General features: G+C 45.3%; 2 protein-coding genes across 2 annotated transcripts in view; both read left to right on the top strand.

Annotated features, from left to right (window-relative positions):
- The window catches only part of LOC120842141 (venom metalloproteinase antarease-like TtrivMP_A), a 61,413-nt gene extending 6,483 nt beyond the window's left edge, over positions 1–54,930 (top strand). Inside the window, exons 2-14 of the mRNA XM_040213169.1 lie at positions 2,576–2,739; positions 4,806–4,898; positions 6,653–6,779; positions 9,841–9,888; positions 12,010–12,137; positions 15,172–15,243; positions 16,172–16,329; positions 16,814–16,863; positions 37,153–37,261; positions 41,300–41,443; positions 43,278–43,413; positions 45,548–45,652; positions 54,832–54,930. Coding sequence (XP_040069103.1) covers positions 2,576–2,739; positions 4,806–4,898; positions 6,653–6,779; positions 9,841–9,888; positions 12,010–12,137; positions 15,172–15,243; positions 16,172–16,329; positions 16,814–16,863; positions 37,153–37,261; positions 41,300–41,443; positions 43,278–43,413; positions 45,548–45,652; positions 54,832–54,930 — 1,433 coding nt within the window. The remainder of the gene's footprint in view (positions 1–2,575; positions 2,740–4,805; positions 4,899–6,652; positions 6,780–9,840; positions 9,889–12,009; positions 12,138–15,171; positions 15,244–16,171; positions 16,330–16,813; positions 16,864–37,152; positions 37,262–41,299; positions 41,444–43,277; positions 43,414–45,547; positions 45,653–54,831) is intronic.
- Positions 54,931–75,207: 20,277 nt separating this feature from the next.
- On the top strand, positions 75,208–143,353 carry LOC120842142 (snake venom metalloproteinase H1-like). Its single transcript, XM_040213170.1, has 14 exons — positions 75,208–75,262; positions 79,836–79,999; positions 80,137–80,229; positions 80,417–80,543; positions 92,732–92,779; positions 95,845–95,969; positions 98,224–98,295; positions 98,380–98,522; positions 104,822–104,871; positions 108,059–108,167; positions 116,167–116,304; positions 125,066–125,201; positions 126,451–126,555; positions 143,315–143,353. The coding sequence occupies exons 1-14, from the start codon at positions 75,208–75,210 to the stop codon at positions 143,351–143,353; spliced, it is 1,404 nt and encodes a 467-aa protein (XP_040069104.1).
- The last annotated feature ends 826 nt before the right edge of the window (positions 143,354–144,179 follow it).

The following is a 144,179-nucleotide window of genomic DNA, read 5'->3' as shown; positions in this document are numbered from 1 at the left end:
AATGACAGTCTTTTTTTTATTGCAAAAGTAAACTACGCCCATCGATTAACGCCCATTTTCCGCCAAAAGGTAGCGCTAGGTCACAACCAGATGCCAAAGTTTCATCCAGAACGGACACCTTATTCAAAAGTTATAAGTAATTTTCTCAGCATTTCAATAGGAAAATGAAGCCCATTTTTGCCCGTTTTCGGTTTCTGGTGCCCATAGAGCGCCATGTATTCGAAAACTCCGTCGGCCGCCATTTTCCCATTGAACTTTTCAGAAAATCACTTATAATTTTGAGTAAGGTATCGGATCGGGCTGAACTTTGACATCTGGATGTGACCTCTAGCGCTGCCTTTGGGCGGGAAATTAGCGTTCGGCGATGCCTAGTTTATGCTTGCGGTAAAAAAAGACCCTGTATTTTTTTTTGGAGGGGGGGGGGGGGGGGGGGGGGGCGACGTCCTGTACATTGCTTAAACTGCGGAAAAGCTATCCACAAACCAAGAATCTTTGCCTGGCCAGTCATCGCATTTTTCACTGAATTCGTATTAAAATTAATTATCATTTATTGCTGTGAGTTAATTTTTAACCTTGGCATTTCTTTTATTATTATGACTCCGGCACCAGTCCTACTTTGGGTTTACCAAACTCAACATCTAAACCTAAGTGTCATGTTTTCTGTTTTCCAGTCTTGTGGTTTTGGTCAAAATAAACACCCACCTACCTAAATGAGACACGTACCTGACCGCCCCCCCCCAAAAAAAAAAAAAAAAAATATATATATATATATTTTAGGTAGTTATTTCCTCCCTCAAGCTATAATTTTGAAAACCCAAGTCTATCCCGTCATCTCGTTTTCCTGGAAATCCACAAAGAGCGAATCACATGCACGACAAAAGGGCTGGCCTGTCATATTGCCGCCCGCAGAGCCGAGAAAGCAACGCTTGGTCACAGACTTCTAGAAGATTCGCGTTCATTCTTGCACTGGACGTAACATTCGCCCTGTTTTCTTGTTCTCGAAAGTGCCAGTTCATCCTCGCCCCGAGCGCGTGACGCTCGAACCTTCTTTGCCGAACTTTCAAGATGGTGACGCACTGTAGAATGATAAGCAGCTGCCAGCGACCTTGTCGAGTTACTCTCGCTCTCGCTCTCTGTTATGCTGCCGAATCGCCGCCTGCTTTTCTGCTGCCTCCTGTTCCTTACTTACTTTTCCTTACCTTTCCTTACTTTTTTTGTTTAGCACAAGTTCGCCAATTAAACCTTTATTTTTTAGTTCACTATTGGTCCTCTCGTCACTTTCATTCGTATCAACATAAATCTGATCACATTGAAATATGTGTAATTGGCCTCTAAAATCACCGATAACGGCGCACATGCAATTTTATATTTTTCAACGCGTCGTTGGTTTGGTTGTGCATATGTCTCGTCATTTGGCTCAGGACGCTTTTCACGTTTTGTTCGGATCACATATGCTGAAGACGTGAGCTCAGAGCGTAGGCAACTGGCTCCCTTGCACGAGAGCTGGCGCAGCCGTGCGCGTTCCAAAGAAAGCTCGTGCAGAGAAAAACAAGCAAGGGACCAGGGATGTCAAATTCAGGATATAGAAAAATACCCCACTGTATCGAAGCGCCACCACATACGATTTCTCAGATTGATGTACAGGCCTGGAAAGCGATCCTACCGCCATCTGTTGGTTCAGAATCACACTAACCAAGGGTGGGGTTGCACCTTAAGTTGAAGCATAGTTTTGTTGATTCAGACTATCCAGTTTTTTTTTTCTCTCAGAACCAAAAGGTTCAGGTTGGTGACGTGTTCTATAGGATCAGTCGACTTGACAGTGACAGTCAGACTACGAGCTGATTGGGTAATTATGACGGGCTCACTTGAGTTGGAGCGCTTGGAGACACGGCGCCTCTTCTTCGACATATCTTAGTTTAATTCCCCTCCGTCCTCAGACTCATCCATAGTAGAGGAGTCGTCGAACATGTCGGCCGGTTCGCCAGATCCAGCTTGGGCGCATGTTGGCAGTGGTACTTTCAGATGGCTCATGTCCCGTGTACCCCAAAGGGCGGAGACGGATCCTCGTGGCACCAGGTGAATTGGCTCCCATGACTTCCAGCCGAAAGCTAGGATCATCATTGTCACAAATAACTACAATTTTCTGGAGCTTTGAAAACGATCGTACTTTAAGCTAATAATAAGATTATGGTAATAAGTGGCTGTGACTATTCCATTCCCGTATGTGTGCACATAACAGTTTATAAAAAAATGTCACAAGGAAAGAAGAGAAGAGACATCTCTGCATTATAACGCCTCCTTGGTGTGGTAGGTGCAAAAAATAAACACCTCATATAATAATCAAACCACATGCACTAGAATTTTAACGTTATCAAAGTGAGATCGAGCTGAACGTCAGCGTTTGGCCAGGCCGGGGCCCAATTACTGAGTTGGCACGATTCGAGTGTGATGACGTTTTGTAGCGCCTAGAGAAGGCTGCTTATAAGCTTTCATTATTTTAGGTGGTGTTAAATAAATCTTTTCAACAGACGTCGCATTTTACCTTCGACAATTATTTTTCTTCTTTCTTTGAAAGCGCCACTCCAAGAACGTGTCGTCTATCCCAAGCTTCTCGAAGCAAGAGGCATCAACGGAGAAAAATTGCTGCATATCGAAGAGGAGCTTCTACTTACACTAGAAAAAAGCTCAGTCCTAGCAGAAGATTTTACCTTGGTTCAAGAAGACGGAAGAGAGCAACACGTAAGTGTGTGTGCCATACGAATCAATTAAATTTATTCATTGCTTTGTTGTCTGCTTTTATTGACCACTGTTTGCTAATGTGCCAATACAACTATAGTCTCTCTGACAACGTAAAAAAGTGCAGGACATGGTAGCATTATCTAATAAAAACGCCGGAGAACGAATCAAGAAGAAAAAGTATGAACATTACAAGCCACGTCCCGCGTTTCTTAAGCCGCCGGTGATTATGTATAGGGTGTTTAAAATGCCAAGGCTCGATCTAAAATTGCCCGTAAAAATCGGCGCCTGCCCATAGAAATGTAAACTTTTCATCGAGGGTGCATTTGACAGGTGAGCTTTACCTTGTAAAATTACAAGGCGTAGATCCGTTTCTGTAAAAGAAATAGCGCGAAATACTTGCCAGTGTCAACGGCGGACGATTCGCAGACAACCGAATCGCGTGGCGGGGCGTGTTTGGCGCCCGTATACATATATTAATATATAGCGCTACCATCTTGTTCCGGTTTGCTTGAAATAAGGTATCGATACTGCCCGCGATGATTGTGGTTTGTTCAAATAGACAAAATCTTTCTGTAATGTACCTTTCGTTCAACAATAAATGCGGACAATGATAGCGAAAGGTGAAGCAACAAAAAAGAAAAGAAAACACGGTTGCATAACGGCGGCGCTCTTGCTGCCGACGGATTTCGTCTGAATGTCGTCTGCTTCCTTTCGTTGATCGACTACACCTTCCGACGCTGCTATCAGTACGTGCCCCGAACTCGCCCCGACACTCGTCTCGGTCGTTCTGCGTCGCCGTCTGCCGTTGACCCTGGCAGGTTTTTGGTTCTATTTTCTAGAGAAAGAGAGCTACGTCTTGTAATTTTATGAAGTAAAACTCACCGGTGAAATACACCTTTCACGAAAGGTTTAGATTGCAACGTGCAGGCGCCGATTCCTGCGGCCCATTTTAGATCGACTCTCTTTATTTCAGACACACTATACCAGGAGTGGCCAAGCTGTGGTTCGCGAGCCCCATGCGGCTCTTTGAGTGTTAAAAGGATACTGAACCAAAGAATTTTGTCTCCATAATAAGTGGCACACGTTCTTTCAACGAGCCAGCAGCCCCCGGTGTGTGCGAGCACACGCAACGAAATTGACGTCATAGTCCTCCATTCGCGCTTAAGATGACATTGAAATGAATGGGCTTCGGGCCAAAGGAAAATAAAAACAGGCTTTTCATCTCTACAGGTGAGAGCTACATGCTTGTTAGACCAATAGTTCGCTTACCTTTTACACCAGAGCCCACTAAGGATATAAATAGCTTCTCATGATTCTCCTTTTCCCTGAAGCCCACACATTTCACTGTCATCTTAAGCTTGAATGGGGAACTTTGACGTCGATTTCGTCGCGTGTTCTCGCATACGCCGGCGGCTGCTGACTCGTGCGAAGATCGTGCGCCACTTAATATAGACACTGATATGTTTGGTTCAGCATCCCTTTAAAGTGCAACTCGCGGCTCTCGCTCCTCCCCCCTCCCCCCAACTCCCTCGCCTTCCTTCCGGTCACACGAGCACTCCCCCCAAAAAAAGAAATGGAACGCGTTTTAAAGAGACCGATCTCAGCAGCCAGTTTGACTACGCCACCGCTGCCGCAATGCATCGAGGGAACTTTAGTCTTTCTGCACGTGCGACAATTTCGCTGGAGCTCTGCGCGTGTAGAGCACGAGACGCCACGAACCCTCTCGCGCAGTGCCATTTGCCTCCAGTGAACTAAAGTTATGGCGGCGTCGTGCATGCGCCGAACGCTTGGTGAGATAGGTCTAGGGTGCAAGGACATTGAGGCACCCTAGATAGGTCTATTGAAATACAGGTTGCGGTTTGGTAACCTTGTGCTACTGCTACCTTACGCACAGTTAGACTGCTTTCGACTCGGACAGAGTATAAGTTGTTCAGGTTGTTTACGCCCCCCCCCCCCCCCCCCCCCCCCCCGCGGCTCTTGAAAGTTTTGTGGTTTTGTTTTCAACTTTTCCACCCCTGCCCTATACATTACACACCGAAAAAGTACCCTGCAGTATTGTTTTTCAGATGAGCGGAAAGGAGCTCGAAAAGCATTTGTACCATGACAAATACCATATGGCAGTCCTTTCAATAGAAGAAGTGGCCGGAGGTTTGGAGGTGGTAAGTCCATCGGAAACAGCGCCGCGGTCGTTCCTTGAAAAATGTGGCGTGGCGGCTTCTTAAAGTTCAAGAGTCACCGGTGGGCCAATATTGCCTCCCGTTATTTTAAGATAAAAAACACGGTTGTGACCATTTAGCACCCCTATTAACTTGGGGTCACACTGCACGTACACTCTCAGAAACCTTCTGTTCTCCCGCCAAGCACATGGTAGATCCAATCGCCGCAACCTACGGAGGGCACTCGGCGAATGACGAAATTGATTAGATGCAAAAGAAACCGTTCTGAGTTTCTAGATTTTTTAGAGTTTAGACAAAAAGCACGGTGTTCGGTGCAGCAATGATGATAAAATTATCTGCGTACACTCCTCAAGCCTGGTCGAATCATGCTTATTTCAAGAGTGTCTGTAGACAGGTACTCTCAGTGGGACTGCGGCATTGCGCCATCATTGATAACTACATGACGCATTCCACACACCAGGATTCCCAATGCGTTAAACCAATCTCTTCTTATACTCCGTTTCATCTTGCAATGCACCGCAGAGGGCGCGCTCTATGAGCTACCAGAGCCAATCAGATGTAGGACGAGTGTCACGTGATATTTGAGACGGGCGCTGTGACGCGCGGTCACCCGATACACGTTCACAGCACTCGCTGGATCGGCTGTGTGAAACGGAGTATGGTCGGCTTCCGCATCTTCCTTGTGTCGCCGACAGGGGTCGCACGTAGTCATGGGACTTGTCTCGTACGTGGACATTCCCCGTACCGAGGGATCGAACTTACTTTTGCCGACTAGAGGCTAATAACAACGGGAGTAATATTATTAGTTCGTATTGGCTCAGAAGAGCCGCGGCACCGCAGAAAGCCAAGAGCCCGTATACCCACGGAGGCACGCGGTGCCGCGTCTGTGGATGATGATGATTAGGTGGCGATATAATGTACAAGATTATGTTCTAGATAATATACAAGAGAGGAAGGCTGTCATGAATGCACACAGCGTGCCATTCAGAATTGAATGAAAACACTATTGTAGAATTCCTTCCGAAGAAGTTATTATCGTTCTTATATTATTATGCCTTACTTGAACTCGAGCAATGAGTATGCGCAGTTATAACAAAAATATTGGTTGTTGAAATATTTTAACTTTTTTTTTAATGATAAACGTCCAACACTCGTATAGTATACTCTTATGAAATGTATATAAATGCAAGCTGAGATAAGAGTGAGATATTACCGCTTTCCAAGGATTCAAAGATAGAGAAAGTATGCTCCATGAACATAATGTTTTTTCGCAATTTCTAACCAAAATCGAGAATACGATGGCATACATTTTAAAATATTTTACTCTTAACTCTTGAGGGTTCTTAGATTCCCTAAACGTTAATTTTCAGTTGACGTTTGGAGGACGTGCTTCGCTTAATATTGTTTAAGAATTTTAATACCCCTGTCAGACGGGCACGTTAAATGACATTTAAGCCAAATGAAATTACAGCTCGGCCAATCTGCGGGTTTAATACGCCACGCTGTGCGTGCGCGCACCGTGCAGAACAAGGATCACGAGCTGATTCGCGGAGCGCTGAATGACATTCAATCAAAATGACATTTACTTTCCCGTCTGACAGGTTTATTAGTAAGGTTTCTCGGCTTAAAGGTGCGAAAGTACGAAGTAAAGGGAGGCCTTTTCATGTCAAAAGTTATTTTATCTTTTTTTTTTTTTTCACCTGATATGCCTGAAAATATATGAGGTAAATTTGCAGAAAGGTGTTCTGAGTGACGAGTTGAGGATTGAACCTTTGCCATTGGAAGCGCGCTCTGAGGACGGAAGAATCGCGCACAAAGTTTCCATGATTCAGAAGGCAGATCACTATGATAATGATTACATAGGTAAGATTATCACTTCCTTATTTATCACGTGACTCATTTTAAGTGGTTTGCGTAATCGGACAGGAGAAAAATCAAAGAAACAATAAAAACACTTAGGGACGAGGAGGGACAGCACAGTTCTTTCAACTAGAAACGAACATTTACTGGTGTCTCCTTTAATACGTACAATCTCTGTCCCAACTTATTAGAGTGACGATGATGCATGAAAAAACACCCGAAAAAGGACGACGATTCCCCAGAATAAAAGAGCGATAAACTAGAAGATAAAGAACAAAAGAAAGAAAAAAAAAAGAATAAGAAAAAAATAGAAAAAAAAAAAAAAAAAAAACATTGGCAAATTGAGATAGATGAGGCCGTTGACGTCTAATCCCTGGTTAGCTCAGTTGGTAGAGCGCTCCACCTGTAATAGAGAGGTCCCGGGTTCGATACCCGGACCAGGCGGATTTTTTCAGACGCCACCTAGCTGTGTTTGGAGATTTATGTTTGTCCTTTGTCCCTCTTGTTCCCCTTCTCCAGGAAACATTTTCGTCATTCTTGTCCAGCTCGCTTGCACCTTTGCATTTAATTGCGTTTTAATTATAACCTTAAATTTTCAAGCTTCACCCTTGTTGGTGTTAGACTGGTGGCAGCTGATACAACCCGTTTGCTCTACCGACGTCTAGCCCCTGCCTAGCTCAGTTGGTAGAGCGCTCCACCTGTAATGGAGAGGTCCCGGGTTCGATACCCGGATCAGGCGGATTTCTTCAGACGCTCACCAGTCATTTAGCTATGTTTGGAGATTTATGTTTGTCCTTTGTCCCTCTTGTTCCCCTTCTCCAGGGATTATTTTCGTCATTCTTGTCCAGTTCGCTTGCACCTTTGCATTTAGTTGCATTATAATTACAGCGATGTTGTCTTCGGTACCAGCTATCCTGTAGGCTTGAATAATCTCTCGGCCGAGCTTGTTCTTGTGTTTCCCAATTATGCTGGTGTCCTGGAAACCAGTTTCACAGTTCGTGCAAAGCCGTGTGTGCACCAGAATTAGATGTTAAGATTCGCTTGAAGCACGGAAGACGTCGTCCAATGTATCGGTCACAGCATGAAAAAGGAATAGAATATACCACCTGCGCTTCACAGGGAAAGGTCTCATTGGCATGTTTGATGAAACATTCTTTGGGGGGCTTCGTTGTTGTTCAATCTTCTGCAAAGTTGTTTTAGGCGCAACTCGCACGAGAAGACAACTAAAGTATTGAAGCGCGCTGCTATTCCTTTCAGTCTGCGTGCAGAGTTGTGCACATATAGTATGAAGATGACAGGTGACGCTGTCTATACTCAGCCATAACCTAAATGCTCGTGAGCACAAAAAAAGCAGGCTATTGGCTCCGTTGTGTAGTTTCAGTCGGTAATCACCTAGCGGACCTTCGTTCGGTTATTTCAATGTGGAGCGAAAGTTCGTCTGCTTCTTGCACAGGGATTGCGAGGATGCCAGAACGCCGAGCTTTTATTAGATATTGAGGACGACGTCTCATCATGGTTGAGACGTCGTTTTGTCCTTCTCTGTTCCTTTGACTTATGTCTTCATATCTGCCCCAGTCTCAGGTTTATTCAACATGGTTAACATTCGCCAGCTTACCTGATTGCCTACTATATAATTTCTTATTGGATGACTGAAAAAAAAATGGTGGGTAAACCTTAAGGCATCTAGCATTCAGCTCTACCCACTATCCTTTCAGTAAAATACAATCACAGCCCGGCGTCGTTCTGACGTCAAAGCAACCACCTGCACAAGAAGCAGACGACTTGCTCTCCGCATAGCCATGGCGTTCACCGACAGTACTGAAATGGTGCCATGAACGCGTCACCGACTGGTGTGATTACCGCGTCCAAAAAACTGGTCTCTCGACTTCCGCCTGATGATGTAGTAGAAGTGTCATGCTGTAGCCGACAGCAATCCTGGCGGTGTCACAACAGCCGTAGTGGATGTGAATGACGCCTGTTCGTTGCAAGTCGCTCTCCTGCTTAACAGTCCACGGAAGCTTCGACAGCCACAAGTTGGGACGGTTACGTTGACAGCGACACTCGCGGTTGCTCGTGCTTCTTGACGGAACTTTTACCACGAACCACCAGGGTCGCGACATCCGACAGCACGACACTCCGGCTTTTGTGACGTCATTTGTTGCCACTTTGGGAACCCTTTCGGTGCACGGGCAGAATGGGACGCTGAGCACACCAGTGAGCACACCTTAACCCCTGCGTCTATTACGCCAGCAGAACATAGAATCCGGGTTGTAAGTTTCTGAGTTAAAAAAAAACAACCTTGCTGAGTTCGAAAAAACTTTGGGTTGTAGACGTCCTCCTAGAGAAGCGACTGAATACCGTTATATGTTCTTCAGCAAAAAGCAAGGAAAATGCGTTACTTTTCGTGCTCTTGAAATGTGAAGGCCCGTTTTCGTCTTCTAAAAACCGTGTGTCTTGAAGCCTGTTCAAACATTTGACGACGAGAGAATACACTGGCGCCACCTATCGGGTAGCCATGGAACATTTAGCAGTCTCAAATATTTCTTTTTTTTTTTTTCGCGCTTTATTCTTTATGTTTTGGCTTGAAAAACTTTCATCAATGTTATAAACCAGAATATCTCGTAGGTAGTACGTACATTTAATTCCGCAAATACCGCAAAACCTTCGCTCTCGTGAAATGCAGTACATGGGCCACCGCATAGTTGGCGCAAGCGTGCCAGTGTGTTCTCTCGTCGTAAGAGATTTTAAAGCACTCGGTAACGAGGAGTCGCAAGTGTATGAACGGACCTTAACTGGATCGTTACTTCACTGCAAAACATAACTAGGCACAAGTAACGCGTTCCCTATAACGTGTCACGTGCAGGTCTGGCGCAATGACCACAGGTCTGATGCAAGACATGTATTGATTTGCGCTACAATACAATGCAAAACAATACACAATGCAATGCAACCAAACACAGTGCAATCTAATAAAATGGCCTAGAAGAAAACTCAGTAGAGTTATATAGTACAGTAAACTCCATTTCCCGTTATGAAAAAAAAAAATGCGCTGCGTGCCTTCCAGTGACCCCTGATTCTGCGGTCTCAGAAAGATCCTGGAGCTCAGCTCAAGGTGAGTAAAACACAGGGTGATCATAAATTATCTGCGGTATATTTTATTTACTTTTTATTTTAATTGTATTTATTTATTAATTGCTTACAGCAGTGCAAATGAATGGTCCAGACAGGAAGGGTAGAAAGGAAAATAGAGCACATCCTGTACAAGTTCAGAAAAGAAGCTAACATATAACTAATAAATAAAAAAAAAAAAATTATCAAAAACTCACTGTGCGAATGTACGACCTCACTGCACATAGTGTACATGAAAGGCGAATGGGCATCAACACGGTAAAAACACCGACAGCGGGCAAAATAGAAACAAATAAACAAACAAAACCTAGAATATAAAAAAAATAAAAAAAGAGTTAAAAAAACTTTGCAATACGCGAGCATTTACGATGATAAGCAGTGTTGTGGAAGGGATGACACAACTGAAAATGAATGAGCGTCAATAAGTTTAAAGTGCGTTATCTGCTAATGAGACAAAATCAGTGGATGATATTAGACCTTAGAGAAGAGAATTCCAGTCCTCGATTGTGAGATCGAGAGAAAAAGAAGTATTTAAACAAATAAATAAAAATAAAAACGGCAAATTAAGTAACATGATTCACGGCACATATAATATACCCCTTTCAAAAGTTTGCGCCCTCTAGTGGTCGCAGGGTCAAGTCATCAAGTCCTCCGTTTTTGGGCACGTGTACTATGAGCCTGTATCGGGAACGAGGACTGCGTCCGTGTTCGGCGTGGACTCGCTGCAGCTCGTACAGAAACCGAGTGTCGCGTCAGCCTTCGGCGAGAACTCGGATCCAATCCCGTGCTTTGTGCCCAAGACATGGCGACTGCCAATGTTGCCCGATGTGGTTTTGAAAAAGGGTCTATGCGTAGAGAAAGTCGTCTGCTTCTTGCAAAGGAGTCGAGTTCTGATTGGCTTTGACTTGGAGGAGAAAGAAAAGGGTAGGCCTCAATACCAAATGCCTTGAAGTCTACCCACTATTTTTTTTTTCGGTCAGCCAATAAGAGCTCGGCGTTCTGACATAACCACAACCCCTGTTCAAGAAGCAGACAAACTTGCGCTCCGCACTGTCGGACATGGTCTGGCCGTATAGTGTTACGGCCGACCTAATAAGCTGTTGAGCATTGCTCGACATAAGTAGAAGTGTGGCTCACGAGGTGAGAGCGTCAGGGAGCTAGAGTCTCAGTTGTCCCGCCTCCAGTCCGAGCTCTTACTTTCGACGACGCTTCGTTGTCTCGTGCACCTCCGGCGCGAGTGCGCAGCCAAAGCACGGCCGAAGGCACGGAGGGCATTCTGGAGGCCGGGCGGTCGGAAGGCACGCATTGAAGCAACCGTATATGTTGTGATAGTTTGAGTAACTGGATGCTTCCTAATCTGACACCAGATTTTCATGACTCTCACTGTAACTCAGGGACATTTTTGAAGCAACTTCGGATTTAATTGAGTTACAGTTACTCCTCGAAATAATGTGAGGAATGTTCAAGTTAAAGCTCATCTTTTAAATCAATACTCTGAGCTGGCACTGCGTCAAACGAAAGGCATAATTGAGACTGCAGCTTGGGCCGGTTGGTTGTTCGTATATACCTTCGATGTTACAGCACACCAAATCATTGTGCGAGTAGTGTGTCTGATCTTGTACACTGTAACATCGGACGAGGGGCATGGTTCTTGTGCAAGCAGTGTGTGTGCTTTTCTCATCTGTAACATCGGACGAAGGGCATGTCTTGCAAGGTTCACGCTTCTTGCATCATGAGTTGTTCATTGGCCTTCTTGTCGGATAATACGAAATTGCCACTGGCTGTGGGGCTATTACGTTCCGGACTCGCCATGCCCTGGGCGTCTTTGAAGCTGTCACAGATTTTAAGAACGTGTAATATGTGTATTAAGATCCTCCCGTGTCTCCACTGAATAGCCCCTACCTCCTCACTGTCTTTTTTTTTTTTTTAAACATTGCACTATAAAGTATGTAAATTGTGTTTTACCTTGTAACCACCCTACTAAAGTTTCCGATGGAAACTGGTAGTATTTCTAAATAAATAAATAAATAAATGTCGCGAGAGTCTTGCATTTTTCTTTTTTCTTGAGTGGTTCGTGTGGTACATTAATTTCTGTTGCACGCAGAAACGGGGCTCACGGCGGAGACAGTGTTTGTCGAAGTGAAGATTTTATGCGACCCTCGTCATCATCGCCATCCTCACTTCAAGAAACCAAAAGAGGCGCTGGTGTACTTGGCTGTCTCCCTGTTTTCGGTATGGAAACCGCCATGACATAACAGCAACACGATTGCGATAACGCCCCTAGCACGACGTTGTAACCGACCTACCCGCCACCGTCAACTCGTCACAGGAAAGCAAATCGTAGATGATCCGGTCGAAGGGTGCATTTCGTGCTGAAGTCACCGACAACTTGGTCGCAATTACCTTTTAGTTCTTCACAAATTCATCGTGTGCATTCGCCCAGCTCATCGGTATATCCAGCTTTTAAGTACGGTCGCAGCGATAGGTACTGTCTTTTGGTTTGTCTTGCAACATCATTTCGTCAATCGCTGCAAGAGATCAAAGATCGCTCTACCTTTCACTCCCGAGGCACAACAACGTGCAATGAAATGAAGCTCACCCACATCCAACAAGGTGCAACGCCGATTTTTTTTTTTTTATAAAGATTGCCACGTGTTGACTTGAGGAAGGTCAGAAAGCGAAAATTGACACTGTCAGAAAAAAGTTTCAACCGGAAGACCTGTATTGGGATTTATTTTATTACTCAAGGGCTCGCGTTGAGCTGCATGCTATTTAGTTTCAGACGTACTAGTTGAGCTACGCCGGCCTGCTCTGTTTATTGAGTTTCCCTTGGTGCCATCATATTAAATACAGCGCACAAGCAGTGAGGAAGACAAGGGAAAAGAACGCAGAGTTCTGAACACTCTATTTTCAGAACGCTCTTCCTCACTGCACAAGCAGTTAGGAAGAGAACACAACACTTCGTTTTCTCTCCTTTTCTCTTCCTCACAGTTTGTGCGCTGTTTTTAATATGATGCAATCTTACCAACCCGATCAACTCTCCACTTCCCTAGATGCGACGAATTATCCCTCCAGAACTTGCATTAAAAAACCAAAAGCAACTTAAATTTGTTACTTATCCTTGGTTCACCACAAAGCTCAGTGGGAGAAACTTGCTAGCTGGGCCAGTCATGCGCAGAGTCCTTCGTCACGCGTTACTTGCAACTAGTTATTTTTTTTCGGTAACGAGTAAGTATTTTCGTTATTTTCTGATTAAGTAACGAGTAACGATATTTAGTTTCGTCTGGAAGGGAACGTGTACAACACAAGTACACAACCTAGTTCTCACCCCAGCTCACGCCTGCAATTTGCACGAGGGGAAAACGCTAGACAGATCATAAAAAATGCGCGCAAGTTATTTGATTACAGACACAGTTATCTCTGAATGAACGTGTTAAAAAGGAAAGAATGGTTAATTTTCGACGACAAGTATTAGAAGCGGCATCATAAAAGTGACATTGTCGGAGTAACCACAAGAAGAAAAAAAATCGTGTTACGTTCAAGCTAACGTAACGCGTTCCTTTTGAATCGCTCCAATGTGTAACGCAGCATAGGGTTTTTCAAATGCCGAGGCTGGATCTAAAATGGGCCGTAAAAATCGGCGCCTCCAAGTGGCAATCTAAACTTTTCGTCAAAAGTGTATTTCACAGATGGGTTTCATCATGTAAAATTACAATGCGCAGCTCCCTTTTTGTAAAAAGGAGGGCCAAAAAACTTGCCATGATCGATGGCGCACGTGTTGACAGGTGGCGCTACCTCGTTGTTCGGGCCGGCTCTGGTTCGGGCTAGAGTTCCTGTATAGGCTCCCACGGGAGCCAGAGTTGCGCGTTCATCCCCCTATCTCCGGCTTTCCTGCTCGGCATTTGGAGTCTGCGTTCATAATATGCGCTAAAACTGGTGCTAAGACCTCTAATACATACTTAAGTGGTTGGATTTGGAAATCATCTATATAAGAGGAGTTACTGTTTTTAAATGATAACATCGTACAAATTACTTTCTGCTCGTCTGTTGGAAAGAAAAATGCATTGTGTTGATTTTTGGGGTTCATAAGGGCCATCGATAAAGCACTATGTATGCTACTTACAAGATCTATTAGATACATGCATTGCAAAAAGTTTATATCGGTTTATAAAATACCACCGAATCGCGCGAGATCATGGGAAGGTCACGTGTCGCGCCCAAATCCAATTAAAGCGAGGGGAAATAGAACTTTTGAGAAGGAAGGGGCGTGGGCGAGGAGAAATTGCTTTTCCCCATTTTAGACAATGGTTTGTGTTACCTTCCAGTATACATGGACCTTAAATTTACCCACTTAATGGTGTAAGAATTCCACAACTCCACCGCACCCTTAGCGTAGGACTGAACAAAGTATAGATGAAGGATTAGAAGTAGCGACTTTCCCCCCAAAACATGCATTTACACACGAATATATCGCACAGAAAGAAAAATTTGCTTGGAGGAATTACTAAACACCTTTGAATTTATTTTAATTGTTATTAGCTGAAAATTGTAATTTTGTGGGGAACTGCCAGAGACAATTTTGGCAGTTTCTTTTTAAATGGCAATATAAATGTATGGCTCCATTCCTCAAGCAATGAATTTCGCTGCTAAAATATGAGCACTCGTTTTTACCTCTCAAAGATCTGTGCTACAAGTCGGCATGAAATTGCTTTTCTTTAGGTTTGAGTTGCATTTTTCCTTTACGTGGAACGTTGACGAAAGTTAGTCTTTTTCGTGTGAATTGACGGCCACAAAAACCACTTTAGGCTCAGCCATAATTAATTATCCTGACTAGGGCTGATATTTAAGCGAGTTGATACTTCATGACAGCAATTTTCGCGCAAAACTCGAGGAAAAGAATGAATCACAAAGGCAGCGCCTGTTCCTGTGCATCTTTCGTCGTCGTCGTTTGCGCAGCATTTGCTTTAATACTCATGTTTATCGGCACACTTTAAAAAACGTCGTTCAAATATGTTTCACACTAAGCCAGAAATCACAACACTCTTGGCTCGGAATTCCCTCACGGGCTCGTCCAGAAACTTCCTACAGATTTATTATTTCTAAATTTTACGATAATTATTTTTCTTCTTTCATGGAAAGGTTGTTTTAATGTTTATAACGAATAGTTTATTGATTTTAATAGAATTTTTTTATTTCTACGCATGAACAATGTGAAGTAATAGGTGCCCAAATTTAATTTTATATTTGAATCTTCTCTCCACTGAAGGTAAACCTTCGATACGCAGCGCTCACCGGCCCAGCTGTTCAATTTCTTCTCACCGGTGTGATCCTGCTTGCGGTACGTGTGATAACAATGATTATGTTTTGAATACTACAAAATTCTCTTACAAACTAACCCCAATAACTAGGGGAGAAAAATTTTAAATTGGCAAAGAGGACATTAATGAATGGGCTGCATGATCTTTGGCTATGTATTGGCTATGCTTTGGCTATGTATTTACAAATTAAAATTTCATATTTTTGCAAAACTTATTAAGACCATGATGAATATAGCGCGCGACACTGTTTGCACAAACACAATATTGGAGGTTTCTCGCGTCGTACTTTAAAATGGCACTGGCGGGCGCACACTTTTACAGAAAAAGATTATGCCTTGAATGAGCACTTTCCAGCACATTAATAGTCTTATTACCACACCCTATAACTTCTAAAGAAATATTAACTGTTAAGTGAGATAAAAGCTTGCGAAAGAGGAAATACTAGCGTGTATGTTATAGCCAGAGGCCAGACGGCCATCATTAGTTGGGGGAGGGGATGAGGGTGTAACAGCTGGTAGAAAGAACAGTTGTGAAAGTGAAGAGGAGTAATGATTCGCCAATGACGACATCGCGGCGGCGGATGGAGCCGCAACCTCGAGCGACGGAAGGGGGGCGGTAAAAACCGACGACGAAAGCGAAGTGGGAGCCTCTTGGTCGTAGAGTCCATCGTTGAGAAGCAGTTGGCACATACGATGTCTGAGCTGTCCAAGTACTGTCGCCCCGGATACACCAGCGCCAAGTACATAAATGTTTTTGCTAACAGCGTCGCGCAGTGTGATATTCCTAAATGGGGCCCTTGTGAGCGACTAAGACGGTATCAATCTTGCTGCTGTGCGATGCGCAGTTTCTACGCCAATAATCTGGCAGGAGTTTCGTGAAACCTTCAGATGTATGTATACTCCTTACTGTATGTAACACAATTTTTTGCTTGCTTCCTATATTTTCCAGAACTACTCGCACGTAGTGACGGTGCCTCCAACACCAGATGGTTTTGTCAGCGAACAGGTCGGGTACCTAGACTCGGAAGGATCGCTAAAGAAATTATCATATCACTTTCAAACAAAGCAGCTTAACGTTACTGCAGACGTGATCCTTTTCGTCACAGGGTAAGTCAAAACTCGAATATTTTTTCTTCAATCAATTAAAATGAGATAATCTACATCCGGCTATCATAAGAATATTGTTTATTGTTTATCTTTATACATGCAAAATTTATGAAGAAGTTACATTGTATAAATCAAAGCGAACAGTCGGTCACAGTTTTGGTGCCGCATAGTTTGATTTCCCCTCCCCCCTCTTTTTTTTCCCGATTCATGTAACTTATATTTGGCCGAATATACTGTAATTTGGTTAAGAAAATAAAAACCGAAAAATATACTTATACTATATGTGTAATACAGGGCTTGACATGCCTCAGATATGTTATTACCGCTTTGCAGCTACTGACCTTAACTTCAATGAAACAAGTCACAAAGCATGGAGCGTGGACATAATTAGCCACATTCCGCATTAAGATTTAAGTTTTTTTCGGTATTGAAAAAATATTGCCTTTCTGTAAAGATGAAACGTTATGGCGTTTGACAATTCCAGCTTGGACATGCTCATAATGCAGAATTACAATTGGAACCCTAAAATTCATGGTGAGTTCATCATATCTTAGGTCTTCTGTGATGCCAATGAACGAATACCCTTGGGATCAATAGGCTACGACGACAACCTCTGGACAGGAGAACAAGGGGAATAAAGGACCAACGCAAATTTCCAAGCGCAGCTAGGTGACTGGTGCGCGACTAGAAAAATCCGCCTGGTCCTGGGTTTCGATCCAGGGACCCCCCTTTCCAGTGAAGTTCTTTATCAACTTTTCTAACCAAGAGTTAGACGCCAGGGGAGCAAACTACAAAATATTTTTTTTCTTCGTTTTTTTCTACTCAGTAATTCGGGGTAAACAATGAATCCCGCCTTCTACCTTCCTTTAACGAGTGCCTTCCTTTGCGGTTGGTTGGGTCGAGGACACATGAGCAACGCTAAATTTTAACTGATAAGTTCCTTCAGAGGGAGGAGGAAGAGGAGGAAAAAAAATAACTTAATTGAAAAAAAAAAAACACTTGTTGTAGGTGGGGCTTTTAGTCTAGGGTTCCAGTGCTTTCCGCCGCCAGTTTCGCCCGCTCAACCAGCTCTCGCTGGCTTTGAACAGACGAGCTGAGCAGCGCAGCCTCCCAGGTCTCGTAGGTACGGTTAGGTTTAAGAGGGAGCGAGGAATTAGATAGGCGTGCCCACGTTACATGGTAAAGTGTCGGATATTCACCACTATGCGGGAACCTATCGGAGTATCTACCGGGATAGAATTTGTGTAGATCACCTAAGTGTGTGTATCTACTTGTCTGTATTTGACGCCAGGCCGCAGCCTCCTCGCGAGAAAGTTTCTTGCCGGGAAGGGTGAATGACGTCTCATCTCTCTGACGGGCAAGAATCTCTGAGAACTGAAGAGGCACGGCGTATCCTTTGCCCCTTTTACTTGCTTCGGTATTGACACTTCGTATACTGGAGTACACCAACATGAAGGGTGAGCTTCAGGTGAAATTTAAATGTAATGTAAGCGGCAGGGACGACGTTTGCAACCCACAGCAAGGCGAGAAGATTATACCGCACACTGTCACTTTCATCACCAAGCGAGCGTCTGTTTAGGGCGGCAGTGAGCTTTGTAAACAAGCAAATGAGCTTGTTCCTGCCGGAAAATATCAACAAACTTCTCTGAATCTAAAAGAGGAAAAATAAGTTGTTAGACTCTTTGGATCCTAAAAAAAAGCACATCAAAGTTGAAACGACAAATTTACACATTGCGTCTTTTAGCACACAGTAACGAACAAAAAAAAAAAAAAATCAGCAAAGGCAAGAAGTGTAAATTTATCTTCATATGAATGAAAATCATTGAAACCGATTAATCAAATAATTAATCGATTAAAGGGTTCCGATTAATCGGGTTACAATTTTTAATCGACGCCCAGCCCTACAATTAATTCAAAACTGCAAGCGAACAGGACAAGAGTAACGATAATAATCCCTGGGGAAGGGGAACAAGGGAGAAGGAAGACAAACACCAGTCTCCAAGCACAGCGATAGGTAACTGGTGTGCGACTAATGGTGAATTCCACTCGTAGATCTGGAGCGCTTTCCAAAATCCGCGAGGGAGGCAAAATTCCGCTCCGTGGGACCCGCTCCGTATCGACGAGGGGAAGATAAACTTGCATTTTCGGAGCGACCTCACCAACACCCCTCCCCACCCCTTCTCCTTCCGCCGTTCAAAATGACGGCTGCTCGAACTTGACCAGCCCACCAACACCTCAGCCGGCTGATCTTTCCGACGACCAGTGACGGCTGTCACTGCTTAGCTGCAGAAGTAACACGCGACACAGGCCGGGCGGAATTATACGTACCACGGCGCCTATGTCACAAATAGCGAAGACGTCCGCGTTCGGCACCGTCACATACCTTTCGGCCGCCTCGAAGCGGCGGGGCACGGACAGCGATTGCCAGCGGTGGAGTTCAGATTGCTAGTACGACTTTAATAAACACAGAGGTAACAAACCATCACTTGCGCGGTCGTTGCCTAACCACTTCTTGCTTTATTTCACGGGAAAACGCCGATGGAATGCAGTGTAAAAAGGTAAACAATCACTGGCTGCAGAATGAATAGGCCTAACCTTGCGTCTGCCTCCGGCTTTTCTGTCGTTCTTTTTTTCGTTCTTCTTCGGTGATCACAGATGTCAGCGCTTACGATTTGCCACGCTCCACATTCCCGGCTTTTTATCCCTGATCTACGCGAGGTAGAAGCGTTCGAGCCGTCACAGTCCAGAGTAAACAACCGACGCACCCGAACAGATCCAACTCCACGACCCGACCGTGGCCCGACCGGCCCGCCGATCTCTCCAACCTCGCCGCGCCTGCGCACCGCCGATTTAGACGGAAATCACGTGGGCCGCTCTGTCAATTTCCGGAGAGATCTGTGAAATCCCGCAGAGCAAGTTCGGCGGAGTTGGGGGCGCTCCGTGGAGCGGGCGCTGCCAGAGATCTACGAGCGGAAGATGACCAACTTGAGCCAGATCTGCGAGCGGAATATGCGCGCTCCAAATGGAGCGCTTTTGGAGCGCTCGAGATCTGCGAGCGGAATTCACCATAAGAAAATCCACGTGGTCCTCTTATCGAACCAGGGACTTCTCCATTTCCAGTGGAGTGCACTACCAACTGAGCTAGCCAGGAGTTAGACGTCAGCGAAGCAAACGGGTTTTAACAGCTGTCACCAGTTTAACACCAACAAGGGTGAACGGCCTGCATTTTAAAGTTACAATGATAATGTAATTGATGCAAAGGTGCAAGCGAGCTGGACAAGAATAGCAATAATATTCCATGGAGAAGAAAAACAAGGAGGACAAAGGACAAACATAAATATTTAAACACAGCTAGGGGACTGGTGCGCGACTGAAAAATTCCGCCTGGTCTTGGTATCGAATCAGGGACCTCGCCATTCCAGTGGGTCCCTCTATCAACCAAGATACCATGAGTTAGACGTCAGCAGAGCAAACGGGTTTTGACAGCTGCCACCAGTCTAACACCAACAAGGGTGAACGGCCTGCATTTTAAAGCTATGATGATAATGCAATTAGTCTAAACGTTCAAGAAATTGTTTTTTTTAGTTGCCCTTTTTTAAATTTTTGATATTTTGCGCTAATGAAGTTTGGTGATAGGGTTTTAAGTTGCAGCGTGTTTTGATAAACCTATCTATCCGCTTTATCAGTTTTTGATCATTTATTTTTAGGGCTGGACGTCAATTAAAAATATTAACCCGATTAATCACCATCCTTTAATCGATTAATCGGTCTGCTTCATATTCGTGCATACTATTTTTAAAAAGCCAAAATTACAAAATTACATTGTTTTGCCTTTGTTGAATTTGTGATGAACGGCGCCATATACAACTTGGATTATTAATCAACTTCGGTGTGTAGTTAAAGACAGTTCAAAGACACTCACACTCACAGCCTATTACTTCAGCTGCATGAGGCACGGATGTTAGCTGATGTTCTCCGGCAAGAGCAAGCTCCTTTGGGTGGTCGCAATGACATCCGCTGCAATAAAAGGACACACTCGGACGTGATTGGAGTGGTCGGGACACCTGCAACCTTCTTCGCGTGTCTGGAGTTACAGTCTCGCCCTACAGTTTACTTTAGGTTAAGATAGCGCCAACAATTTCGTCCTTCATACCGGTGTACTCGACCACGACTGCGTGGTGAAAATATTTATTTTCATTGTCTTTTGGTTCGTCAAAAGTCAACGGATGAAATGGTCAAAAAACATGATGGCTATTAAAGTATTCATCATTTAATTGGTAGGTTAATCCATCAATTGCCCAGCCCTACTAGTTTTTACTTCCACCTTTCGCAAAAATTAGATCACCGCAAAATACTTATCAATCCTTTATTATTTTACGGCGTTTCTTTTACTACTTTTCCTAATTTTTGGTAATGAACCCCTTTAAAGCGCTTGTTCTCTATTGGATGCTGTGAAAATCCAACACTTTGGTAAACACAAAAAACACGGCCAAAATTTTTAACTTAAAACAATTTAACATTTCACCTGTAATGTCTCAAATTATTCATACCAACCCGCTCGTTCTGTCCTCTCAAAGTTTGATTTAGACGTTCAGCGGTGTCGATCGTTTCGTCATTTGGCTGTACGACCAGAGTCTTTTTATAATCTACGCGTGAATTTAGAAAGCGGTTTATCTCCGATGTTAACATGAGACGTTATTAGGGAGTTTTAGAATAGCGCACGCTAAAGCTTTGCTTACGCAAAGAATGGCGTCGTCGCCACTGCGCATGCTCCGAACGCAAACCAGATTTTGCGCTTTGCGTGCGCAATTTTAGCGTGTGCTATTTCTCGGAAATAGCGGGCGTACGCAAAGCGCCTTTGCGCTCCTCTAAGGAGGAGTCGTGATGGGAAGTTGGCTACAGCCAAAACGAGCACGGATTAAAAAAAACAAAAAAATGGCGGCTTCCAGGATTACGGTTGCGGTCGCTTTGGCGGTGTTGTGAGCGCGACGTCGGCGGCATCCTCGCGACTGGGATTTCGAATACGGGACCTCGGGACGGCATTGCACTCGGTTCAGAAAACCTGGTAGGGTGGGCAACGATCACCGGCAACTTGATGCTTGCGACGAAGGTCAGTACACTCTTGCCGAGGCGACGCATGCGGCGGGCACGACTTGTCGACCGCTCGCGTCGCACATCACGTTTAAACAAATGTAAAATTGTTACTCCGGACCAAAAATCTTGTTTTTTTCTCAAGTTGCAGCATTTCGTGTGTGAAATAGAAATCGTGACCGTATCTTGGTGGCGTTGCAAGCGCGAGATGCTTGGGCTTTGGCGTCGCGGCGGAGAAACGCTATTCTAAAACTCTCTTGCGTCGCGTGCGCTAAACCAAGTGCTAAATTTAACGCTAGCGTGCGCTAAAATTGCGCACGTTATTCTAAAACTCCCTATTAAGTTTTCTAAGAACGCGCAAATCCACCATTTTTTTAAAGTTTCTGATTCGGAAGGTTTTGCCATGAACTGCGCGAGTGCGAGGCACGAGCAATCGCGAGCACTTCATTCTGAAGAATTTCCCTAGTGTCACTGAATATTGTGACACTATGTCAATGATTACTCGTGCCACCGAATACTAAACAATTCTGTTTGTCTGTCTTTTTATTGCGAATGTCTTATACCACTGTAGTGCTTCTTGTCTGTAGAAATGTCCACTTCTGTATGGGTCTTCAATTACCTACAGTATTGATAAATAAATAAATAAATACCTATTCTAAGGGACCCTATTCAGCGAGTGCACATACCTAGGAGACAACACTCACATGCTTGTCGACCGGCGATAAATAAAAGAGCCATGTAACGGTATTGGCATGAAATGTATCTTGCTTTACACTTGCCTACTGGCCCTATAGGGGGACCCAAGTATATGATCACGAATGACAATTGATGAGGAGACGGAAACTGAAGCAAACTAAACGTTTAAAGGCGCGAAAATGTGCCCAAAACAAAATAAATAAAAGTTGGCGTCGCAGGCGTCGATGTCGGCGACACAGCAGGATCGAACGCTGGTGCGAGACTGACTTCGCTGGCCATGCGGAGTCCCTCATGCACACATGTGGGCTTCTGGAACATTCGGCGTGGAACATTCGGCGTAGAACTTTGGGCGCGTAGAACATTCGGAACTCGATCAGACGGCAATATTCTCGAACTGATGGGAACTCCAAGTTGAAAAAATTAATAAAAGAACATTCCACCGACTGGAATCGAACCTAGCCCTTTCTCGCGGGAGTCAAGCGCGGCAACCATTGGGCCCCGCACGCGATCGATCGGCACGCGCGTGGCAATACCAGCACGCAACGCCAAATACCAAGAAGGTTTCTTGTAGAGGTGCAATTTCAAGGATAAAAAGAAACTTGATCTTTCGAATTTTCTTTCCCAGAACTTGACGTGGTCATGTAGTTGTATTCCTGATGTGTCACACCTGGGGCGGCGATAGTCAAATGCTGCTTATAGAATAATAATTGGGGTGTGTGTAGGTTTATGCAGCCCAGAACTTGGTCTGTGTCAACGGGAGACAAGTCTCCCAGCTGTAGATGAGAAATTTAGTCAGTGCAGTACAACCGCTAGCCTGGGGTCTTTAACGTGCAGCACGCAGTAGTGAAACACGACCGCACGCCGGTACAATGCTCATCCAGATTGAAACGGGCAAGGGTGGCGATTGGCTGCTCATAGATTGAACACGATCACTACATGAGCGCTCGATTAGGGCTCGTGACCATCAATGCCTCGACGAGCATTCATGTAGTTGCTCGTGCCCAGTCGCAGCAATGATGGCAATAACCGGATCCTAACGATAGAGACTTTAAGCAAGCCGTTATCGTGTTCTGCATACCGCACCGGAGCCTTTGTAGCATGTTTTTACAAAAACACTGACCCCCCCCCCCCCCCCCCCAATTTTTTTTATTTGTTGCCAGGCGATTTGTATGTTGTTAGAAGGCTACCCAACCAGTATTGTGCTAATGAATCACGTATCTCTGTAATAAAGCCAAACAAACCCAACTACTCGAAACCGAAACACGAGCACGGAGTAATGGCGCGATGTGCCGACTAGAGAGGAGGGAGAAACATAGAGGAGGAGAGCCTCCATAAATCACGTGGCTACACCACACTGCGTTTGTTTTATTGGTTTTTTTTTTTCCATCTGCATTTTGGGTTGTGCGAAGCAGACAGCAGTTTTTACATTGTAATGGTAAAGCACACAAGGGGGAGCTCCTCGTTCGCAGTAATGCAGCCAGTCGACTGTAAATCAGAAAGTTTGCTGCCGATTCCCAGCTACAAAGGCACACTGCACTTCGAAAAGCAAGTGGCTCTCAAGTTTTGCAGTGCACCTGGCTTACCAAAGCGAATATTTTTACGTCGCGTTTTAATTCTGCGTCACGACGCTCACCCATTTTTCTCGCGGATATCGTGTAGAAAAATAACAAAAGCAATAAAGCTGGAAGGACACCATGTTTATTTAGTTGATTCTTTTTTAGTCCTCTCGGCTTCCTCTTACCACACATCGAAAGACGCTGACAGACGCTTGTATTGGACCGTGGCTCACGCATAATAGAACGCCGCTTTCATGGTCGCGTCTTTTGAACGTTGCAGAACGTTTTAGACGGGGGCGGAATAGCAGATGGACGGAGGCAAAAACGAGCGCCGACCAGCAGCATATCTCGCGGGCACTGCAGACGACGATAGACGGTGGTGAAATAGCAGACGGCGCCAGTGGCTGCCGCGCGGCTGCCCGCACGACTAGCGAGCGGCGTCAGACCCCAGACTAGAGCACTGGATGTCGCGAAAGGGAGACACTACACTGTTAGCAAAAATAACACGCCCAGACGTGTAAACCGTTGTCCCATAGCGGACACGTCGAAACGTGTTCATTTTACACGCAGCTATCTGTGTTTTTCGTCTACACATGAGGTGCTGTGTAAACTTCACACGCTACACCATGTCTGCCTTCAGCAAAACACGTTTCGAGCGTGTTCCTTATGAAACATGGCGGAAACGGCCGAGAACAGATGAGAGACGAGCCCAGCGAGCCGCGCGCCTTTCACCCGAATTGAAAGCACACAGGGCGCGTTAGTTCTCGTTCAATGTCTTTTATACACAGTAAAGTCTCCAAGCGGCGGACGTATACCTTCGTGCAAAGGTACGTACTGTACGTGCGTCGTCGGCGGTCGGCGGCGTCGGTAGCTTCAACGAGCCGCTGGACAAAAGAACGAATGCCGACCTCACATGGATAAATAACTTGAGCAAACTATTTAAAATCGGGCGGTAACTTGCGCCACCTATCGAGATTTCTAGCAGCCTGTATTTAAAAAAAAAGACGAGTCTGTTAACACTGCGAACGACCACGACTAGAGAGCAACCCTACATACAACGCAGGCAAACCAGTACCACATGCTACACAGCACCGACATGTACACAAACACAACGACGACACTACGCCCGACACTTCCTACTCTTTTTTTTTTTCTTTATTGAACCGACACTTCCTACTCGATATCCATTTCTCCCCGCGGCGCATATAAGCTTGACATGGGCGGGTGAGCTCTTTGGTCGCTGACCGTTACAGATTTATAGACGAATACACAAAACACGGCGCAATGGACAGCCGTGTGTTAGAACTGTTTGCATTTAAGAAGTATGGAGGCAAAATCTATAATGTTAGTCCGTTGCAATAAATAACGATACGTTAACAATAAATCTGAAACCGGTCATGAAAAAGTTCAAATTTTTGTTATTTTCTTGCTTGACCAGTGATATGAGCATTCCGACTAGCTTGAATCAGATAGGAAAACAAATTATTGGGATTTTGTCATTACGTATACAATAACAAATGAAAATGGTCCTTCCGCAAAGCATTTTTTATATATTTTTGTGAAGGACATCTGCCCAACACTTCACTTCCGCTAGTTGCAGTACGGGAGCAGACACCTTCACTTTAGGGGCGTTTTGATGCAGTTTGTTGTCGTATGTCGTGTCGGTGTCGAGTGGAGCGGTGGGGCTCGGGAGTTTGTGACCGGTGTTATTCGTAAACACTGGTGTGATGCGCTGATGCGTCTTCTTTTTTATACTGCCACCACCCCGAACTTTGAAGATACACGGGCCCGTAGCACTGCATTATGCTGAATCGCGAGCTCCTTCTCTGTTGACGTCGCTTTCCTGGTACCAATCGTGGATACTGGAAGTGTTTAAACAGTGTGCGCCGTCTCGCCTACATCCCCGGTGACGTACTCGACCTGTTGAAACTTATTGCTTCCGTCATTTTGGAGTACGCAAGGCAGTTATCTCGTTGGTGTGGTTTCGGTTATAAAAGCAAGGCAAAACGTTCGTAGTTCCCGCCCTCAGTACACGTTGGACATCTTCCACACTTTGACACCGGATAACTAAATGAACGAGGATTTACATTCACTTCCCAGGTTACTTTCGCCCTTCCTCACCGTTGAGCAGAAGAATGAGCTGGCGACAAGCCGCGGATGAAAGGCTTGAGCATCAACAGCCCAAGCGCACTCGGTGCCGATGCGGGCGACGCGGGTTTCTGTCAACCGGGAGGCCAGCACAAACCGTGACCATTCCAGCTCTCCGTCATGACACGGTGTTGCAGAGAGCAGGATAAAATACAGCTACAGGGATCACCGAAGCAAACGCACTGCTATCGTAAATCTTGGCTTGTGATTGCGCCTTTGTAGTAGATTCTTTTATTCGTTTTGCTGGAGAGACGCAAACGACGGGCATAAAAAAATCGCTTGCATATTCGGCATACCTCACAAAAGCATTTACCCCGTCACCTTGGGAAAAGCGCGAAACACGGAGTCCGCACCGTCCTAAGCTTCCAGTTTTTTAACTGCTTTAGAGCAGTTTGTACCTGCTAGTAGATATGCCTACTGAAACTGAAACAGGGCAGTAAAAGAGAGAAAGAGACAAAGTTGGGAAAGCTTGCTCGCTCTCCAATTTCTTAACTCTCAAGTGATTGTACCATAATAAATGCACCAACGCCTCTTCCCCAAATAAAGAAAAAGCACTACGTTCACTACGTAAACAATGGTCTCAGTACATGCATCTGTGGGCAGGTAGGAAACCTTGCCCTAATTTATTCACGTCGCATGATTGGCACAACAAACTCGTTGCAGGACCGAATTATCTACTCGAGCGGTGTACGTCGCAGTGCAAACGCAGTACAACACGAAGCATAAAAACGGCAGATCTAAGACAACAATCCGGAGTCCATTATTCAATTAAAACGACGTAATTTTGTTGAAAACGCCCGCTGCTTCTTACTCACGGTATGTGTCGGGATATCTTCACACTTTGAAACGGAACGAAGGAAGATTTACTTTTAAAACCGCTCGCTGCGTCCTCTCGGACCAGCTGGACCGGACCAGCTGACGACGACGGGACTGTACCCGTTGAACCTCCACCCCGCAACAAACAATTTGCGCTCCGTGTTAAAAGCGCGGTTCAAACAGACCCGGAATACAAAACACCGCACCACACACGACGAACGTTTCAGCTCTTTTCGCATCGCCCTGTTGCACCAAACCAGAACGAGATCGCCGAAGTCAACGCCGCGCTGTCGTGAACCTTGGCTTGTGGTTGCGCAATCGTGGACCCTGTGACCCCCTTCGCTTTCAAAGCACACACGACGATTACGAATGGTACTTTCCGTCTTCCGGGAACATCACAGGGGCACTTCTCCGGTCACGTCTTCACTATGTGCTCGCAAACTGCAAAGCTCTATGCGAAGCTTCTCGCGTCCCATCAAACCAAAACAATAGCGGCGCCATGCGTGCTTGCCATACTTGCCAGATTTTCTCCGGTCAAACAAAAACAAACAAAAGCCAACCGGCTCTTGCTTCCAGCGTACATCGGCGTTGCGCTTGCGCCGTGGCCAGATCGCTTGCAGTTGAAGCAAAAACGAAACCAAGTGCAATGTCACGTGTTCACATCGAGGACACGCTTTTTATATCCATTTTAACTGTTTGGTACGAATAATTAGACCCATGACTTTATTTTTGGTGTGTAAGAAACTATTATCAAGACCCCTAAGCTAAATACAAACATAGGCGACATGAGGGAAGCCGCATTGCCATCGACCAGAAGATGGCGGCGAGCACGGTAAGCGCGGGTTTCACCAACGTCCTGCGACATGGCGCAATTGCTTTTGGTGCATATCTGTCTACGAGACATGTTTCTTTCCGCGGCATTTGTCTCGACGGTCCTTTCTAAGTGTGTCCCCAAGCATTCCGGTGCTTCGATAGCCGGCAATGCCGCGGTCGTCGCCGGGGGCGATGCGTGTTATCGAGGTCGGCTGCACGGTTATGCGTGTATGACCGAACCAAAACACGTTTTTTACAACCTCGCATGATTTCTGAACGAATTATCCGTTACTGATCGTGTAAAATTATGGTAATTTGTGTAAATAGCGTGTTTTTCACCCCAAATACTCGCCAAATACACGGGACTTGCTAACAGTGTATAGAGTTCTTAGCATGTTCAGCCGAGCAGCCAAGCCAACCCAGTAGTAATGGGCGGGGGCACTGATCTGGTAAACGGGGCTTAAAGAGTGCCGTGACCTCCAACTAAATTTCGTCTAATGACGTAAATGTTGCTAAAAAATGTTCAGTGTAAAAAGTAAAGATAATAAATATTTTAATTATTTAATATTCCACATCATTGGGTTTTTAACTTTCCCTTTGTGATGCTAAAACATATTCTACAACGCTCAACGGGTGCGCTGGACGGAAGTGCAGTATTCAGGAAAGAACTTTCCTAATAGAGGGAAAGTCATTGAGGGCGTTGTCAAAGTTTCAGCCTTCCATCGTTCCAGCTTCATGCCCAGCTGTAGTGTACAGAAATAAGGTCGAAACTCACCCCGAGGTGCTTGTGAAGGTTGGCGGAAGAGGTCCTCCAGGCTGCGTATACTTTTTTTGCAGTGTCTGCAGCGAGCAGTGAATTTATCGCCACTCTATTTGACAAGGTCAAAGTGTAGTTCATAGCTGAACCACGTTCACTCATGACAGCCTTTCGTTTGAGCGATAACGGTTGATTACCATCCAACTTTTTCCTTCTTTCTTGTGACGTTCTCTTTTTCTTTTCTCAATCTAATTCCCCTTTCTCAGCTGATAGGAGAGAAAGATACCGATGAACAGACGGGGTCCATTACAATAATAGGGAGGGGTGCAGAAGGCTAAACCAACTGAATAAAGTGCAAAAGACCGTTAGTGCATACCAATCAAGGTAAGGGAAGGAGTGAACCAGAACAACAAAACGTCGTCTCGGAATGCGTATGGATTTTATTTTTAATTTCTTCTATGCAATGCAGATCAAAAGACTTGACCGTGGATCACGCGCTCACGGCCCCTGGGAAACGGCAAGTCGACCGGTAGAAACATCGTCTGTGGCCCCGGTTAGACTGTGCCTAGTGGCGGCGACTCGCTTTCGCAAAGAAAGCTATCGCCGCGTCTGCTCCGGCGCCAACGACAGAGGCTCTCGTTCGGCGTTAAACACTTCATCGTTAGGTGTCTACGCGTTGCGTGTTTCCTCGAGGTGGCTCTGTCACTTGGTGAAAGGGACACTGACACCCCCCCCCCCCCCCCCCCCCCAAATGTTTTTCCTTTTTTGTCAGGCGATTTATTATGGGGTCGGAATACTACAAAAATAATGTTTTGCTACGGAGTCGCGTATTTTTTTAATAAAGCCAAAAAACGCAACCGCTCAAAACCGAAACCGAAACTCCCGCATCGCACGGAGAAGGGGAGAGGATAGAGTGAGTGGGGCGGAAGTCACGTGGCTACACCCGACCGTGCGGATGTTTTTTTCTCCGCACGTAGCAGACGAATAGCGTTCGTTTGCCGTGCGATTCCTTTGCAGTTATGTTTGCTCCGCTCGCTGTTCTGTACTTCAAGATGAGTTGTTTTGTACATTTAAGTGTTGGCAATTAGTAGTGAATTCCCGTGATCGGCTCCGAAAAGAATACTCCCAAGATGTTGCGTGAAGAGTTGCCTCACATGTCCTGCATCTGAAAGTGGCATTGTGCGGCAGAGTGCACAAGTTCCCGAAAGATCAACAGGTCGGCATCAGAGGCTGACTGCAATTCCTGTAGAACAGTTACGCGAAGCTCGGAAAGCGGACGCTATCCGATTCATATGCTCCTTGCATTTCGTGTAAAGTGACTACATTGAGTTCGCAGGTGTCAAAAATGGAATCCCATACCATTTAGTTCAGCGACGTATCGTCCACAACAATTGTTTTTTCAGTGATTATTGTAAAAAGATAAATGTAAACATCGCAAAATGCTTGACAAAAAAAAAAAAAAAGAAGGTACCCACACCAGGGATCGAACCTGTGCCTACTCCGTGTGAAGAGGACGTCTTTCCACTGAGCTACTGAAGGATTTTTTTAGAGCGCAGCTCTTAGGGGCCCGTTCCCGGATTGAGCGGCGTCGCCGTCGCCGTCGGCGTAACCAAGGTCATCCCAAGGTCACTTGACCCCCAAGGTCATCCCAAGGTCACGTGACCCCAAGGTCACGTGACCCCTTTCCAAGTGTCACGTGACCCCAAGGTCACGTGACACGCAAGGTCACGTGACTCCCCAAGGTCACCCCAAGGTCACGTGACTCCTCCCCCAGGGTCACGTGACCCCCAAGGTCACGTGACACCAAAGTCACGTGGCTCCCCAAGTCATGTGACCCCCGGGGTCACGTGACCCCCGATGACGTCATCAGTGACGTCACTGACGACGTCACCGGCATCCGCATCGTCATCGTCATCATCACTGTTGATGTCATCGGCATCCGCATCGTCATTGTCATCATCACTGATGACGTCATCAGTGACGTCACTGAGGACGTCACTGGCATCCGCATCGCCATCGTCATCGTCACTGATGATGTCACCGGCATCCCCATCGTCATCGTCATCCTCGCCGATGTCGCCATCAGTGACGTCACTGATGACGTCACCGGCATCCGCATCGTCATCGTCATCATCACTGATGACGTCACCGGCATCCGCATCGTCATTGTCATCATCACTGACGACGTCATCAGTGACGTCACTGATGACGTCATCGGTATCCGCATCGTCATCGTTACTGATGACGTCATCGGCATTGGCATCGTCACGTGACCCCCCTAGGTCACGTGACTCCCACCCAAGGTCACTTGACCCCCTACCCCAGTACCCTTCCCTCCTCCTCCTCAAGAGCTGCGCTCTAATTCGGCGTTAGAGGGAGTTGTAAACGGCTTTCACTTTTAGAGCGCAGCTCTTAGGGGCCCGTTCCCGGCTTGAGCGGCGTCGGCGTCGGCGTAACCAAGGTCACCCCAAGGTCACGCGACCCTCCAAGGTCATCCCAAGGTCACGGGACCCCGAAGGTCACCCCAAGGTCACGTGACCCCCAGGTCACTAATGACCTCACCGGCATCCACATCATCATCGTCATAATCACTGATGACGTCATCAGTGACGTCAATGATGACGTCACCGGCATCCGCATAGTCATCGTCATCATCATGAATGACGTCATCAGTGACGTCACTGATGACGTCAGCGACATCCGCATCGTCATCGTCATCGCTGATGACGTCATCGGAGTCCGCATCGTCATCGTCACTGATGACGTCATCAGTGACATCACTGATGACATCATCGGCATCGTCACGTGACCCCCAAGGTCACGTGACCCCCCCAGGTCACTTCACCCCCCCCCCCCCCAGTAGCCTTTCCTCCTCCTCCTCAAGAGCTGCGCTCTAATTCGGTGTTACAGGGAGTTGTAAACGGCTTTCACTTTTTTTTCTTTATTTCATGGGAATACAGGACGAGAGGACACATCATAGGTTAACTCAGGCGAACATTGTGATCTAGAACACTTTGATATTCATTGAGCTAGAGAGCAGAGGCAACCAGTCGGGCAGAATTTCGCGACACTCGTATATACTTTTGATTTGGGCTACACACTGAATAAAATAAAAACTCACAGGTTTTGGTGCCTGAATGGTGTTCCTTACATTCATCCGAGATTTCCATGTACTATATAAACCCAAGAGCATAGTGAGATCATACGGCACAGTGTCTTCCGAAGAAACAGGCAGGAAACGTATTGAATGCGGTGAAATGTTAAGGTCTTTTTTCAACGTGCGCTGCAGGACATCCCAGAAGAAAATTGCGTCCCAGCAGTCATTAAAAACATGTTCTATAGTTTCTGGTGTTTTGCACAGTAGAGAATTCACTGTCCATGGGACGAACACCCCTTTCTCATTTAGCCATACTTTGGTCGGTAGTACAAAACAGTGCAACTTAAAAAAGAAAGTTTTGGCCGTTGGAGGGATTCCGATCTTTTTTACGCGACATAATACATCTCGACCAGGGCAGTCTTCATAGATCGCACGATAGATTGGTGTTGGGAAAAGGACATCCACAAGGTCTCTATATAGTTTTTTTTCTTGAAACGGTTCCGAGATAATCCCTAGAAAATCTGACACTTAAGAAGTTGAAGGCGTCCACAACTTCTTTATGGTACCCCACTAACCTTGCGGTTCGGCCTCCCACAGATGATACCAAAAATGATGGGAGGTGGGATGCCTGTGTTGCTTGAATCATTTTACGAACGAAAGGAGTCTCTTGATCTCTGAAAAAAAAGAAATCTTGAAACCAATTGGCGGATAAACAGATGCGACAGGCCGATGCCACCTTCTAGAATGCGCCGGAAAAGGTTGTCCCGTCGCATGGGCAACCAGGTGGGTTTACATATACAAAACACAGCAAATATTCTGTGAATTTTTTTTTTATGTTGCGTCTTGCACAGTGCAGTACTTGCAGAACATACCAGAGTTTGGCTTCAAGAAAAACGTTGCAGACTGTCGACCTTGTGAAGATCGACACATCTCGGTGAGACCAGCGCATAGCGCGTTGTTCCAGGTTGATCGCCACATCCGACCAGCAGGCCGAGCTGTTTCTGATCTGCTGCCGAAGCACTCCAAGGTATTCACAGGGCGTACAGATCCATTCGATACCCTAGTATTCAGAGGGCGTCGTTGCCCAGGGTCCGTGCCAAAACCCTCTGCATTTCTGCAGGTTCACTGCCGCACCAGTTGCCGCACAGAAATTGCGCGTGAGCGCTACAGCGTGAATGACACTTGCTTTGTCCCTGCAGATGTAGGCAATGTCGTCTGCGTATGCCAAAACTTTGGTTTCTACACCGCGCAAGGCGTAACCTTTCACCCTCTCGCTTTTGATGATACTCTGACACAGCGGCTCTAAGTATAGAGCAAAAAGTAGAGGGGATAAAGGGCATCCCTGTCGCACTGACGACTCAACAGCTATGCTTTCCAAGACATTATTATTAAGTATTAGGCTGGTGTGACAATTAGTATACGACATCTTAACGCCCTGTAAAATTATTTCCCCAGCACCAACCTGTTCCAGAATCTTGAAAAGCACATTATGTTGAACCCGGTCAAGCGCCTTCGCCAGGTCTATTTGGAGCACCGCGACCTGACTGCCTTCAATGGACACAGATTCCAAAATGCTACGGGCTACGTGAATGTTACTTTGTATTGCTCTTCCCCTAATTCCACATGTTTGGTGGTCCTTTACTAAGTCAGTGATTACCCGCTGTAACCGAGTTGTCAAAATTTTAGCCCAAATCGTATAATCTACGTTACAGATTGCATGGAATAGGTCGATGACCACCGACGTGGCGGAGTTCGTTTTTGTCCTTACTCTTCGGAATTAAAACCATGCGAGTACGTAGAAAGGACGGGGGCAGCGCATTCGATTGGTATGCCTCTCGAAATAACACTGACAAAATTGGCAAATTACGTTTTTTATGCATCTTATAAAACTCAGAAATAATGCCGTCAAGGCCGGGAGTTTTTCCGTTAGAAAGGCCATCGACTGCATTTTCTATTTCTGCTAGACTAATCGGGTCTTCAAGATCCTTTATTTGTTGTTCGTTTAGACGCGGGAGCAGGGATGTCAGCCTGATGAGGCATTTGGTGTCTTTTATATCTTCGCTTTTCCCAAAGAGTGAACGGTAGTGTTCGACGAACACGCGCTGAATCTCCTGTTTATCTGTAACTATTTTATTGTTATGCTCTATTTCTAAAATTTCCTTCGTCATGGCGTGGCGTTTTTCGTTTCCCATTGCTTTTTATAAGTTGCTCTCCGAGGAGACATCTTTCAGCTCGGGAGCGCACGTCCGCGCCTTGATATCGCTCTTGATATATGCTGTCTAACTGAGCCTTTACATAGCTTATATCTTTCGCTCCCTGTCCTGGGTTTATACATTCAAGCTCGAGCAAAAGACGCAAAACATTCAGTAGCTTTTTTTCTTCTTCTTTATGCTCATGGCAACTAATTATTGTTGGTCTTTCTATTGCCAGTTGCTTCAATTCTTCTTTGAAGCGCTCCCACGCCGCACTAACGGGCTGCTTCTGGCTAGCTACTTGTTTAAGCAGTTGTCTCATGTCTGTTGTAAACGTTTCATCTTTAAGCAGCTGAGAATTAAGCTTCCATAGCTTCCAATTGATGCGCTTCGGTTTTCGAAATGTCTGGCCTATTCTTATGGCGACCATGCAGTGATCTGTAAAATAAACCGATTGTACAGCGTAACTGTTTAATTCGTTCATGAGTTCTAAAGAACAATAAATCCTATCCAGACGGGCGTGTGATGCTTGCTGGAAATGTGTAAAATAAATGGTGCGTTCTCGCGAATGAAATTCCGCCACGTCAGTCAAATCGCACTCTTCAATTATGTCAAGTAACAAATGTTCGCTTTTGTCGAGGCGCGTTCTAGTGGGAATCCTGTCTTCAGTTTTCCCGACACAGTCAAAGTCACCAAGCATGATGACTTCCGATCTCAAAGTGGATGGGAACGTAAGTTGTTAAAAAAAGTAACTCGATCGCTGACGCCGTTAGGGGCATAGACGCAAACCACCCTCCGCTCTGTATTTGAGACGGTAAAATCACACATGACAAATCTGTCAGAAAGGTTGCTTGTTACCGTAAATGGAACAGTTCAACGGACTTTTTAATTAACAAAAAACGTAATGCCTGCTTCACCTGCTCTTCACTCGGTAATTTTGTTTCTTGAATCGCCAAAAAGTCAATTTCCCTGTCCTCAAGTAAACAATGCAACTGGTATTGCTTTTTCCTGGAACTAAACCCTCTAACATTTAGAGTGGCAAAGCCAAAACTCCGGGCCGTTTTGTTTTAAGGGGGGTGTGATTCCTGAGCCTGCCAAACAGGTTGTTTCACAGGAATAAGACGTTTACATGCGGTGGTGGCGGGAACTAAAACTTGCTTTCTCTTGGCTTCATTCCCTTTCTTCGGTGCATTGGCGTCGGGAGCAGAGGTGTCCATTTGGTCACAGTCACGGCGGTCCTCCCTGTTGGGCCGCGCACTACTATCCTTAGGCAATGCTGCCTTCAGCTGTTGCTCTTTGCTGGTTGGACTGCTGCTAAAACTGGAGTCCTCCGCAGCTTTGGTGCCCTCGGCCCTCGAAGAACTGGCTGCAGCTGACTCAGCGTCCGGAGTGTTGCTAGTCGTCGCCGTGCTTTCTGGGGCTAGGGGTGTGCCCTCTGCTTGAGCAGTTGACGCAACTTCACCAGTCACGTCCACAACCTCAGAGACGTCCATGAAGTGTTCTTGGTTTTGTCCTCTTCACTGCTGCCCCGTAACGCAGAGGCTTACGTTGAACAGCACTCACTGCTCTCGTGACCGAATCTGTGACACTTAACACACTCCGGGGCGCGGCATTGCCTCCGAATGTAGCCTACTCTCTTACATCGCAAACACAGTGATGGTCTTCCAGGTACCAGCAGAAGTGACTGCACGCCATGCACCCTGAGCATATGGGGCAGCTCCGCAGAGGTCACGGCGTCGTGTAACGTCAACAAGACTTGTTTGTTTAGAGTCCGCATAGTTTCCATGCCCGGCACTCTCCACTTTTCTCTCGTGATGGTCCGCAGCTTGCCATATGGCTCGAGGGCTTCAGCGACCCGCCGGTCCTCCAAGTATGTTGGGAGCCAAAGCAGCTTCACCTTGATATCCTCGAATTCGGGTCGATCACGAGGCATGTTTTACCCTCAGGGTCAACATCCATGCGTGGCTCATTTGGTACTGGCCAAACGACACCACGTCGCAGCCATCGACGATTTCCTTGAGGCCGTTACGAAAGTCGACGGCTCTGTACGGTCTGCCAGCGAGGTCGGCATGCAGAAACACGGAATTCATGCACATCTTTCCGTCCGGAAAACGGGGGAGCAGAATACGATACTCATCGGTAACGCCGGTTGCGGCATCCGTGATTCCTCGGCTCACGGGAGCCGATAACGCGCTGTTATCAGGGCGCTGCATTTTCCGTCCGCTCTCGATGAAAGCCGGGAGCGAACTCCCTGAGCTACTGAAGGAACTGTTGAATGCGTAGTAATGAAGCAGGTCGGCTGTATGTCGGAAGTTTGCTGCCGATTTCCCTTCACTTCATACACTCCCGGCTTGAAGTCGGGCAGCACCACGCATATGCCACATTCGCACCTCGTAAAGAAACCGTACGCGTGCGTATTCAACTCGAAGTACGCACTTCGTGCTTGACGTTTGAGGGAGCGATGCCTTCAGCCATGAGAAGGGACGACGGCTCGGCGACGTTTTCGTGCAGTCGGCTTGCTGGTCGGGCGTGTCGTACGGGATGAATATTAGTTCTTTTGATCGGTCCAAAATTTCTCTTTCGAAGGAAGACAGATTTCGCCGGTACCGTGAACGACAGTTCCGAAGTAGAGGTCCTACGCCCGTCGTCCGCTGCCATCCGCTAGTCCCACGATACGCGAAACGACGCCATGTTGAGAATTATGCAGTGAAAGCACAGAATGCTTCCGGTTGTCTGTACTACCTTTTTTTTCAATCAACGGACTTGCAGCTTTTTGGAAGCCACAAAAAATGGGTTTCATATTTTCTTTTATTTTTAGTATTGACTGTGTGCCTTCAATAACCCACGACTTTGTTTAAATTTGGTGGTCGCGTCGAAACCTTTGAAAACGGCCCGTGACCACAAAAAAAAAGAGTGAGCGCGGCTCACACCGGCCAGTTCTCGACCGGCGGTTTCCGGGTGAAAAGAAAGCGAATTTCGAGCCGCAAATGCTGTTCTGGGTAGTTGGGCTCTCATATGTCACGTACAACTCAAAACCTCAGCGAGCATAAATACCCTGTCAGTGTCCCTTTAAAGAGGCGGCGGTGTTCGATGAGGCCGTCAAGGGTGGAGACGAGGCGAGAAGGTCACGCTCAAAGAGGTTGAAATAAAGCTAAAGCTAAATACGCTTTCACGCACGATGAAAATGGGAGAAACAGAAGTAGAAACACGTCTGCCCTCTGCGCCGGCACCTAGCTTTGACGAAAAAAAGTTTTGAGTTCTTGTTTTATGTTGTCGCGTCTAACGTAGGGCCCAGCCTCCGCACATGGTCGAGCCGGCTGTAGTGTTCACACAATAGGGTAATTGTTTTCGCGAAATATATTTGTATCTCTGTAAATACTTCTTAGTTACTTAAAAAAAGAAAGACATTTAAGTTATCGTTACAGTTACCTTAAAAAATGTATCGAGTTACAGTTAAAAGTTAAGAAAGTAACAAGTTACAGTATCGCGATACTATCTAAGACTGGACGCCCCCACAGAAAAAGACGTGCCGCTTCTTGGATTTTTTTACCGCTATTCGAAGCTCCGGCATTAATCCCTAACGTTCCAAAGGATTTTTACAATTGCTCATATTTGTGTAACGGCTTCGTTTTTTCTTTTTTTTTAAATCAATTTTAGGATTAGCTTACGTTTCATCCATTTGCACCGCCACCCGCATCGCCATTGTTGAAGATACCCCAGGAGATTACAGGATGATCGACATCGGAACGCACGAACTGGGACACTCGTAAGTTGACTTCAACGGTGTCTCTCAAACGGGATCCGCCGACACTTCAACCGCTCGAAGCGTGAAACCCTGCAACAAAAGAAACATGTTTTTTTCCTGGCTTGTGGGGGACATTTTGGTTGCGAACAGCTGTAGCATTTCCTTGACGTTTGACGATCAACACTCGTGTGAACACGCTTTCTCTTTACTTCAAAAGCATAACACCACAATTAAAAATAAAATGTAACACCGCTTCGCGGACACACAAGAAGTTTAGGGAAGTATTCAGTAATCTCCTCCCTTCTAACGTTTTAAACAAGGAATCTAGAGCGTTTTTCGCAAAGCAGTTGGGGGAGGCAATTGCTGCAGTCTGCGGAGCGCGGTTTACCAACTGCTTTGTCAGAAACACTTCAGATTTCTTAGAACGTACTCGCCTGTTTATCATGCATAGTACACATAGGCATAAAATTACACTCGTTTAGACCGGTGCCCTAACTGAAGGCTACTTTGAAAACAAACTTCGAAAGCTTTTTCTTTAGCGGCGTTCACAGCGGGATTGATGGAGAAAATAAAACCAGGTTTTTCGTCCCTCAGAAATAAAATACGCATTGCAGAGAGCTGAAATTCTGTCAAATAATGCCGCTAGCGGGGAGGTTAGGGTGCAAAAGTTTGAGAATAGGACGTTCCCTGGATCTTGAGATAAAAGTGAAAGACAACATCTATCTATGAGACGACGTTTACCTAAACCTAATTTCGTAAAAAAGAGAAATGTCGTTTGCTCCAGGGCATTAAGGGTTCAAAGGTTTTTATTGGCTGTGTAGAGAAAGACAGACGAAAAGCGACTACGTCTGACGCATTCCAAAATCGAACTGATCTCCTCGTTTTTATTTGCACGCGATCTTCTTCTTCTTTTCTCAGTGGCTATCGCCACATGGCCCCCCTTTGGAGACGGAGTCGTCCCAGTGAACTGTCCTGGAGTGTTTGATGCGGGTCGCGGGTGCTACTGTTGAGCTCGAGGTGGCTTGCACGCTGGAAAGATCAGTCGGCTGAGCGATCGTATCGCTCTCAACAAGTGCTGGCTTGAGGCGGTCAACGGACACGACCGTGTCGCGGCCATTAACTCGCAGCGTGAATGTTTTTTCGCCACGTGCCACGACGAGGTGGGGACCAGTGTAAGGTTGCTGGAGCGAACGGCGGACGCTGTCGACGCGCAAAAACACGTAACCACTGTTGTGCAGGTCGCGATGGAAGAAAGGAGGCTTGCTCTGGCGTGTCCGCGTCGGTGTAGCGCGCACGTCACCGAACAGACGGGCTAAGTCCTCCACGTAAGGCAATCCTGCAGTCATCGTAGGGCTGCCGTGGATCGGAGTAGTAGGGCTGACCAATTCAGCTGGGAGGCGCAGCGATGCTCCATAAACTAGATGTGATGCGGCACATCGGAGGTCTTCCTTTATGGCTGTGCGCAACCCTAGGAGGACGATGGGTAGAGACGTGGCCCATTTATCTGGTGTGGAGTGGGCCATGAGGGAGGCCTTGAGATGGCGATGGAACCGCTCAACCAAACCATTTGCCTGCGTGTGGTAGGCTGTGGTCTTCAAGTGAGCGATGCCAAGAATAGTTGTCAAGCTTCGGAAAAGGGCCGATTCGAATTGGCGTCCGCGATCGGTCACGATTTCGGCGGGAACCCCAAAGCGGGAGATCCAGGTGGACAGAAGCGCAGAGGCGACAGTCTCGGCAGTGATGTCTTTGATGGGACAAGCCTCCGGCCAGCGCGTGAACCTGTCGATGACGGTTAGGAGGTACTGGTAGCCCTGCGATGACGGTAGGGGTCCGATGAGGTCCACGTGAATGTTGGCAAAGCGCGTGTCGGGGAGTGCAAACTTTGCCAGAGGCGTGATGGTGTGCCGGGACACCTTACTCTGCTGCCAAGCAATGCATGCTCGTGCCCACGCGCGGACATCAGTGTTCATCCCAGGCCAGACAAATCGTTCCGCGATTAGATTTTGAGAAGCGCGGATGCCTGGGTGTGAGAGTGCATGAAGGTTGTTGAAGATCCGACGCCGAAGTGGTAAGGGCAGATAAGGCCGTTTCCGTCCGGTCGCCGGGTCGACGTCGCAAACGATGTTTGTGTCCAAGTCGGAGAAGTAAACGTCCTCAAGATGAAGAGAGGAGGTTGGGGAAGAGCGAAGGTTGCGGAGCTCTTCGTCACTCTCCTGTAGAGCAGGGAGTTGTCTAAGGTCACACCCGCGGTACTGAACTGCGGAGACGCGGCTGAGGGTGTCGGCGGGGATGTTGTGGACGCCCTTGATATGCTGAATGTCGGTAGAAAATTCAGCTAGGAACGCCAAGTGTCGCGTCTCTCTCGGAGAGTATGTGGCCTTAGATGATCTGAAGGCATTGGTTAGTGGCTTGTGATCTGTAAAGATCACAAACGATCGTCCTTCCAGGAAGAATCTGAAGTGCTTGATGGTAAGGTAAGCCGCGAGGAGTTCACGGCCGAAGGCACTATATCGTTGCTCGGTTGGTGTAAGTTTCTTGGAGAAGAAACCAAGCGGGAGCCACTCGTTCTTGATGCGTTGTTGCAGCACCCCTCCTACTGCGTATCCAGAAGCATCAACCATCACGCTCGTGGGGGCGTCGTGCTCTGGATGAACTAAGAGGTTAGCAGAAGCGAGACGCTCCTTGATGGTAGTGAAAGCGTTGTCTGCAGCGTCAGACCAGTCAACAGTGGCTTTTGTACCCTTCGTAGTTTGAAGGAGCGCTTCTAGGGGAAGCAATATTGCCGCGCAACCTGGGATGAACCGCCTGTAGTAATTCACCAGGCCCAGAAAACGGCGGAGCTGGCGGAGCGATTCTGGACGTGGGAAATCGGTGATCGCTTTCACCTTGTCGGGAAGAGGTCGGATGCCATTGGAGTCTACCACGTGGCCCAGGAATTCCAAGGACGGGACGCCGAACGCACATTTTTCTGCGTTGATGATCAGGCCATGTTCAGCGAAACGCTCGAATACTAGGCGCAGGTGGCGTAGATGTTCCTCCGGCGACGAGCTGGCGACAAGAACGTCATCGACGTAGGCGAAAACGAAAGGTAGTCCGCGGAGAATGGCGTTCTTGTCGCAAATTTTCCTCTGGTCAAAGTAGTCGGCTTCACCCCGGCACCAAGCCAAACGGGAGACAGGGTGGTGACTTTGAGCCAGAGCCACGCGTGAGGGAGTTTCAAGTTTCTTCTGTCCCGCCTGTTTCCAACTGTCAGTTAGTTTACGTCATTCAATTCTTCCTAGATAATTTCCACCAGTTTTCCGATCTCCTTTTTGTTATTAAAATGCATTTATCACTCAATCTTAACTGCAAACCCCAGCGCTGCGGCTAAATCTGTCGCTCCCTCCAGGAGGGCGGCAGCAAGCCCTCTGCACCTCAACACTACATGTTCTACTGTCTCGTCTCCCCCTTGGCATACGGAACACCGCTTATCTATTTCCTCATATTTTGCCCTTCATGCCCGAGTCTTCGATACTCCCGTTCTAGCCTCGAATAGCAACGAGCTTTCCCGTGAATTATCATACTAATGTTCTTTATTTATTTCCCGTTTTCATTCCCTTATACATAATTTAATCTGAGTTTCTTTGCATTCCTTCCTCCCACAACTTTCTCTCAGGGTGTGAGACATTTACTAAGCTATGAAGAGATTAGCCTACTGGTGATTCCCTATAACGGCATTACGTGGATTACGGGATTTATACCCGTAGAGCAAACTTGTCGAAGATAATATTTTTTTTTTCTGACCCCACACATTGAATGAAATACGCAAGGAGTTTCAGCTTTCTTCGATGCGTATTTCATTCATACGGGCCGAAAAACCGGATTTCATTTTCTTGATCAAACGTGATAGCTTAAATTTAATATGTAGTCACAATGTTTTGACGAGTCACAAATTAGACGATTTGAGAAACGCGTATAGTTTTACCCGCAACACGTATTGGACGTTGTAAAACTGAGAAAAACCAGTTACACGTTGTATCTAAAATCTGAAACTGCCTCTTTACCCCTGAAAACTTTCAGGTGCGGCAGTGAGCACGATGGAGATCGACGGAGGAACAATTTTTGCGACCCTTATGCAGGGTGGATTATGAGCCCTGTCGGACGCGGTGGACGTAACAACGAATTTTCAGAGTGCTCAAAAAAGCGGATTCGTCAGTTTATGAGGTGAGTAGCAGTCGATAATTATATACATGGATATAATTGCTGCATTAGCCAAGAAGAAAGGCAAAGGACGAAGAAGCAGGATGCTTGGACATAATCATTCACACCTCTCGTTTCTTAAACTGTCGAGCCGATGAAACCAAATAAAGCGGCACCAAACGCGCAACGTCACGACTCGCGTCGTCTTTCATGGCGTATGTTATCAACGTTTTAATCGATCAAAAGCAGGCGGTGCGGCGTGACCCTGTGCTTTCACTCTGTGCTTTTGTGTGTGTGTGTGTGTGCTTTCCACTCTGACTCCACTTGGACTGGAACTAACCGGTGTCTTAGGCGTTTTCTCGGTGTCTTACGAAAGACTGTTCAGATTTTCGCGTCAAAACTGCAATTCAAAGCTGCGGTTACACGGATAAAATTTATAGTACTGGATTGAGCAGGGCCTCAACATATCACACGCACTTAATCTTCATCTCTCTTTGTATTGCTGTTTTTTTTTCTGCTCAATCATAGTCGTTCCCACTTTGTGTAAGAGGCTACTTTGGTGTTCATGAAAACGACAGCTTTGAAAGAGAGAGAAAAAAAATGCTACCGGGCCACCCATTCCTGCAGTTAACCAAAATATGGCAGCGAAAGAAGAAGTTAAGAAATTAATATACGATTATACTTGGAAAATGCGTGCGCAAATACAATGAGTATGGGATTCTTCTGGTCTATAAATAGTTTGAGCTGCTGCCCATCAGCAGAGACCCTATATCTTTTGGAAATGATTGGCTGCATGCGTGTGATGCAGAAAGGTGAACGCACTGTCTTTATTTTCTTGGTTTTTAGAGCACAAAAATTATTTTTAGAGGGACCAGAATAAAAAAAAAAGGTAATCCTGCGTTAGAATATTGTCAGCCCCAAGGCAAAGCTAGGGGGACATTGGGGTCACTGAATAACTTAAGGTGGGTTAATTATATTTAGGTAATTATCTAACAAACTTCATTAACTTTTTGGAGGAATTTAATATATTTTGTGAGTCAACACTCGACCGGATAATAATTTAGCCGCGACGTAAAAGTTTGATAACAAAATTTAAGGTGAGTTCTACGGTGCGAGAAATGTAATTTTTCCAAGGCTTTCTCAAAGAACTTCCAACGTGAGGTTTACAACGATTTCCGGGAAAGTGAGCACAGCTGCTTGAAATATTCAATTAAAACAATTGACTATTCGTAAATATTTTAGTACTCTCATTCACGTTGGTTACAACCCAAAGCAAAAAAAGAAATGTTAAAAAAATAATTGAATAAAATAAATATCTTTATTTAAGGCAGATAAATTTATTTTAAATTAGTGTAGTTAGAAAATACTGATTCTTTACTACAAGATGAATTTCTCAGCATGACAGATTGGTTGATCGATTCGTCGGATCATTGATAACAATGCGGAAGATTAACAACTTTTCTTTTTTTGAAATCCTCGCCATATTGCTTGATTTTTTGCGATCTGATTTTGTTGCAGTAGGATGTTACGTAGCTGGCGAGCGAATGGGATTGTTGACATCAAGCTCGACGAACGCTTCGATTTGCTCTGAAGAGCACTTCTTTTTGCTCCTGTTGAACCCCATACAGTATTTTGTTCTTGCTTGATGGTTTCTCGATATAAATGCTGAACAAATGCCCCCCCCCCCTCCCCCCATAGAAAGCATAAAATATTAAACAAATTTTATATAACAATATTGTAGGGGATATTTTTGGGGGAATATTCGATTTAAATCATCATATTTGAACTGGTCGGGTTCACAACACGATTTAAATTATATTGATTTTTATTATCCCCCCCCCCCCCCCCCCCCCGGTAGAACCTTGACTGCAAGCTGCGTTCTTGTGTCATCATCAGTCAATCGCCTTGCAAACGTCACGCACCTTCCAGGAACCGGGATGGGCACGTCGTCGTTATGTAAGGCGCGTTATCCTTATGGAGACAACCGTGACACGGTAAGAGCATACAGAAAACAAACAGAAGCTTTGATTATGCCGATTTTTATAATTAAGTTAACTAATAAATGTTAAGGTTGCCATGATCTAAAACTGAATTCGAATTTGCATGGTCAGTTCGACTGATACCATTAATCAATCGTTGACTGAATTACTTTTGTTCAGATCGGTTTCTTTTTTTTTTCATCGTTACAAAGTATATGGGTTATGCATATCATGCCCATTAATACGCTTAACATGGAGCTCGACGAATGACAAGGCTAAAATTATGTTTATACCTAAAAACTAAATTTGCGCAGTGGCACTGAGCATAACGTTTCATCGTGCTCAGTGCCGCAGCGCAGACGTTTTATTTTGAGACCTAACCATATTTGCAGTTTCGCCACTCGCCGAGCTGCCTCCGCAGATTGAAAAGATTGACTCTCTCCGGTTTTTTACGGGAAAGCAGGCATCCTAGATTTCTTAGAGTTAATGTGCCCCTCCCAGAAATGCGCTTACGGGGCCAACTACCTCGCTATTCCTTGGGACCAATCGGAGTCCTTTGTGGATGGAAGTCGTCTGTTTCGTGCGCAGGAATTCCGGTGACGTCAGAACTATGCCGAGCTCTGATTGGTTTTGATTGAAAGGATAGTGGGTAGACCTCAATACTAGATGCCTTGAGGTCAAACTACTATATTTTTCAACCAGCCAAAAAAAAGCTCGGCGTTCGGACATCATCGCAACCCCTATGCGAGAAGCTGACCAACTTGCGCTCCGCATAGTTACTGACATCCCAAGAAACGCAGGGCGTTACGAGCCCTTCTCATCTTATTACTGCTCCGTAGCCAATCAGATTGCAGAGTCAGTCGATAAGAACACCGAAGAACGAATCACGAAGCAAGAAGCCGAAACAAAGTGAACCACACCCTGCGGTTTTTATGTTGTCAGTGACTGTAGTTACATAGTTAAAGGTATTAAGCGCGAAACACATATACGACGTCCGAGTCCGACCACGGAATACGATGGTCGGAGGCGATGGTTTTCAACGCTCTCCGATGCTACGAAAACCCTCTCCCCCCAAGGTCATTCCGGCAGTCCGCACGTCGGATCGGACGGTTTCGTCGTACATGTGTTTCGCGCTTTAGGTCACGCCAAAAATAAAAGTATGAGATAACTTTACTGATATAGGATTCACTGAATGTTCCTACACTTTTTTAAAATTTGTTTTGTACATGGCACAATGGTTTCGTGGATAAAACTATTTCTATGCGGGACTCTCGGATCCAGCCCACTCAGGAAAGCCGCCATGTTATGTGGGCTGGTGATGTCATTCGCTCACCGCGCGGCGTCCTCTTGCACGTTCTCGCAGACTTGGCACTGTCGGCGTATCGCTATTCAGCTTCCTCCTTTACCTTTCCGCGTTGAGCACGCGGATTGTGACGACTAAGTCTACGGAATCGCTCGCTTCGACGACGTCTTCGACACTTATCGCTGCAGCGATGAGAGTGAATGTCATCCGAAGATGTTGGAAGCTGGTCGTTTTGTCTTCAACCCGCTAGCAACCGGCTCAGCGACGACAACCAGATCGTCGCAGACGAATTCGCCGTCGTCCGGGACGATCTCGCACGTGCATGCCAGGTGTAAGGTCAAAGGTCAAGGGGGCGAAATTCTGAATAGCGTTGGCATAGCCGAGTAGCGTGCGAGGGTGCGATCGTACCGCGGCGAGGCGAACTTGGGCGAGCATGGGGGCGCCTAGAACGAGAGCGTTCAACTACACGTCAAGATCGCGTGGTTTGTGACCACCGGGTTGTGACTAACTTGGACAGGGTTGCCTGGTCGCCAGATAAAAATGACCGACATTATAAATTGGCAATTGCAATTACTAGAGCTCTAACAATCGCGAAACTTGGTGTATATACTAAGTAGCCTATGAGCATTTCATTTCAGGCATAATCTACGCGTTTCATTTTCGTGTCCTAACTTCTTTAATGGGAGTGAAATGTTTTTCTTTAGGCGTCTTTTATGCAGTTCATGTTATCCCACCTGCGAATGATCGGATGTTAACATAATCTTGGTATCTTTTTTTGCAATAAGGCAATATGGCTTCGTTATCACAGCGATTTAGACGCTCCAACATAAATGCCTCGTTCTTTAGCAGGACGAAAAACATTATCCAGACTGTAAAGCATCTTGCCTAAATAATTACCAACATCCGGTTCAGGAAACCCTACTCGATGGAATGCAGTGTTCAGAAACGAAGGTAAGCATTTGGATTAATATTACATTTCTAAGAAACAAGCTTCTTACCCCTGAAAAAAGACACATGGCGGTCGTTTATCTCTTCTGCTATAAACGGTGTTCTTTTTTGTGCTTTTCAGAGGGCTCAGAATTTATAAAAAGGGAACTTCCATCAGATTCTTTTTCTTTTAGCCCTGGCTTGGGGACTGGATACGACTCAAAAAGAGGCGATATTGGTTAATCATTTAGCTAATAAACTAAAATATTTCAAATGAACAAAAATAATTTTGGGGCTGAATGTAGTGGCAGAATCGACGCTCGATCTCATGATAGGCTAGCCGTGACGCGATTTGTTAATTGATCAATTCGCAGTGGGCACTACGGAGTGAGAAATGACTCCGTTCACGGCTTCAAAAGCGAAACTAACGTGACGTCGGTCCTTCCGTCCTGCGCCGGCTCAGCCATCCGTGTCCGCGCCACAGGTGCCGGGATCAGTACGACACAAGTGCAGAGCAGAGGGATCGACGGCTCGAGCAGTGATTTCCCTGCACCCCCCCCCCCCCCCCTTCACAGGGGTGTACTCCCCCTATTCTTTTTCCGAAGGCACCCCCCTTAAATCACAACGACTCCTCTGTTCTCATTGCCCCCCCCCCCCCCCCCCCCCCCTCCAATTCCAATTCCTGGGGAAACCCCTGGTCCCGAGCGCGTTTCGCCGGTTAGTTTCGTGTTTGAAGACGTCTACAAAGTCTCGCCCTGTCGCTCCCACTGCAAAATTTAAAGAAAAAAATTCATGTCACGGCAGGCCGTGACGTGAATGTGCTAAAAGAGGGGGGGGGGGGGGGGGGGAAGGGGGGCTGCAGGGCAGCTGACGCTAAGGTGCGCTTTGATACGATACCGAAACTACAAGCGCGGTCAACATGAACGTTTTGTCGGAACGCTGCAAAATGCTCTACGTGCCTCTTGTTGTTTTGTAAAACGAGGTGATTTTACTGGTTTTCAATGGTGTTCACCAATTTCCTAATTAAAACCATACGTTTATTTTCACTAATTGAGAGGTTAATTCGTAAGTTGTAGATAGATATTTAGCTAATTAGACATTTTTGTAACCCCTCACGTCCGTCGCAACTGGCCGTTTCTTCCCGAAAAGAACATATTTATCTCTTTTCCACACTACTGTGGTGCGATAAATTGCTCAAAAAAACGTCCCTCCTCGTTGGTGCCTTCGAATAAAAGATGGCGCCGTATAGCCGAGAAAGAGGCCGGGAGGGAAGAAGAGAGGCGCCGGCCAATCACGGCGTCATATGAGAGCGCGTGATATCGTGATTGGCCAATAATAACCAAAATCACTGAAAAAAAACAAAAAAACAGCGTTGTCTTGCTTGGTGGTGTAGCATGGGAAAGAGACAGACTCTGTGTGAGGGAGAATAGCGTTCCCTTTCTATTTACAGGAGCTTCAAAGCGCCATCATCAGATCGTGCTTGTGGACGAGTGGATAAACGTGCGATAGCATCTGTGGCTTGTTTTTCTGTACACTCTTAGTTAGATCCTGGCTAAAATGCACGCATATAAGCAGGAAAGCGGGTCAAAATTTCGCCGCTTACAAGCAGTTGGTTTAGGTGTCTCAACTTATGCGGCCCGTTGTTATGAGGCCCAGATTTAAGCGGCCCGTTCTCACGCGGATCAGGTATGCGGCCTGAATTTACCAGGACCTTTGTCGTGCGTGACAATTTCATGCGGTATTTGAGATCAAAATTTTCCTGGCTATAAGCGGCCTACGATTATGCGGCCTAAAATTTAAACTGCGGCAAAATTGTGCTACAACGCCATTTTTGCGCCATTCTCCGCATACTTGGGTGCATAGACAGCCGGCATGATACTCCGACTAGTTGTTTCTGGATCTGGAACACAAGTTTCAGCAACACAACATACGTCACATGAGGGGAATCGAACCCGCGCCCGCGAAGTGAAAATCAGACACCATAGCCACTACGCCACAACCGTACACATACAATGCTCGCGTTGTCGTATGCTTATATACACAAGAATTGCTTGCTAAACTCGTCGACCGATGGGGGAATTGTATACATTGGTTTGATAAGTGCTTATCAATGGGAGAAATCTTGCACGAGTGGTGTTGCGAAAAAGCATTATAAGAGTAACCAGACATTGAAAGAGTGACAAAAGCATAGTCTTGCAAAATATAAACCGTTTTCTGGCACGCTAGAAGAAACAACCGCGGAATCGGAACGTAACCCAACGCACAAACCACCTTCTTCTGCGGGCTATTCGGATAACTGTAGATATATAATTGGTTATGCACGGGCGCCCTTCCCTTGGCGAGCGACACAAGGACGTTTTCGTCGTATACCTTTGTTGCTGCTCCAGAAACGTATATGGTATATTCCCAACCTTCAAAATGTGAGCTTATTAAATACCCGAGTGTAACATGCTATAGAGCCAAATAACTAGCGCCCTTAAGTATGCGGTGTCTAACGCCTGTAGCGTTAGGCACATGCAGGATTATCGGGAACGTGATTTTTCAATTTCTGCTAACAGCATCAATGAGTTTCATTAAAAAGTGTCAGGAATTGTGCATTACACTCTAAAAAAAGCCCGTGCTTCTACTTTCCCGCACAACACTGGGAGAGCCAATCAACTTACGGAGGCAGCTCAGCGAGTGACAATGCCGAAACGTATGTTTACACCAAAGAAGGCAGTTCGAGTTGTGACATTAAGCAATGCAAGCGTGACGTTTCGCATTGCTTAATGTCACAACTCAGACTGCGTTTTTTTTTGGTCTAAACCTATGTTTTGGCATTGTCACTCGGTGAGCAGCCTCCGTAAGTTGTGGTGATTGGCTCTCCGAGGTGTTGTGCGTGAAAGTAGACGCACAAACTTTTTTTAGAGTGTATTAGCTTCCCTTACACAAAAAAGAAAGAACAGCTGATTTCAAGACAAAATTTTTTCCTCTAAGCGGCACGCCAATCATATTCAATTTTTCTTTCAAGCGCAATAAAGTATTTGCTGAATTGAAGCTCTGGTTTGGGCTAATTGGTTCATTAAAATCTAAAAAAATTAAAAAGGGCAAAAAAAAAGTAAGGTCGAGACACGCACAACACGGACTGGCACTAACTTTCAACTGATTTAATAAAGTCAGTCAAACCCAGCGCGCATCTGTGAAGTCTTGTCTATCACGCCAACCTTTCGTGATAAAAGCATCCCATACACAATAGACTATCGCGCTGGGTTTGACAGGCTTGATTAAATCCGTTGAAAGTTAGCACCAGTTCGTGGTGTATGTCTCTTCTTCGTCATTTTTTTTTTTTTTTTGCTTTTACGTTGCTTAGAGCAATAAAGTATTAAGTAATTGTTAGCACAGCCCACACAGTGTGTTGAAGGGTGTATAATCCATTTATTGAAATTCAAACGAACGTACACATTAAGAACTCACATTACTAATCCATTTATTGAAATTCAAACGAACGTACACATTAAGAACTCACATTACTACCACACTAAGCCCTTTTTTCGTTGTACGAAGCATGGAATAGCTGTACCCAAGCACTTTTCAACAAAGAATACAGCGAGATCAAGATTCTGCATTCCTAAGAATATTTATTACTGTTAAACAAAGTACTGATTCCTCTTTTTACTGAAATAAATGTGACCGAGTTTAGGTAAGTTATGCAAGTCACACAAACTGTATTACAGTATTAACTAAAAAAAAAGAGACCAGGAGCTGCTGTATTCAGTTCCTTACTGGAAAATATCACAGCATCACTATCTGCGTCTTGCGCTAACGTTCAGCAATCCGAACACATCTACTTGTGCCCATTACTGTATAATAAATACCAACATTGCAACATGTTATCATATACCACTGGGATCCGCAAAGAATGGCACAAACATACTTTGATTTGTACGTCATCAGGCTGTTACATTAATCATGCATTTGCAAAAAAGGTACTCTTTTTTATGCGCTTGCGTTGTAAAATGAACGAGTACTTTTTTACGTTAAAGCCAGGGATATTCTTCCTCTGTGAAATAACACCTGCAGTGACTTTGCCGCAGTAAACATACGTACATTTACGTAACCTTCATGTTCTCGAGAATCTTTACGAGCTTGCTGTTAGCCCAGCAGCGGGAAATTTTTCACCATTGCTTATCGCACTTTGCACGAGCCCCAACGTTTGCGCAAATGCCGAGGGGTATGTTATGTCCTTGACATAATACACCGTTAGGCAAAGGAGTAGAGCCTTCTCCAAAGTAGCGTCATTTAGCTTGATGATTTCGCCAGGCCCTCCACAAGAGACGATTTTTGTCGATATGCCCCAGAAGATCCTTGGGCCAGGAGATGCTGTGTCCTCAGCGGAGACGTCGCTCTGAAAAGGTGTTTTCTTTTTCAGAAAAAACGCTACACATTATACATATATAACATTGTACAACACTTTCCCCGGACACCTATTTAGGTTTCACTGGTACGCCTGTACAATGGTATTGTAGTGCAGTTCCAAAAAAATTAACTTAAGCTGTCTGTGCCCTTGGCCTGTCTAGCTAGTTCCCAGTGCTAAGATGGTGAAAGCATCCAAAAACCAAGGAATTTGCAGAAAAAATTCACAGCTGCTTTATACAAATCAAGTGGAACCTTTTAAACTACATAAATAATAGCCAATGACAACAAATGTCTTTTGATTTGTTTGCACAAATATCTCGCTCACCAACCAGCTTACCAATGTTCCAATTGCTATCCCTAGCAGTGTTAATCATTTTTTATGCTTAACTAATGTGTGCACTGTGCCAATGCTGTTTATGAATTTATGTACATACATGATTTCGTTGTTCAACAGCTGAAGTTAACAGTACAATCAAGGGAATCCTGCCCGTGTCATCAAGGCGACAGTTGTTGCCTTAATGACTTTTTAACCACGTGAACAGGAAGTTGATTCAATTATTGCAAAACAACCGTGTTAACCACAACATATGCATGTTGGTACTCACCAAGCAGAATTTCAGCAGCAGTGCAGGTGCTGTTGTTCGTGACCTCAGGGGTACTGATGCTGGCACCTTGCGAAGTAGACCCTTGCATGTTGTCAGACAAATCGCATGGCTCGCCTTCAAATATACGTGCAAACAGAGCGAATAATCAAGTTGCATGAAGCCAGAAATGTCATTGTTGATGTCGTATAGTCATAAATACTGTCAATGTCTACAATTATGCTGTCCTCACGTGGTCTTTTTATCTATATGGCAGCAAAAATGACACTTCATTACTTCAATATATGGAACTGGTATGAATCTGGCATCACACGAGGACATCAAATGTTTTTACTGGCACTATTAGCTTCCTGGTCAGCAGCTGGCATTAAACATTTGGTTAAATTTCCAAGCCCACAGTATTATCTAAAAGGCACAAATGAATCGGTGCTCTAGCACCATCTTTGCTTCCCTTTAGCAGAAAGAGCTGTAGAAATAAACAAGGCTGTAAATTGTCTGGGGTTATACAAAGTCACTCGTGGAATGTTTTCTCCACTTTTAGTTTAAAAAGCTGTGAAACAAGCTTGACATTGACGGCCAAGTGTAAAATCATCACAATACCTTCCCTCAGAAGAAAAAAATTATGCAACCCAGAAAGAGAAAAACAAGACGTAAGGACTTCTAAATAACTTAACATTTTTTTTTTTTGGGGGGGGGGGGGGGGGTGCAACAAGCACATAGTACCTGTATGTGCTGGGTGGCTATGTTTTTTTGTTGTAATGTCATTTTATGCAGCACTCGATGCCGACAAGACAGTCAAACATAAAAATACACGTAAAAACGGGTAGCAATTCTTTGGGCCGCCGCCGCCACCGCCATCACCATCCTCAACCCCCCCCCCCTATGTTGCTCTACCAGGCGCGGGGAACCATATCAATATCACATGAGCGAATGACATTTTAGCGGACAGCGACATCGGAGCGAATCGACGTTTTAGCGAATAACGGGGGCGCGCGTTAACCCATCCGCCGCGCTGCGCTTTACGCCGCTTCGCGGCGACAGTCTGCTGCGGCTCATTACAAAAATGTGAACCCATTTGGCTCACCCGAAAACGCCACTTCGCGGCGTCCGACTGTTCTCTAAAGTGTCATTCGGTGAAACGTAGGCGTTCGCTAAGACGTCATTCGATCAACATTCGATCAAGTGAGTGCCTCCCCCTACGTGAAACTAAAACTAAAGTGCAATAACGGCATACGTCCCGGTAGCGTCCCACGGAACAACGCAACGTTAATAGGGAGTTTTCGTAGACCGTGTTTCCCGCTCCGCTAGCCCTCCGCTACGAAGAAACCGCCACTGCGCCTGCGCGCCGATGGCCTTGGCTGTAGAGTTCCGGGTAGCGGAGGGGCTTAGCGGAGCGGGAAACACGGTCTACTAAAACTCGCTATTACCACGGACAAGTGCATACCGAAGCGGTCGGGTACTCAACGGCGTTCCGAACACGCGTGCCCCTCGACTGACACACACACACACACGCACAAAAACATGAAATAAAAGCGGCACTTACTAATCCGTGCGTGCTGTACAGGGCTGTGGCCGCAGTAAACGCACCACGTCGCTTGGTGAGGAGCCGCAGGTTGACTGCAGTTGTCGAGGGCCATGCTGTAACCATCGCACTCGCAGTTGCTTGCGTGGCATTGACCTCGCAACACACCTTTGATGTCTTGCGATGAATACATCACCGCCGTAGATTTCAAACCAACTTTCCTTTTTCAACAGTGCGGCTTGCGCGAAAAAGAGAACGCGACGACGACAATGCAATTTCGCGCGACTACCGGCCAAGCTGCGCCTTTTGCGCGGGCTGAGCATGCGCGGTAGGACTCGCAAAAAATTTCTTGTTTTTGTTTTCAACTTTTCAGAGAGAGAGAGAGAGAAAGGGATTTGAGAGAGGGAATGGGGCTCGAACCCTTTCTCTTTCTCAAGTGTGCGCCGTGCGCCCCGCCGCAGACAGCGGTGAGGGGAGACGCGGAGACACGCGGCTTTTACGGGCTTTTGTGCTTCATTCGCGCTTTCTTTTCTTTAAGCGGGACGGTGCGCTTCGGCGGCTGTCAAGTGAGCCGCATAAAGACGTTCGGGCGGGTTAGGGCCGTTTACAGGTGGTACTTCGAACTTTTTGGGCCGCTTCCAGAGGCGTCACGGATAGTTTTCTTCACAGGGCTGCTTATATCCCGTGTCTTAGGCGGGACATTGAGGAGTACCGCTTGTACCCAGGCCATTATCCAGGACGTAGATAAGAGTGTAGCTTTAATTGGTGCTCAAGATGCCCGAGCGCGCGCAATCCCGTACATCTGACTGCAATGCCGCAGGAATGTTTTCTTCTTTTTTTTTTCTGCATTACACCGCAATTTGATTTCCACATGCCTCGATCATCAAACATATTTTCAATGCGCGATCTTGGATCCTTCGCATTTACCTAAATTATAGTCGGCGTCACAGTGGCCCCATCTATTGGCTTTGTAGTTTGCTCACGTTGCTGCGCTGCCTCTTCGTTGAGAGTGCTAACGACCAGCGTCTATATGTTACGTGACTGCAGCACGTAATTATGAATAAAGCACGAAGTAAAATAAAAAATCCACATATGTTACGAAAGAGAATTCAAATGGATAACTTTTTAGGCTAGAACGAAACGTGTGGGGAACACGTCTTTACACTCATCCACGACAGCGAATCGGCAGCGGGAAGATAATTCATTCAAATATAATCCCTCGGATTTACCGGCGTCTAAACTTCGTTTCAGCTTAAGCTCAGACGCAGCCGGTGCTACGATGTAATGGTACCGGTGAAGCAGCGTCATAAGCGCAAGTCACTGAACCCTTTTTGTTTATGATTGGTTCAGAAATGATAGAACACATACATTGATCACAACGGATACCATGATGGTGTGCTTTCGACGCTGTCTGATTTGTCCCATCAGCTCGTAGCGTCGGCTGCGTTTGAATTTAAGGTGTATAGTTTACTTTGCGACCAGCTAAAAAAAAAACTTGCCTGAATTTATGTGGTTTGCCGAGTTTGCGAATAACTATTGTTTAACTTAGTTGTATTTTCTTTCTCTTCAAGCGATACTGGAAACGACGTCGGTTGTTGACGATCTAATAGTAGTCCATGTTGTAGTTGTAGTAGTAGTAGTTGTCGATTAAATAGCTGGTGATGTAGGACGTCCGTCGCCGATGTTGACAAGTCCTCGAAAAAGATCGCCCGACCCCCCGCAGGAATCGAATCCGGGTCCGCTGCGTACGGGGCAAAGGCGTTACCACTGAGCTACGTTACTTTTTTAATTTATTGCTGACCTACGTTATTTCTTTTTTTATTTATTGTCACTGAGCTACGTTACAGCGGCAATTGCTCTAAATTTAGGGTTTTTGTAGTACCATAGCCTCCTCTATATTTACAAAGCCTGGCAGTTCGATGACGGAGCCAAAAAGTGCCCTGTCCCAGATTTGGAGCTCGAGGATCTGGCTAGCGCAGAGCGTTTCTCGGGAGTCCGGTATTCAGCGCACAGCTTTTGCAGCGGCGAGGACCCGAAACATGGTTTTCAACCCCGACGAGAAAAGAAGCGGCAGTCAAAGGAGCTCGAGAAGCACGAGCAGACATTCCATCGCTCGGGACAAGTGTGTTTTGGCGTCTCGCCGCAGCGGGGCGCCCGTTGCATGACTCTTGTCTGCCGCTCTACCTTTTCGCTTTCGGCGGCCGCGTCACGTGATGATCTACCACGCTTTGTGTCAGTATAAAGGAGGTATGGTAGTCCCCAGTGCCCACGTTGGACGCGTTTTGTGGAAAGAAAAAAAGATGGCCTGTAACAAAATGCCACAGTAGCACTGTCACGGCCAACAGCTCATGTCGGAAGACGCGCTTTCACGCGCTAAGGAACAAAGAAGAAACAAAAGCGTTCGAAACAAAGCAGATGTCTGTTTTGTTCCGAACGCTTTTGTTCACGCCCTCCACGGTGCGTGAACCCGACGCCGATGCCCAACGACTTGCATGTAAAGTGTTGCAGCTATAGCTGTGACTGTGTTGAATCAACAGAGGACTGCTCAATTTTCTTATTCTGCTCATTGTCCAGGATACACTTTGATGGCGTACGTGCGGTTTTTGTAACGGTAATTATGTCGGACCTTCCATAATTTATCTTCGGACGTTTTCAACTCATGCATGTATGATCTTTCTTTTCAGATATGTCTCAAAGGCGAGTGCAAAAATAAACCGGAGGACTTATTCCCGGTTACTAAGAAAACTGTGACTAAAAACAAAACCCAACGGGGAAAAAAGTAAAGCATCGATATATATTATTCGATTTGATGTCAGCCATTTTTCGGACGTAACATATGGTACGAATAAACAGCATCAAAATGACTAGTCTGCTATTATCTCCTCACCTGCATTTATGCTGTTCAACTGGTTCGAGGGTATATCAACCGAGGTCTGTACGGGAAAGTCATTCATTTTTGTACGGATTTTAAGATCTTTTTGTAAGTTACGATACCCTCACCCGTCGTCTCAAACTAATGGGTAGTGTTTTCGTTTCTCTCGTCGCCGCCGGCATATTCATTGCAGGTTTTTTATAGACCAACGCGCTTTTCACTAACAAACCCATGCGCGCACGTGCAGAAACCAGATTTTCATGGGGTGAAGCGCATGCGCATGCGCCGTGACGATAGCAGCGCCACCACAGCGGCCTGACGAAGTAGTGAAAGAGGGTAAGAGAAAAAGGAGAAAAAGTCTGCATGCGCTTTCCTCCTTTCCTGGGTGGTTAGGTACGAGCAAAAGACCCGGATGAACGCCTTGGACGCATGTGTTCCTTCAAGTTCGGGTGTTGTCTTCGCGGTTTCCTCTACTTTATTTTGCTTCCAGATGCAGTTAGAGCGAGCGGAATCAATGACGACACTCCCTTAATTATCTGGAGATCATTTGTCGGTAATAGGCTGCACAAATAACAACCGGAAGCACAGAATATTATCGGATGACATCCGTATCGTGTACGGGATTCAACAAGGCAACTGCGGCAGCACTGTCTTCAAGCTCCATCGCTTTCCAAATGATCAAAACTTGCGGCGGCAGTGGGTTGCGTCAGCAGACGAAAATACGTTTCCCTAACGGCGTCCCATGGAGTGTGCTCAGAACGTTTCGTGAATAGAGCGCGCACCGAACTTACCGCTGTACCCTCGATGAACATAGCCGAGCTACTCTCGCAAGGTGGGCGCGAGTTTCTTCAAGAATCGCCGTTTCGGATTGTAGCGTTTTGTAACTTAATTTGTCTTAATTCTCATATGTTGCAGTGGTAACATTGACTCGATTTTACCATATACAACGCTTTGTTGAAGGCTCGTTTCTGCCACCAGGTGGGGCTGGAAATCGTCGAAAAGTTAGTTCATTCGGTTGTTCTTAATCGTGATCACCTGTGCGATGGCAGACAGCCGTGAAAGTACGTTGACCGTCACAACTGGGTTCTTCTTATTTTGCAAATTAGTACATAGCGTAGCTAAAAAAAAATTCAATTTGTAGTGCTGAAACATGCTCATGCATCGATTTCGAACCGTTGACTCATTGACCGACTCGTTTCAGCAATGGGCAAATTTGGACCTCGCTGGTTTCAGTTCTAAACAAAGGACACAATCGTAGACAGGGTATCCTTCATTAAAACCTTTATAAACATCTGCAAGCTGGATTGAGCTGTCTTTGATCGTTCCCTGCAATGCACTATTTCACGCGTCATTGTTCAGATTAAACACAAGAAAGACTAAACCTGAAAGGTGCACAAAACAACACACTTCTCCGTCCTTAATCTTTTATTATTTCTTGTATTTAACCTTCGTCGCTAACGCGCTCAACTAAATTTTATTGTTGTGGACGACACGAAACGCCGCTTAAGAAAATTTTCGGCACACTGCATCTAAGACGCCAAAACCTGAAGGAAAATTTAATTGCGGTTAACTGAAGCACTATTTTGAGTATTTTCTTTCGACTTCTATTGGTGTCGCTTTCAGTTCCGTGACTTCCGTCCGTGGCGCACAAAAACACAAGACTCGCCATAAGTCGGATACCCAACAATTTAGAGCACCCAACGCGGGAGCGGCTGTCCGAATAGCACTCTCGCCAACGTTTTCAAGCACTCAGCATGGCCGCAGAACCTGACGCTAGCTAGATGGCACCACAGTATTCAAAATGGTTATGCCCACAATAAAAGGGTGTATAAGTTCTGAAGCGATCCGAAAAAAAAAAGAACGAAGAGGACATTTGGAAAGAGCTTTTTGAAGTGCTGCTTGCGCGTCGGCATTTAACCAGGCGGCTTTACCAGAACCACCTCTCGCCATTGTTTTGAACTATTGAGTTCATGCATGTTTAGGTGTTCAAGCGGCATATAGGCCTCAGAACTTCACGTGTGATTTTCCAGAAATTTTAACGCCGAACAAGACTAAAACTTCCGCAAATTTGAGGACTATTTGTAATGCATTAAGATATTATGTAGTTTTTGGCTGTGGGCTAATTTAGAACTACCACACGATCAATCCCCGGTGCCAAGGATGCCGTAAATTGGTCTTCTCTTCGACAACAAAAGTGTCATTCTTTTAGAAGAGAAGGGTTTGATAGGCTTAAGATACGAGTAAAATGAACCTCGGCTATGTACTTCGGAAGCGTTATGTAACGTGCTTGCTAAGACAACTGAAAAGCGACTAATGTAAAGCTTTGCCAATTGAAGGCTACTTCTTCAATCATAATATCTATAACGCTCTAAATAACTAGATGAGCTTGTGCTTGTAGACGAGTTAATAAACGTGCAATACCATCTGCGGCGTGTTTTTCTTTTTTTTTCTTCTTTTTTTTTGAGCTTTAACTGGTGCTCAAGCCGCGCGAGTGCGCGCCACTCCGGTACATCTCCCTGCAAAGCCGCAGAATTTTCTTTTTTTTATTGCAACGCAGTTTAAGTTTTACTGCCTCCTCAAACATATTTTGAATCCGCTATCTTGGATTCTTCCCGCTGGCCTGAGAGTATAGCTGGCAGCTCACGGCCCTATCTATCAGCTTGCTAGTTTGCTCACGTTTCTGTGGTGCCTCTTATTTAGTCTTTAGTCTTTATTTATTTGGCTCTGGAGTGCCGCGGCACCGCGGAAAGGCAGCAGCCCGTACCATGAAGGCCCGCGGTGCCGCGTCTAGTGAACATGATAATGTGATGAGTATATATACAGGGGAAGATGACGACGACATGAATTGGTGGTAGTGGGGAGGATAGCAGTCCGATACGCAGAAGTCCAAATTTCGTGGAGGCGGGTTGGGTGGGTGAGCGGCGAGCCATGGGGATCTGGCACGCCGTACGATCGGTGGATGAAGGAGCCCCAGGAACATGATGGCGTTGTTGCTCAATGGGTCCACTTCAGTCGAAGCATCAGGCTCCAAGGAGGTAACCCAGTGAAAGTAGAAGCTGCCGTCTCCAAGGAAGCGAGGCCCAGGGCTCAGATTGAGGCACCGCCGTCACCCGGTGTGCCTCTTCGTTGAGAACGCTAACTACACAGCGTCTACGTTACGTGAGCGCACCACGAAATTACGAATAAAGCACAAAGTAAAAAGAAATGCGTCTTTGGAAACGAAGGAGAATTCGAACCGTATACCTTTGAGGCTAAAACAAAACGTGAGACAACGTCTTTACACTCATCTGCAACCGCGAAACGTCAGCGTGAAGGTTACAGTTACATGTACCAGGCTCGCTGAGATAACCTTCGGGCCACGAGTGCAAATTTTTTTATTGTTGTTTTTATCACTAGCGTTCAGAACTTTGACTTTGCGCGGCGCTCCTAGAGCTCATTTATGTCACAAGAATTTTCAAAACTTTTTTCTACAAGTGGAATCGCACGCTCGTGGAAATAAAGTGAAGAAGGATGCCATAAAGTGAAGAAGGATGCACGAGAATGGTAGCACCGCATCGCGGCGCTACCATTCTTATAAACTTCAGTACTGGAGGCCTTATGCCGAGCTCCCTCCATAGGCCGCAGTGACATTCTGAGAGTTGACCCACGTACATTTTAGGAGCGTACATGAAAGCAAATAACAGACTTGAAGTTAAGTATCCAACAGAAATTTGTCTGGCTGCGGGGGCGATACTTAAAGGACTTTCAACCAACCTCCAAAATACACGACATTCACAATTTCCAGCCCTACTTCACCTCTTATTCAGGGGTGACTATGACTTCAGCCTTAAGGAAACAGAATTCTTCGCCTTTTTCTTGTAATAAACGTAACATCAAGCGCCAAATAAATTTTGCAATCGCTGAGATGTGTCTGAAAAAACGTTTCAATTTTTGACATCGGACGTTTCGTTACAAATGATGTGTTGTCAAGACATATGAGCGAAGCATTCAAAAGAAAAAAAGGAGAAGAAATCTGCTACTGAAAATAAAGTCATCAAAGTTCAAAGGCTATAAGAATTAAACGCTCTCAATTGCAAAAGAAATGAAGCCAGGCTAAAAAAAAACACGCTCCTTGAATGGTCTACAGTTAAGGCAGCGCTTTTAGTGAAGTTGTTAAAAAAACGGCGAATAAAATATTTGTGGAAAGTAATTTTTACTGGTTCACTTCTGAACTTGTTCTAATTCTGTTTAGTGATTGGGGAAAAAATCGATAAAACACTAGTCAACATAATACCAGATTAAAACCTGTCAAGGGACAAATGAACTGGACACATTTGTGTAAAACGCGTAGCCTTACTCGTAACTGCAAACATGTTTCTCGTTCCACAAATAGGGACGTAAAATTGCTTACAAACAAGTGGCTTCTTCAGCTCATTAAAAAGAAAATTTAAATGCTATACCCGAGGACAACTTTCTGTGAGTCCAGAGGAGGAGCGCGCGTTGTGGGAAATGCTATAAACACCCACCGGCAAGCCGTCTCCCACGTAGACCACGATCAAGCCAACCGGACAGGGCCGCCTATTGGAACTTTCTCACACTGTAAAACCATGAAAATAATCCAGGGCCCTGATTGTCTCCTTGAACGTCCAACTTTCTCGCAAGGACGGGACGACGGTGACCCTTTCGCGCTCATTGTTTGAGATAAAAAAAATGGCTCGTGACAGTAAAGAGAGCGAAGCTGACGGCGACGTACCATGTGACGGCCGATGATATTTGGCGGTAAACAACAAAGGCCGTGGATTCTCAAAACTATCTTACACTGATCGTACACACCTGGTCGTAAAAGAATTCTTAAGGGTCCTTCGGCTTGGCCAGCCTTTGAACCCTAAAATTTATTTTAAGCACTCCCTAAATGGGTTGTCATTGAAAAACGTGTGAGTGCTTTTAAGCTCATTTTTGATGTGAGTTCTTTGAGAAAAACCCTTAAAAAGAGTTTTTTTTTAAACTCTTTCCGGTAAAACAGTTCTTTATGAGCAACCGTTCAACGTTTTTTTTTTTTATCAAGAACCTTTGACAAGTTCTTATCAGCCTTTTCCATTAATCAGTTCACCATAAGGAACCCTTTTTGAATTCTAAGATAATTTTAGGAAAAAAATGTTCTGTATAAAGAACCTTTGAAGAGTTTTTTAAGGTCTTTTACTACTAAGTCAGTTCTTTGTGAGGCACATTTGAAGAGATATTTAAAAAAGGAGACGACGGATAAAAAGGAGCAATACACAACACGTCTCAATTAGGTATGTTGTGGGTTATTCATTTTTATTTTGTTTCCCATTTCACATTTCTGCGAAGATGCCTCACAAAAATTCGCTTATTAAAAAAAAGCTAAAAAGAAGTATTTTAAAAGCTTTCTTTCATGGCTTTTTTGCGATTTGACGGTTCAAACGCCAATAAGAAACCTTAGCATTTTTAAAATCTTAATTGCGGTCAGAAACAGGTTTGGAACAATAAAGCTCCTCTTTGGTGCTCTACCTCTATCAAACAAAATGTCTGTCTTTGATAGTGCTTCATGAGCACATTTATCATTGCTGCTTATGTCAAGATTAAGAACAGAGGTGTAGTGGCAGCGGAAGAAGTAGAAACCTTCTTCCTCGAGACCCTCGAAAGAATGATGATCACGAGCGGACACGCTTAAGAATGGCTACAACAACGCGTACTGCAATCTCTATTATTAAATTATGATTTATAGAAATTGAATCTTATCAAGTGGTGACCTGGACAAAGAACACAAATCCAGGTCTCTGGCTCGCGCACATTGAGTCTCTTTTCGCAACGCGCAACATATCACAACAAGAGACAAAATTTCATTACGTGATCAGCACCCACCAACCAAGTGAAGCTGGAGAAGTACGGGATATTACTACCAAGCCCCCCGCCACTCATCTATACGACAGGATCAAAGAAGAGCTCATAAAGAGTACGACGGCATCAGGTTAACGACGTCTTAGCAACTTCTTACAACTGGAGAGGTGGGAGACTGCAAGCCATCTCAATGGGTGACCGGCGTTTGAGCCGGACGTTTCGTCATCCGAAGCGAGGCACCACGTGACTTCACGCTTCCGGTTCGACCGGTGCCGGTCGTGGTTCGTCCAGCTGCATCGAGAGCCCTTCTAGGCGTGGTAGCCGTGCTGTATTTGCGGTGAAAATGGTTCACAGCTCCGCGGTACGTTGTTCTAACGCAAGCCATAGGGGGCATAAGATGTTCCAGTTCCTGTGAAACAAAGCATGGAAGTAATGATGGGCCGTCGCCGTTAAACGAGTGATGGAGCGAAGTGACCGGTGACAGACAAACGTCGGTGACCGTTTATGCGCGGCCAGTATTTTTACAGGCCAGTAGAACGTGTTCTCTCTTCAGGTGGGGGCCGCGGGAAATAACAATCTCTAGCAGTCTTTTGGAACCCACCAAAAAGGTCTTTATCAATCCGCGAAGGGGTGAGCACTGCTTGTCGTACAAGGCATCCGCGAGAACGCGAGATGCGATCTCTCAGGCAATCAGTTCATAGCATGACGTTTCGTCGACATGCAGTGACATCGCCAGGCCGTTTAATTCTTATATCCACAGCTCGGATTAACTTGTTCTGCAATGAGCCGCCGCCGACTGTTCCCGCGAAGCGGCGGTGAATGGGTGGCTTACTATAATATAAATAAACAAGAGAACAGGTCAGCTTGCTGTAATATAAAGAAGTAAACGCAAATGGACAGCACCTTCATATTGATTGATGATAATGAAGCGGTGGTGCGACCCTGCGTAGATCATATCAAAATCGGCGCTCGTTCATGCATGCTTTCTTACTCGACATCATTAATAAAAAAACTGGGAAGTTTTTTTACTAGTGAGTTTTTTAACACTCTTTGAGTGTTAAAAAGCAGGGGAGGAAGTGGCCGAGTGGGCTAACGCGTCTCAGCTCGGAGCGTGGAGCGAAAGCTTGCGCTAGGATGGGAACCTCCTGGATTCGGTCCCCCACCGCCCCCGCCCGTTTCGACCTGGATGAGTTTCGTACCGGCACGCGATCGTGTGATCACTACTGCGTGATGCACGTTAAAAACCTAAAGTTAGCGGTTGTACTTCACTGGCTAAATTTCTCATCTACAGCTAAGAGACCGATTACCCGTTGAGGCGCATCTCCATCAAGGCTGTATAAACATACAGAGCAAACCAATTTTTAGTGTTAAAAAGCAAGGATTGTCACGTAGTCAGATGTCATCGAAACTAACTTGTGTATGGAAGTGGCGTTTCAATCACGCGAGAAAACATATTATCTCAGTTTGAAACGCCGTCTGACTGACTTCTTTCCTTGTCTTCAACTTTTGATTGCTTCAAGATTTTCTTACCCAGACTCAGGTGTTCCAACAAAATGAGAAAAGTACGCCAGACCTCCGATCGGGCATTTCAGATGGCCGCGTCCTACGGCTTACATTCGCGCCTATTTCAGTCGGGGATGTGATCTAACATAGCCATCAAAAATAAACAGAACCCAAATGAAAAACGCTGGTTCAAAAGGAAAACGAAACATCTAACCTGAGTTTTCATGCGAAGACCCGGAAAGCGCGGTGCGAGTTCAGCTTGCCGCCGGCCGCACTCGCTCTGCGCTTTCGTGGCCGTTCTCGATGCTTCTGCGTACCGGCTACTACTTAACATATCCGTAGAAGTAACTTGAGACGTTCAGAAGTGCGTAAGTCACCCAGCAGCAGAGGAAGGTGGCCCGGATTGATCGGGTTTCAACACCCGCACACGCTTTCATAGCCGTCATGGGGCTGCGTCGGCTGCTAGCTACGAACCGGAAGTGAAGAATACCCAGAGTGCTTTGCGGCTGCTGCCAAACGCCGGTCACCTATTGCTAACATCAATGCGGCAACTTCTCGGAGATCGGGCAGGTTCCTTCGAGGACACCATACTGCGAGAACTTTTTCTTCGGAGAATCCCGAGTAACGCGCGCATAATTTTGGCGACGTTCAGTAACATTTCTTTGGACTGCTTTGATCTCTACGATTAAATTATGATATATAGAAATTGAATCTCACCGAAGGTATAGGGCAATGTAGATAAGGAGAAAGAAAGGTGCCCTACAATTTCCAACTTGTCACTGGCGATAAGTTAAATCAACAAAAAAGATGTTGCTGAGAAGAATAGTCTCGTTGATTAAAGATTATTAAAAGGCGAACGAAAATTAGGAACTCTCTGCCTAAATGTATAAACATTATGGTTTCCTGAAATGACACACATCATAAACTTATAAGGCTTGACCTTTGTCCACGCAACCTTGGCCTATGTGCATGCAACACCAAGGACTTTCAAAATCTGCTACAAATGCGTAGTGTCCCTAAAAATGCAACGTCAACAAAAGCTGTTCATGACGAAAAAAAAGAAACTCTTGGGCACTGAGGTTGGAGCATCAATGAAAATCCAAGGACACCTTGCAACGCTGAAGCTTGATATATAATCTTTGCAAGAAGCCGAAGACTAAATGCTCATACGTGGCTTTAATGAAGTAATATCTTTATCTGTTAGTATTCCAGTCGGAATATGATAGTCTGAACAGATCACGTGCTAGTTTAGATGAAATCTATATGCTGTTTTGAGGCAAAATTTAGTCACACGTCTTCTCCAACAGAAGCATCTCAAGCATTTGTAAAATATGGGGGATTTCCCTCCAATTCTCCCGGAACGTTTGCTAGGAATCTCTGAAATGCCTTTGGAGAGAAGGGGGGGGGGGGGGGTAAAATTTTGACGTCACTGCATGGCAACATGTAAATATTAAGTTACGTACTCAAACAACATCCCTAGATATGACCTTTTTTGCAGAGCACCCTTGGCAACGAAGAGTTGTTAGCAAATTGCCATTTTAGGATCCGCAGCATTGAGATTCCTGGATAAGTCGCCAAGAACGCAGAACGAATCCCAAAACAAGAGGCGTAAATATAATCGACCATGCACTGCGCTTCTTAATCAAGCTGTCAGTGACAACTTAGCATGAAATTGAACATTTCCACAATTGCATGCCACGTAAACAAATAGCAGAATTGAAAAAAAAGCGATTGTTTTTCTTTATTTCTCTGTTCTGTCATGTGCATTCTTTTATATGCCCTCGGTTTGCGCTAAGGAGTGAAAATGCGAGCATTTAGAGAGACAATAGTTACACAAGGTATCTAAGGATAGGCCAACACACATCGGATAAGAATGTTGGCCGGACTTTTAACTTGATGAGGAGGTATACAAATACCAGCCACAGGCAGATAGAAGCGTCAGAGCGCAGCTGTCCGCTCCGGCACGTAGAGAGCAGAAAATCGCATACATATTACATTGTACATGAGTGAACAAACGACGTCGATGTTCTGATGACATTGCAATAATGCAAAGGTGCAAGCAAGCTGGACAAGAATGACGATAATAATCCCTGGAAAAGGGGAACAAAGGGGTCAAAGGGCAAGCACAAATCTCTGAACACAGCTGGGTGATTTGTGCGCCACCGAAAAAATCCGCTTGGTCCTGGTACCGAACCATGCACCTCGCCATTTCCAGTGGTGGAGCGCTCTACCAACTGAGCTAAGCAGGAGTTTGACGTCAGTAGAGCGAACGGGTTTATCAGCTGCCAACAGTTTAACACCAACAAGTGTGAACGGCCGGCATTTTAAGGTTATGATGATAATGCAATAAAGCAAAGGTGAAAGCGAGCTGGACAAGAATGAGGATAACAATCTGTTACAAGCGGGGATAGACCGCACGGCCGGCAGGACGTGGCCGGCTAAGCAGAAACATGACGCCGTCGTTCCTTTCGCTTCAGGAACTGAAGAAGAAGTGTTTTAATGTCTCGTGATGGCAATCGAGGTAACCGACAACTACCGCTATGAAATCTGGTAGCGCTAGCAGCCAGATAGAGATTGTAACAACTCTCCCCCCTTAGAACATTGCAAGCGTAAAAAGAACTAAAGAGAGTAGCGCTGCACGGGTCTTCTAGCCCTTGCGCTACGTCGCAGATGCGGTGCGCTGCTGGTTGTGGCGAGGACAGTGCTACTGTTGTCCATGGGTTTGTCAACATCGGCAGCTGTGCCAACTGGTACCATAGCAACGGAATCATGTGGAACCGTAACTGGATCAGCAGTTTGGATGGTGTCTTCTGTTTGTAGTTCTTGCTGATCTGCGGCAGTCTCGGGCTGAAGTGGCTCGGTGACTGCTGCAGTTGTCTCCGTCTGTCTGGGCCGCAGGTGGTCACCATGACGATGCCACACTGTACCGTCGTTGAGGCGGACTTGTGCTGATAAGTTACTGGTGGCGCCTATCACACGAGCAGGCAGCCATGTCGCACCTTGACGGAAATTCCTTGCGAAGACTTTCTCTTCAGTGCCACATGACGGACCTTGCCGGCACCCTTTATCCGTGTACAGCTTCTGCTTTAGCTGTTTGAGTAGTACTGACGACTGGAGGCTTGGCCGGAGGACATCTAACGGTGTTTTAAAACGTCTCCCGGTCAGTAGCTCGCACGGCGCTCTGCCGGTGACCTCATGCGGAGTGGTCCTGTAGTGGAACAGAAGTCTAGATATCTGAGTCTGGAAACACCCAGATGCACTCTTCTTAAGTTTGTTCTTGACAGTTTGAACAACACGCTCCGCTGCACTATTTAAGCTGGATGATAGGGTGGTACAAGCATGCGGTGTATACCGTTGCGTGTCAAGAATTCCAAGTATTGTTCACTTGCGAAGGCAGGATCATTATCTGATACTATCAGATCTGGCAGTCCATGCTGGGCAAATGCTACCCGCAAAGCTGTGATAGTAGCTTCTGCCCAGGTGGATGGCACGGGGAAAACTTCTACCCACTTTGAGAATGCATCCACAATGACTAGGAAGGTTCGCCCCATGAATCGGCCTCCAAAGTCAATGTGAAGCCTTGACCAGGGCTTTTGTGGAAAAGGCCAGGGTGTCTGTTGAACCGGCTGTGGAGCCCGTTGATGAGTTTGGCAAACTGTGCAGCTCTTCACGTTTTTGGCAATATCATTGTCAATACCCGGCCACCAGACGTGGCTTCTGGCGACCATTTTGCTTTTCTCAATGCCGGGATGGCCTGCATGAAGAAGCTTCAGGACTCGATCTTGCAACACTTGTGGGACGACCACTCGTGCTCCCCAGAGCAAACATCCATCATGAAGGCTTAGCTCAGTACTCCTTGCGCTGAATGGGTTCCCTTCTGGTCCCAATGTAATGCCCTCTCCTCTCAGGACAGCAAGCATCACGTTACCCAGAAACCGGTCATTCTTCGTTGCTTGAGCCACTACAGCAGGTTACAGAAGACTGGGGTAAGCCTCTTCGAGCATAAAGATTTCAGCCGGCACAGGTTCTGAAACACTGTTTGTCGGCACTGGCAGTCTACTGAGTGCGTCCGCGTGTCCCAAGTCTTTCCCCGGTTTGTATAGAAGCTGGTACTTGTAAGCAGAAAGCTTGAGAGCCCACCTAATGAGTCGAGGCGAAGCGTGGACTGGAATCGGCTTGTCAGGACTCAGCAATCCAAGTAGAGGCTTGAGGTCTGTGAAGGCTTGGAACGGGTTTCCCCACAGGTACTGGTGGAACTGCTCAACACCGTACACCAAAGCTAATGCCTCTTTGTCGAGCTGGCTGTAGTTTTGTTCGGCTCGGGACAAGCTTCTGGATGCGAAGGCGATGGGTCGTTCTTGACCATCGGCTTCCCGGTGTGCCAAGACGGCGCCAATCCCGTACGGCGAGGCATCGGAACTGAGACACACAGGCTTCTCTGGGTTGAAATGAGCGAGAACCGGAGCTGAGGTCAAGAGCAGAAACCCACCTCTCCCACTTCTTCCCGTCAGTGAGAAGCAAGTGCAGTGGACGAAGACGTTCAGATAGGTTAGGAAGGAATCGTCGGAAGAAGTTCATTAAACCTAAAAAAACTTTGAAGTTCCTTGACATTTCGTGGTGCCGGGGCATGTTGGACAGCTGCCACCTTGCCGAGACCTGGTGACAGTCCTTCCTTGCTGATGATATGCCCAAGGTATTCTACATGAGGCAAGAAGAAAAGGCACTTGTCGGATCTCAGCCTGAGTCCAACGTCCCGAAGGCGAACGAGAACAGAACGAAGATTGTGAAGGTGATCTGAGTCGGACGTGCCAGTGACAAGAATGTCATCAAAGTACACAGCAACGTGTGGCAGTCCTCGGAACAAGTTCTCCATCTCCCGCTGGAAGATAGCTAGAGCCGACGAAACCCCGAAAGGAAGACGGGTGTACTGAAACAAACCCATGTGTGTCGAAATGGTCACATACTTCCTGGAGTCTTGCTCGAGAACTACTTGCTAGTAGGCATTTCTCAAATCTAACTTTGTGAACTTCTCGCCCCCGGAAAGCGTGGCCCACAGGTCTTCGATCCTTGGAATGGGGTACTTCTCCAATGTTGCCACTGGATTTACGGTAACTTTGAAGTCATTGCAAATCCTCACACGGGCATCCTTCTTGGCCACAGGAACAATGGGCGCAGGCCACAGGAACAATGGGCGCAGCCCAGGTTGAAGTCTTTAATGGTATAATGACACCCTCTCTTTGTAGGCGCTGGAGCTCTTGTGTAACCCCATCCTTCAAGGCAAAAAAAAAAGGTAGCGGACGTGGCTTGAAAAACTTCGTAGGAGCATCTTGTGGAACATGAATAGTGGCTTCCCTGCCCTTGAAGGTACCAAGGCTTTCCTCGAAGGCTTCCGAAAACTCGTGAACCAGAGTTTTCACATCAGAGAGAGAATGAACGGTTGCCTCCACCTCCGAGAAATTGATTCCCAGTTCTCGAATGCAATTGCGTCCAAGCAGTGTAGGGGAACCATCTCCAGTAAGGAAGAGAGGTAAAACCGCCTCCTTGTCTTGGAACTGTACTCTTGCATCAATTTTTCCTTGGACCGGAGTCAGTTCCCCGGAATAACTTTGCAACAGCACCATAGATGGCTTGACAGGTACGGCTGGAAGTAACTCCTGAAACCGTTTTTTTGACATGACGGAGACAGTCGCTCCCGTATCCATCTTCATGCACAGTGGCTTGCCGCAGACGTTGACAGTGACGGTGAAAGGCGGTGACGCCACAGAGCTGTCAACCTGCCACATGTCAAAACCCTCGGACGATGTCACTCCGCTATCTTCAGTGTTGTCATCCAGGACATTCATTGGAAGTGTATGAGGAAGACGGGACTTGCGTCCTGGCCCTAAAGAAAGATGCTTCGCAGGTTTGTTCTTGGACGACGGAGCGTCCTTCTGTTTTGAATTGCACACCTTCGACAGGTGCCCCCGCTTCCGGCAGTAGTTGCACGTAGTATTCACAAACTTGCAGCTGGACGCAAGGGGTCCATCTCCGCAGCGGTAGCAGGTGACGTCTCCCGCCGGTGTCGTGACGCGGTGAGTCGTGAACGCATTGGTGCTCGAGCTTGCCTGGCAAATCTCTCCGGCGTCCTTCTTCGCTACTTCCATGGCCAAGGCGGTCTGCACGGCATCCTCGAACGTGAAGTCCGGCTGCTCCAGGAGTCTGGTCTGGATTGTAACGCTGTTTATGCCGCAAACTATGCGGTCTCTCAGCATGTTCCCTAGTTCTGTTCCGAAATTGCAGTGCTCCGACAGGCTCTACAATGCTGCAACAAACTTGCTTACGGTCTCCCCTTCCGCGCGAACACGCCAATTGAAACAAAACCGTTGAACGACAGCAGAAGGCTTGGGGCAGTAGTGACACCCGAGAACGTCAAGAACCTCGTCTAAAGACTTATCTTGTGGTTTGGCGGGCTTCACCAGGTCTCGCAGTAGGGAGTAGGTCTTCGCGCCGCAACAGCTGAAGAAAATGTCCTTCTTCTTGGTATCGCCAACGTCGTTCGCAGAAAAAAAAAGCTTCAAGACGTTCGACGTATGACGGCCACTCCTCACCTTCTCCCTCAAAAGGTTCAATTCTGCCGAACGTGGGCATGGCGAGCTGAGAAGCTTGAAGAATGCCTGGTGCTCATGTCGCGAACTTGCACGTCGCGAACTTGCGACGTTCGAAGAACTTGAACGAAGTCTTTTTCTCTTGTCGCCAATTGTTACAAGCGGGGATAGACCGCACGGCCGGCAGGACGTCGCCGGCTAAGCAGGAACATGACGCCGTCGTTTCTTTCGCTTCAGGAACTGAAGAAGAAGTGTTTTAATGTCTCGTGATGGCAATCGAGGTAACCGACAGCTACCGCTATGAAATCTGGTAGCGCTAGCAGCGAGATAGAGATTGTAACACAATCGCTGGAGAAGAAGAGTGGTATCTCCTTCTAAAAGGGGGATTATTATCCTCCTGAATGTTCACATCGCACTCCTGCTTGCTATTTTACCAGCAGCGTTGTTTGGTGGTAAGTGGTTGTTTTGTTGGAGCGTTTAACTCCAAGCACAGAAGGGCGAATGCAGTGTGTGTGCGTCTGTGTGTGCGTGCGTGTGCGCGTGCGTGCGTGCGTGCGTCTGTGCGTGTGCGTGTGTGTGTGTGCGTGTGCGCGCGCGCGTGCGTGCGTCTGTGTGTGTGTATGTGTGATTCTTGGGCATAGCCTCCTCTGTACTGACAAAGCCTGGCAGATAGTCACGTGACCCGACCACCGAAAGTGAAAAGGTAAAGCGGCAACCAACGTATAAAAGCAGAGTCATGTACGGGCGCCCCACTATACGGTGAGACGCCAAAACACGCTATACTTTGTTTTTCTTGTTGGCGAGGGTATACACGGAACGCCCACCACTTCCCCGTTCCTCAGTTTCGGTTTCATCTGTTTCGTTTGCGCTCAATATTGTGCGGCAAACTGCCGGGGCTGATTGATTACATATTACAGATATTAATACACGGGAACAGCGTGGAAAGGTCAGTATGCAAGGTGACGACGACAAAGTTTAGAGGATGATCTACCGGTCACCGGCGGTGCCTCAATCTGAGTCCTGGGCCTCGATTCGTCAGACGCGGCAGCTTCTACTTTGGCTGGGCTACCTGCTTGGAACCTGATGCTTCGACGCCAGTGGACCCCAGCGATCAACACCGCCATCATGTTTCTGGGGCTCCTTCATTCACCGATCGAACGGCGTGCCAGATCCCCATGGCTCGCTGCTGACCCGCCCAACCCGCCTTCACGAAATCTGGACTTCTGCGAATCGAACTGCTATCCTCCCTAACACCAACAACCCATGTCGTCGTCCTCTTGCCGTGTAGATACTCATCATATTATAATGTTCACTAGACGCGGCACTGCGGGCCTTCATGGTACGGGCTGCTGCCTTTCCGCGGTGCCGAAGCTCTCCAGAGCCAAGAAATGAAAAGTAAAGACTATCTATCCCCTGCTAGGAGTTTTTGGCGGCCCATGCGCCGTAGGGCACACAACTGCCCAGACAACGCAGATAGTCCTGAGGACGTCCTTAGCTGGTTGAGACGTCTTTGTCGCGACGAAGACGTCGTCGGGGCGTCCGGAGCTAGTCAGGACATTCTGGTCCTTTCAAAGACGTCTTGAGGACGTTTTCAGGTTCCTTTATTTAGGAAGTTCAAAATAAGCCCTCTACAGAATTATTTTCAATAGTACAAAATGTTTCCATGCCGGAAAGTGAAAACAAGACCAGAAGGAGTGCGAAAACAATGCCCGTGCCAGACGGGCAACTCGAATGCCATTTACAACGAATGACATTTGAACGATCGGCCAATCAGCGAGCGACACTCCGAGCGTGGGACGTTCCACGCGCGACAAATCGGGAGCCGATTCGTCGATCAGACGAATGTCATTCGTTGTAAATGACATTCGAGTTGCCCGTGTGGCGCGGGCATAAGAATTCGTTAAGGTTTATTTTTACTGAACATTTTAATTGCGGCCGCCGTAGCCTCGACATCAGCAGCCAGTCGCATCGGTTTCTCCGGAGCGAACAGTGTATTTCGTGTCCTCGCCGCTCAAAAGCTGTGCGCTCAATACCGCACTCCCCGGTAAATGTTCAGTGCCACCAGATCCTCGCGCTCTAAATCTGCTACCGTGCACTCTATGGCTCCGTGAACGAACTGCCAGGCTTTGTAAGTAAAAAGAAAACTCTTAATCGAAGGAAAAGACACAGAAATAAGGACCTCTCGAACTCGGTTACTTCCTTTGCTTTCGAAAATTCTCATACACCAAGAAATATAAGACCGACTACAGCCATCACTGAACTTCCACAAAGTGACCTACAGTTACAACAAAAGCAGGTTACCAGACAGAGAACGCACTCTCATAGCAAGAACACTGGTAACAGGGATGGGCAGTATTTCAACTACAAGTATTTGAAATACGTAATTTAAATACTTTGTGTATTTTGCATTTGTATTTAATTACAAATTGGGTAATGTATTTGACGTGTGTATTTAAATACTAAAACGTGGGTATTTCAAATACAATTGTAATTAAATACAATTTTGTGGGCGCAAATACATCCTTCAAATTTATTGTCACTGTCCAGAGCAGGAAGAAAACTACGTTCTGCACCGAATGCAGTGTCTCTCAATCAAGCACAAGCATTTAGTGACTGTGATTACGGTGCTTGTCCAGGGCAAGAGTAGTGACGAAATCGACATTCACAGGCAGACTGGCTAAGTAAGTGCCTGTGACAACTTGTGACGCTTTCCAGCCTGATTTCCATCCATATTTTTGCCTGGAACATTCTAAATGCGCGGGTCGTCCAAATTCTTGTAACTGGAGCGAGTTGCAACAATAAAAAATTCTCTAGCTAGTGCTGCGCGTCTTGGTCATCTCGGTTCTTTTTTGAATGTAGTCGAAAAAAAAGCTGCTTGAAGCTCTGTACTTTTTTCACTTATTACGTCCAAGCTGATTACATTTTTTTATGATTATATTTCTATTACTTTACTAGAGTCTCGTACACTAACTCCCGAGTGTGCGATGCAAAATGAAAATGAGATATCCAGAAAACAGTTGCAGGTGCCCTGAAGTCGCTGACGCAGATTTTTGAGGAATGTATTTGGAAAAGTATTTGGAGGAGACCAAATACATTTGGTTGTATTTGTATCTTGCACTTAAATGCTATTTTGGAAATGTAATTAGATTTGTAATTAAATACATTTTTGACGAAGTATTTTGTATTCGTATTTCGATACATATTTGCATGTATTTTGCCCATCCCTGACTGGTAACTTAATAGATGCACAAAAATTTAACCTTCGTTTTCTCTCCACTTCTCCCCACCCTCAAAGTGAACAACAATCCGACCTTTATGAAGAAGGACGCGTAGTTTTCAAGACCGACCTTCCAAAAGCCCTACCCTTTTCTCCAAATGGCTCGTCTTTCGGAGAGCTACATCAAGAAGCAACTGCTGTTAAGGTCAAACGAGGAACTTAGAAACGTATGAGGTTGTAGAACGCCTGTGCAATATGGGGCAACCTTTTAATAAAGAATAAGAAATTTAACCCCGCTCCTCATTCCCGGCTCACAGAACATCTGGCTCGCGTGAATTGCCAACCACAAACAGGAATGTGGTAAAACGCTGAGATTTTTAAAGGTGAAGATGACAAAAAACAGTACCTTGGTTCCGGTTGGTTTCTTCTTTTGGAGTCCTTCCGTCACGGCATTTATATATATATATATAAAGTAATGAAGTCGCACTTCGAAACGTTGTTGGAGTTTTGAAGTATTTAGTGAGTCGACGTTTCGGCCTGAGACAGCCCTTCTTCAAGACTGGTTGCCAGAATCGGTTACAGAGTTGTTTTCGGTTTCCACACCCGGAACGGCGTCACCTGTCTGATCACGTGTAAAAAAGCCCAAGTAAAGAAGCCCAAGTAAAAAACGCTGCTGTACTCCCTCCCACTCCACGCCCGGCCGCAGCAGACGCCGCCAGCCATCGGAACCAACCAAAGGCCGCGTCAGATTTCGTGACCCCAGGAACGCCACGTACGGAAGACGCAGTAACATTTACATTGTTGAATCGGCCCAGACGGCCAGCAACGCACGCCGCGGAAGGACCCAAAGCCAAACAAAGCACAGTCAAAAAAAAAAAAAGAGGAATGAAGTAACCGCACACAGTAAATCAACGCCAAAACGCATAGAAAAATCCCCTTCAGAGAAAAAAACAAAAGTGAAATAAGCGCACACAGTAAATCAACGCCAACGCGCATAGACAGATCCCCTGCATTAAAAAAAATGACTGAGAAAAGCGCACACAGTATATCAAGCAAACTCTCGGCCAAAGCACATAAACCAATCCCATGCAACCAAAAAAAAAAAAAATCGTAAATATAACAGTGTTAATCACAGTCCCAGAACATTCAACAATGAGCAACAGGTGGAAGATGCCTGTTGAAGGTCATGACCCGTTGACTCATCGACAGGTTATACAGAAAGGTGCACGGAAAACTTCAAGGGTCGAACTAACGGGATTGAATTAGCTACAGTCACTCCGCTACAGGGCGATCAAGGTAGATTGCATCCATAGATGACATTACACCTGGATCTTCATTAATACCTGCCCGGATTGAATTAAATTTGTAGATAAGATACGATTCTCTCTGCTCGCGATCACGGTTGCTCTTGAAACTGGATTGTAAAAATGTAACGCCCAGTTTGTCAAACGTGTGTTTGGGTAAAGCCATATGTTTTGAAAGGGAAAGTTCGGGAAATGAATTCACATGAGCCCTGTGATTGCTAAACCTCAATCGGAAAGGTGTGCTGGATTGGCCAGCGTACTGCCTACCGCATGTGCCTACCGCATGTGTCAGGAAGTATATCACATTCCTTGTGCCGCAGTTTAAGTTTCCGTGGATTATGTACGTGAAATTAGAATTCGTACTCTCTACCGTGGTTTTAGGTGTCACGTGTTGACACACCTCGCAATTTGTTCTTCCAGAAGGGCGACTGCCAGTGCTTTCAGTGTAAGTTGTCTTAGACCTAACTATGGCGTCCCTAAGATTGCGTGAGCGTCTGTAGACTACTCGGGGAATGGAAGGCATAATTCTTGCGAGGCGTTCACTTTGCTGTAAAATGTTAATATGTTTTCTTAATATGGGTGCGACATTCGGAGACTTATTGTTGAAAGTTAGTACGAGGTTCGCCCGACGGTCCTCTGTCTTAGGGCTCCACTCACTCAACAAGAGGCCACGATCAATGACCTGTGCCTTAATTATCGCATCGCCTATGATCTTTTCAGGCTACTTCTGTTCTTTTCGGACTAGCCGTAATTGACCGGTGTTTGTTTTAAAATCGTCGTTGTTTGAACATATACGTTTAAACCGATGAGCCTGACTATAAGGTATGCTATTTTTGCAGTGCCATGGGTCGCAGTCGTCGCAGTGCAAGTATTTCTGACAATCCATCGGCTTTCGGTACAGTTGAGTGGCCAATTTAGAGTCATTAATTAGCCCTCTAGTGTCTAGGAAGATAATTTCAGATTTTGAGTAACTATGTGTAAAACAAATGGAGGGGTGCACAAAATTAAAAGCTCTAATGAACTCGAGAAGCTCCTCCTCCGAATGCGACCAGATATTTCTTATCTGGTCGCATTCGGAGGAGGAGCTTCTCGGATCCAGTTATACCTGCCACCCCCCCCCCCCCCCTAAGAAAATGGCGACCGCCAGTGTTGCTTGATGGGTTTTTCAAAAAAGCTTGGTGGTGGGTGCTGATTGCAGATACAGACTTGCAGCATTTGAGCTGCAGTCACTGACAAGTTACAACCCAAGATACGCAGGGCGTGGTGAGTCACCAACATCTCATTAACGCTCCACAGTCAACGAGATTGTGGTGGAACGACGAAGTGAAAATCCCGACGCAAAAAAAAACAAAAAAACATAAACATAACATGTGACCATGGTGCCAAATGTAACCTTTTCTATTGCGTGCAGAAACAACCGTCAGAATTGGAAGAGCGATTGTTGTTCCTCGTTCTTCTGTCCTGTCGCGCGTGTGTCTCTCTTCAACTGCCCTCGGTTGGCGCTAAGATACGCAGATGCAAGCATTGGGGTCAAGGATAAGAGACACAATTGTTACTTGATGTTTGTATGAAAGGTCAACGCGCATCAGTTGAAAATGTTGGCGTGACTTTAACTTGATCGGTAGTTATGCAAATACCAGCTGGCCTCAGATAAAAAAGCGATAGTGCAGCTGCCCGCTTCGGCACGCGGAGAGCAGAATATTTAGCACACATATCACATGAATCGTGAGTGAACAAAGGACATGGATGTTCACATTGCACTCCTGCTTGCTATTTCACTTGGAGCGTCGTTCGGTGGTAAGTGGTTGTTTTGTTGAAGCGCTTAACATCATCCACAGAACAGGAAAATTAGTTTGTGTGTGCGATTCGTGGTTGTCTTTTCTGAGCTCAGTTCTCACCGTTTGAAATCATGTTCCACTAACTAGCCCAAGGTTCAGTCTTTAAAAAAAAAGAAAACATTTACAGGCATCTATGGGGTTAAGATGTTTGTTAACATTCCGGTTGTGTGTACTCTACTATTCATCACGTCACTCCTTGCACAGAAGTGAAAAATCACGTGATAACTGCGAGCATGCAAATTCTCAGGGGCCCAAAAAGAATCCAATACCTCGCACAAGACATAACGTGCAACTTTCGCGTCCAAAGGTCATCGCTAGTGGTCCACGCAGCGCCATGTACCATATGCGTCAACTTTTCCGACATCGCGTATTGTAGCGTTTCACAACGAGCGTGAGGCTAGCACGCGGCGACGCCAAGACAAAGCGTCTGGCGCCTTTCGGCGGCTCTCGCCAAGCTTTAGCGGTTTCCCACTCCGGGTGGGTGGGAGATGCATTAACGATGACGTCATTCGCAGGCCTTGCCTTCTAAATAGTATTGCCTCATCACGGGGGACCGAACCGCCACTCACACACTCTGCTAGCTATCGTCAAGGCCTCCGATGCACTTGTTAGTCCCCAATCCCACGAAAAAAAGTGAGGGGAAGAAACGACAGCAAAGAGGCGAGGAGGAAAGCCGTGCTGTTTTCGTAGCAGATGTCCAAACTAGAAACGAACGTGCGTTTTCATATTTTCACGTTTTTTGAGAAAAGTGTACCCTTTTTTTTTTTTCTGCCGTGACGGCATTTGGTGTATCCTGTTAAGACAGCCCTTGATAAAATGGTCAGCCCGACGCAGCCACCCGGGTAGCACAGTTTTTGTGCTCAAATTATTTTTTTGTAATTTAGGGATTTAAAAATCCCGATGAAGCGAAGGTAGAGGCAAACTTCACCTTTAGCAAGAGTCTGTTTAACTTATCCCTAATTCGCCAATCAATTAAGTGCCGAAGTTAAGCGTCGCTGCTGATAGTCTGGCTGTCATCCTGGGCCTACATCTCCAAACAAGTGCCCTATTTAGGCTTCACTGCCGGTTCGTCAGTTTATACATGGCATCTTTGATTCAAGTCTGGCACTTTGGCAATTATCTGGCGAACCAGAAAATAGTCACAGAAACACCAAAGAAAAGTGCTTTAGCACTAACTAGCGCCTTGGAGCAATGCCGTATTAGGCTCAACATAGACCCTAAGAATAGGCAACCTGCAATGCTGTTTGGTTTTGCGCCATCTAGTGGCTGAAGCAAGAAATATTAGGTACCCCTGGGAGTGGCGGCTGCATTGTTCAAACGTGAGCTTTTACTCTGGTGGCGCCGCTTAGCCTAGTGTCTGAAGCAAGAAATACTGGGTATCCCAGGAAGCCGTGATCGCGTAACGTGCCAGTAGAGCGGAGGCTACGGCCCTGGCGGGCCAATCGGAACGTGACTGCCTGTCGCCGGAGCGCGCTTTAACTCCGAAGAAGTATCAGGCTTTTCGCTGCGTCATGCTCCAATATGTGTGCGTTGCGCTCGTATACGTCGCGCATTTCGAAGCCTTCGGCACGCAATGTGGGGCTTATCGTTTACCCTTTGCCAAGTTACAACGAGATAGTGTATAACCGTGCGTTCTCACCCTGCTGGCGCCGCCTGGCCGTTGCCGGTTGGCTATTGCCAAACACGTGTCAAGTTCGGTGTTTCTTTGACGTGCTACCTGGGCGGCTCGGTAAAACTGAAGACATGTTTCTGGTAACTGGCGTCGGCTTCTGGCAATAGCAGACAGAAGGCAGACGGTGGCTTCACACAGCACTATACGCTTACACTGTGCAGTGGGCGGACGACATGATACAGCAAGATACACGCTGGAAATGTGCATATGACGTGATCACTGATGCAACTTAACCCGACTCGTCGTTCTGCCCTGACCAGCGAGCGCTTCGGATAAGATTTCGTTGTAATATTGCTTGTAACGTATCAATTAGAGCCGCTGCATAGAAGTGTCTTACATGATTGCGGATTGACTTTATGTGGGCACAAAGAAAAACAATTAAAATTAAATTTGCAAACACTGGCGATGAAAACAGAGTTCATCCGTTAGGGAATAAGTATTCACGACTATACAAAGGGGATCAAATTCTTACGCTTGTCATATTTTAACCGCCGGTCTGGTGCCCCATTATTCATTGTAGGTCAGCATTTCCATTTGCATTGTGTTTATGTGACACATTTTCTTTCGTTTTATTCGCCCAGTGAAACTACGCCTATTGTTTGAAACGATCAGAGATCGTAGTTTTTATTATCTGCAGCATACACTCTGAAGTGCGCTGCTCTGAAACTTTGTAGGAGTTACTTGTTTGTTTTGCCTTGGCGTGCATCTAAGAACAATGGATAGAATTGCAACAAAACTAGCTCCTCGTAGTTGATGGCCAGCGAAGTCGAAATCAAGTGAAATAACAAACGACTCAGTAAAAATGCAAGATGTTTAAGCTTTATGATTGAACTTTCGCTCAAAAATTGGATAACTTCCAGGCCCGAAAAATTGTGCTAAGTGTTATGCTTTGTAAACTGCCTATTGTTCATTGTGATACATCCACACGAGCGTGCACAAAAGGCTTCTTCCATTGTTCACTTTCAAAGATAAGAGCAGTTTATAATTTTAGTATCTTCTTGAGTGCATGATCCGTTTAGCGTAGCCGAGATGGTAAAAAAGGTACCATATATATATATCAGGGTGTCGAACCGGAACCGAACCGAACCGAAAACCGGAACCGAACCGGTATTTTTTCCGGAACTGAACCCAAACCTGAACCGTTATATTGTTATCGCGATGAACCCGAATCGGGACTGAACCGGAAAAAAAATAACGGTTACCGGCTTATGTCAAAACGGTTCGGCCACGCGCTGTTGACAATGAATGTGCTATCAATGACATTTGTTTTTTAAGTGCCGTCAACTGACACACACCTCGCTTACATATTTTTCTTCTCCACTCACTCTTACGAATATAAACGCTGCATCCATGAATCTTGACATAGGAACCAGTATTGCGCTGGTCGCGGCTTGCACGGAAGAAAGAGAATTGGAAGGCTGTGCAAAAAAAAAAAAAAAAAAAAAAAAAAGAAAAATCGCGCCACGGGATTTCATTTTCCTACAATCTCGTAAATCCTAAATGCTGCTGTGTGCTCATTTCATAACACGTTTCTAGAACGCGCGAGTTCTTGAAGCTTGCTTCCATCGGAATGAGAAAAGAAAAGGCTGTGGTGTTTGATAATAATGCATCCGGTTTCGTATAGGCACTTAGAAGCTAACATATTTGTGAGACAGCGAACTCTTCTATTTTAATATTTATCCTATAACGTCCTTCTGGCGTTGCGTTCGGTAAAGTGTTTTTCATATTCCGTATCTTGTTTAATAAAAACTTCTTTAAGGGTCTAATTTGAGTTACCGAAGGCTAGTTCAAATAAAGAAAGCTGTATTTTCTCCTCACTGTTCCTTCAATTGCTTACACGCCGAGGTGGCGGGATAGTTAGCGAGTTCTACTTGTAAGTGGGTCTGTAAGGAAGTCGCGGATTTTACAGCTACTGCGTCGGGCCCAGTTAGATGAAGTCCGAATGCGTAAACGTCGGTGAGGTAACCTTTGAGTGCACATAAAGAAACCATTCCTGGTAGAAATCCCTGAGCCTTACACTACGATGTATCCCGTTTCGTATGTGCTGATTTCAGATGTTTTATTTGTAATTTATTTTGATGTTGCCATTTGTCATTTATAATTTCCGAACCGGTTCGCGAACCGGTTCAGCGCCCCGAACCGGTTCGCGAACCGGTTCGCAGATCGAATTAATCAAACCGGAACTGAACCGGAACAAAATAAATTTACCTGAACCTGAACCGTAACCGAACCCGTATTTTTTTCGCTTCGACACACTGATATATATATATATATATATACGAATGTAGCCATACAGAAATGCCCTGGCCATATGAAGGTTTGGGCAAGGTCATAAACACCCGTACAAAAATGCAAAGTGTGGTCTTAAATTAAAAAAAAAGATAATCCATATATGAGCATGTACATATTTCGGCTAATTAGTTTATATATATCGTATGGGGCCCTATTTGGCCAATTCTTGACATGAAACCATATGGCATATGCCATATCGCCTTATGTGTCATATGGCAAAAATTCCATACGGCATTTTTGTAAGGGTAGTTACTGATATAAATGCATGAATCTTTTAAAATGCGGAAGCTAATTAAAACAACTTATTTACCATACATTTTTTCATAAAAAAAATAATTAAATTTTTTTCTGGATAATATTCTTATAAAAAAAAAACTCATAACGTTCTTATAAATGTTTCAATCGTATACTTCATATAAAGCGCAGCCATAAAAAGATAAAAAGGGGCCCTATTTGGAAAGATAATTTCTCCTTATTATAGACGTAATGGAAAAACAATGTCCTGAACAGACGTCGCATATTGAACCTTCGATAACCATATGGGATTTCTTTATTTCACAACGGACAGCGCCGCTTCTAGAACGCGTCGTCTATCCCAAGCTTCTGGAAGCGAGAGGCACCAATGGAGAAAAGTTACTGCGTATCGAAGAGGAGCTCCAACTCACCCTCGAAAAAAGCACAGTCCTAGCCGAAGATTTTGTCTTGGTTCAAGGCAACGGAAGAGAACAACATGTAAGTATATCTAACATACGAATTAGGTTATTTATTCATTAATTCTCCAATTAGTGACTAATGTGTACTGAGCATGTCATTTTTTGTGCTCCAATAAAGATATATTTCACAAGACACTCTCCATCTTAACATTTCAGATGAGCGGTAAGGAGCTGGAAAAAAATATGTACCATGACAGGCATCACATGTCAGCACTTTCTATAAAGGACGTGGAAGGGAGACTGGAGGTGGTAAGGTCACTCGTGATGGTATTTTAGCTGATCACTTTAAAGATCAATCTGGGTGACTCACGAAACATATTTTGAAATTAATTACTGCCAACGGATCGTCATGCAGCAAAATTGAGTGCCGTTTAATTGAAATATAATTTGATTTAGCGTTTCTAAATCTGAAAATGTTCGCATTACAAATTTGCAGAGAGGGGTACTGAGCAAGGTTCTAAAGATAGAACCTTTGCTATTGAACGTGAGTTCTGAAAATGGAAATATCGCACACAAAGTAACCAAGATTGAGAATGCAGATAATTACGAGCACGATTACACAGGTAAGACTGACGCTGCATCTATTTCTTGCGCGGTCTTGTTTAAAGTATTATGACCTTTGTTAGGAAGGTGGCTGAACTTCGGAATAACTTAAAAACCATTGAACAATACAGAAGATAAAAACACATGAGACTTAATGACCGAAAAGGTATTTAGCGATGACGAACGGAAGGTACACAACAGCACCTAAAATTAGCGCTTATATTTTTTACGAGTATTTTGTGACGGATTTTCCAAGTTCTACAATTAAATGAGGTGTTTGTGTGTGACAATTTGTTCCGACAATATCTATGTTGTGCTAGCATTTGTAGTTTCTATTTGCACACGTTCATTACTTCCGTTATATTGACACTATAAGGGTTAACGCGCTGCTGCGAAGATCACCGGAGTTTCAGTTCAGTTCCGAGCCCACAGAGACAAAAGAGAACCTAGGCGGGTCCAGATTTGTATGTAACGCGTATCTTGCACATAGTTTTTTTTTCTTTTTGTTGGTAACGTAGAAGCGACCTCGCTCGCTAAACTCGACAAACATAAGGATTGCTCTGAAGTTGGTCGAGCGTGCTGATTGGGCTCTTACCACGCGACGGCGTCACGTGGGGCGAGGTGTCACTCATCCAAGCTCTTTCGGTGCTCAAATTCCAGCGAGACTGCGAAACAAAAAAGCGCAGCGAGCTTTATCGGAGCGCGCGCGAGCAACACCGTGGAACCAACCGATTGAACGGTTGTACTGATGACGTCGCGCCCTCGTGTCCCTGCATCCCAATGCCACGTTAGATTCAATTCATTGATGTCATTTATTAATCCCTTAAATGCCCGCGTGGGGCCTTACATAAGGAAGGCATACAGTCCTTTCATAGGGAGGGCACATTGGCCAAATGAAAGAAAGTTCACACAGACATTAACAATTAAAAAAGTGGGCTATAAGCCACAGAAGCTGTTGAGCGCTTTCCGGAATTTTGAAATATCAGATATCATTACTATTTAATCGGCTAGCTTGGTTCAATTGTTGATAGTAAGCTGCAAGAGAGGGAATTTAAGTGTATTAGACTTATGAATAGGTGAAAGTAGTTTTTAAGAATTATCTAGGCAAGGTGAGATGTGTGGTGCGGGCGTGCAGTAGAAATTATTTTCGAAAGGGAGGTGGTGGTAAAACTTGTGTAGTATGGTTAGGGCTGTTACGGTTCTGAGTGTTTTCAAAAGGGGGAAGCCAAGTTTTGTTTAAAGTGCGCTGACACTTATTGTAGAGTTATAATTACGATGGATAATTCGTACGGCATGGTGTTGAACAGCCTCTAACATTTCTTTCAAGAATAGTAGGTGATGGGGATTCCAGGCGGATGAGACGCACTAACTGGGGTCGAACAAGTGGGGTGTATGCCAGGAGTAAGTGTCTGGTTAGCCTCACTGATAATAGGAGTTATGTGACATTCCCATGAAGGATTTCTTGTTAGATGAAACCCAAGGTACTTGTAGCTCGGTAATTTTCTGATTTTACCGGAGTGGCAATAGCAGAAGTCAATTGCGCATTTTTTGTGATAAAGGACATAATTATGTTTGGTTCTGTTTGCATTGATTTGCATTTGCCACCTTTTGCACCTGGATTCAATATGGTTTAGATCAGCTTGGAGTTGCTCACACTCTGAGTGATTCGTTACCTTTTAGTACACGGCACAAACGTCAGCGTGGAGCCTAATTGTGGACTTGATGTGGGTCGGCAGATCATTTACAAAATTATAAATAACAAAGGACACAGTACGGTTCCCCGTGGTACTCCCGATTTTACTACTATTGAGGACAAGCAGCTATTATTTTGAAAAAATTGTAAGGGTGCAGGCGAGCTGGTGGAAGTTAACCATAGTTTTGTTTAACCCGAGACTGGAGTATTTCGGAAAAGGGACGAGAAGAAAAGAGGCCACAGGGAGGCGACGTCTCAAACACAGCTAAAGATTTTATTCCATCGTATGCACTTTTATACAGACCACGTCCACACACCACCAACCAAGTCGACCAATGACAACATAACACCCGGAATACACTAAGCCAAACATAGGCCCAAAACATTACAAAAGAAAAATCTTTCAGCCAGACAAAAGGACAAGATAAGCCTCCGACTACACAAAGTCAACAAAGAACCGTTAAAAGATTTTTCCAAACCCTCTTTCAAGTGTGTAGTTGAGGTTGGAACTTTTGCATTCTCCCCTTTGTGTATTTTGGTTCAAGGTTACCCTCTTCCGCTTTCCTTCAATGTGTAGTGTGGGTTAAAATGACCGGTTGCCGTTTCTTTTTTTTTTTTTTTGCTTTACGGTGACTAAGTACCGGCTAGTTTAATGGTTTGTTGCTTGGCTTTGTGTAATTAGGTCTTGTATGCCCTCTTTCCCTTTGGTTCCGTGTGTTTGCGGGTTTGAAAAAACCTTTTAACGGTTCTTTGTTGACTTTGTGTAGTCGGAGGCTTATCTTGTCCTTTTGTCTGGCTGAAAGATTTTTCTTTTGTAATGCTTTGGGCCTATGTTTGGCTTAGTGTATTCCGGGTGTTATGTTGTCATTGGTCGACTTGGTTGGTGGTGTGTGGACGTGGTCTGTATAAAAGTGCATACGATGGAATAAAATCTTTAGCTGTGTTTGAGATGTCGCCTCCTTGTAGCCTCTTTTCTTCTCGTCCCTTTTCCGAAATACCCCAGTCTCGGGTTAAACAAAACTACAGCTATTATTGAAAGTGATGTATTGTGTTCGCCCCGAGGAGGCAAAAGAAAATGAGCTACCTAATTGACTCGAATTTCTTTTTTTTCTTTTTTTTTTTTTGGGGGGGGGGGGGTAGCGTAGTTTTAGTATTAATCTTTGGTGAGGAACCTTATGAAACGCCCCTGAAAAGTCAAAGCTGTATAGAATGTCCCTAGGCGGGCTGCGAATACTCTGACCTTCCTCGTCGCAAGATCGTCGTTTCTGCCAGTTACCGGTGACGACAAAGTGACGTTTCACAACTTTGGGCAGGAGTTATCTGAGACCAAAATCTTCGTTTTAAAATCAAGGCGAACATTCAACTTTGTGATATTGTGGAGCGGTGCGCGGTGTACGCGGCTTCAGAGCTCATCTTTCCGCCTCCGTCAACAGCGCTACTGGGCTCACTGAGAGGCGGTGGGGGTAGTGGCGTCCGAAGTGTTTGACGACGGGGGATGGCACGGAAAAGCTGGCGGAAGGGGAATAGGGGAGGGGGGGGGGGGGGAGGGGGGAGGGGTGTTACGACCACCACAACAAAATAAAAAAAAAAAAAAAAACATAGAGAGGGGGGGAGGGGGCGTTAGGGGGCGGGGGAGTATAAATTTTTTTGGGAGAGATAGGGGGCGATGGGAGTGAGAAAGGGGTGACAAGGGGGATTTCTCTTCCCCGAATGTTTTATAATAAATTTCTGAAATGTCTGGGGCTCGGGCGATTGCCTTCCCCCCCCCCCTCTCTTACCCAGTCTTGGGTAAGTTACTTTTAAAAAGTAATTCGTTACAGTTACAGTTACTTTCAGAAAAAAAGTAGTGAAGTTACCATTACAGTTACCGCAACAAAGAAGTAACTCGTTACAGTTACAGTTACTTTTAAAAAGTAACGACGTTACTTTTCAGTTACTTTTTCTATAACAGAAAAAAAATTAAGAAAATCTAGAAAATGCGTTTCACCAAGTTTATTTGCATAAAATTAAAAAGTGTGCTTTTTACTTTGTATTGTAAGTTAGCAGGAGTTGCTTCCCGAAATTAGTTTCTGAAAGTTTCCCTTGTTTGATAACGAACACGTCCCTGCCCTTGTTGAACAGGCGCTCGTCTAACGCGCTAGATGGGAATGCAGTGTTGTTTCGCCGGAAAAGGTTTTTGATTGCCGGGTAGGCGGTGAGGCAATAGAGTGCCGTTTTCTGCGGTCAAGGTGTTAGTAGCCTCCTCCACGTCAGCAAAATACTCTCTGTACGCCGGCCATGGTAGTTTTTCTTTGTTCTTATCAACATTCATAGCCTTGATAGCACTAGCACATTGCTGGCTCGTTGACGGTTGTGTTGGGTTCATAAAGTACCTGGACATATTTCAGTTTGTACCCGGCAAGCTAGAAACAAATCCCGCGCTAACAGCAGTAAATTTTGCCTCGACTGTAGACACTACACCGGATTAATGGCGCAAATCAAAATACGAAACATGCGCAGTGCGGAGTGGCGGCGCTAATCGAAATACGAAACATCCGCAGTGCCCTCCGCATGTATTGTTGTTTCATGTTTGATTCACCCGATTAAAAAGCGTTTGCGCAGAAAAAAAGAAAAACCGCGAAAGAGATAGTTCTTCAAGACACTAAGATTCAAGTGTTCAGTGACAAAGTACAAGCGCATGCTAAAGATAACTACATTTTTTTTTCACCAAACCTGCACGTGGCTATATTCGGGTCGTGACTGGCGAGAAAGAACGTATTCACAAGTCTGTGCAAAAAATAACTTGACACTCGAAATGTCGGAAGAGACTATTTGGAAAGCGCAAAAAATGGCTAACTTGTACCCTCGTTCAGTGATATATTATTCATAAAGAACTGAAAAGTAACGACAAAAGTAACGTCGTTACTTTCATCGTTGCCTCATTAAAAGTAATAGAACTACAGTTAAAAGTTACATTTTTAAAAAGTAACTCGTTACAGTTAAAAGTTACCAAAAAAGTAACGAAATTACAGTAACGCGTTACTACCCAAGACTGCTCTTACCCCTTATGTCCCTTACCCCCTCTTTTTACACAACTAGGGCACCGGGGGGGGGGGGGGGGGCGTGAATCGGCCTGTCCGTAGTCATGTTTTGACGCCTCTGCTAAGAGACGTTTCAACTGAGCGACGACGAGCAACAGCATGTCCTGCAATTTTCCTAATAATGTTTAAAGAGGTTCTGGAATAAAAACGGTTCGCGTTCCATGACCTCTCGAGCAGGCCATGAGAGATTTCGTGCCAGGGCTCGTTGTGTGCGGCGCTTTCAGCGGCGTCTTTTATAGTTCCTACCGTTGACATCAGGGTCAAGATTTTCAGTTGTGAACGACAATTTATATGGTGCGTGTTCAAATTGACGGCGACAAGTTTCACGGTATACGATGGAAGCTTGGAGTGATCGCGTTCTTAAAAAAGCACAATCGATATTGACAAACTTACGTCACTCTTATTTGCGTTGATAAAGACAAAATTAATCCCGATTTCGCAAACCTTCAAAAGCCAATCAAACAAACACTTTTGGTTCCCTCCGTGGTCAAAGTCACTATTCATCAAACTTTAAAAAAACAAAAAGTAAAACAATTTTATCCTTCCGAAGACATAACAACCGCACGGAAGCGAGACCTACCCGAACGTGGACAAGGCTACTCGGCTGGCATTGACCTAGCCACGTCTAAAATTACTGGATCCTGTTAAAGTAGCGCCAAGCTCCTTGTAAGGTCGCCATTTTGGCTCATGAAATTAGCAATTTCACCTTGACCTCTCCGTTCTCGGTGAGCCAATCTAATTTCGCTGGTAATGGGTAGCTTCATCAGACTTTCTTGTATACCGAGATTTTCCTCGGTATACAAGAAACAAGCGTACATCTCCGTACCGCCACCACATGCGCTGTCGGTGCTTGCAGGCATTGAAAAATAAATTTCTTGTCTTCCAGTACGCACGAAGAACAATACCACTGTATGAAATCCGTGGAGATGGGCGTGATTTATAAATTAATTGCAGACACGGTGCCAAAGAGGCTTATATTGGCGAGAAACGCCTTCAGTACGATATGATGCTTCGTGGCGATCTCGGTGCGACTGGTCTAAAACCGACCCCCCCCCCTCCCCCCTCTCCAAACCTTCAAAGATATGAAGGGGCTAAAATGGTGACTGCCATTTCAACGGACACCGGTCAGCCCAAATCACCTTGCGAGGTTTTGGTCGTCTGCATGTTAGTATCTGTTTGTGTCCGGTTAGCGGGCAGAGAAGGCGATGGCACTACTTTCCTATACACTCCGTGCGGGAACTATAGGGGGTGCTTTGAAAAATGCGCACAGCGCCGCTAGCGGAGGAGCTGGCGTTCGACTGTGAGGCGCGTTCAGCAGCCTGCGGCGTCTTTTTGCATGCCAAGCTGTGGCGGCGGAAGCGCGCACGGGCGAAACTTTTGCTTTTTCAGCCGGTAAGTTCAGGATGACGTTGCATGAGTGCTGGGGCAGAAGGGCATTTAGCTGTTCTATACTTCTTATATATTGAGTTTGAGTAGTTATTAGGGGTAATTTCTCTAGTTGCGGCCGAAAAAGGAGTTGGAGCGATTTTCCGAAAAGCAAGAGGGCCGCCACCATAATTGCTCTGAGTGGGAAATTTATTTCGCTCGACGCTGTAAACCTAGGACTGCTGGAATGATGATATTTGGAGGCGAGTGAGATATTCACTAAGTTTGTGCACGAAGAGTGCCAAGTTTCTTTAAGACAACAGGTGGGAAAGTTATGTTTCTAACGAATAAAGAAATAAAGCTGTACGGGATATCCAATATTGGACCCAAAATGTTGTGTTATAGCGGGCTGTGCAAAGTGCAGATTTGGGCACACAGGTGCTTGGACTTGACAGTAACATGACACAGCACTTAATATACAAAAAAAAAAAGGTGGCATAGGGAAACCAGGTGAAAATTTGGTTTGGGCGGCGTAACTCAATGGCAGGGACGGGCAAAATACATGCAAATATGTATCGAAATACAAATACAAAATACTTCATCAAAAATGTATTTAATTACAAATCTAATTACATTTCCAAAAAAAAGCATTTAAGTACAAGATACAAATACAACCAAATGTATTTGGTCTCCTCTAAATACTTTTCCAAATACATCCCTCAAAATTTGTGTCAGCGACTTCAGTGCACCTGCAACGGGTTTCTGGGTATCTCATTTTAATTTTGCATCGCACACTCGGGTGTTGGTGTGCGAGCCTCTAGTAACGTAATAGAAATATAATTTAAAAAAAATGTAATCAGCTCGGACGTAGTAGGTGAAAAAAGTACAGAGCTTGTAGCAGATTTTTTTGTCGATTACATTTTGGTATGGACCAACAAAGAACCGAGACCACCAAGACGCGCAGCACTAGCTAGAGACTTTTTTATTGTTGCGACTCGCACCAGTTGCGAACATCTGGACGACCCGCGCATTTAGAATGTTCCAGCCAAAAATATGGATGGAAATCAAGCTGGAAAGCGTCACAAGTTGTCACAGGCACTTATTTAGCCAGTCTGGCTGTGAACGTCGATCTCGTCAATATTCTTGCCCTGGACTAGCACTGTAATCACAAAGGCACTAAACTCTTGTGCTTGATTGAGAGACACTGCATTCGGTGCAGAACATAGTTTTCTTCCTGCTCTGGACAGGGGCAATAAATTTGAGGGATGTATTTTCGCCCACAAAATTGTATTTAATTACAATTGTATTTTGAAATACCCACGTTTTAGTATTTAAATACACACGTCAAATACATTACCCAATTTGTAATTAAATACAAATGCGAAATACACAAAGTATTTGAAATACGTAATTCAAATACTTGTATTTGAAATACTGCTCAATGCGAACCGGTTTTGACCATGAAAAGGCTGTCAAGAGAATACCACTGGTCGGGGGAGGTGGAGACTTTAGAGGTAGGAAGGGACTAGTGGACTACACTTCCAATTGAAACAACTTTATGAAAGGTGGTTCCATAGCCGAGAAAACTAAGTTGTCGGCCAACACACGGTTTGGCCGCCAAAGGATTTTTGAGGTCAGCTGTTTTGTAATAACCTGTTGTGCGAGGTGCTGATTTTCGGCGCACAGGTACTTTGACATGACCGTCTTTTGGATCAAAGTGGCAATGCAGGCGAGTTGGTTCATCGTTACAAAATGGAATCAGCGTTTCAATAAACGTTCAGTTGAAGTCCAGCGCTTGTCCTGTCAATTTCTCTTCCTTGTGTCTTCGTAGTTTGCGCGCTGATTCCATTTTGTAACCGTCTTTTGGCACGACACTTATTATAACAAAACGAGTTGGCATAGCGAAACCAGTTGGAAATTTAGTTTGGGCGGCGTAACTAAATGGGAACTGGCTTTGACCGTCAAAGGCTGTCAGATAATACCACTCATCGTGGGAGGTGCACACTTTGCAGATAGGAAGGGTCTAGTGGACAGTACTTCCAGTTCGAACCGCTTTGCAATAGATGGCTCTAAAGCCGTGAAAAAAAAAAGTGGTCTACAGAAATCGGGGTGTCAGCGTTTCCACATCCAAAAGGAGGCTGATCAAGAAAGAAAGCACACCACGTAAACTTCCATACACAAACGTGGATTCTCCAGTGATTCCGAGTTTCATTGTTGTTTTCTTTAGATTTATATTTGTCACTTTTTCTACCGTTTGAATCTTTCTTCATGAAGTACAGATTCCGTGCCATATACTTGTCCGGAAATATCATCGACACATACGATGAGGACGAAACTTTTTTGGAGGGCATTCCTCCAACGAAATTAGCGGCGAGATGTTTTGGTGGCGCCCTCCTATGGTTCCCCCTTGTGACGTCATTACCTTGCAAACAACAAGTTCGATGGTGTTTGTTATTAGCATGGTGGAAGCTTGAAATCATTGCGCTCTCAAAGGAACACTGCCAACACCGTCGAAATTAAAGTTCTTTTATTCCTCTTATTTCCGTCGATGGTATACTCTTTCCGACGTCATAGTCAGCTTTTGAGCCATTCGTGGAAGGCCGACCACAGCGACGCTTTCGGTCGCGCACGTCGCCAATTGGCACTGCATACCCGCGAGTATGGGATGGCATTTCAGTTCGTCCCATCGGCGCTGACACATGTAGGCGTTACTGGTACGAAAACAAACGCAGAGCGCAAAGCGGCACTGTAGAATATGTCAGCCGTGCCGACACAGTGGCAGACATGATCGGGAGACCAAATTTCTCGCGTCGTACGGCACGGCTCCATCGTTGTCGCTGTCCCACAAAACATTGGCGAGGTGAAAAACTGTGAAACTTTGTCTCCGCGAGATACGACGCATCACTATTGAAGCACTTATTGACGCAGCCCAGGCAGCACTTCATGCTGTGAACCCAGCGCAACCGCACCACTCCGACTTCAATGCGTACCAACGTACGCGGCGTGGTTTCGTTTTCGTTTTCTCTGGGGTTCTCACGACCTACCTTCGGTACCGGCCGCGCGGCGGCGCGCCAGTCGCGTTGCACGGAGTGTATAGGATCCAGTGATTTTAGCCATGTCGGGCTACACAACGGCAGGAACGTCTTTCAGTAAATTCTGCTTTATCGGTGGAAATAAGAAGGATATGAGACTGTCAACTTAAACGATGTTGATTTTAAAACGCAATTACCCCCAACCTCCTCGATATTTTTTGGAGGCCATCAAGCATGTTGGTCGCAGCTGATGATCTTTGCCGTGTCGTCACACGTACGAACCAAGATCGTATCCGCGCGCTCTCTCTCGAGCTACTTTTGTTTGGTGCCTAGGGAGTGGTAGGGATTTTTCGCCTCTTCACAAAGAAAAAAAAAAGGCTGTCTTCTTACACCCCTTGTCATATATAATACACCGCAAAACTCCAGTCCAACGTACAGCGCACTGACGTTGAAACGCCGGTACCAACTTTCACGAGCGGCTTGATAGCCGAGTTGTAAAACTTATTAAAATAGCTAATGTATGTGTGACGGACCGAAATAAAGAAATGCAAGCTGTTTACAACTCCCCGTAACTCCGAATTGGAGCGCAGCTTTTGTGGAGGAGGAGGGTAGGGTACTGGGGGGAAGGTATACGCCTCCTCCCTCCTCCTCACCTCCTCATCCTGCCTGCTACTCGTGAACGAAAGGGCTCCGGTTCGAAGCCGGCCGAGGGACAAGAGACAAAAGTATTTTAAAATAATTTTTCGGAGTAATGAAAATTCGGATTCGTCCCCCCTGCCCATCCTCCCTGCTCCCCTCCTTTATCCTCCTCCCCTCACGAAGGTCGCGTGATCTCGGGGGGAGGGGGGGGGGGGGTCACGTGACCCCCGGACTTGGGGGGGGGGGGGGGGGCACGCGACCTGGGGGTGTCGCGTGACCTGGGGTGTCGCGTGACCTGGGGTGTCGCGAGACCTGGGGGGTCACGTGACCTCACGATTACGCCGACGGCGACGCTGCTCAAGCCGGAAACAGGCGCCTAAGAGCTGCGCTCTAAAAAGTAATCGGAGTTTTCTTGGCCCTTCAGCAAAACCTCAGTGTTTTTTTTTCTCTAGTCTTTGATACTTAAATTTTAGCTGATAAATGTTATACTTATTTCACCGTTAGCAAACCCTCATAAAAGTTAGGGCCGTCTGTTCGACGTCAGTGCGTTGTACGCCGAACTAAAGTTTTGGGCTGTTGTGTGTGTGACAAGGGGTGTAATGGCTACACCCCTTTTTTAGAGTCTTCAGTGAAAAATGATACGAAAATGAACGGAAAACAACTCTCCTCACTATGTCATAACACAAAGAATCTTTGTGTTCGACGAGGTTTAAGTTACTTGTTAAGAAAATGAACGATCGAGTAACCCATCGTCCCTTTCTGATGAAGTACCGAGTAACGATATTTAGTTTGTTCCGGAGGGGAACGTGTGCAACGCAAGTAAGTATGTGCCCGTTTAAGCTGAGACTTCTGCCAATATCACAAGCACGAGAGCTCGAGTTCGCTCCTTTGAAGCGTTCTTGTGCAGAACGAGCACTCAGGCTATAGAAATGCACGTATCAAAGCCAGGAGCGCGGGCTAGCTCGCGCTTGTAGCTTTGGCTAGTCCCAGCTTTAAGGGGAACAGAGTATTCGCGGTGAGAGGCGCGCTAGGGGCGCTTCTGCTTTACTCACTATGGGCATTGCACGTGCTACTTATGTGGTTATGACATAATTTCATAGTGCATAGAAGCTTGGCATTGCACGTCCTTGCACCAGCAAAAGAACTATTCTTACTCTGGGTTACGAAAAAATTCCACCAGGGGGCGATACCCAAACTTCTCGGCGCGAATAGTTCCCAGCCCAGCTCGCGCCTGTAATTCGCACGACGAGAAGACGCTTTTAGTGCCGAGATGTTTCGGTGGCGCCCTCTTATGGTTTCCATCCGTGACGTCACGACTGGGATTTGCCTCGCCGTGACGTCACCAGTTGTTATTCTGGCTACTTACCATCAGGTGCGACGACGAGCTCGGTGCTGTGTTTAAAAAGCACTGTGGAAGCTAGGAGCCATCGCAATCCGAAACTAACACCGTCAAAGTTGACAATCTGACAATGCTCATATGCCCATGTTTTGGCCAACCGTGGAAAACTGACCGCAGCGACGCTTTTGGTCGCGCACTGAAGCTGAGACTAGAATCTCCACCTTCAGCGCGAGCTTTCTGCCCTTGCTAACTAACACAAGTGTGAACGCGCAGGCACGCGCAACCAAAGCACTGCAGAAGCCAGCGAGCTTGCACTGAAGTGGAGCTTCTAGTCTTAACCTAAGGGTGAACGAAGTAAAGATAGACCATAAAAGGATCTGTACAAGATATGTCAGGATAGCCACAGTTATCCCTGAATCAACAAGTAACGAGAAATTAATAACTACGACAAACATTGAAAATGTCTACTACTTGATAGAAACGACACATTCCGAGAATACGAGAAAATAGCGCGTCAATTTCAAGCTGAGGTAAGGCATTTTTTACTGTTAGTAATGAGGAACGTATTTGGTTACTTTTGGAATGAGTAACGAGGAACGTATTTGGTTACTTTTGGAATGAGTAACGAGTAACGGTATTACAGTGGCTTTATTTCAATAACATCTATATTTCTGGAGGGATCCGAAGAGATCGGCCGCCCCCGGGACGGAATGCAAAGGCAACGGAACTCGATGGTGACAGCGGCAAATGATGGCGAAGCTCTCGCTCTGCTCTTCTTTTATTTTCTCGGTGACGAAAATTGTGGTTTACAAATTTTTTACTTATTTTTTTTCTTCTCGTTAATACTGTAGATTAATTACTACAGCTTGATTGTAATATTTGGAGCACAATCAACGTATGTGTAAATATTAGTCCCGCTTTACACCAGAATACAATACAATCCAACAATATGTCCCGTGATGAAAGACGAGACTGCAGTATAATACGATGCAGTACACGCAATAGGAATCAATAAAATTTCCGTAGGCAATACAATGTAATACAGTACAATGGTTTCCAGTGGCCCCTGATTACGTGCTGGCCCAGAGATCTGCGAGCTCATCTCGGGGTGAGTAAAATACTTGTTAGATTGCTTGCGAGATTTTCTGTTTCTTTCTATGCTCTCAATGCGTGACAGAGATGGTGTGAACGCTCCGTTGAGTTCTCGTCCACGTCGGGTACACATGCGGACAACATGATGCACTAATGGGCATCATGTTGCCCGCTTAACGAAGACAAACTAGCTCATTTTGAGTGAAGCGTTGTTGTCGTTTTTATCTCAAAGGGATTCTGAACCGGAACTTGGAGCTCAAAACAAGGCTAGAGCGATAGAAGGGACGCTGCAAAACCTCAAAAACATCAATCATACCGCAATATTCCTAACGGTTGGCTTTATTTTTGGAAAAGAAGTGCGCGATTGAACACGGCCGACGAGGCCGACGAGACATGACACGTCACGATTCTCATTCCCTCTCCTCTTCGCTTCGTTCCCTCAAGCAGGTGAACCGAAGCGAGGAGGAAAGAAGGAAGGCCACTTCCTCTCATTCTCGACTATTCCAGGAGGGTCGTGACGTCACATTCCTCGCTTGATCGCGCCCTTTTTTTTTTTTTAAATACGGCCATTCGTTTGAGATATCGATGTATGAGTGATGTTTTGCAATTCGTAGCGTCCTGTGAAATCCGAATTTCCGTTCAGCACCCCTTTAAGGAGGTCATATGTTACTCATTGTTTTTCCATCAGAAGTCAGTTCACGCCATTGCAAAAGGTTAAGGAGAGTTTAAAAGTGATAAAAGATTAGTTTTAGCATTTTTTTATATGGACGCGCAATTATGCCACTTTTAGAGATATCCATGTCCCCATTAATAACAAAACTAGAATCATGACTATAAGCATATCCTTTCTATATGTTTGTTAAATGCATTTAAAGACACGCCCTTTTTATATGGTGTGCCACGTTTTAGTTCACTTTGTTGGTAAATACTTCGTGAATGTCTCTGCAAAACGTGCTTGGTTTATTAGTTTCCTAGGTTTTTCTTGGATATAAATCTTTAATTGTAATTGTTTTTAATATTTTTTTTACACGTTGTAAACCTTTCACGAAATATATGGAACAAATTATTACTACATGCATGCTTGGGTGTGAAATTGACCACTCTGCGATTACCATAGTTAAACCTTGGCAATGTCCGGGCCTCGAACTTCTCATTTCATACCTCCGGAAGAATATTAGCCACAATCTTCACATATAACTGCGCGGTTTCATTTGGATTCAGGCAAAGAGGTGCAGTCGTGTTTCTTTTTTATTTTGCCTCAAATTTTTATATTTTGTGGTGCATGTTCCAAGAAGAACAATCCTTTTTTTTATTTTAATGTCCTGACATGTATAGTTTCTGAGGAAAAAAAATCTCAAAGAAGCGGGAAAGAACAACGAGATTTTGAGGATTTGGCGTTTTTTAATAACTCCCAATCTCAAAGTATTCAAAAAAGAGCGTCTATATTTTTTTAGTGTAATATATATGCAAGTAGGTAAAACGAAATTAAAACTACAATTTATTATTCGTCGATCCAATCTTTGTAAAAATCCCAAACATGCCTTCGCGAACAACTGCGACCTAAACTGCATATTTTTTTTAGTTGACTATATTAGTATTGCTTTTAAAATAATACCACCGTGTAGAACCTTTCATTGTTTTCCAACTTAGACAAAGTTTATGCCTGTATCACGTACGAGTACGGAGAAATGCATTATGAAATAGAATGTTTTCACTTTTCGTTCACGCTATATATATAAAAAAAAAAAACGTTTTTAATTTTTTTCCCTTGCGTCGCGTTCTTTTTACACTCTTCTTTTACCCAGAATACATTCCGTTAGAGGTATATGCACTGGTTTTGAGTTTTAAGCGTCCAAATATGCTAAAAGTGATTCTGTCTGTTATCAATATGAATATAGCATTAAAAATATTAAATTTCATATTTAAAAATCTAGGTTTCCAATAGGAAGAGCATTTTACTCTAATATTTTACAATATTATAATACGATATTTCCAACGTAGTATAGATTAGGTAGCGCATAGGCTTTAGGCTTGAGGTCTCTCCAATCATGGCACCGGCGGAAATTGTCTGAAAACCCGCTTTCGGCACTTACGAATTTATAGAGTGTTTAGACGTTTGGAATTGTATACTTGTTATTATACGCCTAATGACATGTCTTTTTAATGATTATTTGCTAAACGGCCCTTAGATTATTATAATAAAGAATAAAATATACAGCTATTACCCATAAACCCACCATCAGCATTTGCTCTTTTTTAGCATATTTAGAGGCTTAATACTGAAGACTAGTGCATATACCTCTAACGGAACGTGTGCTGGCCAAAGAAACGGTGTGAAAAAGCGCAACGCGAGAAAGAGTATTTTTTTTATATATACAGCGTGTTGAAATTGAGCAAAAAGTGAAAACCTCCTTTGTTTCATAATTTATTTCTCAGCACTCGTACGTGATTAAGACACAGACTTTGCATAATGTGGAAGGCAATGAAAGGTTCTACACGTGGTATTATTTTAAAAACAAAACTAAACATAGTCGACTAAAAATAAATCCGCAGTTTAGGTCACAGTTGTTCGCGGAGGCATGTTTGGGGATTTTTACAAAGAATGGAGCGACGAATAATAAACAGTAGTTATAATGTAGTTTTACCTACTTGCATATACATTACACTAAAAAAATATGGATTCTCTCTTTTGAATACTTTGAGATTGAGAGTGGTTCGAAAACGCCACACACGGCAATCGTCAAAACCTCGTCGTTCTTTCCCGCTTCTTTGAGATTTTTTTTTCTCGGAAACTAAACACGTCAGGACATTAAAATAGAAAGGATTCGGAACATGCACCACGAAATATAAAAATTTGAAGCAAAATAAGAAATATGACTGTACCTCGTTGCTTGAATTTAAATGAAACCGCCCAACTGAATGTTTCTCCCAACAACATCGGCTTTCACGTATATTTTCATATAAGTATAAACATTTTACCCCTGCTATCATTATATGAACTGACGTGGAAACACCCTAGTGTCGTAATATTGATTTGTATGAAATGACCTATTTCTTTTTTTTTTCTTTTGTCACGCGCAGCGAATCCACTCAACAAAGGTCCAATTTTCGTCGAAGTGATGATTATGAGCGACTATCATCACCACAATCACAGTTTCTTCAAGACGGAAGATCTGATCGTCTATGTAGCTACTGCGATGGTTTCGGTATGAAGCGGCTATATCATAACATTAACCAGATATTGATTATATACTTTGTTTTGACTTTTTGAGTCTTGTCAAGTTCTGACTTTTGTCAAGATTTCACTAGTTTAGGTTTAACTCACTCACTCACAACCGGCTCAAGATACAAATATCGCCATTCCCTCACCTTTAAACTCAGGACTAAAAAAGTCACAATGCACTCATATTCACCCTCGTCAACGCCCTCAGCTTTAATTCTTCACTCATGAACACACAAACTCATTGACTTGTAAACTCACGAATTCTTAAACTCACCAAACCCAGGAACTCACCGACCTCGTGGACCAAACTCACGAACTCACGCCGCTCACCTAACTCATGAACTCATAGACCTCGCGAGCACACGTCCCTGATCACCGATCTCATGCCTTTCCTTCAAATTCAAACTCCTGAGTTTTCGAGTCTTACTCGCTCACTCCCTCACCTTTTGCCTGATGGGTGAGGGTAAGTTAGATGATTGACGTACGCGTTTCCTTTGCGCCCGGAAAATGCCTCCGACTATGATTTCTTCGCATTTATTTACTCTCCTCAAATTCCGCCTGATGACGTCAAAATTTAGGAACGATGGAGATTGTTGCGGAGGTAAATACGTTGAGCGCTCCTCCACCGCAAAATGATCTGCAGGGGACCAGTCGACAGAAACTCCGGCCGACCTTTGTTGGGACGCCGCGATGCTAGCGACGCTTGAGCAAGTCGTCTGTTACGCAGTCGCTTCTACAGCCAACCGGCAGGATCGCGTCAGTTTGTAGAGATCCTTAGGTGGCTCCTTTGACGTCGTTCGTTGACGTTTCGTGGACACTCCTATGAATGAGCAGTATCCGCTGAACGGCTAAACACGTCAGTCGCGTTCCAGGCACCGGAATTTTGTAAAAGCAATGACATATTTCTTATGTGGATTGAGAATTCCGAACCACACGCTTTTTTCCAGAAAGTGAAAATATGCACATAGAGAAAGCGACGCTCAATGAACGCGCTTGTTGTGTCTACTCCTTCTACATCCTTAGTCAATTTGTTTTGCGTTTTTCGCTAGTAATGCATCACTAACCCGCGCAAGTTACCAATCAATGAACGGCTACTCCTGAACAACATTGGCAATTATTTATTTTATTGTTTTACTAGAATCAAGGGAACCATCTTGATTCCAGAATATCTATCGCCAGCAATGCCCTTTTTAAACTTTTGATTTGAATGACCCCTAAACATTTTAAGCAATCTTCTGCGAGAAATGCTTTCTGCTGATGGCAAATTAATTTCCGGGTTTCAGCGGCATGCGACTGTGTTAAAATGGTGACCTGGTTATTCATTTAGCTATCCGAACTAGATTTATTCTTTGAGTGCCCAGTTTTTATTCCTTCTGGAATGCGTTTTAGTATGGCAGTATAGTTTTTGTGAAATCTTCAAATGAAGGGCGTTGCAAAAATTAACATTCAATTATAACCGCGCTTTTTAACTAATGGCGTTACTGGCAGGCAAGCTTGCAGGTCGATAAGGTGGCCTAAAAAACAGAGTACGTCACACACGTGTTTTTGCTGATCCGCGACGGATGGAGCAAGCTTTTAAGAGGCATTCATTTGACAGCATCAAACTTCTTGTAATTATTTGCCAATAAATTCTAGAGCCCAAAGAGAACTCCTGCCTGCCGCCGGCATCACTTTTTCACTGTTGCCAGTAGAGACCTTCACTTTAAAACAAGAAATTGAAGAAGGCCAAAATTAAAAATTCAATGAATTCACAAAAAAAAAAAAAACCTACTTAAGGAAAATAGGGGACCATATAACATCGCCAACTACCCCTTCATTTTAGAGCGATTTCATAAAACGTTTTGTTGTGTCTTGTTCTCTCAAAATTAGCTTATTTATTTGTGTATATATGTATTTCTTTATTTCAGGTACTGCCAACTTTTATGGGTAATTACAGGGGGGGTTTACATCATGTAGTTATTTAAGTGCTACACAAGAAAGCTTTCAAAGTTGTATGTTTTACGTCGCCTGTTCCATCTTGATGGCTTTAAAAACCAATAAAAAATATATAACTCGTTGTTTTTAAGCATACATTTTATAATCGTACAAGTTAGCAACATGAAGTTATGAGGACGGTACAATTTTTAGAGAGCAAGTTTTCCAAATATTAACGTGACTAGCTAAAATATATGTATGCATAAAAACCTTGAAGTTACCTGAAATTTTGTTTTCATTTGCGAATAATTTTCTTATCGAAGGTAAACCGACGATACGAGGCGCTCGTAGAGCCCAAGGTGCAGTTCATCCTCACTAGTGTCGCTCTGGCCATGGTACGTACATTCAATAAATTTATATTTATATGCGTAGCGTTTACAATGTCCAATATTGCTCCCGTCTCATGTGATTTGTTTCAGGATGACTCCTATGTCGTAACAATAGACAGTCCTATACCTAACGTCCCGTACCTCCTCGCCGAAAATACGATTGAGAAATTAGCGTCGCAAGTTAGAGCAGGGTACATTAACGTTCCGGCGGATGTTCTCCTTTACGTCACCGGGTAAGCCAAAACTCGCTTTTCTGCGAAATAGATGGTGGATACCCACTATAAAAACAAGGCTGTGTTTGCAATCCTGAGGGCCACATTCAAACATTCCTGACTGGGTGAAATCTTTAATTTTAAGGATTCAACACAAAAACATTTAAACATTACTTATGTACCATAGTTTCCGGATAATTTTCCGCACCCCGTGCATAGTCCGCACTTAGTGCCTAGTCCGAACGTAAAAAGTACAATACATGGCACACCTTAACAATTGCCAACTGTATTAGCCTGCAAAGAAGCTTTATCGCACATAAATCAACATTAATATAGTCCGTTACTCATAAAATACTTCACGACTTGTCACAGTGAACGATCTAGAAAAAAAAGAAATCATTGCATAGTCCGCCCCTGTAGATAGTCCGCATCGGGTGAATTTTCAGTGTCCGGAAAACGGTATTAGGAACCAGTTTCTACGCTATCAGTAATTATTCTGGAACAAAATAGTGAAATACCTTTTTTTTTTTTTGACAGTTCTTGCTTAATACAATCTTCACGCCGTAAATAGGGAACCTTTTCAACATATATGGTTCATCGATCCTTGAATGATAATACTAAAATTGCTTTTGTGCTCAAATGTTATTATTGTCATGTCTGGTCACCTTGTCTAACGATCAAAAATGCCAACAACAGAAAGACATGACGCCCTAAACATAATAAAGAGATCAGTGGTTACAAGAAACGTAAACTCCATGTAGAACATAAAAATGACAAGAAAACCTAAGCGCTTCTTATCGGTTGTGAATAGACCGATCTCACCAGCCAGCTTGACTACGCCACCGATGCCACAATGCATCGAGGGAACTTTAGTGTTTCTGCACGTGCGACAACCTCGCTGAGGCTGAGCGCGTGTAGAGCATGAGGCGGCACGAGCCGTCCTGTGCACTGCCGCCTGCCCCCTGCGAACTAAAGTTATGGCGGCGTCACGCATGCGCCGAACTCTTGGTGAGATCGGTCTATTCAAAAGAATTAATGCCGTCCTCCCGCTCCCTTAGTTCGTCTGCGGCGTACTGGCGTGGACGGCCGCGTTTCTCTACTGCCGAGGTTGCGGCCGCCGACGATATAGATGCTCCAGGCGCCGCCATGTTTCTGGGCGCCGAGAGGAGCAAGCGGCCGCAGCGCCGGCGGGGAGTGCGGCGGCGCGCCGCGCACAAAGCCCTGGCTCTCAGTAGAGCCCCTCTATCCGGAGCAAGGCTGGGCAGTATTGCGATACAAATGAATCGAGATAGAATCTTAAAAAAACTTTCGAGTATCTGTATCTCTGTGCTAAGATACATTTGAAAAATGTATTTGTATCTCAGTAGTAGCGATATATTTACAATGTATCTCTTGTATCGCGATATTTTGCCAGACTTGGGTATCTCGGTAACATTTTTTTGCCGTTTTTGCGATACATTTAAAAGATAAAAACTTGTGTATGGTACAACTTTCTTTAGAATCTATTACATGAACCATCATGAACCCGCCCTATATCCATAATCCATCACAATCCCCTACATAAAGAAAAACCTGTGGATTAAAGTTAGTTAATTACACGAATAACAAAATAAGCTCCTTTCAGAAAGCCCTCCACTCTCCCCAAGTTAGCTTAGCGAACGGTGTAAAAGAGTTGAGAGGAGAAAAGGTATACGGCTCTGTTCTCGAATCTCCTCACACCCATGGGTGACTCAGAAGCATTTAAGAGACAGTTGGAGATGCGCCCTCAACGCAAATAATGGTTCATTTCGTACAGACGCCTTTTGTCAATCATGGCACACAGTCTTTACCGTTCAGCAACTATGTTGCTCAACGGGCTTAACATGTTTTTTTGTTTTTTTTTATTGTTACTAGTGTGAAATAAGGGAAAGTGAATAAAATTACACAAAAAGAGGAGCACAAGCATAAATTTTCAGTTACATTTGCGCGAACTACGCCCTTTCCACGTAGCACCGTTCGAGAACAAGTGTATTTCTATAAGTATCTTTATCTGTATTCCGGAATACCTTTTCGACGTTTTTTCAGATGTATCTCAGGGATATCCCATTGTATAAAAGACAAATGTATATTAGTATCCGGATTTTGGGCCTCATTGTACATGTGTCTCGGTGTTTGCATTCCTGAATACTTCTTAGGCTATCTCTGCCCAGCCCAGATCCTGGGAGAAGTTGCGCCATTCTTTGAACAAGCCGCCGCGCACACTGTTGGCCAGTCAAGTCACGTGACATCCTCAGTTTCCCAACCAGCTGCTACGCCACAGTTAACGGGCAGCCGCGCCTGTGGAAAACTCGGCCGGAGAGCTTTTCAGTCTTCCCTATGGAACGGAAAATGAACCTCGGAGAAAGATCTTGCTTCACCGAATCGCTCCAAAAGGCAGCATAGAAACAAACATCGTTTCCAGTTTTATTTTTATGCTTCCGCGGTGTCATTCCTACGCACTGACTAGAAGAAGGTTTCGACCGTCGAAAAATCGCTTTGCTTTCATATGTAACACCGATTTTCCGCTGCAGTAAGACATTTAGGATGGTCGGCGTGCTGAACGACGAAAACGACCTCCTTTCGTCCGCCATTTCGCCCGACCAGCGCGCCCCCTATAGTTTGCTGGAGTCGCGAATACTCCGTTTCAACCTAAGTGCGACCGAAGCCAGTGCGGCAAGCACGAGTATGCTTTCTCTCCACACATTAAAAATAAGTAGTGAGTCATGTGAAGTCGCGGAGAATATAATTGCAATTTGGCGATTTTATTTGATGATTTGAATAGATTTGCGATCCTTGTGAAGCCGAAGGGCAGACAGGTAACCACGAAACACTGACCGATAATGCAACTCGGTAGAGACGATTATCCAAAGCACTTTTGGGATCCACGGTTGGACGAACAGATCTAGAGCGGCTTCAGGGCGGTCGGATGCGAATACGGACTCTAAATGGGGTCACTTGCCACACTTATATGACGAGAAAAGTCCACACGACCGACACCGCGCCGCTCCAGCTGACCCATATGTCGAGACGCTTGGAAACCTCCAGAGGGCGCCTCAGTCCTATACCGGAAGTTAGAGGTGGGGAAAGGAGGGTTTATTAGAGGAGGAGGAAAGATAATGCGCCACTTTTCCCAAGAACGAAAGCTTTAACTCGCTGGTGACTGCTGCGCCTCTAGGTGACGCAGCGGCGGGAGTGCGAAGCTCGGCGCGCATCATCATCATCGCACTAGCTTTGGGTACCGATTGACGACGTTAGACCTGAAAACGTAACGTTAGGCCTAGCTTTAGGCTTAACTGGCCTAACGGCAGGAACTGCTTGTGTCCCGCGTCCCCCACTCCCGCTGCGCCACCAGCAGTTCGGCTGGCTCCTTAGGAACGATAAAGCCGTTGCTATGGAGTCACATGACGCGTCGCAGCCAATGGGAATTTAGGCGCCGTTTCGCTCAGCCAAAGGAATTTAAGTGCCGTTTTTCGCTGCTACATACAGCGGCTACAGATAACGCCGGCTTCGCTCCATGGGACAGTTCATATTTTCGCATTAATAAATGTTTAACAAGGCATACAAAGCGCGCCTATAGACCTTTCAATTTTATTAGTTGCCTCACTGGTGGATAGAGGGCGCTGACGCACTCGGCGCCATCAGGTTGCTTCAATTTGGTTGGTTTCGTTTCAACGTGAGCGCGGCTATGTTGCTGTTTTACGTTGTTTTTGCTTAATTTTGTGATTTGATTAGTTTCCTTGTAGCACACAACAAATGAAACAATGTTATTGAGTCAACTTGAGGACTACGAGATGTATTTTAGCCTAAATTGTGGGCTTTTTGTTTACCCACTCCTTTGATGTAGCTGATTATGGTGGGTTGCGAAACGCCTGACTGATGTACGGGGGAAATTACCATCGTATACAACCGAACCCGATGACACCAGTTTCCAGAAAAACAATATAATGAAGAGACTAAGACGTGAATGTAAATAAGCATATCGGCAGCTTGATCAGCAATGTGCTGAATCGGCCAAAACAGATGAACTCGCGTGTTTACTACTCACTGTTCGGTTTTCGTGGGCACCCAACCTTTAGTGAATTTCGCAGAATAAAACCTTTCGTGTAATGACGCAGATAAATGGTATAAACAAGTAGTATCGTCTCGGCCTATTTTTTAATTCAGTACTTGAGCAAGCTTTGACATGCTGAGTAGGAAGTTTCTTAAATTGTCAACCCTGCTGAAGTACTCATAAGCAGCATTTCGCGATATTGGCCCTAGAAAATAAATTATTTTTATATGAACATTTGCTTACTCAAGATATAAGTGACAGGCCCGTCAAATTAAATCTGGCATTTGTCTTCCGTAAAAGTGGCCAAATAAAATTAAAGGGCTGAGGAGGAGAAATGCCTCGGATAGTTTGGCTGAATTCTAGCCCTAGGCACCACTTTACGGACCTGTGTGAACAAATATTAATTTTTTTGAAGAGATTCGCTCTCTAAATTTAGGCATCGCGAGCCACTAAAAGTAAACCACTATGCACCATCGACAATTCTGGACAAAAAAAAATTGTTATGCAAACGGCTCTTTTTTTCTGGCGTAAAATATTGCGGATTTCAGATACGCACAAAAACTAAAACGGCGTACGCAAAAAAAAAAAAAAAAAAAAGCGTCGTCGTTATTGAGCATGCGCCGAACCCAAACCGCGTTTTGGATTTGCAAATAGAAACGGCGTTATTTCTTTGTGCACGCTATTCTAAAACTCGCTACCGTTGAATGACTGTGGCAGTTTCTTACGCGGGAAGTCCCAACCTTTGTGTTAAAATAAATTGAGTGAATGACACTGGTTATCTAAATATAATTAATAAATCACTTAAATGACTGTCGAAATGGAAGCGAACACGGTATACAATTTCTTAAACTTCATGAGTAAACCGACCAACCGAATATTCATGTCGCAAAAAAAGATTGAAAACCTCATCAACATGTAGGTGTGATATTATGAACAAACTATTCGCCTGATGTTCACGTACGATTACTTATAGCGTCAGATAAAATACAAGTTAAACATTCGTGGTCCATCTCCTCCGCGAGTTTCCTTACATAACCAAAAGCAACTGTTTTCGATATATTATGAATACAAAGAACGATACTTTCAGGAAATAACGATAGTCTACTTGCGCTGACTATTCTTGACGCCTTCTGATCCTAAATGCGCGATATAAATATACGCGCTTCTTACTGGGAATGTTCCGTTACTATTACTAAACAAACCACAGTTAACATAAAAACCTTTAAATGCTCGTGATGCTTTAGTCGTCGAGTAGACATATCAGACTACAGTTTCCGAAGCAAGGCCAGAAAGCGCGGTGAAACGCAACGAAAACACGGACACAACGCATCCGCCAAGTTGCGGAGGGGGGAGCGCAACAGCAAGTTGAAGCAACCTAATGGCTGCCGCGTCACGTGATTCCAAGATGGCAGCACCCATGCGGACGAGGACGAAAAGGTCTATTTTCTAAAAAATGCGCAGTCCTTTGTGAATTCACAATACAGTCATAGCGACAGCTGCGACAGTTTAAGAGTGCTTTATGTATCATTACGTATATCTTGCACTTAAATCGTGGGGCACTTTTGTATCATCTTATGTGGTCTCCAAAGGGAAGATATTCGGTATATGCAGATGAATGAGCCATTGCACGAGTGGTAACCTCGGTGCACCCCCGCGCTTCCCAAATGCTTTAAGGCATCATAAAATTGACTGCTTTAGTTGTTTTTGATGACGCTCAGCAAGTCTCTATTTGAAATCATGTCTGTTTTGCCTAGCTGAAAGTAAACTTAAAAAAAAAAAAAGTTAAACATTCGATTTATCATTACGATTAGCTTCATGTAATATGACGCCCCGGTCGTACAACTCAGCTATCGGCTGTGAAAGCAGTGAAAAGCCTGTGAAAGACGTGAAAGGCGGTGAAAGGTAGACAATTGCGGTTTGTGTATATACAAACCGCATTAGTCTAGCTATCACAGCCCTTTTTCCAACAAACCTGTTAAGCTTAAAAAAAAAAGCACACTGTATATAGCGATGAAATTACTTTTTTGTGACGTCATAGCATTTTCGATTGTTAAGGACGCTGGGTATACGCAATCAGAACTTTAAACACCTAGTTTTATTTCCTATTTAGTTTAGGATGACGAGCTTGTCCTGTGCATACAAACCTTTGAAGCAGGCTGTTAAAGCTTATAGCTTTTTCGAAAATAAAAAAAGGTAAAAACGGCTTTTTATATACGAAAAGAGTCATAACTCAATCGTTTTTTAATGATAGGTTGGACATGGGAACCATAGCGAGAGGCCCATTTAACCGGAGAATGCATGGTACGTACGTTATTTTTTATATCTAGAGAGTGTTCTCGAGCGATATTCGGCGTTAAAAAATATTCGTAAAAATAAAATAGTGCATTGAGGCTTTTTACAGAGATATCTTTAAGAGGCGCATTTATCATACTCAAATTTTATAAGCGCAAATCGAGAACAAAAAGTTTTCTCCACAGGAAGAAAAAGACTAAACCTGCAAAACATTGTTGTGTTTTCATTTGCTTTTTTTTTTTTTTTTTTTTTTGTGCACAGGGGTTGCGATGATGTCAAAACGCCAAGCTCTTATTGGCTGATAAAAAAAAAAAAAAAAAAAAAAAAAAAGAGGGCATACCTTAAGCACAGAGCTCTACCCATTATCACTTCAATCAAAGCTAGTCAGAGCTCGGCGTCGTTCCGACGCCACCGCAACTCTTGCGCTAGAAGCAGACGACATGCTCTTCGCATACGTCTGCAAGTGTGCGCAATTGGACGGTCTGGTAGCGCCGGCTGTGGCGCCGCGCCGCTAAGGACGGTCAGCAGCGTATGTCACCGACCCTCCCAACATGGCGGCCTTTCCAGACGGGCGGATTCGAAACCCGCGATTATATCAAATTTATCCACCAAATTAGAGTGTTGTTTACAAAACAAATGTGGTATGAATATATTAGCATCCAGTGGGTTAAAGCGAATTTTTTTTTTTTTGGCGTGTCCTAGTTTTTTTTTAACATGCTCCAACCCCCTCCTCAGCTTTATCTCCACCAGCCGGCAAATAAACCGTTTTTTCAACAAGTGATAAAGCTAAAGAGGATGAAAAAAAGCTATCAAATAGGATAGAAAGAAAAAAAAACGAGAAGAAAAGGGAAGAGATGAAAAAACTTCACCTGTATGAATATATACGACTGATTCAATAATCACCAAGCGAGCTTTTTAGTTTCTAGTAAAGTATTAAGGATTCTGACAAATATAGTGCTATGACTGACTACGGAGTACAACGTTTAGAAACCGTGTAGACACCATGAAAAAAAAACTATGGTTAAAAAGAAAGAAAAGCATCTTTAGAAAAAAGGGTGCCGCTTCTTGGACATGGTTGTACTCATTCGGCATATCCCAGCGGGGATATGCCGCCCAAAGCTGTCTTTTTCTTTAAACAAGGTAAGTTTAGTACCCTGAAGTAAAGCACAGGGCGATACGTTGAGAAACTGATTCTTTCGACTGTCCAAATTAGGTTCGAAGCGTTAGTGTAGGTGCTGGCGTTAGTGTAGGTGCATTCGTTAGTGTAGGTGCATTCGGCATATCCCCGCTGGGATATGCCGAATGAGTACAACGTTTAGAATCCGTGTAGACACCATGAAAAAAAAACTATGGTTAAAAAGAAAGAAAAGCATCTTTAGAAAAAAGGGTGCCGCTTCTTGGACATGGTTGTACTCATTCGGCATATCCCAGCGGGGATATGCCGAATGCACCTACACTAACGAATGCACCTACACTAACGCCAGCACCTACACTAACGCTTCGAACCTAATTTGGACAGTCGAAAGAATCAGTTTCTCAACGTATCGCCCTGTGCTTTACTTCAGGGTACTAAACTTACCTTGTTTAAAGAAAAAGACAGCTTTGGGCAGTCTGCTTATGTCTAGCAAAGAAAATTCTATTTCTTGGTCAGAAACTTTATTCAGGCATGTTATTGACTTGCCAGTACGTTTTCACTGAAGTGATTGGACGCTCTCTCTGGAAATAACCGGGCGTGCATTTTTTTCTACATCTCTCCCGGTTTTAAAAGAGCAACACTCGGATTTCAACCTACCGTTTCTTTGAAAAATGTAAGGTGCATGTTATGGTGAGAAACAAAAACTATAATTTGGGCAAACCAGCGCCTTTTTATCCGGAGAGCTATTCAAGCAAGCCCTATGATGATGATTTGCAACTCTACGCCTACCTAAAGTTGAAGCTTGAGTGATTTAGTTCGACATACAACATAAAAAAAAAAAGGAAACCTAGCGCCACCGTGCGGCGGAAACAGCCGCGAGCCATTTTCCCCCCCTCTGTGTCAGTAATTCTAGGGGAATGTAACGGCCGGAAGAGAAGTTCGCGCGCCAAGGATATTGGAGGCCGTGGCACGATCGTGTGCACAATTTGCGTATGCCGCTGCAAATTTTCCCGAACAGGCTGCTGCTTTTGGTGTGTGTTTTTTTGGACGAGGTACGACTTTCGTTCATTGATATTTTCACTAGGATTATCGGGGGCCGAGTGGGCTAGCGCTCAACAGCTCAGAACAAGTGGGGCGAAAGCTCGCGCTGCAGAACCGTGGGGTCCTGGGTTCAATCCCCACTCCTGCCCGTTTCGATCTGGATGAGCACCGCACCAGCGTGCGGTCGTCTATGACTACTGCGTGGTGCGCGTTAAAGACCCCAGGCTAGCGGTTCTACTGCACTGGCTAAATTGCTCAGCTACAGCGAGTGACTCGTCGCAACCTTTAATAGCTCACCAACTACACGCAGTGTAAATATCCCCACAACCCCAATTATTGATATTTTCACTCCAAGCTTTGACCACCTTGCTACAACCCTGTAGTAAATTGCAGCGCGATGTATTGGGTAACTGAATTTTGAAAACCATTTAAAGTGGGTTCGAAGCGACAAAAGATGCATACTGTTATTTCTATCCAGGCGTTGTTATAGAGGTGTGCGAATAGTCTTTCCTATTAACGAGCGCTATGACATTCACAGCCTTTACAGTGCAATAGAAAGTCATGACATACCGGCTTTTTTTGGTAATCTGAACATTGATGACGATGAGCAATTGATTTTAAGCCGCTTTAGCAAATAAATACATAAATAGTGTATGTGCATCTGTTACATTTCTTTTTCGAAGACGTGTGACCTGAAAGTAATAATGTCGGCAACATTGTTTCGCATTGATACTGTCTTTGTTCTGTCCATTAATGGTTGTATGACTTGTTTTCTGGTTGTGGTTCCTTGAAGCAAAAGACGTTTATTTTATTAACTGTGTGATGAATTTATGCGGCTTGTGTAGTGCATACTGTTCTTTGTCAGTTTATTTTATGCATGTACACATTAAATGAATATATTTTACATTACTGTGCCCAGCCTCTCTCCCTGCAATAATGCCTCTGGCGCTGTATGGTAATATAGAAAATTACCAAATAAACAAAATGTAAAAAGTCCTAATGTTTTTTTATCAATCTTAGGACTAGCCTACAATGATGCTCTTTGTGGATCCAAGCGCGTCGCCCAAGTCGAAGATATTGCAGGATCATACAAGATGATTGACATCACTGCGCACGAACTGGGACATATGTAAGTCGCTATTATGCATCTAGCAGCAATGAGGATTGAACTGGGCTGAAGGCACCTAATAACGCGGCCGGTTGACGAACTTTTCAGTTAACTCCCTTCTCTCCAAGTTAAAATACTGGGTGTTTTGGCGAAGTGTTCAAAAAAAAAAATTACACCATCTTCCCGAGGGGAACTATGGGGTGATGCGGAGCATCGCGGGTCGTTATAAGCGGTGTTAGTAACGTTGTTGAACTTCACGGTCCCGAACCTCAGGTTCTGCTGCTCGACGTTCACGAACCAACGCGGCTTCCCGTTCTCGAAGGTCGGGTTCCACCGCTCGCTTCGTACGTTTACGTTGAACTTCACGGTCCCGAACCTCAGGTTCTGCTGCTCGACGTTCTCGAACCGCCGCTACTTCACGTTGTCGTAGTTCAGCATCCGCCGCTCGACGTTGACGAATGGACGCCGCTTCTCGTTGCCGTAGTTCAGGGTCTGCTGCTCGCTTCAAGCGTTTGCGCTCAGCGTCGCGTGCCCTTCGCTGCGCAGCTTTGTCTTCAGTGGACGTAGCGTTGCTGTTAGTTTGTGGGGTGGTGCTGACGCTTGCCGCGGGACATAGACCCGAGCAAGAGATGCTCCGCATCTAAAATATGGTGGTTAAGAGGGAAAAAAAGTGAAAGCCGTTTACAACTCTCTGTAACGCCGAATTAGAGCGCAGCTCTTGAGGAGGAGGAGGGTAGGGTACTGGGCGGGGTCAAGTGACCTCGGGGGGTGGGGGGGAGGTCACGTGACCTTGGGGGGTTCACGTGACGTCGGGGAGGGGGGTCACGCAACCTAGGGGTCACGTGACGATGCCGATGACGTCATCAGTGACGTCACTGATGACATTATCAGTGACAATGACGATGCGGATACCGATGACGTAATCAGTGACGTCACTGATGACGTCATCAGCGATCATGACGATGACGATGCGGATGCCGGTGACGTCATCAGTGACGTCACTGATTACGTCATCAGTGATGATGACGATGACGATACGGATGCCGGTGACGTCATTAGTGATGTCACTGATGACGTCATCAGTGACGATGACGTCATTGGGGGTCACATGACCTCAGGGGAGTCACGTGACCTCGAGGGGTCACGTGACCTCGGATGAAGGGGAGGGGGGTCACGTGACCCCGGGGGGGGGGGCTCGCGCGGTGCATTATGGGACATTTCCTATAATGCACCGCGCGGTTACGCCGACGGCGACGGCGATGCCGCTCAAGCCGGAAACGGGCCCCTAAGAGTTGCGTTCTAAAAAATCTTCTTACGGGAATGGACAGTCAGCCATAGCGGACGTCAAGGATTAAAAAAAAAATAATTTGCTGAATAATTTTCTAAACTTTTCTAATTCACTTTTTAATTGGCGGAAATAAATATATGGTTCTGATTATAATCTCGCTGAGCATTGCAGAAAACCATTAAATCAGCCAAATTTTGGAAATTCATCATTTTACGGTGTTCCGAGAAAACGCCCAATTTTGACTCGTTTCTACGTGTCGGTTTTCTATTGGCGTGCTTCTTTGCGCCAACGGTTCTGCCATCCTTGGGCTCCAAAATTCTTGGATCCCAAAGTTCTCCTCCAGCCGTTCTATTCCCAGTAAGTAATGACGTCACAACATGGCGCTCCGTTCCAAACAAACCGTTGCTAGGGGTGTCGTTATAAACAAATGCATGGGGGCTCGACGTGAGGTAAGAAGTTGTCTAATAAGAAAGTAAATAAACTTTTTGTAAACATTGTGTTTTTTTATTGTCTATTCACGGAGATTTTTTCTATCGTTTCACTACCGTAAAGCGATGACAACGGCTCGTAACAAAAATTTCACAACCGGTTTTGCCTAGCTAGCAGACGGACACGATGGTTTTGCGGGTTCAGTGGTTCTTTCTGGGAGAGTACGTGACTGCGTTGAATGAAGTTGGTGACGATCGACGAAACTTGACATTCCGGGGTCAACTTTCTCCGGAATTTCGGAAACGAAGACTGCCCGTACACATCTTTGATCGACGCTCGAGTTGCGCGAGCGCACGAACACCTTCCCGTGGATCTCGCTTCCGCAGTGTTTGAGAAGGTGAAAACATTGTGAAGCTGAATCACGTACGACGACGACGTCAAGTGTATCAAGTTCAAAGTGCAGGCCAGCACACGTTTCAAGGATTTCTGACAGAACAGTTTGACCAAACGAACCGTCCGTAACATATAAACTGTATATTGCTGTACGCGTGCCCGAGAAGGAACGCTTTCCCCTTCACCCCGCACCTCCACCAGAAAGGTCGCGGATGGAAAAGACTCGACGAGCGTACCCTATTGAAAAAACCAGCTTAAGCTGGTCCCAGCTTCAAGCTGGGTTATTGCCCCAGCATGCCCAGCTTGGCATGCTGGTCATGCTGGTTGATCTGGTCATACTGGTCATGATGGTTGATCTGGTCCCAGCTTCAAGCTGGGTTATTGCCCCAGCATGCCCAGTTTGGCATGCTGGTCATGCTGTTAAACTGGTCATGCTGGTGAACTTCCCAACCAGTTTAACCTGTTTAAATTAATACACAGAATAAAAAAGCCAAGCTCGTCAGAAAAGCCAACTCGGCATCCAATTTATTATTTTCGTACTTGCGGCAGCCTCACATGAACTCAAATGCTACACATCCTCGGCGCTGACACAGTACTAACCGACGCACAGATTCTCGGTGCAAATTGTCTACAATGTTAATAAAACCAGATTGCTTATCTCTCAACACGAAAAAAATACTAGACACAGGCCAAAAACAGGCAATAGCAGACGAAAATACTACACGGACGAGAGAAGCGAACCTGGGTCCCGCCAGCGATGGGGGCGAAGCGGCAACTTGCGTGGTCGGCAGAGGCGAGGAAATCCGTGTGGCTTGGATGGCATTGGCGATACTCCTCGGCACCGCCGTCATTCTTGGGCACACACACGTTCGAAGACACGAAGCGACGCCGCAGTCGGGACGTCTGACATCTTCCCGCACTGAACGGACTGCCGCTCGCTGTCTTCTCAAAACCCGCTTCGCTTGCACCGTCGTTCAACTAGTCTCCAAACAACGCGCACACAGCCGTCCCTTCGATCTGCCCTCTGCCCAAGCTATCCAAACGCGTCTTCGATTCTCCGTTTCTACCACTCTCTCTCTCTCTCTCTCTTTTCTCGCACACAAAGGTAGCTTGCAGCGCGCCTGACGCGCCCGGTGGTCTACCAAAAACGAGAGGACAAAGAACAGGACGTGGCCTCGTTCCAGCAGCCGACCTTGTCGCGCGCGCTCCCAGCAATGCCAGTTCGGCTATCTCTAGCCGACCTTGGCGTGCGCGCTCCCAGCATGACCAGCTTGACCACCACGATTATTATTTCGACCAGATTCACCAGCTTGTCTCCCAGCATGACCAGCTCGTCTCCCAGCTTGACCACATTGGCTCCATGGAAAACCAGTTTGACCAGTTAAGACCAGACTGGCTCCCAGCTACACCAGATTGAATCTAAAACCAGATTCGAGTGAGACCATGCTGGTTTTTACTTAGACCAGACTGACCAGCTTAAATTCCAGCTTGCCCAGCTTAAACCAGCTTGATTGCCAGCTAAACCAGTTTAATTACCACATTGACCAGTTTGACCACCTTGATTACCAGCTTGACCACCTTAATTACCAGCTTGACCAGTTTGATTTTCATGCTGGTTTTTCCAATAGGGTAAACTGACAATAAATGCTTAACTGGAGAACTTGTTCCAGATACAAAAGAAGGAATGCGTCGGAACAACAGCAGCGTACGTCGCAGTGTCGGCGTCACAGCTGGCTAGAGCGAGAGCGAATGTGCCTTGTTTTTGGGTGTGAGTCGGCAAAGCTCACGCTCGATTCTTATCTACTATACGCTGGGCATCTCGAACGTTCGGCTTAAAATGTTCGATACTGACTAGGCAAGGTCCTTCTGGTCTTTCTATATTTTACACTCAAGGTAAGGGTAAACACGAGTCTTTAAATGTAAGGAGAAGTGTTCCTTCTCGGTTATGCTAGCGGCAATATAACTTAAACGATGTTATAATCCAGCTCCTTCGCCATATTGGGGTCTTACTTAATACTAAAGAATCAGTAGGACATTTGTTGAGTTTGATGATTTCAATCAGTTACAAACACACACAGACCCATGTAGCGAGCCTGAAAAACGAAGTTTGGTTTCTTAAACTACTCTTGTTAGAGTCGAAATAACTGCTCCTTCAAAAACGCACGTCAGCTGCCAGATAAAAGAGAGGGCCCGACGCAGTTTTTATATCATGTTCTAAACAGATGCTTTTCCGCCAATATTTTAGCAGATCTACATGCGTGTGATGATCTTCGTCAGATGGTATTGTATCGCACGCAAATACGATCCGTTTTTATGAACGAGGCGAGTTTTCTTAAGCCTGCCATGTTCCAAATTATTACGAAATCAAAATTGTATATTTGTGAAAATGATTTAAACTGTTGCAGACGGCATACTCCACTCGTTTCGAATGTGTTCTTCATGCGTTTGTCGTTTGTAGCAGGCGCCTCGAAACGTCCCGAGGACCAGAAGTTGTCGTCGCGAATATTTCACAAACAGCCGATTGTCGGCAAACTTCTTTCGTGATAAGTGTGAAATCTAGGCTGCCTATGTCTATTATTTTTAGATGTCTAAATTCCACGCCCGAATTTTGACCGATCGTCGTTTCAGAGCGAAATCCAGTCCCATGTATTCGTTCATAACAAGGCCCCTGGCAACGGTTTGTTTAGACCGGAGACGTCACAGTTGCAGGGCCAATAGACAACACAAAGTGGTTCGTGGCTGTTTCAGCCGCACGGTGGCGATAGGTACAAGGCAGGAGATATTATCACCGGGCCTGGTTGGCTCTGGATTAGCTAGCTGCCCGAATAGTAGAAATGCGCTACCCCAAAGCAACACAAATTACATTTTGAAGGAAACGGTAAGTTGAGATTCGAGTGTAGATCTTTCAAAACCGAAAAAAGATGTAAAATAAATTATTTTGTTCTTAGCCCGAGACTGAGGCCGGAAAAGAGGAAAGTTTCAAAGTAGAAGAAAAATGAACAGTCGAGGACACGTCTCTGAAATCACCTCCTTGTGGGAGGTGATTTCAAGCGGCACAGAGACTACATCCTTTGAAACAGCATCAGGAGGACAATTTTCAACCATATGTGGTATGTCAAACGAAGGCATGTTCTGGATAGCATCAAGATGAGACCTCAGGAGGGAAGGGCTAGAGAGTCACGCTTTTGTAGTTTTTTCGATAGGATGTGTGGGGGTTCTGTTGTCAACCCGGGTGGCGTAATGTTGTCAGGAAAGAAGCAAGAAGTGTTGGAAGAGGGACCGGAGTTTTGTCTTGATGTAAAACCGTCAAGAATGGATGTATTTTCACCCATACAGTCGGTTGCAAGAGCAGTCAGGCATGAAGAAAAAGCGGCGTTTATTGAACAGGCTATTGGCAGAATGGACAACGTAATGGGGAATGAATACCCAAATGAGAAAATGAATTTTCGTGTCGTCAACTCGGTTAGAAAGGAGTTAGAAAACCGTTCATTACAATTGCTACAATCGGATAAATCCGGCAGATTCGCGGTTTTTTCAAAATCGTCATTTCAAACGAAAACAGGTGATCTTTGTTTCATGAATGGGTTGGAAACATCGGGAAGTTAAAGAAAAATATAGTTTCGATTTTAGAGGAAGACGAATTTGAGGATGTAGCAACGACCATGTTAAATTTGTCGAAGTCAGCGTTGAACGTAAAATTCTTCGGTAAAGATCATAAATCGGAGATGCCACTTAGAGTGGTGATCAATGAGAACTTGGGACTTGGCAGAAGGTAGTCTCAGTGTTTCTTCAAAAAGGTTTAAAACTTGCAATTCTAGATAAGTCTTCGTCACTGAGAAATTCAAGTGAGTTGATCACGACACTCGAAGGTCATCATGGAAAGGAAGGAGATGTGTTGTCAATGGACATCAAGGATTTTTATTACACATTAGAGGGGAGTCGGCTGTTGGAAAGGGTAAAAGGGGTGCTTGAAATGAATTTGGTAAGGTTCCAATCGCGGTCACACATTTTGGTGGACAGTTTTCTTGCCATTCTTGATTATTACTTGCAGTCAACGATAGTAGAGTATGAAGGGAAAAAAGTATTTACAGAAAGAGGGAGTATGCATTGGGTCGAGTGTAGCACCGGCGTTAGCGGAAATTTACCCAAATTCTTTAAATTGTATTGTATCTGATAGGTTGCAGGAGCTGACGTCGGAGTCTTGTTTTGTGATAGAGACGTGTCCTCGACTGTTCATTTTTCTTCTACTTTGAAACTTTCCTCTTTTCCTGCCTCAGTCTCGGGCTAAGAACAAAATGGTTAAAATCCACCAGCTCGCCTGCGCACTCACTACTTTATCATAAAATAAATTCCCGCCTTATTGTTTTTAGGCGACATGCAGGTTCAATCGCATTAGTGAAAAAATAATGATGAGCCTATAACGAATCTCAATAAATATTCTGACCCCAAAGTATCCTTGTCCCTGTGAGACTGAGCAGGAGAAACGTCACGTTCAATATTCCTTCGCAGATCGCGTAAGTAAATGAGTGCTAGGAGAGGTACTTCGATCTCGTCATTAGCTTGGGACTTAAAACCACAGAATTTATTTCGTGATATCTCTGTTTGTTTCATACTACCAATCGTTTTTGAAATGTCGTTTTTCGCGTTTTTTTTAAGAAGGTCATGGCTTTGCTATCGACAGGAATTTGACGGCTTCGATTATTTCACCGCAGTGGAATTTTTTTCCGATGATCTTTCTTCTTGTTATTTGATAATAGACCTATTGCTATATTACCCAAGCATAAAAGAGAACGCAGGGATTGGTGTTCCACGCGCCGCACGCACGGCCTCAGCGGTAGTAACTTTTCTAAAGCAAATACCTAAAACAAATGGCATCTTGCACGCGCGTTCGTCAGCGCTTTATTTATTTATTTTTTTTTACTTCGAATGTGGAACACCAATCCCTGCATTCTCCTTGATGCTTGGGTAACATAGCAAATGGAGCCGCGTCTTAGCAGAGGCTGGGTGAAAGAAAGCACTGCCAGAGTCACGGCACCAACTGTGTGGAACCTGAGTCGCGTCTCAACGCGCTCCCGCGCCTGAACCTTCGCAATGTTAACGAAACTACGAGCTCTATGCACACAAGCATAGCCTCCTTTATACTCACAAAGCCTGGCAGTTGAACAAGAAAGCCAGAGTGCCCGGTCGCAGATTTGAAGCTCGATAATCTGGTAGCAGAGAGCATCAAAGAGCCATATCTAGGCGAACCTGGACGTCAGTGAACAGCTTTTGCAGCGGCGAGTACCCGAAACACAACACACTTGTTCGCCCGGTAGTATGTTTCGTCGTCTCGCCGCAACGTGTGTTTCGGCGTCTCGCCGTAGCGGGGCGCCAGTCACGTGGCTCTCCGCTTATTCGTTGTCTGCCACTCCACTTTTCCCATTTCGGCGGCCGCTTCTCGTGGCGATCTGCCAGGCTTTGTCGGTATATAGGAGGCTATGGAACAAGGTATGTCATTATAGCCACATATATTCCTGAATAATGCGCTGACGTAACACGTTACTTTTGAGCTGAGGTAACACGTTCTTTAAGATCTGAATAGCAACTAATCTACTGAGTTATATTTGAGCAAGTTAGGAGTAGCGATATCGAGTTACTCTATTTCAGTAACGTGTACATGCTTGCATACAACGCAACTGAAGAGGCTACGTTGTATTTTTATCTTGAACGAGACGAACTCCTGTGAAATAGCTTCAAAACCTTTCATGCGGGATGTATATTCTAGCGGTTTAAAAAGTTGTCACGAAGTGTCGATAAGTGACGAATAATACGAGTGATCAAATTTTTGTGTTAACTCTATAACATTATAAAATATTAGTCGTGTCGCATATTAAAAAAAAGTGTTACCTTTTTTATGTAAACTACTTTTAGATGCGGCAGCCGCCATGATGGCGAATATCCGAATAGGTGTGATCCTGGTGCTGGGTACATTATGAGCCCTGTCGCACGCGGCTTGCAGAACTCCATATTTTCCGAGTGCTCAATTAAACAGATTACACAATTTATGAGGTGAGTATTCAATAGATATAGTAACTTTTGAACATAATTTGCTTGTTTGCAAGTCTTGCGGTGATCGTATGTTAGAGCGTTGGACCACCGGTTAGCTGTTCAGACTTGAACGTCAGAAATCTGTAATATCACCGTCACGAAAACATCAGAGATAAAAATGTGCTGCGTTTTCTGACGTAGCCAGTCTTCAGGGGATAAATTAAAACATAAGGGAATAAGTTGAACGAAAATGGGGAAAATCTGTTGGTTTTCTCAGACAAATTCAGAAGCGATGTGCTTCAAGCGTTAGGTCCCAAACGGTTATACCCACGTACGCACCTTAAGTGACAGCAGGGTGGGGAATAAAACCAAGATGATTTGAATCGTGATTTAAACCGGACACAGTTTTACTATGATGAAAAGAACTAAACCTTTTCCCAAAAATAATCTTGGAAAAATATTTTATTTACAGCTTTCCTTTCATTTGATACTTCCTAAATAAATTTGTTTTGTGCTGTAATAAACCCTTTCCGTATTTCAGTCTGGCAACTTTGATAAGTATCATCATTTAAAAAATGGCATATGTGCTATACTAATGGCGGCCTTCCGTTTAGTGATGAAGGAAGAAGTTGAAGATGCTCCTAAGCAGATAATTCGATGCCTATACATTTTAGACGTTAGCGCGGCGTGAAGCAGGAATTGGATGCAAGAGCTGCGTAAGCGTTCATTTCTAACTCGGGCCCTGTCCATCTCTTAGTAGCACACACTGGGCTTCAAACCCCTTTGATGCATAGAGTTTTGTCAAGCTGGGCTTGCACTTCGTTCTCAATGGTTGCATCTTTTTCGCCATCGACACTGAAAGAGATTGGAAAAGAACTGTACAGTGAAGGGCGCGCGTTCTCGTTTACCGTTGACTTGCGAAAGTAACGGTACCCCATAATATACTGCAGACCACAGGTTCATGGCCGCCATTAGTACGGTAAAAGTTAAACTGCCATTTGAGTCACCAGATGGCTCTGAATTCCGGAAAGGGTCTATTAAATAATCATCAACTGAGAAATATTTATACCAGGCTGGACGTAAGTAAAAGGAGGTTACGTAATTGAAAGTGGAAGGTAGAAAGGAAGCTCACTGCTTCGATCTGCTATTCTTAACAAATTGGAGCATTGAGGTTTCTTTCTACCTCCCCCTTTGTTCTTCAGTTCCACAACGTCTTATCGCAAATTAAAGGGGCCATGAAACGAATTTTGGATTGGGATGAATGATTTTAAATTGGGACTTTACTAATCGCATATCGTTTAGTTGGCCAAAAGAAAGAGGCTAGAAAGTCAAAAGCCAGCTTTTCGGTACGAACATTTGAAAATATAGCGAACTATTTTGTACCTTCTTGCCTTCGAAAGCTCTCCGCCTTTTCACTATGATACATCCGCGGTTCCAAAAGCGCGTCACCGGCGCCAAACTGACGTCAGCAGAGCCCAGCTCACGCATTGGACACGAGAACTGCGTCACTCGGACGTATCCGCTCGTCAACAATCAATCCGCCGACGAATATTTGGATTCACGTTCGTGGCCAATGAGTGCCCTGACAGAACTTATTGTCACTGGGGAATGACAGGTTCTATGGGGGGATCGGTGGCCGAGTGGTTTAGCGCACACCAGCTCGGAGCACGTGGAGCGAAAGCTCGCGCTGCAGAACCCAGGGATCCTGGGTTCGAGCCCCACCCCTGCCCGTTTCGATCTGGATGAGCATCGTACCGGCGTGCGGTCGTGTGTCACTACTGCGTGGTGCACGTTAAAGACCCCAGGCTAGCGGCTGTACCGCACTGGCTAAATTTCTCATCTACAGCTGGGAGACTCGTCGCCCCTGTGAGGCAGACCAAGTTCTAGGCTGTATAAACATACACACAACCCAATTATTACAGGTTCTATGGTGTGCATAAAAAGCACGGTGGAACCACGAGTCATCGCATCGGTGCCGAAGGAATGTCACGACCACGTGATTTCACAATTTGTATTTGAGTTGAGGAATAAAGCTAAGGAGGAAGAAGTAGGAAAATCGTTTCATGACCCCTTTAAGGCCTAGTCCACACATCACCGTTTTCTTACGTAACGCATAAGTCACCGAAGCATTCGTGTCCCAAATGTCGCGTGCCGGGCTATCTCCTGTTACTAACAGCCACGTTCAATATAAAGCACAGATGTCAAGTTTAATTCTGGCGTAAGCAGACGTAAGTTTTTGTAACGTAGCACAACGTAAGAAAAAGGGCCTGTGCAAACTACACTGAATCCCGAGAAAGTAGCGCCATTGCCTTCCCTGCCTGCTAGCCGGGAACAAAGAGATACTAATGGCCCGTTCACACGATGCATTTCTCTCGCACATCTAGTATCGCAAAACGTAGTTTCGCGAAATGGTTCCGCCGTCTGAACGAGTCCGAAAAGGACGCGCGCATCTAAAAAAAGTTGCGCGCACACCTCGCTTCTGGAGCGAGCTTTTGCTAAAACTTTGCCGAGTCCTGTCAATCACTCTGAGGGCGCCGCCAATGGCCGCTCAGAAACGCTCACACGTGGCTTTTGAGCGGGGAGCGAGCTGTTTGAGAAGACCACTTCACTGCCGGTGTTGTAGCCGAGCCAAATCCGAAAAAGCCGAAACCACGAACGATGGATACTGCCGGCGCTTCCGCAAGCACGTGAAGCACCACTGAAGGAAAAGTGAGTAGCATATCGGAAAAAAATCCAGCGATGGGCGAAGACAATTAGGCCTCATTCATACAGCCGGCGTCTCGCTCCGTCCCGGCGAAAGCGCCGTGGGCGCCGTGCCGAAAACGGGACAGTGCGGGGACGGAGGAGTGTTCGAACCAGCGGCGGCGGAGCTGCCGGCGATGCTGGCGGCTGTGCCCCCTTATATCGGGCGGTGTTTAGAATGTGGCGGGAGATGGAGAACACGACGCTGAATGGCTAATGGTGATGATGATGATGTTGGCTTTCAACTGAAGCGCCACTTTATGGTCAACACCCAAACTATTTTCGCGAGTCTAAACGTCATCGTTGTTGCACGTGAAGCGGTACGCGTGAACGAGCACATTTCGCGAAACTTGAGTGTCGCGAAACTGTTGCGCCCCTAAAAGATGCATCGTGTGAACAGACCTTAACATACAGAAGACCGAAACCACGCAATGCGGTTGGCTGGATAAAACATTTTATTTAGACTCTGTGCAAATGGTGGCGATGGACTTGGTCACTGTGACAAAAGACTAGACGTCTTCAGCGCTTAGCGTACAAGGCAAAACAAAACAAATACACAAAGGGGGGCACTTCAAAGACATCGAGATGAGCGCACAGGGGGGCTAGAATGGCGGGTGGGGGCGGACATCACTCAGATTGTGTAAGGGGCGCAAAAACCAAGATGGCTGGGCCATGGTCAAATCGGACGTAACCACACGACCATCGCCGGAGGAACTCCTCTCCGAACTAGAACTAGAAGAGTACAAAGCTCCATACAACCGAGAGAGGAGGGTCCACATTGCTCGGGTGCGCCGGTCCTCGCCAACCGCAGCACATCGATTGTGCCATGGAGCGTGATGTCCGATGGCCAGGACCAGCAGCGCAAAACCACCACTTGGGCTCCGGCCGTGGTTGACGCAGTTTCTTATGCCCAACGTCCGAAACCTATGATGTACTAGGCCCATGAAAGAGTGCGCCACCGAACAGTCCCGGAAGTCGTCGGGGTTTGATTCCACCTGCCCACAGTTTGGGCAGTGTGGGTAAGGCACCCTGCCCCAGCGATGAAGGTGATGCTTCGTGGGGAGAACCTCCCAACCCTGGAGCTACTAAAATCATCCACAGATGCATGGAGACGGAGGGAAAGTTGTGAGGGCCATGGAAATACGCTGGCTCGCGCGTGCTTCTCAGCTGTGATGCGAGCTGCGGAGAGTTTCTCCATTATCCGGGTAGGTGGAACATCACGCACTGAGGGGACAGGCAGCGAGTGTTTCAGTTCTTCAAAGAGCTCCAGCGCCGCCCGGTAAAACAGGGACCCTCCACGCTCGGGCAGAGGTTACTCAGTGAGCGGGCAACGAGTACCCGACGCGATGGCCACAAGAAATTGAGCGCCAGGGAGCGAGCTGGGTGTTTCGGCTCGTCTAGTACCCCCATAATGGTGCGGAGGGCCAGAAGACAGGACGCAGTCTCGACACAAAGCATACCTCTGCCCACAAGAGACGTCGGAAAGCGGAGCCCCGCCCGGGTTACCAGCCCCGAGCCTCATTCCAGTAGAACCGGAAAAGGCCGGAGGTGATGTGCCGGACGAGCCGCGGCGGAGGAAGAGCGACGTGGGAGACAAAAGACAGCTGCCCCCAAAAAATCTACCTTCACCAAGTATGATCTGTCGCGGAGAGAGAGTTCGAAGGCTTCCGTGGCAGCAACCTGACGCTCCAGCGCGGTGGAAGCAACATTCCACGTGCAGGGCGCCACCCCACGAGAGTCGACGACGACGCCTAGGACACAAACCTCGGACATGACCTGAAGGCCCGCCGGCGGAGTTAGAGGGGTGCCTTCAAACGCCATGGCTCGATTTTTTAGGTGCTTAAAAGAGTCCCGGAGAGGGCACCGTACTCATGGAGAAGCTGCGCAGCAGCTTCGAAGCTCCGGGAGTTCCGAACGAACAAGCTGACGTCATTAGTGTACGTGGCAACAGCGACGGTGTGCCGGCCGGGAAATGGAAAGCCACGTATCTTCTGGGGGCAGGTCGCCAGATGTCAAAGCAGCGGAACCAACGGGTTTAGGCTGAGGACGCATAGAATGGGGGAAAGAGGGTAGACTTGCCGGACTCCCCGGGTGACTGGAAACGGCTCCAGGACTCCTTCGTTCACTTGTAGGTCGCTGGTCAGATCGCTGTACAATGACTGAAGCAAGGAGATGAAAGTCTCTAGGAAACCGATGGTTCGCGAAATCTTGAAAATAAAGGAGTGTTCAACCCGGTCGAAAAAAGGTGACATACAAGACCACTGTCCTCGTAACACATCCTTTGTTTTTTCCTTCTGCAACGCTTTGACTGACTGACCCGGTCGAAGGCCTTTGCCTGGTCGAGGGAGACGAAGGTCCCCGAAAAGCCGGCGAAGCTTGCGTACGCTAAAATATATTAAGTTATGGACAACGAAGAAAATATATTCCTCCCCGGTTCAGAGCATACGTGCACAGAACTAACGACGTCTGGTAGGGCGAGGCAAAGGCGCATGACGAGCAAAGACGCAACCATCTTATAATCGACATTTAATAAGGAAATGGGTCGCTACGCCGCAGGGTCAGAGGGTACGCCCCGCAAGGTGGACAAGAAGGTCAGCAAGAATATCCCCGAAAGAGACATAAAACTCGGCGGGTAAGCCGTCCGGCCCTAAGGCAGTTCCCGCCTTTATGCCTCGAAAGAACAGAAAAAAAGAGCTTCGTACATGTGGTAGGACGGACGAGGACAGGACCAAGATCGTTGGGACAGGCCGGAAGACTGTTACACAATAGGCGTACGTGGTCCACAAAGGTTCTGGCGCAAGCAGCGGATTCCTAGGAAAAAGGCCATAAATAATTTCTCCAAAAACCGTGTGGATGTTAAGGGTGTCATCAGAAAGGCAGCCATCCGCGAGACGTATACTCGGGACAAAGGAAGGACCGCTTCCTCTGGTACGCGCGTTGCGAAGGCAGTAAAGCACCTCTGGATCATCAACGGGCTGGTCCCGCAGTCGTTGCCCGTCGTGGCCTTGGATGACGCGCGAAAGAGGAGCTGGAAGCGGTCTCGGAGGACTCCCAGCACTTAGACATCAGGTGGGTGGGTGCCCCACCGCGGCGCACAATACAGACACGGCGGACGACTTCATTGAGGGCTTCTGCCGCTCTTCGCCGAAGCCACTTCCCGGCCGCCGTGAAAAAAAGCGAATATCCTACTTCAGAACACCTCTCCGGGAAGGCGACATGGGGGCCGCCGCCTGCAACGCGGAGATGGATTATTGCAAGCCAAGGGCGGCAGCTCGTCGCACACATCTGAAATATCTAGGCGCCATCTGTTCCCGCGCTGGTATAAAAACCCCATCACGTCGAAAACCACAAACACCGGTCGGTGATCAGAAATATAGCCTGCAGCTGTTTGAAAGGGGGCTGCTGTCGACGATCTCAGCCAGAAGGCGTTACCATGGCAATCACCATTTCGGCCCTTTCAAATCTTCGAAGCTTCGAGAGGGTCGCTCTAAAGGCTGGTTCACACATTTGCAACGGTTGCGTTCGCATGCAACCAAAGCGACCGTAACGACCAAAACACCGTAAAAACCGTGACTCATGGATGGCTTCCCGAAACGACCTCTTGAATCGCTTGCCATGCTGTGTACGGCGAACACTTGTCCCGGTGCCTTTGTCATTAAAGTTGTTTCGGTTGCATGCGAACGCAACCGTTGCAAATGTGTGAACCAGCCTTAATCCAGACGCACCAACATCACCATCACGGTGGAAGAAATACATTTAGCTGATGACTCTGGCTGCTGTTCTCGCGGGGAGCCAGCCAACAGATCGTGTTCGGAGCTTTTAGTTCCGATGAGCATCGTGGGTATGAGGTCCCTTCTCAGTGGCCACGGTGTCGGCGGCGTAGCGTGCTCGCCTTTTTTGCGGTGTGGTGGTGGTGTGCGGCCAGTGGCTGGCCTCGTGTTTTGCTTTGGTGCTGTGTCGATTACAGGTACCACCAAAAAAAGTCAAAGTCAAATTAGTCGTTAGTTCTTTATAGAGCAGGAGGTTAGTCTGCCAAAATATGGCGACATTGTTACCCACTGTAGATAAGCAATTTAGCCAGTGCAGTACAACTGCTGGCCTGGGGTCTTTAACGTGCACCGTGCAGTAGTGATACACGACCGATGCCTCCCTTCTGACTGCCCCGACACTTTGCGGTACATATACGTCACAGGGCACTGGCGGGCACTTTGAATTGGGCTTCGTATTTCTATTTTTGCTTAAAAAAACTATGCAACTCTAAAGTGAAACAAATTTTTCGTGATGTTTTGATACACCATTTTGACGCTTAGAGTTAACTTTTTTTTTTTTTGGCGTGTCAGAGGTTTTTTTAAGTCATCGAAACATCAGCACCTCAAATCTCGCGTGCAAGGCTGTTCACTGATTGCCACACTTCATATAAAGCATGGACGTTGCGGTGACTCTCGACGTAAGCAGACTTCACCTTCGTAGCATAACGCAACGCGTAAGCTGAAGGAGCTGTGTGAACCGGCCTTAGCATCAGAAAACGTAAGCAAACGCTCCTGTATGAATGGGCCTTTAAGCGTACGTAAGCTTCGTAACGCTGTGGGAACCAGCCTTAATAAAAACGCAAAAGGATGAAACGAAAACCGGAATACAGGAGGCCGCTTAAGCTTCGCCTTTAAGAATGGAACGCGATTGCTATACATATAAACGCACGCTCGTTCCCAGGCCGGTAACGTGTCTCACTCGCAAACGAAGGGTGGTGGGTTCGAATGTCACTCCTAAAATTCTTTAAATTTTTCTTGAAATTTGTTTTAGGAGTTTCTTTATAAAGTTAAATAATTTGAGACATGCGGCGACCTTTCATTCGTATTACATGTTATGTTTTTATTACGTTCATGCCACGCGTGACGTCAAATTTCACGTGAGCGTTGGGGGTTCCTTGGAATTCCCACTCGAGGTCATGTAGCAGTGATGTCATGACCCTATCGACCAATCAGGTCCCGTCCTACGGACGCCGACGCCGGCTTTTCTGCAGCACGAGCTCGTATACTTCGTTTCAGCTTCGGTCCGAGCGCCGCCGATGTTATGAGCCGAAGGGCCAATCAAACACCGCAAAAAGCGCAGCGTCATTGCGTTCTCTTTGCGCTTGATAAGACTAGCCGGCGGAGGAGCACGCACAGAGAGACGGTGAATACCGGCTGGTCCTATCAACTGCAGAGAGCATGCCATGACGTTGTGCCTCTCTCGCAGTTTGATTGGCCCTTCGGCTCATAACATCGGCCGCGCTCGGACCGAAGCTGAAACGAAGTATAAACGCTATCCCGTTAAAAGTAATTCCTTCTTGCAAGCAGATCAAAACGCGAAAGGAAAAGCAAATAAGGCTTTTTAGCTAATTAAAAGGTAAAGCTGTTTTTTTATATAGTGTGGCGGGGTTTATATAAATAAAAAGTTGTCAATCAAACTGTACTTTATATTTACAGTAATTCTTTCTTACACATTTTTATCGGTGATTAGGCAGATTCACTAATCAATCTTCCATGCTTAAAAATACTGTACTAATAAAGAGTAATCAGTTACAGGTTACGGTGCTTTAAATCAAATCAACCTGGTTTAAATCAAAGGAAATGCGTGCGCACGTGTTCGGCCGAGCAGCCAAGCCAATAATGAGCGGGGCCACTAGTCTGTGGGCGGGGCTCAGAGCGGGCCCTGACCTTCTATGTTCCTAAAATTCCTATATTCACGCCTTGCGGCGTAAATATAGGAATTGCTTTCCCGGAAAATTTATTTTATAGTATACCTGTCCCATCTAGGGCAGTTTAAAATCTTTTTATTTAACTGTTCTTAAGAGCTTACGACCAGCGGTTTTGAAAGCATTGCGTTTTGTAGTTTCTCATAAATATTTTGACTCTGTGCTTTACAGATATTTAAGTGGCGGTCAGCAGTGGTGGTTTTTTTTTGAAGTTTGTTTTAAAACATAGTGTAAACAGTTTAGTCCATTTCGTGATTACAGACAATTAAGTTGTAATTATTATTTGTATAAATCAACCCTGCATAGCCACCTGCCCCTAACCTGTATTGAAGTGATGCGGACGGAAAATCTTCTGCACAACGCCACAGAGCTTCCAGGAACCAAAATGAACGCGACGACTTTATGTGAGAGGCTCTATCCTAACGGAGGATATGTTGCACAGGTAAGACTTCAGAACACAATTAAACCTGTGTTTTTTTTTTCTTTTCTTTTTTTCTTTTTGTGTGCACGACATTTGTATTTGGTTCTGCAAGGTACAATTAGATTGCTCTTAGTAATGAACTTTTCAATAAAAACTTCGATATGAAACAAAAAGAAAACAAAGAAAATCAATGAGAGTGCGGGCGAGTTCGTAAAAGCTTACCTGTTTAATATTGCCACGCGCGTTCGCAATCAAGCACGCCCGTGGCCGAATGGCTACCGGTCTTGGCTCCTACGCAAAGGGTTCGAGCTTCGATGCCTGGAAGAAGACGCGTCTTTTTGCCATTTCTGTAAATGTCGCATTCTGGTGAATTGGAGAACATTGTTGTTTATTCTAGTCCGAATGTTCTACGCGTCGAACATTCTACGCCGATTCTTCCGGCAGCCCACGCGCGCTTACATAAGGGGCTTCGCGTGGCGAGCCAAAGTCAGTCTCTCCCCAGCGTTCGGCTCTGCTGTTACGCCGACCTCACATTGACGTACATAAATAGAAAAGGAACAGTTTCTTTATATCGCGACACACGACATGAGATACAACATTTCCAGAGACTCCTCTCAGTGAGACTTGTGGTGTTTAACTGCGCTCGCCAAACTACGGACATCCACATTCAAGCTACTTACTGCGAGTCGCAAAACATTGTGGAAGTTCTCGTCAGTCATTCGTGAAGGCAGGCAACGGGCAGCGAATTAGACAACTTTATCTTTTTTTTTAGCTTACCGTGTTTTGGAGGGGAAGGGGGGGGGGGGCGCTGGGAGGCTAGGGGCCGCCCGCATGATACCGCCTCGCGGGCCGGATCCGGCCCGCGGGCCGCTGGTTGCCGACGACTGGGCTAATGCATAGACGCCATTTTACCGCCCAAGTCACGCACTGAGTGCGTGAGAGCGGCACGCGCTTGCACGTTCATGGCAACAATGGATGTCTTCACCCTGAGACAGACATGTACCCTAGCGTATCTAGTTTCGTCCGCCTCCTCCTCCTGGCGGTTTCTATCGTGTGCTAAACAGCTTCGCTGGTCATCCGCCTTAACAGAGTGGAATGGGTTATGAGTTTTCTAAAGACATATTTATGTTTCTAAAATCATGTACGTCTTTTTATTGCATCAGACGCCTCTAAGAAAGTATCATGAAAAAATAAAATGAACTGGAAAGAAAAGCAATGATTGCCCTCAAGAAAGCCTGTTAATTAAATGAACTTGGTTTGATTTTTACAGGATCCATTGTACTATCCAAATTGTCGAGTATATTGCTTCAATCCTCAGATTCATAACTATGTTTATCACGCTGTGATAGATGGAATGCAGTGTGCAGAAAGAATGGTAAGCCTAATTTAAATATTTTTTTAAGTAAGAAATCCTTGACCTCATGTGAGGCGAAATATTAGTTTTGAAGATAGGCGTAGTTAAAGTTTAGAATGAAGCATTTTCGATTTCGTGCGACCAGTATATATAGCATAAAAATAACAAAAAGAGTTTTTTTTTTTTTTTTTCAATTGCCATATGTCGCACTTACACTGCAGCTTTCAAGTAACCTTGTATTCCGACCAGCCTGATTACATATCCAAAGAACCCCAAAAGCTTAATTTTTTTTTTTAATTATGACGTGTGATAAGCATTCCTTCGTCAGAAAGGGGTTATGAAACTCTTTTCCGACTTTTTCCTGTTTAGCTTTTCTTCTCAACTCATAAACCGTGCATTCCACCAAACAGTTCAAGAAGACGAAAAAAGGGGAGGCCCCTCTTGCTCGGAATCTGGTTGATGTATCCGGACAGAGCCATTGTCCCCCTAGAAGATTAGCCCGTCGCTCAAAATTCAGACAAAAGTTGCTTTCCCCAACCCGTTCACCCCGAAGCTGACAGTGCTGTGGAAGCTACGTGCTCGTTGGGCCAGCCAGACTTGCCACGTGATCACGCTCCTTCGCGCATACACACGCGCAGAGAATTAGGTCAGGTGATGAATGGGAGGCGGCTGATTGGTCCGGCAAGCGCGTAGCTTCCACCACAATGTCAGCTTAGGGATGAAGGGATTAGGTGAGGTCCGGTTTCGTGTGACGTGCGTTTGGACCTGATGACGCGCTTTGGGGGCCGCGGAGGTATCTCCCTGAAAAGGCAGACAGCTTACGAAGGGGAGGAGGTACGAAATAGTCCGCTGTGTTTTCAAATTTTCGTACCTAAAGTCAGGCTTTTGACTTTCTACCTTTTTCTTTTGGCCCACTGAACGATGTGTTATTAGTAAAAGCCCAATCTAAAATGATTTATCCCAACCCAAAATTCGTTTCATGGGCCCCTTAACAAAGTGAACGCTGGAAACGAGACCAGTCCCTCCTTATCTCTCCAGCGTTCGCTCTGCAAGAGTGGAGAGAGTGTAGGGATCTAAAGGAAGGAGCTTCTCTCGAAATCCTAATACATCATATGAACAAAAAAAAGATAAATAAAAGAAGCTACAACGTACAAGCAGTTTTTCGATGACGCTGGAAGGTCTGATGACAGCCGTTGTTTTCTGCTATCAGTCGGCATGCACCACCGCGACGGACACATATTAACACTCATAGGGTGTCCTTTAGTCAGTTCATTCAATCAGAGGGACGATTGGTATTAGTAAGTTCCAGTGGCTAAAACATTAGAAGCCTCTTTCCTGCTGAGACAGCACGTTTGCACTCTAAGCAGTCTGGGGCGTCTGTTTCACAGCAAAGTACTTACAATCTGCCGAGGAAGATCGGCAGTTTGCCTTGTGACGCTGAACACTGGAAAAGCCTTGCGGAGTGTCACAACGCAGAGAGTTTTTGGGGTCTAGATATTTGTAAGTCACGTCGACTTAAAAAATGTTTAGACCCCAAAAACGGCCTGCGTTGTGACACTCCGCATGACTTTTCATATAGTCTCCAGCGTCACAAGGCAAACTGTTTTCCTATGTCTATCTTTTCAGCTTTTTCATCCGCCGAGCTCCCTCCACGGAGTGCATCTATGCAGAGAGCAAGTCGTCTGCTTCTTGTTCAAAAGTTGCGGTGCCGTCAGAACAACTTCGTGCTCTTATTGGCTGATTGAAAAATAAGAAATAAATAGTCGGTAGACCTCAAAGCATCTAGCACTGAGATCTACCCACTATTCTCTTCAGGCAGCCAATAAGAGCTCGGCTTAACGTTCAGACGTCACCGGAACTTTTGCGCAAGAAGCAGAAGGACTTGCTCTCTGCATAGAATCTCTCGAGTGCTTTTGCTAGAAAGTAAAGACTCCAGATTTTTTAGAGTGCAGATTCAATATTATTACTACACTTCGTTTCATCTTCAGCCCGGGTGCAGTCGACGCTACAGTCTGATAGATAGGACGAAGCATACAGCACCAAAAGCGCACTAACATGGCGTTCGTCATGTTTCTCTGCGTGTTCTATCCTCGCTCAACCAGTCATGTACAGGGAAGGCCCAGTGAATTCCGCCTATGACCGTGTTTAATTGGTCCCATCAGCTCCTAGCGTTGGCTGCTTCAGTTCTTTGAAGCACCTAGAAAACAAGGTCAATGCCTATCCACCTAAGAGTCTGTGGATCCATTAAACTAGGCGGCGCCTCCGATACATGCTGTGTCGCCTCGCTTGCTTCAGCATCGCCGCTAGCGTCTCACACCCATTTAGTTATTATAATGGACGCTAGAGGTTCAACTGGCGCTAGTGTCTATGCGACTTCCGGGATTCAAGCAGGTATAGCAACCAGTCTACTCTTACGGTACTCCTGTGCTGTCGTGTGGGAAAACGCGCGTTGATTTTGTCGCTTCGCCGGAAAATAACATGGAATACTTTTGTTATTTGGGTCGTGCCGAATTATATGTACCTTTATTATCATTGTAAAAGTGTAACTGCTTTAGTTAGCGCATGTTTATTCATCAGTGAACGATGTTTAACTTATTTTAAATAAATAGCGCAAAAATAAAGTACACACTGACGGAACAAGCTGGAACTCACAACTGTCGTTTTAATATTCATACAGAACAGGAGAAATGGCTAGCGTTTCCCCCTCGCCTTTCTTTTCGCCATAAAAAAAAAAAAAGCTTTCCAAAATGCAATCGCCCTAATAGGAAAAGGAAGTTATGTTGAAAGAACTGAGAAATAATATAAAAAAGAAGAAGATGATGTTACGTAAAAAAAAACTGAAAAATAGCGAAAAGAAAGAGGAAGTTGCTGACAGTAAACCACTGAAAGAACCTTAAGTAGAAAAGTTAAGGCAATGATGTTGTTTTTTTTTACACTTAATGCCACTGAGGGTGCAGTTACACCAGGGTTCTTCTTTTCTTTCATGATCATTACCTCGCATAGTTCCCTTGACTTCTTCTCACGGAACTTTCGAACGGCCTTCGTCACTCTCAGTATCGGTTTGCAGCAGCAGTCACTTATTAAAGAGGTACTCCGGCGATTTTTTGAGCTACCTCAACTAACTATATTTTCTGACTCCCGGCCTTTACTTGTTCCGTTATTATATTCAGTATCGCGAAATTCATAATAGTTATTGCGAAATCGGCATATGAAAATGATGCAAAAACCAACATTGAAATATACCCGCACTTTTCAGTGCCGTGACGTCAGTGGAAGGCAAGCTTGCCAGTCGAGCGAGCAGTCTAAAAATTAGAATATGCCAATCATTTGTTCCGTGCTGAAGCGCGGGTCCTGGAGCGAGCTTCCAAAGCATTCATTTGACATCCTGAAGCTGCTTCGAATCAGTTGGGAACAAATTCTACAGTCCAAAGAGTGAACCCCGGCACTTCCACTGACGTCACTTTTTCGTTGTTGCCAGTAGAGACTTTCAGTTTGAATAACACGGCGAGGACGAAAATTTGTAAATTTAATAACTTTGTGAAAAAAAGTTATTTTGACCTAATATTTGGGATACTATTATGTCTATGTTGTTTGGCGAGTTTAGCGAAATTTCAAGCAAATCGGGGACCATGAAGAAATCACCGGAGTACCCCTTTAAGTGCACTGCGTGATGCCCTGCTGGTGTTGATTTGATTGAAGACGCGTGTTCACATATCCTTCATGGTGTTCACGCAGCGGCCTGACTGACCCACGTATACTCTGCTACAGGTGAAAGGTATTTCATATAAAACCTGGCCTTGGCACGGTATACATGTTCTCGGGTCACATTCATTGTGACGTTCCTGTGGAGTATATATAATAGGACAAACTTTCTTGAGCTTCTCTGGTGCTGAAAATACAACAGAGATGTCATACCTGGAAGTCATCTTTTTTATGTTGTGTGATGCCCGGTGAATGTAGGGCCTCAACACTTCGTCCTTTGTACTTGACTTTTTCTTTCTGTCCGTGGGAGGTGACCGTTCTTTCTACAGTATCGTACAAGGTGGTGCTTGGGTATCCAGAGGTTTTGAGTCGTTCTATTTGGGCCTCAAATCTCTGTCCCACCTTGTGGTCACATAACTTTTTGAGGGCTGCGCTGAGACACTTGTTGATAATTGCCATTTTCATCAGTTTCGAATGGGAAGACTCATATTGGAGTAAATGTTTTCTTGACCGTGGCATGTACATCCAGCTCGTGTGGTTCAGTTGGAATATTGGACGTAGATCGAGAAATTAAAGGTTGTTGTTTGTGGGCATCTCATGTGCAAAGTTGAGTCGAGCATTTTCAGTGAAGATTGAACATATATTGATGACTTGTTGCTCGTCATTTACATGAGGTCTATTTTTAGTAGCGCAAGATAGTTGTCCACATATCTATATATTCTTGATACCTGGTTGTTGAATACCCGCTGGGCAATGGCTCGATCGCATTTGGACAAGATGTCGACAACACTGGTGCCACACATGATACAATGCAAGTTTCTTTTTTATTTTTCAGGTAAGTATTCCCGTTGAATGAGACGACTGTAGATGCCAGGTAGAGTGTCATTAGCTCCGAGAATGATTCAAGATGTAGGCTGGATTTATTTTAAAAGAACACTGTACCATTTTCCTCAATTCATTCTCTTACAGATACTAAGAGAGGATCATGAGGCATTGAATAAAACAAATCTTCCACGTCGAGGGAAAAAAACATTCTGTACAACTATGTCCTCATTTTTTAGATCATGTATAACTTGTTCTCAGTTAGAAATTAAGACAGGATCTTCCAGTCGGAGGTTTGATAGGAGATTAAATAGGAACCTTGACATAGCTCCTTGCCATGAACCTTCCTCACTTCCAGCTACACGGAAGGGATATTCCACTTTGTGTGTTTTGCCTTAAAGAACATATCCAAAAAACATTTTTTTTTTTTTGGAGGTGGTTTTTTTTTAGATTTGTCATCTTAAGTGAATGCACAGTTGAAGTGCTTTAGCTTTCACCTTTTGGTCTTAATACCTTGCAAATTGTTGAAGTTGTTTTTTTTTGTTTTTTTTTGTATGGCTACAGTCGCATTTTGCAAGTGCGTATCGTTGGGGCGCACTACAAACCCCTCTTCCTTATCTTAAACTCGGAGATTTAAATTATGTTGTTTGAAATAATCGACCCCTTTAGAACTTGTTGTTTTGCTCTCAACGTGTCCGGATTTCAACAAACCATCAACACATTCATCAATACATCTGGTTTTGTGAATTTCTAGAGCCTTCGCAGCAATGTCGCGTATAGTCGACAGCATCTGTACTCCTTGCGTGTGCGGAGCCGTAAAAAATATGGGGCCTTTCTCCAAGACATTTTCGATGTGTTGGTGAAGAGAGGAGTTGGCCAAAAATCTGACCGACTCGCTTTGGTGTTCCTTTTGTTTGACTCGTAGATATCGTAGGTGTCATATGTAGACTCTCCAGAGTGATTCTGTCATCCTGGTTCCAGCGTAGAGGAAGGTCTTGCATCTTCATTCATAGAATGTTCTGAAATGTTTAACTTCGCTATATTTCAGGCCCAAACCTCTGTTTCATAGTAGGCATGTAAAAACGAGCGACGATTCTAAGAAAAATAGCAATCGAAAGGAATGTGAAGTGTGTTTCAGGTTCGCCAGCATTTCGGTAGCGCTTATATGTTTCTGATACGCCAGTCCTGTCACGATATGAAAATGACCCTGTCGTGCATCTTTATGAGCGGTTAAATTATTTGAAACAGAAAAACTAAAGTACGTGGGCTATGAAAGGTCCTTCTTTTTGATATTTCCCATGTCGGGCAGCATTTATCGGGCACCTGTTTTCTGGCTTTTCCCGTTTTGGACGCAGAACAAGCATCTTCGCACATATAAGCACGAGTACAGAGACTAAAGCGTTACGTGTTTATTACAAATCGGGCTATATTACGACGGCTTTAATTGATTTTTGATCGTCGACATCCACAAGCAGTTACTGATCCAGTGTTACTGCGTTCTTGCCGTCTCTTGGTTTTCCCTGTGTTCTTCGTTCGTCTGGCACGTATATTCCCCATGCTGAAAGGCGCCGACGCCGTGTTGGCGCTAACAGTATCCAACAGTGTACATAATGCATGCATGAAGCTGTTTTAGCACTGTGTTTAATGCCCTGAATTTCTGAATTTGAACGAAAAAATGAAAGACGTTTACAATTATCTGTAATGCCGAATTAGAGCGCAGCTCTTTAGGATGAGGAGGGGAGGGCATGCCCCTCCTCTCACTCCCCTCCCATTTAGCGGGAAATATTTTCGCTAAATTTAGTGGGAAAATTACCAACATTTTACCGCTAAATTTAGCGAAAAGTTTCGCGCTAAATTTTGCTGGGAAGCTGAATTGGTGTTAACGACACCTGACGTCAATTTCCCCGTTAAATATAGCGGGGAAAGTTTTCCGCTAAATTTTACGTGATCTCACATTCATTCACGTAACGTCGCATGTGACGTTACGAGGAAAAACGTATTCCGCTATATTTGGCGTGAAATTTTTCCGCTATTATTAGCAGGAAAATTTTCCCGGGTTGAGTGGCGTCACGTGTGACGTCATTATGGAAAACGTCCCATAATGCAACACGCGGCTACGCCGACGCCGACGGTGATGGCGACGGCGACGGCGACGGCGACGGCGACGCCGCTCAACCTGGAAACGGGCGCCTAAGAGCTGCGCTCTAAAACGCCGTAACTGACCAGATATCTCGTCTTCGTGAGTGAGAGATATTATTATAATGCAATTAAATGCAAAGGTGCAAGCGAGCTGGACAACAATGAAGAAAATAATCCCTGGAGAAGGGGAAAAGATATTCCAAGCTGCTTGTATACTTGGGTGATTTCAGATAAGATCGACCAAAGGGTGGCTGGTCGACATTTTTAAATCAACTGATGTTTTTATATGACATTGTCTAGTGTCTGGTATGAACGAATACAAACTTAGTTTTGACCAGAAAAAAATTTGGAGACAAGAAAAATCGTAAGGCAGGGAGAGGTGGACAGTTGCAATAACGCGCACTGATGGAGGGGGCACGTTTGAAAGTGAATAATTAAAACAATAAAATTAGGAGAATTTTAAAACTTTTTTACAAACAAACTATGGGTACAACTTGCTTGTAATATAAAGTAATAATGTTTATTAAAAATTTATTTAGTTTTCTAAAAATTGCCAAACATGCCTGCTCGAACGACAAATGGCAAACTTTGGAAATCTGTACCTCATGAAATAATTTAATCATTATTACATAACTTGCAGACATTATTTTACTAATATATGGCTATTATTGAAAAAATAAATAAGGTATCTGAGTGACACAATAGTTACAATATATTTAGGCAAACATGGGAAAAAATCAAACAAAGAAAAATTCCAATGCGAATAAAAAAAACACCACCTTCGATTTTTTTTTAATTTGGATACCCTGTTATGCTCTATTTCGGCATTCATTTCTATTAAAAACATGTTGCATCATTGCACTGTGAAAGAAGAAACAACTCCCCAAAGTAGGGTCCTTTTTCAAGCCTACACTTAGCAGTGTCCTATACAAGAAGTGACTCTGAGTTCCAGTTTCATGAAACTTGCACAAATCTTTTATATACATTTATTCAGATAAGGTCATTGATAAAAAGAGCGATCGGTCACACAGTAAAAAGGAGGAGAAACCATATATAGCATTTTACATAAGCGTACAAAGTGGTATCATATTAGAGACTAATGATTTGAGAAAAGATGATGCAGTGTGAAGTTGTACCTTCCGGTATATTTTACATCTAGAGTAAAATAAATAATTTTACTTCCACACACAAATACAAAGATATAATAGTAAGATATTTAGGTTGGCTGTGTATTTACGATTACAAACAATTTCAGGTGACGGATGCCATAGTGCCTAACTGGAGCAGCTTCGATGCTCTCGGTGTATGAATGAATCGTGGCAAGCCGATATATTTTATCCTGCTCGAGGATAACATTTTGGGATTTTTTTTATAGTGATCAGATAACAATTATTAGTAACCACCAACAAAACAGTAGGTTAAATACCCCGTGAAGAAAAATGTGATAAATAAGATGTCCCTGCATTCAAAATGAGCAGTCCTTGGGAAATCAAATTCGGCACTTTACGCTAAGGTTTTCCTCGCTGTACCCATTTAATAAAGTTGCTTCCAAGCAGATCCGACTGTCCGTGCTACATATACGTCACAGGTCCCTTCTGTTGATGACTTGCTGAGCCGCCACGCGTGCCAAGACTGAATGCCGGGGAAGGCGCGCACCGTCAGCCACTCTTCTTTTTTTTTGTTCACGATACCGAACAACCTCATTTTCGTCCAGATATACAAGATGCACGCCTTTCAGTTTCTTTGATAGAACGCTCACCATTGTCCTGGCCGTCTGAATTGCGCTTACTGAACGTTCTCTCAGGTTGTTCAGCGTGGCCTGGTGCTTCACGAGTCCGCCAACTCCGTCACATGCATTTTTCCCATGTCCAGATGCAGAAAATAACCACTGGGCTTGTGGGCAATCGTCCTTTGCAAATTGGTGAAGCTGGTAGCGATTCTTGAAATGACTGGCGGCGCCGTCACTTACGTACGTCACGTACGAGTATACCGCAACGTTGTCTTCAACCCACTCCTTCACTTTTTCTAGAGCCAAGCAAGCGTGAGCGGCGTCGTGACACAGGTCCTCACTGATGATGGCAAAGCTGTTTGTAGATTTTCTTGTCGTCACTACACATGTAAATATCGAAACTTGTTTTTTTTTTCCAGTGATATGCTTGCATTTCGTCAGGAAGCACGATGGTCCAGTTTTCAGCAAAGTCAAAATGAAAGACAATGCTCCCGCGTTGCATGAACTGTTTTTCATCGTAGATCGCTTTACCTTGCGTTTGCCGGATATGGTTGTGAAGTACCCAACTTCCAACCGTCACTTGGATGACTTTTAGGAAAGTCTCAGGTTCCAAAGTTTTTTTCACAAGGTCGCCGGACTCCCATGTTGCAAGCACAATCTCTTCATCCTCCGGGATATCAAGTTCCTGGAGTGTAAGAAACTGGCCTTTTGGGCAGTGATCACAGTCTCCTTGAAGGCACAGTTCTGTTGCTGGGTCGCACAGAAATGCCGAGTTCATTTCACCAGTGTTGAATGTTGAGCCTGTAACGTTCTCTAGAGCGGCAATACAAAGATAATTATTGGCGCAGCGCACACAAACGCACACTTCCTGGTGTGGAATACATTGGACCCATCTAGGGCGCAACGAATAAAATTTCGTTAGCCCAACGCCGGAATCGGGATGCTTGTCTTTGTATATACGGAAAGCCTCTCGTATTGAGCGTGTCATGAAGCGCTTTGGCACGAACGTTTTCTCTCCGTTGAGCATGACAGAGATGACGTCCTTCTGGTTGGGACTTTGGCGCGAACATTGTAGCTCGTCTTTCGTGAAGTACTCTAGGGCAGCAGATAGGTTCTCAGGGCTCACCTTGCACCTCGTGTAAAGATCCGGCTCATACCACAAGCCATGCTTTTCCTTGAGTTTTCGGGATTTACTGATGAGGTACATTGAGGCCTGTGGAATCATCTTTTGAACCTCATTCTTCGTCAGTGTTGACGGCAGGAGTGTAAGCAGTTGACAACGTTCCCGGAGAGAGGTGGCGGTTTCAAAGGCCTGCCGAAAGTTGTCCACCCACTCAGTGCATGTGGAGCATGTTGGTTCGGACGACCCCGATGGTGCGTCCCTGTCGTACGCAATACGTAGCCTTGAGCGTATATTCTTGACAGCAACCTGCTCCAGTTCTGTCTGCTTTCTCTTGACATAGGCAGGCCTGTCCCGACTTCTTACGACGCTTGGTTGTCTCAGCGGCGACACATCTGTAGGTAGTATGGTGCGATTTAGATCTTCAATTGCTTCTTCAGCTGGCACAAATATGTCAAAGCACTGCTCTGAGCTTCGCATCGAGATCTCCTTAGTGATGTGCATGAAGCAATGGTAGCACAGGTAGTCCGTCGCACTCACTTTGGTGGAACAGTCAGGCGGAAGAATTTGCTTCAACGAGTTTAGGTCCAACTCGCCAACACTTCGAAAATTCCGCTGCTTTGGTATAGTCTTTTTGTGTTTTCGTTCGGAGCTCCAGGACGTCTTCATAATGTATACATAAATAATAGAAATTAAACCCCAACTGATGGCATATAATTGCCAAGTGAAAGAACTACTGGGTGCACAAGTGACAAGTCCGAGGCTGAGGAGCTCACTCACTGCAAACGTACATTTGAAAAGAGAGGTCACAACTGAGGCTGTCGGCAAAGCTTGATCCACGTCAAAGGAAGAAAGAGGGAAAGTCTCCAGACAAAAAATTGTGGTCAGCGGCCTTCGAAAAAGACTTTCCGGAATCGCACTGTCGTCCCTCCACGCGCTGATATGAAAGCACCCGAGCTTCTACCACGTGGTTCATGACACAGCCTGAGCCATGTCGGCGACCGGTTCGCGAGGGGTTGGCGGTGGGGTTACGTTGATGGTCACTCGGATTAGCCCTTGCTGTACTGAGCTACCGCCTGCAGTGCCTTATCGCCGGCTGGTGTCAACAACGAGAACACACACACCCTGTCTACACCAAAACTACAAGCGTTCACCGCACACGCGTCGCCGCCGCTTTTAAGCTTTTGTGAAATTGCTTTCTTTTGCCGCGGAGAACCGCCTTATCTTAACTACGCGCCTGAAATCCTTCCAGGCGGGCGTACACAATATCAAGCGTTTCGAGAAATGCCCGTGGAGTAGAACTATGGGAAAATTCGGAGCCCGCGATGTCGATATCGTCGCCGTTGTGTTAGTACGCCGTCGCGTACTGCAGTCCCCCGTTGGGGGAGGGGGGGGGGGGCGGTCTTACTACGATAACATGGCGACAGCGTTTACACTCTATGTATTTACGCGAGGCTCGAGTATTTGGGGATAATGCTGTCGGTTGGTGTGCCCCTTTGTGCCTGATATTATCGCCCGTGACGCCAGCGAGTGAGATGGCGACAGGCATGACTGCTCAGTAAACAGGCGTCGGCGGCCATGTTTTGCTGGTTAAAGCGAACCCCCTTGTCCTTGACAGCGAGCGGGGAAATGCGAAAAAAAGATTGTATCGGCCGTTTTGCCAGAACTAGCGACGAGTGTCGTCTGCGGTTTCCGGCAACTATTTTGCCATAATCGTGAGCTTAGCGAGGAAATGATTTTTGCTAGCCACAGAACACTACCACGCAGAAAGGGAGTGCTTGAACATGTTTTTGTTCTGGATATATATCAGGGATATATATGAGAGAGAAAGAGATGAAGGTAGAGCGGAAGAGGGAATAGCATATAATGTCGCAGGAGAATAAAGTAAACGAAGTTCCTAGTGGCCGATGGCTGCATGATCTTTTCTCGGATCACTAGTCCGTAATATGATACCTCTTTGTACACAGTAGTTTCTCCTTAATTTAAGTGTGTGAACGATTTCTTTAGTTATCATTGGCCTCATCTGAATAAAAATATATAAAAGATGTGTGTTGGTTTCATGAAACTGGAACTCAGAGTCAGTTCTTGTATAAAACACTGCTAAGTGTAGGCTTTGAAAAAGGACCCTACTTTGGGGAGTTGTATCTTCTTTCTCAATAAAATGATGCAACATGTTTTTAATGGAAATGAATGCCGAAATAGAGTATAACAGGTTACCTAAATTTAAAAAAAATCGAGGGTGGTGTTTTTTTTTATTCGCATCGAAATTTTTCTTTGTTTGATTTTTTTTCCATGTTTGACTAAATATATCCTAACTATTGTATCACACAGATACCTTAGTTATTTTTTAAATATTAGCTATATATTAGTAGAATAATATCTGCAAATTATATCATAATGATTAAATTATTTCATGAGATACAGACCTCCAAAGTTTGCCATTTGTCGTTTGAGCAGGCATGTTTGTCAATTTTTAGAAAAATAAATAAATTTTAAATAAATATGATTACCTTACATTACAAGCAAGCTATACACATAGTTTGCGCCTAAAACGTATTAGAGTTCTCCTAATGTTATCGCTTTAGTTATTCACTCTCAAACGGGCCCCCTCCATCAGTGCGCGTTAATGCAACTGTCCACCACCTCATGCCTTACGATTTTTCCTGTCCCCAAGTATTTTTTCTAGTCAAAACTAAGTTTGGATTCGTTCATACCAGACACTAGACAATAACATATAAAAACATCAGTTGATTTGAAAATGTCGACTAGCCATCCTTTGGTCGATCTTATCTGAAATCACCCACTTACGGATTATTCGTGATATTTGTTCTGCTCTTATATAATTAAGCGCACGCAGAAACTGTTCTCATTTTTTTCATAGAAATTGCATTACCGGAAGTAAGTTTCTGACTGATTGCTCTCTGCTTCAATTTGGAACCGCACACTAGCGCCAGTTGAACGTCTAGCGTACATTATACTCTCTGCTCACACCGAGCGAGATGCTAGCAGACGGTTAAGCCAAGACGCAAGCGTCTGCGGCGTAGCAGCATAGAGGTAGGAAGCTTCTGGATGCGACATGACGCCACCAGAGGTGAAGCCGGGTGGACTTCCGGTTTAGAGGGACACGCCCCCACTGATGACCAAAAACCAAAAGACGCTATTGGACCGAAGGGACAGCTCATTTAGCACAAACGGCTGTTTGGTCACGCTTGGGGGCGTGACCGTGACCTCTACTTCCGGCTTTACTTTGTATTGTCTCGTTTGGCTAACTTGAGTCGGTATGTCGCATCCTTTTCTTCCTACCTCCATGGTTAACAGAGACCACTGATCCCTATGACAATCGCTGGATCGCGCATCCCCGCTTGTTTGCTGCACCGCGATTGCGGCCACCGGACGGCCATCTTGCATGCCGTTTTTTTTTTTGTTTTTTTTTGCTAGAGTTGCAAAGGCCGGCGGCAGCGTTCTAAAGACACACTTTCTATTCGTGTGTCGTCATTCGCCGAAGATGTTTTTAAAGATTTTGTGTGAGGCGCGATACTTGCCGTTGAGAACACGTGGACATTTCTACGAAAGCGAAATGCCAGAGGACACAACTCGTCAAAAGCAAGTTTCGCCAGTATCGCGGCGTATTCAAAGCTTCCTTGGCGCGCCGAAGTGCTGTGTCTCTGTGCCTTCGCACGCTTGAATATCCATCAAGAATCGACGCCGTGTGAATGTGCTTTGCGAGTGCAACGTGCGTGAAGCCGTATGTGCCTCTGGATCAGTGTCTTACTTTACTCTGAAGACTGTTTACTTACGGCACTCTCGGTCCAGAAACAAGCTTGATCCAGCGTCCAGTAGCGACGGAAGAGGGGAGGAAAGTACGTTTTTTTTATCCTTAGACGACTTACAGAATACTGCGCACAACAGCTCCTCATCACTGATTAGTGCTGGCTCATTATCAATCCACTTGACGTTTGAGCGCGGCTCGCCTAATTGTGATTAATCAACAGATTGCACACGACCATATGGTCCGCGCTTCAAAGATTTTCATTCTGGCCGCCTTTAACTTTTGCCTTCGAAAACCCTCCTTGCTCCACAGCGTTGCTCTATTCGTGCTCCCGTTTGATCCAGTAGAGTAGATTTGGAACATAGCCATGGTTAATAGTACATAAGAGCACGTGACCCCTTTATGGATAGCAACTCACCGGAACAGCTGGACGATCCAGAACTCTGTGGCCGCCGTATTTACTCGCACAATGAACGCACTCACGTAATGAACGCACCTCCCAAGTTGGCTCTCAAAATTTCGACTTTTTTTTTCACTCGCGTAATAAACGCACCCTCAACTTGGACGTCAAAATTTTGACCCCCCCCCCCAACGCGCGCGAAATGAACGCACTTTTTTTTTATCCTGGTGCAGCGAGGTCGCGAATGCACGGGCAGCGTGGGCGAACAAAACGCCTTGCAAAAGCCATTAAAAAAATTCGCAGAGATCCAACGAAAGCAAGAAAAAAAACATGGAGAGGAGCTTTTTTTTTGCACGGCGCAGTCAGGACTTCGGGTTCGCGCGCCGCTGCGCCCAAGGAAGTAAGAAAGAGAAGCGCTCCGAGCGAACGAAACAATTTGCGAAAAGCAGGTGGCAAAAAAAAACAAAAAAACACGGAACTAAGAGAAAACAAAAACAAAGAGCTTTCGTTCTTTTTTTTTTTTGCACAGCGCAGTTTGGTTACGGGGGGGGGGGGGGGGGGGGGGGTCGCGCGCCGCGCGAGGAGGTAAGAAAGAGGAGGGGAGAAGCCCTCTAAGCAAACGAAACAGCTTGCGAAAGGCGGCAAAAAGAAAAAAAAAAAAACACGGAACTGAGAAAAAAACAAAAAAAAGAGGAGCTTTTTTTTTTTCTTTTTTTTTTTGCACAGCGCAGTTTGGTTTCGGGGGGTCGTGCGTCGCGTGCCGCGCGCAAGGTTATAAGAAAGGTAAGCGGAGAGCCCTCACCTAAGGAACGCCTAAGCAAACAAAACAGCTTGCAAAGGGCTGCAGAAAAAAACAAAAACAAAAAAAAACAGGGAACTAAGAAAAAAAAAACAGAGGAGTTTTTTTTTTTTTTTTTTGCACAGCTTAGTTTGGTTACGGGATCGGGCGCCGCGCGCAAAGAGATAAGAAGTTACTTCGATTTTTCAGGATAAAAGGACCGTTTATTATGCGAGTAAATACGGACGCAAAAATTTTACTTCGCGTAATGAACGCCCCCCCCCCCCAACTTTGCATCGATTTTTCGGAAAAAAAGTGCGTTCATTCTGCGAGTAACTACGGTACATATATATATATATACGATCTAAAGCGCAACACACCTTCAGAACTTTGGTGCGCGTCGATTCTTGATTGGTATCCAAGCGTGCTAAGGCGCAAAGATGCACCACTCGGCGTGCCAAAGAAGCTTTGATCACGCCGCGAGTCCGGTGACACTTGATTGCGACGAGTTGTACCTTTACATACGCCTTCACGCACATTTCCCTCGCAAAACACATCCACACGGCGTCGATTCTTGGTCGGTGACATCATGGTCGGCACCCAAGCGTGCGAAAACACAGAGGCATGTTACTTCGGGGTGCCAAGGAAGTTCCGAACACGCCGCGAGACCGGCGAAACTTGTTTCCACGAGTTGTGCCTTTTTCCTGCGGAACTGCGCTTTTGTAAAAATTTCCACGTGTTCTCAACGGCAAGTATCACGCCTCACACAGGATGTTAAAGAACGTCTTCGGTGAACGACGACGAACGAGTAGAAAACGTGTCTTCAGCACGTTGCCGCCGCCCTCTGCAACGCACGCTAGCAAAACGAAAAGAAAAAAAACGGCATGCGAGATGGCTGTTTGGTGGCCGCACTTGCAGAGCGCGGATTCGCGATCCAACAATTGTCATTGAGATCAGTGGCATAGACTCTCGTCGAGCCTCACGTGTTTGCCGCTTGGGGCGGGTCGGGGATCCCTTGACGATGACGTCATGAGCAGACCTTGTCTTCTAGGTGGCATTGGCTGCGTCCGGACTTAGGGTGAAGGGAAGTACGGGGAGTTACCGAGAAAAAAGAACCGTGTTTTAGGGCCCGCGTAAATAAACTATGTATCGCAGAAAGCTCGAACTCTGTGAGAATGTGACGCTAGTGGTTGGGATAGAACGCGGAAGTTTAACGACCTGACGTTACCTAGATCAAAAGATAATTGAGAAAATGAAATTCCTCTGTTATCTTTTGTGACACGGGAAGTCTTTCGTTTTAGAGTATACCGAGCCTGCACAAGTGGACCCAGACATAATAAAAAACGAAAATGGAGGTCTCGCCTTTTTCTACTTCCTCTTAACCGTCACCCTGAAGTCAATAGTTGTTTTTACTTTCTTTGCAGTAATATGTCGGACAAAATCGTGCCTTGAACCGGGCTTACTCACAGTGTTTTGCACGTTACCGAAAAAGAGTTCCGAAATTGCGCTGCTTGTAATTTCGTCAGAAATGAACGCGTTACTGAGATTCGCTGCCATCCTTCAATGGTAACGAGATACGGTTACCGTTACTTCGAAAAACTAAGGATCATTACTTTTTCGTTACTTTAAATTTCAGAATTATTTTTATTGTCAAATTTGTAGAATAGCATTTTACTGTCTCAGAAGGATTACTAAATAATTCCATGGAGAATTGAAATTTCAGAGCCTTTTTCGTTGCGAGTTACAAAATGCGAATGTATGTTTTTTTTTTTGTTTTTTTTTTTTTAAGCTGAGTGTGAAAAATTTGAATAGAGTAACGAGTAACATAATTTAATGAACGATATCGCAAAATTGTTACAAAAAATACTTTGCCCGTTACTCAATTAAACATTTACCAAGTACGCAAGTGCGTTATTGAAAAACGTAATGCGTTACCAGGAATGTCCTTATACTTTTAACGCGCAACTTCCAACACTTCTTACGCATGACAGACATTATTTTAAAAAAAATAAGGTATTTCATGTCAATCTTATTATGATCATAATTAAGGAGGGTATTTATTGACATATATGTACTTACACTGCCTGAACTGATGTGGTTTGCCGAGTTCGAAGGAGGCTGTCATAAACGTTCTTTCTCATCTATCTGCCACCTACCGGGGCAGCGCTTAGAATGATATAAGTTAAGGTAGTTTAATTATAAGCGATATTGCGTTATACGCGACGGCAAATTTAACGAAACATTCTAGGTCATAATGAATTTCACGCATCCATTGCTTTTCGTTCACAAGTATGCCACTCAAACGTGTTCTTTTCCTACAGATATGCCTCAATGGGAAGTGCGTCCCTTGGCCTAAATGACGTGGCAACCGAAGACCAAAAAAATAAAAAAAAACGCTTTGACAACAAGTAAAACAAAAGCTAAATAAAGTGTACAAATTAAAAAAAAAAAAAACAATGCTCGGTCATTTATATTTATCTGAACTCGGGAATAGTCGGAACTGGCAGGCCCCTACCTCTTCCCGTTTTATGCGTGTAGAAAGTAAGGGAGAGAAGTAGACGAGAACGCGGAGAGACGCCACAGCGACGAGCTCGATTTTGGGTCGGTTTTTCGCATGGCGCTTTCCAACCTTCATACTGGTCGCTAGCGCTCACGAGGTGTTAGGTGACGATGGTCGTCTTGATTTTCCTCTTACATTAAACGGCGGCAATATTGTGGGCGTAAGTATAGGGAGTATTCACTGGACGCCATATTTGTGGGTGCTGTCTGGAGCGCATGCTCAGTACGAGCTTACATCAATAGGCTGCTAAGACCGGCACTGTTGATGGTACGGAATGCACGTTGCAAAAGGACTGTGGAAGCTTGCCATCAGCACGCACTCAGCGTTCGCGCACACAGCTATGGCCGCCAGTGAATACTCCCTATAGCATTTGTTTCAATGAAAAGAAAGGCTCGTCAGCAAGATCGAAAATAGCATCGTCCTTTTTGCTGACAAGCATTTTTTCACGAGATAAATGCCACTGTCACTCACGATGCCGTTTCTTGGCTTGACGTTGATGAATACTAAGTCTAGGAAGACGTTGGCTCCTAGAGAAATCTCGTTTTTCTGTATTACCTTTAGGTCCAGGCGAGGTCACGATCTTGAACTTTCGGATCCTATCCCTACCGTTAGCGTCATTTTCTGAT

This window comes from Ixodes scapularis, unplaced genomic scaffold (genome assembly GCF_016920785.2).
Source record: "Ixodes scapularis isolate PalLabHiFi unplaced genomic scaffold, ASM1692078v2 PGA_scaffold4__175_contigs__length_147842914, whole genome shotgun sequence".
Lineage (NCBI taxonomy): Eukaryota > Metazoa > Arthropoda > Arachnida > Ixodida > Ixodidae > Ixodes > Ixodes scapularis.
Note: the sequence above shows the minus strand (reverse complement) of the source record. Positions and strands in the feature narration are given on the sequence as shown.

What these genes read in the sequence shown, in the direction of transcription:
- LOC120842142 (XM_040213170.1), top strand. Translation starts at nt 75,208, where the DNA reads ATGGATGTTCACATTGCACTCCTGCTTGCTATTTCACTTGGAGCGTCG. An exon ending in TAGCTACTGCGATGGTTTCG is followed by an intron (nt 95,970 to 98,223) that starts GTATGAAGCGGC and finishes TTCTTATCGAAG; the next exon opens with GTAAACCGACGATACGAGGC. An exon ending in GCGCACGAACTGGGACATAT is followed by an intron (nt 108,168 to 116,166) that starts GTAAGTCGCTAT and finishes AACTACTTTTAG; the next exon opens with ATGCGGCAGCCGCCATGATG.